The sequence below is a fragment of the Calonectris borealis genome, chromosome 2 (genome assembly GCF_964195595.1).
Source record: "Calonectris borealis chromosome 2, bCalBor7.hap1.2, whole genome shotgun sequence".
Lineage (NCBI taxonomy): Eukaryota > Metazoa > Chordata > Aves > Procellariiformes > Procellariidae > Calonectris > Calonectris borealis.
In genome coordinates this window covers 151417458-151561636 of record NC_134313.1, presented here as the reverse complement: position 1 = coordinate 151561636, position 144179 = coordinate 151417458, and the positions used below count along the sequence as shown (strand labels likewise).

At 43.8% G+C, this 144179-nt stretch overlaps 3 protein-coding genes across 3 annotated transcripts; 1 reads left to right on the top strand and 2 right to left on the bottom strand.

The window, feature by feature from the left end:
* Nucleotides 1–42011: 42011 nt before the first annotated feature.
* OTUD1 (OTU deubiquitinase 1) lies at nucleotides 42012–44771 on the bottom strand. Its single transcript, XM_075143935.1, has one exon. It carries the CDS (start codon nucleotides 44547–44549, stop codon nucleotides 43227–43229), a length of 1323 nt encoding a protein of 440 aa, XP_075000036.1. The 5' UTR covers nucleotides 44550–44771; the 3' UTR covers nucleotides 42012–43226.
* Nucleotides 44772–55670: 10899 nt separating this feature from the next.
* C2H10orf67 (chromosome 2 C10orf67 homolog) lies at nucleotides 55671–103200 on the top strand. Its single transcript, XM_075140869.1, is given in 14 exon segments — nucleotides 55671–56215; nucleotides 58480–58600; nucleotides 60915–60957; nucleotides 60960–61054; nucleotides 61793–61867; nucleotides 64882–65031; nucleotides 74068–74209; nucleotides 75367–75425; nucleotides 79039–79104; nucleotides 91859–91962; nucleotides 92060–92119; nucleotides 96889–96975; nucleotides 98416–98495; nucleotides 103010–103200. Coding segments are annotated over 14 exon segments (1818 nt in total).
* A 16140-nt stretch (nucleotides 103201–119340) lies between these two features.
* PTF1A (pancreas associated transcription factor 1a) lies at nucleotides 119341–120271 on the bottom strand. The gene is made up of 2 exons (XM_075140800.1): nucleotides 119647–120271; nucleotides 119341–119543 (listed from the first exon to the last, which is right to left on the bottom strand). Exons 1-2 carry the CDS (start codon nucleotides 120269–120271, stop codon nucleotides 119341–119343), a joined length of 828 nt encoding a protein of 275 aa, XP_074996901.1.
* Between the last annotated feature and the right edge of the window lie 23908 nt (nucleotides 120272–144179).

The window sequence follows — 144179 nt, the reverse complement described above, 5'->3', positions numbered from 1 at the left end:
TCTCTGGAAAGTAAATATCCTGCCATAGGCCTGACTCATTTGGGAAAGAAAACTGCCGTAGCTGATGCCTCCTCTGCCTGGCATCAAACTGGTTGCAGTTTCCCACGTTCAGCTGACCACCCCGCCTGCGGTGCCGGCAGCCTGCACGCTGCGCTGCGGAGTGTACAACGCGCGTCTCTTCTGCGGGAAAGGACACCGAGTGCCCTGATGCTCTCCTCGAAGCCCTCCCACTCTGGGGAAGGGGGATGAATATAAATATATTCACTAGCAAAAAGTGAGAAAAAGCTGTGGGAAAATATGGTTCATGTCTGACAAGCTTCTCTTTTTTTTTTTCTCGTTTCAAAGAGAAAGAGCAGGCAGGCATTTACCAGCTTTATTTTCTAAAAAGGGGAATGTCTGTTCCTACAGTGCCACCTTCAGTTTCTTCTTGCTTATAGTCTCAATTTTACTTGAACTGTTTCATTTTCTGAACAACTTCTACTGTTTCTGTTAGTGAAGGCCCAAACAAAAGCGTTCCTGTGCATTTCTCTTTGATAGTAGCTTGTATTGCTAAAACACAACACTCTTCAGATCCGGGAGATAATACCTGAACATTTCTCAACAGCGTTAATTGTCTGTGTTGCATCCAAGCACGTTCTGGACTGACAAGGCAATCAGTTGTTTGCTGACAAGGTAATGGATAAGTAGGAGTAGGGAGGGGAACACTGAGCTGGTGTATTGCTAAAAAGGTGGGGTTTTTCCCCAACAAATCTGGTAGGTTCAATGTATGTTGTATATAAGATATGGATCTGAATGGCTATTGTGACAATAAGAATGAACATAAGCAATAACAAATACAGGGTCTTCTGTCAGAGGATCAAACAATTATGACAAACATAAGATTACGTTGGTTATGCTGGCAAGGTTATGTGTAGCTTGACAGTTCACTGACTGAGCTTATCCTCTGTACTAATAAATTTTATATGCCAGTAATTCAGTGCAACTATAGTAATTGTTTGGTTAACAAATGCATAAATAAAATCTACAAGGAATGTGAAATACATTATTATTCATTTCTGTAATCAGAGCTATTTTCAATATGGGAATATCTAACCAATAGCTATTTTGAAGTCAAAGAAGTACCACACAACTTTTCCAGGATAAAAATCTGGTGTCACACTCTTCTCCACATCACATGCTGCCAAGAGTATCTGCAGTAACTTCTCAGAGGACAGAATTTTTTGAAGTTTGTTAAATACTACAGGCACGTTCACATCAGTGCTTGTGCTGCGCTCACAGGGTCTTGTCCCCGGGCTTTGACGGCGGTGGTTCGAGGTCACTGGTACAACCACTGGCTGCATCAAAAGCCATGGCTGACAGTGACCACGTGGCCTTCAAAAGGCCACAGCACAAGGGGAGCAGAAGATCCTGCCTTGTAGGCAAACCTCATGGCAGACCCTCACTGGGAGGTTTTGTGCCCAGTGCTGATCATTGCCAGAGCCTGTGTCTTCCCCACAGTGATGAGGAGCCGCCTCTTCAACACCATGAGCTCTCAGAGCCAGCATGAATGTCCTCTTGCAGCCCTGCACTGGCACGGGGGGCTGAAGCCAGGACTGTGAGATGCCCCCAACCGAACACCAAGGGTGAGGGTGGAAAGAACCAGTTGCTCACCCACCTGTGGGGAAAGGAGGTGGCAGTGGTTACTTGCTCCACGTGAGTTAGCTGGGCAAGCACTGCCCTCAAGCCAGGCTCTCACCTGCATTGCTTTGAAGGAAGAGCAGTGCGGGGCGCCCTTTCTTGATGATTTGATGCTGTTCTCAGGCTCAAATGCTGCTCTGTGGGGGCACAGCTAATTCCAAAAGCTTGTGAAGGACCACAGCTAGAGAGATTTGTCTTCAGGCTGCTTGTCTTTGCTTCAGACTGGGGTTGCAGAGGTTTCCAAGGAGGCTGGGAAGGAAGAGGGCTGCAACCCCATGCCTTGGGCAGCCCTAGGGCCAGAGGGAAGAGATGCCAAGGGGATGCTGGTTTGGGCGTGGGCTGTGAGGAGCTGTCTTTGGTCTATGTTCTGTGTGTGTTATGAATGTAAATGTATTCAGAGTGCAAAAATGGTTTTTGCCTCTTGCCAGAAAACAAAGGTGGGATTCAGTTTGAGATTGAGGTATCTAAATTTAACCACCTAATTGCAAACCTGTATTTGTGAGCTGGGCATCTCAGTTCCTACTGCAGTCAGATTCAGCTGCCAAAGCATTGGTGTCTGGTGCCATTAAGATGCCCTGGAGCTTTCTGGCTGGCCTCCAGCTGCTGCACCAGAAGAGCTAAGGTCTCCTGTAGGTCCTGTGTCAAATTGGCAAGCCCCATCCAGATGCCTAAGGTAGCCTTGGGCATCTCAAAGGTACCAGTTATCAGTACTAGTAAGAGGGCAACTGAATGGAGCCTCTTAGTGTCTTCCTCACCATGGACGGACTCAGTCTCCAGACCCCACCATCTCTGACAAATATGCCTCCCCTGAGATTTGCGAACTGGATCTTCACCATCGATAATGGGAGCTTAGAAATCTCATCTACACATACATTAGATGACTAATTTCAGTGTCCCAGGCTGAGTCCTGCCCAAAGTGTTTATCACTTGGCAATGCACGTTCTCTCTCATGACTCAGTTCCATGAAGAAGCTGTAAAAATCCAGTTGCAGCATGAACACGGGAAGGGTCTCACCTTCCCCATCTCCCGGCAGGCCTGTGCTGCCAAGTGTGGGTGCTGGGGACCTCTGCTGTGAGAAAGGTCCAGGGAGAGACTGAGCCTGAGATGAGGACAGCAAGAGGGAAGGCACAGGTTGCTGACTGTCCTGGCCCCAGGGACCCCAGTGGGGGCTCAGGCTCAGCCAGTGGGGCTTTGCTTGCAGCAGCTTCAAACAGGCAACCTCTGGGGAAGCAGTGGGACTATTTGAGAATCCAGAGGTCCAGGCAAGGCCCAGGTAAGCTAAATAAAGGTTCTGTCCCTACTTTGGCAATCATGAACAGATGCAAGCAGGGCCTCTTAGGTAGACCTACATAGTAGGTCACATAGAAAGCATTTCTCTTGCTGATAGTGCTGAAAACAATGTAGGATAGGAGATCCCAAGGACACTTTGCTACTTTGTGTGGACACATCTGGGGCATTTGGGAAGTATGGTAAGGGCCTGAAATGTGCATGTGAACTCCACCTTGGGATGTTTTCCTGGGTCAGTCCCCAGGAGCAATCTGATAAAGCAGTACGCGTATGGCCACGAAGATCACGATTTCAAACCTCATGCAGGTGTTTTTTTCTAGCTAAGAAATTAATGTCTTAGTTGTCTCCTGCCTTGAAGCTAGCATAGCTATGTGCACGTACAAAATGAACGTGACACACTGCAATTTCTAGTTACTAGCATTTTATGCATACACTACCCAGCATAAGTGGTTGAAAAAGGTTTCTGGCACTATTAATTCAGACCTTAATGCAACTGCATCAAAGGCAGCTTCTTCTAATGGACTGAAACGCTGAAGTATTTATTTTAATTTAAAAGATTTAGAAACTGAACCTAGAAATGGAAGCACTTCCCCCAAATGTGGCACATATTACCAGAAGAGCTGCCAAGGCTCAGTTGTTTCCTCCCAGCAGCGAGAGCCAAGGCACCAGGTGAGACAGCTCCGACACGCACGTCCGTAATCCCTGGATTTCAATCCCCGTCACAGTTTCCCCAGTGCACTGTTTTATCCCATTGTGCTGAAAGGAAATGACTTCACATGGATTCTGCTGATGATTGCACACAGAAGTTATGATTATTTGCCTGCCAATAAAACAGGACTCTCCACAGTATATTGCTACCAATATGTTCCACACTCAGGGTGGGGCTCCTGAAAAGTGCGTCTAACTATCATCAGCTTCCAGAGGAGTGACTTTCCTCTTTGTTTGCCTCTCCATATCATCAAGTAGAACAGATTTTTCGTTTGCTTCTGTCTCCAATGTATGTCATCAAAATATCCACATATTTGCTATGAAAGTTCTGTTCTAATATTTTTATCTAAAACACGAGATTAACAAAGTGTTATTCATAGATGGCATCTGGTGCAAACTACTGTAAGACCATGTTTAGAAAAGGGGCTGAAGTGTCTGTATCTACTGCTTTAAGGCTCTCTCATTGACAAAAGGTTGCTTTGCATTTCTTCTGCCAAGTACGTTCTGAACTCCGCAGCACAAAACCCATGCCTGCTAATTGACATGGTATTTGAGCTTCAGATTAATATCCTCTCGATTGTTCTGACAAGACGCTAATGAACCAACCAGAGCAGCTTTGCCTGGGAGGAAACTCATAAAACATGAATTGGAGAGCCACTCCATAAATAGAAATTGCTCAGATTGTATATCTAGTCCATCACAATATTAATGAAGATTTCATCCAAGACAAATGAGCGCACCCATTTCCTGCTGGAGACATTCATCCACCTTCAACTCAGCCCACTTGCATCTTGCAACCGTGACTCTTTCTCTCAGTAATACCTTATAGGTTTGCATATTTTCTGTGATTTTAACATCTTTTGAGATTATATATTTCAATACGATCTCATGTTGACAAGGTTGGAAGGGAAAATCTATCTAAACTACTTTGGGAAAGCTAGAAATGCCATATTTGTGGGTTCAAAAACATATCAGGCACATGCAGTGGATCTGATCCACTGGCTGCAGCACAGGTGTGCCGCACAGATGGCCCGAGCAGGAGCCGTGAAGCCCACACGTGCCCATTCCCCTGGTCCACACACACACTACCAGCAGGCAGCCCCTGCCCGTGCACGTGTAGGTGTAGATACAGCTGGGGCTAGTGCGCCTCGCACAGGCCAGGGGCCTGCTAGGGGATCCTCCACCACTCAAAGCCTTTACATTAATGTTGGAAGATTTTGGGACAGGCTCTATGTCAGTGAGGAGATATGGGCTTACTGCCACCGGGTGAAGTTCTGTGGCCTCTGGCACGACCCTACAGCAGTTCAGACCCGCTGTTTGAAAAGGTCCTTTCTGACCTCAAACTATTCTCAATAGAGTAATTGAGAGAGTTATTATTAAATAGTGCCTGACTGACAACTTATTTGCTCACAGTTCATTTTTGGATGTACAGTTTCAATCCCCATTACAATATTTGCTATCAAAAAGATATCTCTGATATTAGTTCCAAACAATCAAGCTGACGATCTGAAGCAGGGTGATTGCTTGGGATTTTTTGGGGGGTAGGGGGAGAGTTAGGACATGGTGGGAGAAGAGAAGGCAAATATTATTTTCTTAATTTCTCAGTAAAAAGCAAAATGAGTAAAGTGAACAACAAGCAAATCCATTTAAGCACAAAACAGCAAGGCATCCTAGGAGAGCAAGAACTAGAGCTTATATAAAAGACATTACACACCTCATTACGGAATTCAAAATATTTGACAAGGCAAAGCCTGTTGAGATCTGTAAATAAAGTATGAATGTTGGTGCTCCAGGGCAAAAAACAAGAACAAGCAGATACCAAAAGATACAAAGGTGAGTTTAAGCTCTTCCATCTAAAGTCTTTTAAAATACTCTAAAGGTTCCCAAGTTTCTCAGTGACATCCTGTTCATTCAGCGTAGCAAAATGCTGAGCAAGTGACAAGTACGGGGCAAACCTGATTGCTCAGAGTGCAGAAAACACACCGCAGTAGAACAATTACCTTGGTATGTTAAGTGTCACTGTGGAACGTAAAGGTATCTGGCTGGTGCTTAAATGAGTGCAAGAGGAATTTATTAGCATTTTTATGGAGAATAAATACATTCTTGCTTATAATTTAGTAGCAAGATGATCTTGATAAATAAAGATCTAATGGATGGAAGTGTCTCATCGCTGAATCTCATTTCTGCGAGGCTGCTAAGTCGGGCTATGTGGTCTTTACTCCTGTGAGCCGGCCTGCTCACTTTGGTGGGATAGCAAAGGTCTGCTATACAGCTTTTATACAAATTCAAAGCCGACAAAACACAGCTACCTTGGTGAGGAGAGACAGCAGCAAACTCAAGAATAGCACACTTACACCCTTGCTACAGCCTGGTGTTGTCATTCCCAAAGACATCACAAACAGCCTCTAATCTCTCAAAATGTAATCGAAGCTGGGTTTCAACAGAGATTAGCTGAAAGCTCAGCTCAAGGGCACTTCTTAAAGATGAAAAGCTCAACAGAAGTCCCTGGCTTGCAAAATTCAAACCTGCTGCAACATAATATGAGCAACAATTTTAAAGTACTGAAAAAGGACGAACTAACTGATGAAACTGCCTGTTTCTTTATTGGTAGAGAAAATAGGCCATATCTTTACTTGTAACAGAGGTTTTGATTTTCATTTTTCAAATGTACGTGTTTGTCCTGCAGAACATAGCTTAGCATTCTATTTCTATACAAATCACAGCATCAGACAACAGACCACTAATAGTAAAGCAGCATAGTGTGAGATACCGCATAGATTTACCTCTCTGCAGCAATTTTACACTACATTCACCTAGGTAAACCAGTTGGACTATTAGCAAGCTACTATTTCTCTATTTATCATTCCTTTGCAAGAGGTTACCGTTGATACTAGTACAAAAATTAAGCACACTCACTCAACCCTCTAGATTAAGGAAAATAATCTAGCCAAAATAAAAGAACTCTGGCATTATATTGGGTATACAGCACAGACTTACTGTAATTTGTCTGTGTGCTGTGCAATAGCAACCAGAGAAATGTTCCCTGCAAAGACCATTATATTTATATAAAGAGAGATATACGAAGGTGTATGCGCTGAGCAGCAGAATAAAATGAACACACATTTTTGCTGCAGGAAGTCTGTGAGAGAAAAGTTTGAAGGTCACTGCTAACTCGGATTTGGTAGTCCAGTTCATCCATCTTTGAGGTCAAATGTCTCAGGACTGTAACTCTGGCGGGAGGAGGAAATGAGTGCACGCCGGACAGATTGCTTTGTGCTCCCTCTTTCCCTCCCCAAGGCAAGAGAAACATCAAAAAAAGTCTCATCTCATGATTAGGGCAGAAGACCAATACTGAGGAGAGAAGGTTTCCCAAAAAAAACACTTTCTCAGGTCTCAGCAGCAATTGCATGTAAAAGGCTTGACCATGGTTTGAGCGTGTAACTGAGCTGTCAGTTTAGAGGGGGGACTATCTCTGTATTCCCTCCTACAACAGCATCTACAATTAAACTGGCCACAGGACTCTGCATACAGTATTTCTGCAGGGACAGAGCCTCAGACTTATCAGCTCCACAAATTTTAACAATGTTAGAAATCAGCCACATATGCAGTATTTGATACAAAAGCACAAAAACATAAATGTAAAACTGAATCTGCAAGTCGTTCCCTCTGGGCAGCCAGGCACCCTCCTCCTGGTTCGGCATTATCCCCCCTCAGGTTTTGCAGACCAGGACCCCCAGTCCTGGGGCCTCATCCACAGCACTCAAGTGCAGATGCATCACAGTTCTGCACGGGAGCATTATCATATGCTCTCGTTTGTTGTGAGTTCCTTTCCTAAAAGTTTGTCTGTTTCAACCTGCCTTTGACTCTCGACAACCATTGAACTGATGCCTTCAGAAAACTATCCACATTAACTCTTATGCCTCTTTTCTGAGTGGTACTAGGGAATTAAATCCCTTACTGACTATGTTTATACTTAGAGGTATGGGGTTTTGCTTGTATGCATTACCTTATAATTATTGACATTGAATTTCACGTGCCATTTCATTAATCAGTCAGCTCTGCAAATCTGCTCAGCTAACTTAAGATCAGACTATTCTGGGAAAATATTCTCGTTTATCATCTGCATTACTGTCACTCATTTCATTATTCATCGCTTCTTACCATATCCTTTGTGTCTTAAATGACATAGTCATAAACCCAAATCCAGGTGATAACCCACAAATAAGCTATTTTCTCCAACATACAGTCATGAAACACCTGAACATGAAGCAGGCTCTGTCAGAGTCCTCCTCCAAAAGCCTTATGCCCTACATGCTCCTCCACACTGTGCACCGTAGCCGCCTTTTGCGACATGCCTTCTTGCATGAAACCGCCCTCTCTTCTGGGTGTGGTGTGGTCCAAAGCAGGGGAACACAGTGGGGTGAGTTGAGGCCCAGAGCCCTCATCAACATACATCAAAACTACACCCATGAAATTTCCTACCAGCAGCATGAGGAGACAGTGGCAACGCTGGCCCAGGCCAGCCACATAACGTCTGTGCAAGAGGGGAGCACCTCACTGTGGCTGTCCCCGTGTCTCTGTGCTTAGGGATATCTTTGATACCAAGTTCTTGTTTTGTTGTCTTTGGCCATTGATGAAGACAAGGATCCATGGAAGGATCCCCCCCTTATGAGTGGGAAAGTTGCTTCTTCGATTTCCCACTATCCTTTCAATAGCTCCTACTGAAGCCCTTGGTATGGATGTCAGACTTCTTAGTCCATAGTTTTTCAGATTATTCCTCAATCCCATTTTTAAAGACTGGTGTCCCATTTGCAGCCTTCCATTTTTTTGTCATTAAGTGCTTTAAGCAGTAACCAACAGGACAGTTGTGATTCCATGCTTTCACACCAGAATACACGTGAAGCTCCTGCATGACTTTGTTCTGGTCCTGGGAACAGGTTAGGTTCAGTTTACTGGTTTATTCCAATCAGTCTCACACTCATCTCCTGTGAAGAATGACTCTGGCGGGAGCCTCACTGACCTCTCCTGTAACCAGAACTAATAGAAACACATCATGTAGCTCTGCTGCAAGGTCCTGTCTTCACAGAGTGCCTTTTCTACACCTTCATCGTGTATTGGCCCGGTTGACTTTCTGGTCAGCTTCCTCCTTTGGTGTTTTTGAAAAAGGTTTTATAGCAGCTTTCACACCTTTACTAGGTTGCCCCTCTAAATCCTCGCTGGCCTACTTTATTGCAGTGTGACACTCAACTTGCTACAGTTTATGATCTTTTCTATTTTCCTTGTTCGGCTAATACTTCCAGTTTTTAAAAGATGCCTTTGATGTCGTTTAGTAGTTTCCACTGCCTTGATGTTTGACCACGCCAACATTTTGTTTTCTTTTCAGTATTTTAACAAACCTTCTCTGGTAGGTGGTATACATTTACTCCATGCTTCTAAAATAGTGTTCTGAAGCAGTCTCCATGCTGCCAACACACATTTTCCTGGTTTATTTAATCTTCTGGTTTCCTATGTACTATCTCACTGATTTATTGCAGCTCTACGTTCCAAAAATCCTAAGTCAGCTGCACATACCATCTCAGATTTTTGTTGCTTAGGAATAGAAAAGCTACACTAATTTGAAACACCATCTTCTCATGGGAATGACCCAAGCGACATGGACTCTTATGAGAGGATCCTAGTGAAGTCAATGGTCTAGCATGAGAAAGGGCTTTGAGAAGCAGAACCCTGTAAACTTTTACCCTAATCAAGAAATAAGATTTTTTTCATAGTGCTCTTTTGTGCCCTCATTGTCTGCCTACCTTCAGCTTGATTTTGGGTATTTACACGCCAGAATAATCATTTGCATCTAAATGGCATAAATTAGGCATAGCCTTGTTATCCAACCTTATGGAATATTCATTCTTCAAGGAATTGTAATTAAAAAATTGTTATACAAAAGAAAGACATTTGTAATTAAGAATTAAATTTAACTCCCTTCTAAAGAGTAAATCTGTTTTCCATATACTTATGAAAGTTGTGTCTACTACACGCAACCTGAATTTCTTCTCTCAAATAGCTATTTAAAGAGCTGCATTAATTATCATCTTCTCAGAATTCAAAAACTTGCCACGGACTGGAAGAGAAGAAAGGTTTAATCAGACCACTCTTTCACTCCCGTGACTCTTTTCTTAACCTGCATGAAGGCAGCTGCCATCTGAGCTGTTGCACAAACAGAGGGTAGCAACATCCTACAGAAGAATATGAATCGTAGAGGTGTTCAGTTTTACCTGTCAGGGTTCTGACTGTAAGAACCCTGCCTGTGAAAGGTAAAATATAATTTTTATCTCCTGAACCTGAGTGAGGGAGTGAGGGGCTGAGGCTATATCTGAACTCCCATGCCCTGGTGTCCCAGGAGCCCCAGGTAGTGGGAAGAGGGAGAGGTGCAGCTCAGGTCCCCTTTGGCCCATGGGTCCATTGCCTTCCCGTGGAAATCCAGACCTTGCAGAAGGACAGTGCACACTTGGATCTCCTTTCAGTGGGATGCTGGGATGTGCTGGGGCATATAGGCAGTCCCAGGTGCTGCAAGACACTCTCAGGTACTGTGCTTTTGACCTAACCTGAGCCCAGCATCAAAGGTGAGTTGGGGCTGCTGTACTTCGTGTCGCGCTGCTACAGCGCAGCCTGGGAACATCATCCAGCAGCGCAGAGCAAAAGGAGCCCAACTCTCTGATCCACCATCCTGCCCCCAGGCATGGGGTACATGTCCCTCAGGGAGAGCAGAGGTCACGCCAGCAGCTCCAGGACACCCAGGGAACCTTTGTGTTGAAAGTGGTCCTGAGTGAGGAGACATACTGGCTTCGTGGCTCCTCCAGATCAATAAATCCTGCATATGTGAACCCCTGTGCAAACTCCTGGTTTTCTTATTACTTCAGCAAAATTATGAAATAATTTGTCTGAAATCAGTGAAAGCAGAAACAGATAAGCCAAAAGGACTGAAAAGTGACTTTGCCTTTTTAAGCCTTAATTGACCTTTCCTCCATGCAGCTAATGGCTCTCATGGGCTTTGTGGTGTGTTGTTGGTTGTGGATTTTTTGTGATGGTGGTCTCCGTCTTCTCCTGTGCTTTCAACAGAAGCAGAGTCAAATCCTGTATGCTGGCTCCTGCCTTCCTTCGGAAAACAAAATCTGAAATAGTAGCTAATGCCCCACTGACCATGTGCAGTAACCAACAAATTCCACCTCGTATTTCAAAATTAACATATCCAAACCAGAGCAACCACCATGAAAGCAAGGATGTAGGTCCAACTGTATAGAAGAGGTCTGTTTCTTTTTTCCCGAATGTGTAAAGGTGGCTCACGTTAACTGGGCACGTGACTCCCATCAGCTGCAACATGATTGATTTTCCGGTGTCCGAGTCAGGTTCCCAAGTGTCCCCATGATTCTGGGCTTCAGTTGGCAATGACACCTGCAATTCAAAAAGGAGGTGGTTTTAGTTGCTCACACAAGGCAGTATCAAAAGCGTGCCAAAGTGGATTACAGAATGTCGCTGCAATCCTGCACCTCTCTCAGGTCCCTCTCAAGTACATTTTGTTTGTTCCTTTTGAAATTTATCTCAGACTTTTGCAGAGATAAGAATGGGAGAAACATTACCAGGAGCTGGTGATTTTGTTCAGTTTAAGATCTGAGTAGAGAGGAAAATAAAAGTTTATGATTTAAGTGTCAGCTCAACCTTTACCACTAAGTCCCTAATGCAGCGCTAAAATGACTCCATTGGGGAAGAAAAAAACCACTATCACAGAATTGAAGAGGTTTGATCTCTCCTGATGTACAAGTGACAGAAGCTTAATCCTGGGTGTATTTCAAACAAGAATGAAGAGCACAAATTGCCCAACAAAGCTCTTAAAACAAGGCTGAGTAAGAAGTCTAGCAACCATAACAGATGAGGTTTTTTAACATGTTTATGCTGAAAATTTCCTCAGCAACTTTATACCTTTACTAACAGAGGCTCCATTAGGCATGCCCTGAGAAGGTACTTTTTAGTTTTAATCACTTTTCATGGTCATGCTGGAGATAGACTGTCAGGTGGTTTTAAGATTAAGCTGCTTTTGAAGTTCAAATCTATGTGACTACAGGAATGACAAACACTACAGATTACAACACCGTGGCCCTATCTTTTCCAGAACCAAATCAGTTGCATAAAAGGTCACATGTTCAAAGATCTGTAAATATTAAGTCTCAGTAAGCAAATCACACAATTCAAGATTCAATGGAAAAGAATCACCTTGTGCTCAAAACTTAAAGGCATATCCCAAGGATTTAAAATATAATATCTCTGTTTAGAAATTACAACCAAATTTTGCTTTCTACGGACATCCTGTGCTTCACTAGCTCTGGCAGGAGTTTTGAACACAAAATATTAGTAACAAATTATATCAGAAGAGCCAACAGAGAAAAAGAAAATTATAAAAGTCAGTCTCTATAAAATATATTTCTTCACTATCTACAATAGCAAAAGCAGTCCTTTAACACCTCATCCGATTATTTGACCATGATGTTGTATAGAGCTGGTCTATGAAAACAAATATTCAGTATTTATGTTTCTTTACAGTTTGGCATTTTCTGGAGTATTTGCAGCACTTCTGGAGAATGAGGAAATTTATTCCAAATACAGATTTGTGATTATATCATTTTGAAACTTTATAGTTATCCTACACTCATCTTTCCTTTCTCATCCAGCTTACTCCCCACTAAATGAATGAGGGAAGAGGAAAATATCCACAGTTTTATTCTAAAGACATCTTCACAAAGGAGATCTTACATATGTTTCCTCAACTAGCTGAGTACAGCTTTTCCTGCTGATGAAAGATCCCTTAATTGACTTCATTCAAATCACCCCAGGTGGGTGATTAAAAGATTGATTAGGGATTTGTCCCCTGCCTGTCAAGTCTGACTGCAGCTCGCTTAGATTAATAGTGTATCTCTGCCCGAGCTTGAAATGATAATGCACTGCTTGATTGACTGAAGTGTCCCTGGGTCAAATCAAATAGGACAAACCGATGCTACAGAACATCTCCCTGGCTGGCATACAATATTAGCTACTTTTCAATGCACAATATATTTATCTTCCACTGCCCTACAGCTTTCCATGACCACTGAATCTGAGAAAGAAAATCTCTTTAGAGGTGGGGAAATGCGAAGGGAAAAAATAATCCACAAAAAGATGAATTTATTCACACTTGCTTACCCTCTAAGAACCAATTTTCCCCTGGGAAGATTTTTCTCTAAACACCCACTGGGTTTCTGCTCTCCCCATGCAAGTTTGGCATCTTTAATTAGCAGTTTCTGTCAGGATCACATGCAAGGTCATAACCTTGCATGCCCTTGTGTTCATCTAAACCTTTCTGGAAATAAAACATTTGAAACGAATGTTGCTCCTTAATTGCCTAGAATCTAAAACAGGATATTGCAACAGCAGGGAAGGTGGGAGGTTGGTGGGATTAATCTGAACAGAATATATCAAAGACCTTCTCCCAGGAGGAGATTCCCACCTATCTGACACCTACCTTCTGGGGTGAGGCAATATGATGCCTGTTCCCCAGGTGAAAAACTAGTAAGTGCTGGGAAAAGACCTCTATTAAGTGGAGGCAATCAAAAAGTGGAATAAAAATACTCCTCAACAGGAGACATCTCTCAAGTGAGATTCTGATTTCAGTTCATGAAAAAAGGTCAATATCAGCAAGGATTGCTGCAAAGAGCTGCAGGGGTCTTTATGACATATGGGTACCACAAGCTTCAGTGTCAAAGAGGACTGCATAGATTTCCAGATTCCAATGAAACAAAGTCCAAATGAAACAGCTCAGATGGACTGAGCTGAGAGTGTTTGTTTGGAAGAGAAAAGTTATAAACAGCATCACAGTGAACCCGGAGTGAATTGTAACCAAATCAAAGCTGAAGGCACTCAGTTTGCTGGTGGCCAACGGGTGAAGCAGACCTGTACTGAAGCAGAGCTTGCACCAAGATAGAGGTGTGGGTGAAGCGCCATTGCAGTGGCTGGTGCTCAGGAGTAGCTGAAGAGTAATGAGCATTAGAGAAAATCCAGTGCCGAATCTCAGACTCCGAATAATGCTCTTTTTTCTCAACAGACAGCAGGCCTGGCTGACTGATCTGTAGAAAGACACAGGTCATTTTTTTCAGAAATCCCTGTTAGAATCTGATCCGTCTTGATCCCCTGGCAGCTGAACTGACCTCTCTTGTGCTTGGATCATTGCTCATCTGCAGCTCTGCCGAGAGACAAGCTGAGTCTTTTCACATAGGAATTTCTGAAATACAGCCAGCCATCACTGACCTTTCTATTAAAAACAACATTAAACTTGATTCTCAGGCTCAGTACTGTTTGAGAAAGAAATGCAAACTGCACATTTCTCAGGGAAGTGGCCACAAATAAAAGCATGTATTTTAACATTTGTCATTTGAGGATCCATCTCCTGGAGTGGAAAGGTGTTCGAACCACAGTCTTGATGCCTAAATAGCCAGGCAGTGATTACAAGTTTTCTAGTATTGTCTCATTACTGAAATATGAAACAAGACAAAATAAATGACTGCTCTAACAAGTAATGTCCTCCTACCGCAGGACATCTAGCTGGCCATCACAAGTTGCCCTCTCACAGCGGCAGGCAGTAGAAAGCAGCTGCCATCAGAAGGAGCAGGACAAACAGCATCCAGCACTCCTGGATGAGAAAGACCACTCCAACACTCACCCCATCATATCCCATCCCAGCCTGTCCCATCCTGCCCTATCCCATCCCACAGAGTAGAGCACACTGGGGGGCCATTCTCAGGGAATACCAATGAGTAGGCAGGCTGCCAAATCAAGGCCCTCTAAAGAACGAATAATCATTAAGCACAAGAAGAGATTCATTTTCCATCATTCATTTCCTACCAAACGCTTTGCTCTGCTTTCTACACCAGCCATTCTCTACGCATAGGTTGGCAGAGCACAGCTCCACTGCTGGGAGAGGCAATAAAAGACAGGACATTGACTGGGGGTGGGATTTTTATCACTGTAACCAGATCCTGATAATACTTTGGTGTGCATACACCACTATACACAGCAGTGCTTGTAATATCAGGAGTCATGTTGCAAAAATCTCACCTTCCTGAACCTGCCTGTGTTACAAACTCCATTTTTAATACCATCTGCAATGAGCTAAAGCCACTACAGGAGCCTGCGAAGCCTCAAATATTTCAGCAGTCGAGGAAAAACAGTAAAGCTGCTTTTTTTGCAAGGAGGGTAACTGATTAAGTTTGATAAACATTGTAGTATTTTTGCTTTTATTGCTAACTTCTTTGTTTCAAGCAAGCTGGCATTAAATGTGGTGCAAGTAGTTCACACACGGCAACTGGTGATCCACTGAAAGCCTTAAGAATATTAGCTTTAGAATGGTCTTCCTAATGCAAACTGTCTTAATGCCCTGTTACTCTTAAGTTCACAAAAGTCCAGGTAAAATGCCTCTTTTTCAATGTGATGCTATGGCTTTATTTCTCTGTTCTAATTAAAACATACTTAGCGTCCAGTACATTCTGCTAGTACTTTTGTAAAGGCAGATATAAAAAGTAAAATGATTAATGACTAATAATTGACATTTCCCCCTTTCCTCCCAATCAACAAAGTTTCCAATGATTTGTTCAATTTAGCCTAATGGTAGCAAGACCTAAGAGCATTAAGTAATACAGATGAAACAGGGAGTCACAATGTGCTGCAGCTTATCAAAGAGCATTTTACATTACCCCAAAAGCTCATAACTTTAATAGGCCTTGAATGTTCCATTAAAAAATTAACTCAAATAGTAAATTTTTTGTTCTGTGGATTTTATATACAATGCTTAAAGATTTATTCAGCTTAAGAATGTCCAGAAAGGAAGTCTTTATGGTATCTGAATGATTCTAGGAGCAGGATTCTTAAACATGATGATAATGCAATGATAAACAGCTAATAAGGCTGGCAATGTAACACTTTACCTTCTTTTGCAGATGGAATTGTTTCTTTGTGCAAAAAAAATGTTTCCTCTTATATCTTCCTAAATTTGAATTCTCTATTTACTGATTTATTTTGATTCTCGTTGGTTTTTTTGCCTGTTTTTGTTTTAAGGGGGAAGCGACTGGCTGAATCTGAGAGACTGACCTTAGTTTTCTTAACACTAATTCATTATGCAGCACTTCTGTGTGTCTGCAGTGGCCTTTTGTTCAAACAGCTAAGTTAGAGAGACCTTTAATGTTAATACGCATTTATTTGTATGGTTTTGGTTGTGTCTTAAATTATAATACTATTACATTAAAAACGGCATTTTATGAAGAATTTCTATTCTATTTCAATTTTATTTCTCTTTTATCCAACATTCCCTCAAGGCTGAGAGAGACCTTCAAGCTAAAGGTTAATGCTGACATTTATGGTTCAAAATTTTTGTTTATATTTGCCCATAACCACATAAAAACAAAAAAAATCTTGTTTCCACATACACTTGGTAGCAACAACAATTTTCACTAGCACTTTGTACATAGAAGACAAATGTTTTATCGTTATTACTCAAAAAACGGTGATGATAATGAATTAAGCAACCTTTTGATCAGAGGCAGATTGCAGAACTCTCACTGCATTATGCAAACTTTGAAAATGTAATTGGGTTACCAAAAATCACATTAAGTTGTCATACATATTATTTTCCTCTCACAATATTGCTGATTATTAAAACATTTTGCATGGATGTGATCTTTTATGATGCACTTTTTAAATTTCCTCATATACTCATCGACTTTAAACTCCAAATCATAACTTTGGTAGTTAGCGATGCCACAAACGTTGAAATACACTTGGCCATGTTGTAGAGAACAGCCTCAAACCATTCTTCATCAAATTAAGATTCATACAAAATATGCTTTGTGCATTTTCTGTTTCCTGTTCAAAATCCAGTAAATACAACAACCTGTTTCTTTATTTTAAATCATATGTTACCTTAACACTTTTACTTTCTGTAATCAGACCTTTATTATGACTCTTGTGTACACGTTAGAATAAGAGGCTTTATTACCAGATTAGTGTTTCCTCCTCGTTCAATCTGCAAATATGCACAGGCTTCAATTCAGAGTCCTCTAAATTGAACAGACGTGCCAAGAACTCCCTTATCCCATCAGGGTTAGCCTCCCTTGATGTGTAAACGTAATAAAGAAAATAAAGAAATTATTTTTTTTATGGTTAGCTTAGGTCCAACATTATTTTTCGTGGTAAATATGATTCATTAAATCACTTCTGACAACATTAAGAAAAAAATTGCTAAGAAGCAAGTTTAATTCACAAAGCAGTCACTATTACATTTTCATTGCACAGTGTCCAGCTGCTGAATGTTGTTGATCTGCTCATTCCAACACATGGCTTCAGTCAGGCACGGGCTTCCCAGCGGCGACATCAATCACAGAGTTGGAAGGGAGCCCAAAAGGAGAGAAGAGGCCGTATCATTTCCCCTGGTTTTGCTGCTATTCTTCTTTCTTTTCTCTTGCTCACCTCAGCTATAGTGCTCAGATTTACTGTCCATCTGCTGTGACAAGGGCCAGCCAAGCAGAGGAATATCTTCCCCAGCTGCTCCTCCCAACTGCTCCGCGCTGTCCACGGTCACCCAGGTTGATGTACAATAGGATTCGGATGACTACACTGGACACTGGGCCTGGAGAATCCCGTTTCTCTTTCCCGCTGCCCTGCCTGGACCCAGCGCGGTTGCACTGGGTGCTGTTCCAGGCACCGCAGTGTTTGCAGCCCCCCTCCCCCTTTCTGCCAGCCCCAGTACAAGCCCCTTCTCCAGAGCTGGGCGCCTGGGTGGTCACAGGGCAGATCCCAAAGGGCTCTGATAGCTCATCCATCCCCAGAGTTTGCTTCCAGGTCACTGTTTACCCCGTGGAGCTCAGGAGCACCACCGCCTCGAGCAGCCGGCAGCTCCGGTACAGCCAGGAGCTCCCACGCAGTGAGCACCATCTCCAGCACAGTGGGCAGAGCTGCTCTCCAAGCAGCCTCACCACGGGCACGCGTAGCAATGGGATGGCCTACGCTGGGCTGGGCTGCAGCAGAAAAGCTGAACCCAGCCTGAACACAGAAAAGAAAATAACAAATAAGTAAGAAGAGAAAAAGCCTTCACAGAAATGAGCAGGGCTTGTAACACAGGAGTATTGTACACCGAAGATCTGTCTGTACACAGGTTTGTCTATACCTTTTCCTACTATTTGGGTTTTGGCTGACTTTCCTCTTCTGTTCAATCTATTGTACCACTGCCGCCGCGGTACTGCTGCCTCTGCAGCACCACTTCGCTTTCAGGAATGTTCCCCTCCCTTCTCTCTCTTCTCTGCCAACTCTTGTATGAGACTTCCTTTACGCTGAACATTTTCTCCATCATTAATTCTTCACATAATTCCACATTAAGCTTTGGTTGCATGAGAGAGAGACCTTTACATGGGTTATTTTGTATAACAATATAGAAAGCATGCTCAGTCTGTCCCTCACAAAGTTGGATCTCATCCCATTGCTGTAGTCTATGCTGGCAATCCTGAGCTATTCTTTTTTGACAGGGAAACATCGGCATTTTCCATTGGAAACCACATTAGGACTATTAGGCCACTACTACACTAGTAAATATAAGAGGTAAAGGCTCATCCTCTCACCTTGAGACCAAGGGATGGCTTGCATTTCTGCAGGTAAACTTTCTCACACTTCCAGGAAAGGAGAGTGATCCTGCCTTTCGGGAGTAGTCCCCAGCAGAAGCTGAGCTCTGGACTGGATCCAAGACTTTTTGGGGAAAGTGCTAGTGGGCACAGGTCAAAACTGTGCCAGGAACTGAACTACCAGTCTGGTTATTAGCCTGGTCTTAGATCCTGGCATTAATTAGATTACAGTCTAGCTGTAGCCTTAAAGACCTACAGAATCTACCCAATGCAGTAAGGGCAGCTAAGTTTTTGTAACTATTTTGTAATACATTACCTCGACCAAAAGTTGAAAAATAATTCTCTTTCAGCCATTCTTATAAGATGTTTTACACAACACAACTGTATAGGCTTGTGAATTCTCAGCTACCACACTGAAAACAACCAGCCACGTACCAGTGCTTTCCGGACCAAGCCCCACGGGCAGCGTCTCGGACTCGCTCAAAAGGGACGGAGAAGGCAAGGAAGGCATAAATGGAGTGGCAGTGAGAGTGCACAGGGCAGTGTGCATGGGGCTGAGAGGAACCCATGAGGAAAGTAGAGTAGTTAAATAGGTTATACAGGTACAATGGTGGGCTGCTATCTAGAAGCCATAAATAGATGGACAGAAAATTAGACAGTTAGATGACGATACTGCTGTGCTGTTAGGCTGGGTTAGCAGAAGATAGGCACGGCTGTACTGCACCAGTTTACTTCTGCTGAATGCAAAGTGCCATGATATTTCTCTTAAAGAAGATCTCCAAGATCCAAAGTAGAAAAAAACCAAAAACCCAAACCTGGAATCAAATTTATCATCTGCGTGGATTCCCACACTTACTTGACGCCAGTGTCTTGCTTCTGTTCACCAAATGGTCCCAACTGTACACTTGCAGTCTGCATGCAGCTGGAGTCAGCTCCTTCTCCTGCAGATGCATACGCACCCCGCTCCCCAGCCATCCTTTAACTGCCTCTGCTCGGTTACTTGCTCTGGATTTCTTTAAGTGACACATGGTTTCCTGTTTTATATAACAGCCACTTTACTCTCCTTCCCTGAGGAATTTTTATTTTCATTGCTTCCTGTCACTTAATTTTCTAATAACTATCCATCCAATACTCAAATATCTCTTCCTTCCACGAAATACATGAACTTCATCCATATATGCAGAAAGAATCGGCCAAGGAAGGGCAGCTTAAAATATGTACAGCTATTGTCTGAAGTTTTCAAAACCACACAATAATGACTTTGAACCTGTCCTGGTTTTGGCTGGGATGGAGTTGATTTTCTTCCTATTAACTGGTATAGTGCTGTGTTTTGGATGTAGTGTGAGAATAATGTTGATGACACGCTGATGTTTTGGTTGTTGCTAGGTATTGTTTACGCTAGTCAAGGACTTTTCATCTTCCCATGCCCTGCCAGATGTGCAGGGGGCTGGGAGGGAGTGTGGCCAGGGCGGCTGGCCCAGCTGGCCAATAGGCTATTCCATACCATATGACGTCATGCTCAGCATATAAGGCTGGGTGAAGAAGAAGGAGGGGGGCGTTCGGAGTGATGGCGTGTGTCTTCCCAAGTAACCGTTACGCGTGATGGAGCCCTACTTTCCTGGCGATGGCTGAACACCTGCCTGCCGATGGGAAATGGTGAATGAATTCCTTGTTTTGCTTTGCTTGTGTGCGCGGCTTTTGCTTTCCCTATTAAACTGTCTTTATCTCAACCCACGAGTTTTTCTCACTTTTACCCTTCTGATTCTCTCCCCCATCCCACCCGGCGGGGGTGGTGAGCGAGCGGCTGCGTGGTATTTGGCTGCTGCCAGGTTAAACCACGACAGTCCTTTTTGGTGCCCAACGTGGGGCTCGAAGGGTTCGAGATAACGACAGGTTTGATTGGAATGTGCTAGATTGAATTTATAGCTGTTACTGCTGTTTAGCTATTAATTCGCAGGCTCTTGTGCTTGCCATGGGGCTTGCTTGCCTTAATGTGTATTAGAGTCTTGTGCTCGTTAGTGGCTGCTTTTTTGCTCTCGCTGCTTGCTGTACTGCTGCACTGCTGATCGTCTTACTGTGCTGTGCCTGGGAACATTCTGATAACAGCAATGGGGATGCGCCTGGGCTGGCAGATGGCCAGGGCATCGCTGCTGCTGCTGTGCTGCTGTGCTGGACAGGCTGGAACTGCAGCGTGAACTCGAATTGAAGGGACTGTGACCTGTGGCTGAGTCCATGCGGGACAGGACACCCCGAGGCGTCTGTGACTGTGGATAAGCCCATGCCCAAGCAGGTACATCTTGAAGCGTCTGTGGCCGTGATTATGTCCGTGCCGCAGCAGGTATACCTCTGAAGGGATTGTGGCCTAAGGATAAGTCCACGCTGGAGAAGGTACACCTCGAAGCATCTGTGGCTGTGGATAAGTCCATGCTGCAGCAGGTACACCTTGAAGTGTCAGTGGCTGTGCATGAGGTCATGCTGGAGCACCTCAAAGCATGTGGCCGTGGATAAGCCCATGACAGGGGAGGTACACCCCTGGAGAGATTGCAGCCATGGGTAAGGCCATGTTGGAGCAGGTTTACTTCTGAAGGGACTGTGGCTGTGGGTAAGGCCACACTGGAACTGGTGCACCTCGAAGCGACTGTGGCTGTGGACAAGTCTGTGCCGCAGCAGGTATACCTCTGGAGAGACTGTGGCTCATAGGTAAGGCTCCACTTGGAGCAGGTACACCCTAAGGGACTGCAGTCTGTGGATAAATCCAAGCCGGAGCAGGGGCAAGGGGAGGAGTTCATTGCAATGTTAAACCCTATGATCTGGCCCAAAGGGACCAGGGGTGGATATTGTAATGGATATACCTTTAAATTGTTGTAACCCAGGATTTGAGTTGCATGTTATAGGAATTACTATAGCAGGAACCACCTGAACCAACGGAGGACAAACTTTACAAGAAGCAGCGCAAGTGCAGCAGTGACCCGACCTGAGCTGGCTTTGGTGCCCAGTAACTCCATGCAACACACCGCCTCTGCTGACCTGAGTGACCACCATAACAGATGGAGCCCGAAGTCATGGACTAAATGAACGCAGTGGACATTTTGTGGACATTTATGGATATTTTATGGACATTTTACAGGGGTGGTCCATAGACTAAGGGAATGATATCTGTGTATTATATCAAAGGATGGGAAGGGGGATGGTGGGTAATGAGAATGTATTGGATACTGTGGGACCTGAGCATGATGTAAATGGTATGGAATAAGGGGTGGATACTGTCCTGGTTTTGGCTGGGATGGAGTTGATTTTCTTCCTATTAACTGGTATAGTGCTGTGTTTTGGATGTAGTGTGAGAATAATGTTGATGACACACTGATGTTTTGGTTGTTGCTAGGTATTGTTTACGCTAGTCAAGGACTTTTCATCTTCCCATGCCCTGCCAGATGTGCAGGGGGCTGGGAGGGAGTGTGGCCAGGGCGGCTGGCCCAGCTGGCCAATAGGCTATTCCATACCATATGACGTCATGCTCAGCATATAAGGCTGGGTGAAGAAGAAGGAGGGGGGCGTTCGGAGTGATGGCGTGTGTCTTTCCAAGTAACCGTTACGCGTGATGGAGCCCTACTTTCCTGGCGATGGCTGAACACCTGCCTGCCGATGGGAAGTGGTGAATGAATTCCTTGTTTTGCTTTGCTTGCGTGCGCAGCTTTTGCTTTCCCTATTAAACTGTCTTTATCTCAACCCACGAGTTTTTCTCACTTTTACCCTTCTGATTCTCTCCCCCATCCCACCCGGCGGGGGTGGTGAGCGAGCGGCTGCGTGGTATTTGGCTGCTGCCAGGTTAAACCACGACAGAACCCCAAAAATGTGCAGTGGGTGCATGGTACAAAGTATTGACTGCACTGGGAGAGTCGGAAGTATCAGGCTCAAGTTTAAAAGAAGACAGCTTGGAAAATATGAAGCTGACATTACATTAGGGAAGAATTACAGCTGCTGGGTGTCATTTCTCCATTCAGAGAGTGAAGATTTTTAAAATGCCTTTTGCAAGACAAAAGTATAACAAACTAAATGAGTCTGCCTTCCATCACTGGCTGGTTTGTCCTGTGTACTTCTCCTGTGCTAGGGTGAAGCATCCCATTACTTAGAGATTACAAGTCACTGGGAGAAGAGTCATCCAAAGAGTAAACAAGACTCCCACTATAATGGTTTATTTCCATAGCGATATGCAGAGCCACCTAGTAAGAAGCAGAATCTGCCCAAGCAATAGCACCAGTACTTAGGTTTATTAATTACCTTACCTCCCTAGCAGTCTCAAATCATTTTGGAAACCTCATCTACTCTGTTCAGGATGATCACCATGCTTCTTATTTTTTACAATAAAGGAGAGGCAGCATTTAACACATGTAATTTCATTAAGTATTCTTTACCTTTTTACTTTTAAAGGAAGAAAAAACTTCCTTTAAAAAAAGTAGGGTTTTTTCTCAAAACTTTCCTTAAAAAATGTTTTTTTCTCAAAAAGTTTTAAATGGAAGCATAAGGAAGCTTTCAGCAGAGAAGCCAAAGGCCCCAACCCCAACTTTTGAAGCAAGGACAGCACAAAGGAGATTGAAGCCTCAAGACACCTTATGGATGCACAAATCGAATTCATGTTGCAAACTTAGAAGCCTTGTTGGAAACCCACCAGCCTATTGCTGAACCTCAGAGGCAATGGCTAGCTGGGTAAAATACGTTTCACTGCTGAATCCTTTGTACTCCATAAGGTATGAAAAATTCAAGTGAATCACTCCTTACTAGTCATGCAGGATACATTTTGATTCATGACAAAGCAGCAGACATGAAGAATTTTTAAGATGGAACTTTAGAAAAATGTCAGATCTGGCAAAAAGAAAGATTATATAAAGCTTGTATTTAATTTTGTTTATGGCTCTATTAAGTTAAAGAAATGTAATGTTATTTCTGAACCTGTAATTACTGTCAGCAACATATTTTGACCTGTGATAAGCACCTGAGTGTGCATGTGTGTATATATATATGTGTATGCATGGATACATTTGTATTATTAGCCTGGATAAATGTCTTATGATACATATTATTTACAGGCTTTGTTTTCAAAAGGGTGGATGCCACAACATCAACTATAAAGTGTATCCCCAAGCAGTCAGCTGGTACTTTGACTAAACTATTCATTTCATTATTCTGATCTTCTCAGAACACAGAAAAATCATCTGACTTATTTCATTCATCTGCAACAACTTATTTTGCATTTGTGCAAGCTCTCTGAAACACAGATTGACTTTTTTACCTGTTTATACAGGGCTTAACACAATCTTTGTCAGGAGCTCCTTATGTTATTACTGCACATAGTATGTATAGGCATGTAAACCACCAATTTATCTGAGGTCATGTTTAGGCATACATCTACACTTCCCTGTAGGTCTTGGTGGACCCTGACCATGGCTAAACTGAAATTATGGAAAACTGTTCCCATGTAGACAACCACCATTCAGATCAGGCCTACACCTACTCTGGTAGGTCTAATATCCCTCCGGAGTTTGTATTTGTCTTCTCAAAGAGAAAGATACACTTGCAAAATAAAAGATATTCAGGAAGACCAGTGGTTTGAATAATTTTTTCTTGGAAATATTATCCCTCTGAGAACTGGATGGGTGCTGCAGTTTCTGTTTTATGAAAAGAAAAAAAAAAACACCTTTCACTAAAATCAAACTAGCATATGCAGTTTTGGTTTTCAGGTTGAAGCCCAACAACTTTTATGGTTCAAGGAAACCCCAATGGATGTTAACGAGATCAGATGTAGAAACGCAGCCTTCCATAACTAGATAGTTTTGGAGAAGGGAAATTAAAAATCAGAGAGGCCCCCCTCAAGTCAATTATTTAGCAGGAAGAGCAGGGGGTTACCCTGCCCCATCAGAAGATCCACAAAGAACTGCAGAAACTGCTCTGTTCGATTCCTGAAAGCTTCAACACACCCCAAGCACCTATAAAGTGATATATTCTTATGCAATAAGGGACAGAAAGAAGGAAGTCTTTTAAACAAACAGGATTAAGAATATGCTAGGAAGAAAGCAGACTTTCCCAAGCCTTGACTATGACTATATCATACATGACCAAAGAGTGAAGCATGAGGAATTCAAGCACCACATCACCATTTTGTCACCGATGTTTTCCCTTTCAGCAAGGGGAATTTTTCAGTTCCTCCTCCAGGCTGCAGGCAAGATGCAAACTTTAAATTTAGGCCTGTCTCTGAAGCTGGTTGTTTCATTTTGGAAAAGAAAACGTGCACTTCTGTGAACTCAGGAGATGCTGAGGGACATGTTACAATAATATTCTCTCCTCTGGTTCTCTCCTTCCTGCTGCAAGTGAACTGTTGTTAAGCATATTCAGAAAGACATGTATGTAGTAACGCACCCAATGATCACTGTTTTCCTTATCTTTTAAGAAAATGTTACAGTATAAACCTTTCCTAGTGACTTCTACTAACACAGATGAAAACAAAAGCTGGCATGCATTCGCCAGGCTACAAGACTATTCATCAAGCTGTAAGTTCTTCAGACAGAAATCTCTGGGGCAAGGATATAGCCTTTACTTCTGACTTTAATTTCTAGCATAACGTGGACAGAAAAAGAAAACATCAGCAACAGCAAGAAAGCAGAATATGCAGCTGTGATATGTTCTCTGAAGGTTTCCTTTGGCATTTCAGCTGGGCAACTCCACGGCAAAGCAGCATCCTTCTTTGTGTAGTTGTCGTTTCTCTTTCAACCCACATGTGCCTGTGGTTCTTTGCACTTACATGCTCCACCAGCCAACAGTGACACTTACAGAAGAACATCTTTCACTTTGAGACAAACTATAGGAAAGATCCAGGAGAATTATTAGCCCATGAACGATCTGACTTGCATCCTACTTGGAAGTGGATAGTCTGTTCCACATAGACTGGCCTAGACCCAAAGTCACCCAGACTTCAATACTAAGAGGAGCTAGCGTGAAAAGCCCAGGTGCAATAGACATGAACCCTAAAAATACTAGAAGAAAAGACATTGAAAGAAAGCCAAGAACTACATTTCACCTGGAGTTTCATATCTCCCGTGCTGAGCACAGCCTGTGTGCAAATATCAATCATAGATGCACCAAACTGCTAACCATGTGCTTTTCTTTAATATCCCTTTTTAGTCACATCAGCTGCAGGCTGTTTCACTTTGAATGTGTTGCTGGTTAGACCTTTCTTATCTTTCCGTTTGCATTAACTTTGGGTTTGGACTTCCAGTGCTCAGTAATATCCATCTACTGTATCACTCAATGTAAAATATTCCACTTTACTAACAGCAGTTACATTATCCTTTTTACATCCAACGGCACAGTTATCCCTCCCCATCACTGTCACTTAATTTTAACTTCTATGATGGCAACAGTGTTTAACAAGTTATTGCTGCCTCTGGTAACTAGTCCTAAGAAAATGATGGCTGACAAAATGTAGAACAGAGAACTCAAGTAGGATGACTTTGGCCATTTATTGCTGCTACTAATTATCCTAACCTTCTTATCATAATTACTTATTGGCCTACTTACCCAGTTATCCTAACCTCAAAGCTTTGACTTCCGCTACGCTCAGGATTCAGTGCTAGTAAAGCTTAAGTCTTTGTTACTGACACTAAATACAACCTAAAAATGAAACAAAGAGCGAGCAGTACTTCAAACCATACCATTCCTTTGACAGCCATTTCCTTGGCAGTAGTTGTTACCACCATGAATGTCCAAGGGCATGAGAAAGGGAGAGTTTATGGGAAGAGGAAAATCTTCCATAGATCAGCTGATACAGAGGGGAAAAAACTTGCCGATTACTTGGGGCATCCTTGCAAGGGAAGGTGTTACCAAATAGACCAACCCAACAGATAATCCGCTTTAGCTGTGAATAGTCAGGTGTGGGCAAAAGTTTAGGGAGAAATATCACATATGCTTAGTCTGTTCTTAGTCTTCCCTCCAGGTTTCTGCTCACTCTGAATCAATACAGCTGCCCCTATATTCTTATTCTGCAAAATGCAGACATAGGATCTAGACTGTCACAGCCATGGAGGTGTGGTACTTTTTTTTTGTGGAGACACAGGTTGGATTCATTCACTGAAGATATTTCTTTTTTTCTAATGACAAGTGAAGTGAAACAGGGATGTTCGAAGCTGAAGAGCAATTCTTGGAAAGACTGGAAAAACTCCTGGAAAGGAATTTTTTCTGATATAGGTTATAACACTGAAATTATTTTCTGAACTGGTTCCAAGCTACCAAAAGTGTACAATTGTTAGGGGTATAGTCTTGTATTGAAACCATAGCTCTGAAAAAGGCAATCATTTCAGAGGAGCATTGTTTTGGGGTTAAAACTGTTTTACATTGTAGGACTGAATATTGAAAATATTGAGCTCAAATACCACTCACTTGGATCCAAGGGCCCAGCTGTATATTGCAAAGCGGTTAGGTTTCTTCAAAGTGGTTGCTGTTGCAATAACTATTTTGCATGCACTGCCACAATGACTGCCGTTATCCATACACATTTACCCATCATGAGAGGAATGGGGTTGCTTGGTCTTAACTATATAAATGAAAAGTTTAAAAACATTACAAGTTTTACATTACAATGTAATTTTTACATTACTAACATTACCAGAAGCGCACTTTCATATAGCTTTTAACAAATTCATGACCTTTAAGAACCACATCATACATATGGCATTAACAGCACACTGTTCAGTAAAAGTCTATTGCATTATTTAATTAAAGTACAATTGAAAATAACTTCAAAAAATGTTTTCCGTGTAGATTCTGATTTTTGTTGAAATAAACATTATAGTTAAAAATAGTTCACACCAGCGGGTTTTTTTCAGTGTGTTTTAAAGCTAAACTTTTATTCTCCCCCTCTCTAGCAGCAACAGTAGGTGCTCTCAGTATGTTTATAATAGGTGTTCTGGGTGTGTTTAGGGATTCTGGCACCAATAACGCTTTCCACATCAGTCAAAACCACATCTACTCATAAGGTTAGAAAGTGCACACCCACATACCTATATCTTTGCAAATCAAGCAATGTAACACCTTAGATTTCTAGTGCTTTTAATCTTAGTCATTAAAAGAGATTTCTAATCCTCTAATAATGCTCCCTTCAAACTGTAATGTAATCTGTTAATCTCTTTAAGAAGCGACTGAATTCCTCCATCATAAGCATCTGTTTGTAGTGACATATGTAACAAATTAAGATAGTGTCTTTTTTCAAGATTGGTGAACTTTTCTGGCATACTAACTGAAAACAATGAAAAAGGAAGGTAATGAAGTTTAGCCAAAAGCACACTTAGCTCACACTGGCTTTTACAATTGAGCTAGACTTCTGCTTGACTAAAACCTGTGAGGAATTGCAAAGAGTAATAAAACGTGAGACACATCATGAACAACATAACTATTATTCTTGTTCCCATTATTTAGGTATCTGATTCATTTATTTACACGTTCAGCACTGTAAGGAACAAGAGTTCTGAACATTGGGGAAGTAAGCACGAATTATTATTACAATGATACGCAGCCATATGTGTGACACTTATTTACAGGGGACCAGTTTTTCTGCAGAGTTGAAATAGCACAGCTTCGCAGTATTTCAATATATATCTGTACTGATATATATATCTGTACTGATATATATATCTGTACTGAAAGCCAAAGGAATGCAGTACAACTCACTTTTCCCTTTCTATTTTTAAAGTAATTTCTGTTGAAGATTATTTATGCATCTACTGCTTGAGAGAAGAACATATGACGGTAATGCTATTCTCCTACTAAATTGTCTATCCAGTTATGTAAGATAAAAAAGACTCAATCTCATCTGCCAGTAGAATATAAGATACTGAGGTTTTTAATCTCCTTATGTTTCTTAAAGGCATTGAAGAGATGCTACAATAAACAACACACAAGTTTAGGGACAAAAAACTTTGTGAACATGTTTCTATCCTTAATCATATTTGGGATAGAGATAAAATCTTTCATACAGCAAATTAAAACAAATTAGTGATATGAAATAGCCTGAGAGGAGGGAACTTACTTTGCAAATTATTATTAATCAAAGAGCTGGCATGGTGTTCTGCCTTGGCCAAAGTACAAATAGCACTACTGGTCCTACCAGGGCTGTACATACAAAGAAACAGATGGCGAGGCTCTGACTTTTTGAAAGTTGTGAACTGCACTGAAACAAATGTGTTTTTAATGATAACTATATGAAATTTATTTTTTTTTAAATGGAAATTGTGTCAGAGACATCATTCTGTTCAAATGAAGACTAGCATTACAATGTTATGCTCATTAAGGGATTTTAATTGTTATGTATTTGAACATAAGATACTCCTTTTGGCTTTTATAAAGACTGTTTTTAGCAGAACAGTTAATAACTGAATCTATTGTGTGAGTTTTCTGTTTCATCTGCAAATACCTACAGATGCATGAGTAAATGCTATATTTCTCTCCTACTAAAACATTGAGAATAAATGTTATATTTTAGTATATAAATAGACATATGCACATGTACCTACTCAAAAACAAATGCAAAGCACGTTTGCCAGAAGAGGGTTACAGCCTAAAGGAAAACAGCAAAAGGAGCCTAACAGAATGGAAAACTAGAAATGTCAAATGTTTCAATTGCATTTATCATGAATTAGCAATTTACAAGCACAGAAAAATAAGGAAAAATAAAGTGCATATTTCAAATCTACCATGACTCATAGCAGCTCTATTGTACTTTCTGCTGTTCATAAAGCCTGTTAGTTGTAGCTCATGGCACACTAATGCTGTGAGAAAGTTGTTCCTTGCATCTCTGATACGAAGAAATTGAGCAAGAGCAGCTGCACCACTTCTCCCAGCCACGGGCCACCGATGAAGCTGTGGGTAAAGCTATGCTATTGCAGGGATTTTAACTTACAGATCCCAGTCAGGGCGACAGTTTTATAGGGTGCCATGTAGAACACAAGATGACCCAAATACAGAAGAATTTGCAGTCTAACACAGCATTTCAAAACCATAAAATAATATGGACCTCACAAAACACCATGTTTTCAAAGGGTGGAGAGGTAGCAGGTACTGTAGCCCGTCAGAGCTCCATGTTTCCAGGGAGCAACAGCTAAGACACTAGCGGGCTAACCAACTGCTCCGCTTATTCGGGTGCCTCACTTGCCTACTCTCAGACCAAGCTGTGGGCACTGGTCCATCGGGATAGCTGGTGGCCCTCTCGGTGGGCTGACTTGTCTGCAGTGTCTACAGCTCTGATCTCTCCGGCAATGCAAGCGAAGCAGAATGCCACGGTAAAGCAGCCTTTGTTACAGCTCTTGGCAGTTACCAATGACTATGCAATGAACTGAGGTTATTTAGAACTGAAGAGTTTTAGAAAAAGCAGGTCTTAAAAACAGAGTCTTCAGACCTTCCTGTTGCTGCCTAAGCCTCCTTGTCCCTGGAGCAGGAGAGACCTGAGCTTTGCCTGTGCAGAACTGGCCCTGGCCCCAGCTGCTCCTCCGCTCTGCCCCACTCCCTGCCCTCCACAACAGCGTTCCTGCCAACAGCTCCAGGATTTGCAGTGCTGCGAAGGCTCATGGTTGCATTCAAACTTATCATTTCTTTATCTTGCTCATTCAAACAAGATGAAGACTGCCTTGTTCCAAATGGCTGCTCGATCCCATCATCAATAAGGGATCTAGTTCCTTCCAGGGTATCCCCACTAAAAAGAAGGCTTGTTGTTAATATGAGCAGGGTTGCTATCTCCTTTTGAAAAACAGCTGCCAGTCTGCGGGTCAGGGAGGTTAGAGCCAACATTACTAGGATAGATGCTGTGAAAAGTGGTCATCACCACTGTGAGTGATGCGTGCTGCAAGGGAGGGGGAAGAGGCTCTGGGATCAGAGCACGGCGAGAGGTTGGCAGAAGGACAGAGAGAAGGGGCCGAGACGGTAAGAGCAAAGTTGAAGGTAATGCAGCAGACAGTGATGGGAACACAAGCTGGTGGGACAGTGTCGGCCCTGCCTGGGATGACGGAAGGTGACAGCCATATTTTCAAGTAGCCAGAGCAAAGAAACCTTTTTCTGCACGTGCATCAGGGGCTGTGTTTTGACCTTTAAAAATTGCACAATTTAGAAACAGGCAACTTCCTCCTAAACCTTCAGAAAAAACAGAGCAAAGTTTAAATGTTTCACAGAAATATGACTGTAGAACATCTTGTTATTCTAAGCCACCCTTCTGAGCTCTGCAGCTCTAGCATGGCACTTTGTAAGTGGGGTCCAAGGAGGGGTGGGGGACAACAATTCAGACCTCTGAGTCCCAAGGATTGGCAGAGCAGCTAACTTGTATTAGCTAGGGATTGGAAATGAGCTGTTGTCATGTAATTCCATCTCCCCTCCACAAGAATTGCTGAAAAGTGATTTCTGTTATTTATTTATAACTGCTATATCATTTTCCTGCTTGTAGCCACCACGGCTTCCTATTAAATGGCAATTTGGTTATATACGGAAGTTTTATATGTCTAATATAGCATCTTCAACTCTCTCCTGGGGCTACATACTCCTCATACAATTGTTGCAGCTTGGTATTGTAAGATTGTTGCACAGCAGCTCTGCACAAAATAAGAACAGCTTGAAAGCTAGTCCGTAGAGCTAAATCCCTGAAGGCTGACCTGTGCTCCCGAGTGTGGACACCGAACCTCGCCAGAGTGCCCAGGACCCCGCGCGTGCACCGGGAGACACAGCAAAACAATCCTGTGGCTCTGGATCCTACTAACCTCCTTCAGAGACCTGCTTTTTCCTTCTACCTTACAAGCACCGTGCTGCCATTGAGACGTTGCTGCCCCCGCTGAGCTGGACAGAGCGTCTCTGCGCAGCACTGTGTTTTGCAGCACAGACATACCCAAAAGACTAGCAGGGTAATTTTCTTTCTTCCCCTCACTGGGCAGCAGAGAAGGAAGAAAAGTCAGGAAATGGCACTTCAAATACTGGGCAGGTGATGATGCTGACCTTCCCTACAGCCGTGGCTATTACATTCTCCCTGTCAAAGATTTTCTTTCAAGAATCCATTAAACAGACTCTGCATTTAATTCCCCATCTGCAATAATTTGAGGCAAAGTCTGTTGTTTCAGGAAGGCGACAAGGTTCAGGGTTTTGCTGGGACGAGCTGGCCCATCAGCCCAGTAGCAAAGAGCCCAAATAAGCTTAATTCTCAATTCTTTCCCCCCTCCAAGAAATTAAATCTGAAAATTTACAATAAAGTACATAAGAACAAGAAATGTCGGATTTTATAACATCCTATTCACGTAATATTTCCCATTCAGAATTCCCCTACTATTTATCAAACTTAACACAGCTGTAAGCACTTACTTTAAAAGGCTATAAATGTGGAATTAATACTTCTTTACAAACTTACTTTTCACAGCTATGTGCTTGAATTTCACCATAAAGTTTGTGAAAATGAAAACAACACATAAATCAAATCTTATCAGATGTAAAATTTCTAAAATATATTTTGGACTGGACTTCTAAGAGCCAAGATCTCTATTCATATTTAATCTCTGGGTGGGAAAAGGTAATGCTTTGCTAAAAATGTGAAAAGCATTTTTTATGCCAAGGACATGAAGGCAAAGTTATAAGTGAGATGCAAAACCCACAGGTCAGGCCATTGAAAAGCAAGGCTTCCTCGCATGCTACGCTTTAATTTCAGAGACAAACACATCACTTTCATTTTTGTTGGCACAGGCCTGATCCTCTCTTCAGAGCATTTAGCAAATGCATAAGCATGCACTCAATATGAGGAATATTTAGCAAGAATAAGGCTCTCTAAAGAAGGCTTTCAGTCTGAAACGATTCTTTCCAAGTGATAGTCGTTTTAGTAGTGAGAGAATAGAAATCCATTCCTAATCTTTTAGCTGTGGTGTGTATATAAACATTTTTGTGTATTTATTTTATTGCATTTTTCCTTCCTCATCCACAATCACCACAGATATCTGTGTGGAAAAGGGATCTATACAGAAGATCTGGCCTCATATCACAGCTTCACTTAAAAGACAACTGGAAGTTAAAATGTCCATGTCAAGAACTAATTTTGTGGTTTTCTTTCTTGGTTTTAAGCAGTCATGTAACATTCCCTACCATAAGGTGCTACTGTCCTCTCCTTTCTAGCTTTGATAGTATTCACTATCACTGGAAACAATACCCAGCATTTCCTCCTTATGCTATGGGAATAAACACTTAAAGTTTATGGGGGGATTAAATACATAATGATGGTAGTAAATAGACTGAAACAAATGTCTGAGCAGCAGATAAATCTGGACCCAGAGTTGAATTTGGTAGAAAATCTGATTGCATCCCACTGAAGATCTCCACATGACCAAATGTCTGTAGCATTTTCAGAGCTGTAAAATGCCTCCATGGCTAGCTATAAACTCCTAGTGATATATTTATAGTTCATAGAAAAGAAAGTAAGTATAACTGGCTTGGCACAGATTTGAAGATTTTTATCTGAAAGATTTTAAGTGAGTAGTGAGAGAGAACTGATTCCGTGTTCAGTGGTGTATAATTTCTTTTTCCTCAGACTTCATACTAGACAGGAGTGATATAAGACACCATTAGGAGAACCAATGAGATATGCTGGAGCACAAGTTTCCCTACACAGGGACAGTACCTGCATCTTGTCTACCTCCTCTATCAACATCAAGTGACCGAAAGAGATTTGCTATAGCTGCTGGCTGGTTAGAGCTCAATCCAGGAGCACTAAGATAAAGCTCAAAGGCTTGAGGAAGCACCAAAAGTCTTAGCAGAGATTAACTCAATCCCTTGACTGAAGTAGAGCATCTACTATTACCTACTTGGTCTCACAGGCTAAAAGCCTAGTTGGCAGAATGATTTCCTGTAGATGTTAAGGCTGAGGCCACTGCCAGGGTTCATGTTGTATAACCTGGCTCTGGGATGACGGATGCCACGGTTCCTTTCAAATACAGCTACTCGGAGCAGTTTCTCTTTTGTCACCTGAGGATGGGTCTAATGCAATACATGATGTGTGCTTCCAGACAACAACAAAAAAAAGTCAGATTTTCTCTGGTATTTACTCTATTGCTATTTACTCATCAAGTAATATCACAGAAATCAGTAGTTTCAAAGGGGAATTCAAGGAGTGGTGTTGACCCACTGAGCTCAGACCCCACTCCTTCTCTGAGCTGTCCCATCCCAGCCGCTGAGCCAGGAGATGCCAGGGTGGGACACCGGCTCTTGGGGGGCACGTGCCTGACTGCTCCCAGGGACGGACGGCTTGGCCACAGAGAACCTGGGTCATACCGGCCCAAAAAAATCTAAGGTCACCCAGGACACAGAGCTGCACAGATAAATGCTGTAACTGCCTGGTGATTCTTACATGCAATCGAAGTGTATTTCAGGTACATATCACAAGTTCAAGTAGAATCATAGAATCATAGAATCATTAAGGTTGGAAAAGACCTCTAAGATCATCGAGTCCAACCGTCAACTCAACACACCATACCCGCTACACCATGTCCCTAAGCGCCTCATCTACACGTCTTTTAAATACTTCCAGGGTTGGTGACTCAACCACTTCCCTGGGCAGCCTGTTCTAAGGCCTGACCACTCTTTCAGTAAAGAAATTTCTCTTAATGTCCAGTCTAAACCTCCCTTGGCACAACTTGAGGCCATTTCCTCTCGTCCTATCGCTTGTTACTTGGCAGAAGAGACCAACACCCACCTCACTACAACCTCCTTTCAGGTAGTTGTAGAGCGCGATGAGGTCTCCCCTCAGCCTCCTCTTCTCCAGGCTAAACAACCCCAGTTCCCTCAGCCGCTCCTCATCAGACTTGTGCTCCAGGCCCTTCACCAGCTTCGCTGCCCTCCTCTGGACACGCTCCAGCACCTCAATGTCCTTCTTGTAGTGAGGGGCCCAAAACTGAACACAGTATTCGAGGTGTGGCCTCACCAGTGCCGAGTACAGGGGCACGATCACCTCCCTGCTCCTGCTGGCCACACTATTTCTGATACAGGCCAGGATGCCGTTGGCCTTCTTGGCCACTTGGGCACACGGCCGGCTCATGTTCAGCCGGCTGTCAACCAGCACCCCCAGGTCCTTTTCCTCCAGGCAGCTTTCCAGCCGCTCTTCCCCAAGCCTGTAGCATTGCACGGGGTTGTTGTGACCCAAGTGCAGGACCCGGCACTTGGCCTTGTTGAACCTCATACAGTTGGCCTCGGCCCATCGATCCAGCCTGTCCAGGTCCCTCTGCAGAGCCTTCCTACCCTCCAGCAGATCAACACTCCCACCCAGCTTGGTGTCATCTGCAAACTTACTGAGGGAGCACTTGATCCCCTCATCCAGATCGTTGATAAAGATATTGAACAGGACCGGCCCCAGTACTGAGCCCAGGGGAACACCGCTTGTGACCGGCCGCCAACTGGATTAACTCTGTTGACCACAACTCTCTGGGCTCGGCCGTCCAGCCAGGTTTTTATCCAGCGAAGAGTGCACCTGTCTAGGCCATGAGCCGCCAGCTTCTCTAGGAGAGTGTGAGCACATAACTAATACCCAATGTGGTATATAACCTGCATCGGTTAGGTGGTGTTCTAATCTAGTCATGCATCTCTGCCAAGTTTCTTAATTGAAGTTACAGAGGCTTTCGTGATAGGTATATAAACCTAAGTGTCACTGAGCTTTTGGACGCTGGTTAATGCAGAACGTGTTGGTGGTGTTAGCCAGAGAAAGCTAATGTAAGGGCAAATAAGGGCTAGTCAGTTCAGGAATCATATTGCCCCCTCACTTCCACACACCAAGCCTGCCAAGGTTAAAGACAAATGTTATCCTATGTTAATTATCACTTAACTGATAATTTGAAGGACTCCTGGAAGCAAATATAGCAGGAAATTTGTTGTGACAATGCCACACAGGATAGAACAGTTAGAGAATTATTGCAATCCAGTCCAGTCACTTTAGGCAACATTTTGCTGTAAAAGATGACGTTCTTTTGGGTTTTTGTTGAAACAATTTCAATATGACAATAAAGTGTTTTGAAGAACATATGTACTAGGGTATCCCAACAGCGCCCTTTGCAATAACATATTTGGTGAAGCTTTCCACAATAACTATTTCTCATTAAAAGATTCTTTAGCTTACCTAACAGAGCCCAGATTTGTCCTATTTGTCCATTTTGCAACATGTTTGTCTCTGGCCAGAGCTATATAAAACTCGTCTACAAGGAGAGGAAACTGACTACACAGATGCTATCTAATACATAATCAACTGAATTTTTTACTGTTTGCTATCATTTCCAACAATTTCAGGTGTTACAGGGCCTCTTCAGGGCAACTACTGTAAAATACTAGCTGAAAAATGGAAATCTACTAGGAATCACATTCACACGAATGTTTTATAGGAATTATTGTGAGTGTATACAAAAGAACAGCTACCTAATTGAGAAAACATTCATAAATATTTACTTCCTGATAAGTCAGATAAGCTGCATGCAAAAAAAAAAAAAGAAATGGAGATGAAGTTTTCAGATATCGGCAAAGCGCGTGCTGTTAGTAATACTGCTTATCATTGAAGCCCCAGTGGGATTGCAGCTTTGTTGTGCTAGATGCTCTACAGTATAAAAGATAGTCATTTAGCCAAGGAAACTTCTTATTCACCACTTTTATGGGTATAAATTTGAAGTAAAAGATCTTATTTTACATGTATTCAACTTACCAGTTCAGGAAGGATGCAGGCCACATGCACAAACATTCCTTACTTAAAGCTAAAGATTTTTTTTCACGAGATACTAGACATGGTGGGAAATAAATGAAAAAAGCAGTTACTTCCTGGCTCCTAATAGCAGAACATTATTTTCTTTTTTAACCTACCAGTGTTAGTCTCTTGTGTCTCTATTCTCAGTTTAGCAAAAATGCAACATGTTGTGAGATAACATTGATTATTTCTTTATTATTAAGAAATAATAAACACAAGGGCATTAAAGCTTTTAGAATCATCAGTCACAGTGCTGATCCATAAGCTGACATAACCATCTTTCAGAGCAAAACAAGTCCTTTCACAACTGCTTCATTTTGGGCACCACCTTTCCCTCCAATTATACATAAGCAGCAAAACAGCTGTCAACTCCTAAACCCATTCAAATGTCTTATTTAATCAGGTTTTGGTTTACGGCGTAATTAGTTTCCAAGGTTAAACCTGAACAGGCAAATAATTGACAGTCAACAAAAATTAAAATGAAAAGGAATTAAAAGATTGCAGATAGGGTTTGCAGGAATAATAGGAATTGTGTCAGTAATTAATGAGACAATAATTTTGTCATCGCTCCTACCTTAAGAAACAAAAGGTCAGTCCCTGCGAGTAACCTAATCCAGTGGAGCTGAAGTTTGGTAGGAAAGCAAACAAGTCATATAAACATGTTAGTTAATTGCTTAATTGCTTAGTCAAAGCTCAATCTTTAAGTTACATGGAAGACAGGCAATTTAGATATAAAATGTACTGTATTATTTATTTACAAAAGGAGTACATTTTGGCCACAGGCACTCTCTAAAAAAATATCAAAAGAAGCTCAGCTGGAGTTCCAAAGATCACGTTATTTCTAAAAGCAGTCATCTAAACTTGAGTACAGCATCAGCGACGCGAAGAATATTGCTCTTAGCCATATTAGGTTAAATTGACAGAGCTTACTAAGTTCCAAATCCCACCCAGAGATCTGAAACCATGGAGGGGGTTGCCCAGAAATGTTGGTTAATTGAATAGCTGAAAAATGAAGTTTTATGCTTAGCAAAAAATAGAAGTTATGTGCAGGAAAAATGCTGGATCCTTGTACATGTGAAAATAATATGATCTAGATAACGAAAATATGAATTAATTTTAAACAGGTATTTCAAGCATTATTGGAGTCTCAAAAAGCTGCTAATGTGCTTTATGTGATTTTTAAAACTATGTTGGTCCTTGCAAACCGTTTTGATATTCAACCACGCTTCAATTCATTGATCTTTAGCAACAAAAGTTCACAGGCAAGAAAAATGCCACGCCTTCGCCTGTGAAATTCTGTTCAGTCTTTTCTGAGATAGAGCGTTGCATCCCTTCTTTCATTTGCAGCCCCCCGGAAGCTTGGCAGGATAAGAACTTCTTAGCTAAACACCAATGAGCCACAACAGTGAGCCTGATGCACAGTTACCAGACCAGCAGCACAGGCCCACTGCCCATCACAGCGAGCTGGGATCTCCCCACGCTTGGGATGTGGGTGAACACAGGAGACGATAGGATGGAAGACAACCTGGGCTCCTTCACAACCATCTCCCGGCTCCAGCTTTCCCCCCAGCTACCCTCCCCTCCTACAATAGTCGTCTTCACTGCAGATGCCACTCTTTACACAGCTTAACTGTGCTGAAGGTTCAAACACTATTAACCATGCCTCATAAGAACAACACACCGGTTTATTTTCTACAACTTCCAATAAATACTGTAGGAAATAAAATAAGCATTAAAAGCATAATGGTTTAAAAATACACACTAAAAATGCAAAAATCACACAGGAAAGATTAGATCTATGTGTGTACATGCACCATGCTACTACAATTGCACACTCACATTTTCTCCAGAGAAGCCTGATCTTATTCAGTAATTAGGAAAAATGTATGAAGAGGTGGAATAATAGCCACTTATGCAACAGAAACCTGGAAGTTGCCAGTTTTTTGCAGTCTGAATGCCATGAGGAGGTTTCTGTGTATAAAAAAGATTTTAAATTTTAACTCCAGAAAAAAATGACTGAAGTACCATATATTACTGCATTGCTATGGCTTTCTACCCATTAATACTATAAACTTGATTTTAAAAAAGACAGATTATAAGTTAAAACTGAACAGGAAATACGAAAGCCACTTTTTTCCCACCAAAATGCACATGTATGTGTTATAAATCAGCCTGTATATTACTAAAAATTTCAAAGTTCAAATTTTTCTGCTTCTTTAAAGAAGTCCTGATGACTATAGAATTGTATTTGGCAGAGCTGATGTCCTTTGGAACGGTTACTCACAACCCTTCTGCATGCTGCATGTTTTCATATAACCACGCTACTCAGAAATGGGACAATCTTTTTAACACCAAAGCTGAGGGTTTTTTCGTGTTGCACCATTTTGCACCAACATCCTAGGAACACTTATCAATGCATATCAATAAACTGTTAAATACGTATGAAAGAGTATAAGCAAAAAATAAGCAAAAACGGTTAATGCCAGGTGCTTGTCCCTGTTGTGAGATACCTGTCATCGTTTTCTGCTTGGATTCAGAAGCCATGTATGTGCGCACTGACACCACGAAACCAAAATTAGAATTTTATCCTCAAAAATCCTATCAACTAATTCTGACATAATAAAAGCAAAAGCAGACAAAAGAAACACTTGGATGCAGGTGGTTTTGTACGTGTACAAGGAATACTGAAATACACCTTTATTTACAAGTGACATTAATGTAACAGATTTATCCCGTACACATGTACTGTACCAGCCAAGTACAACAGGACAAATAAACCCAGTAGCTGGCATTAGGAAACTTTTATGCATTCTAAGTAAGTTACTAAGCACAAAGAATCATCCACTGAACTTTCCAAAAAGAAAACTATTAACTGAGACGAAGAACAACACCACTTACACAAATCTTCCCTTTCCCTTTCCCTTGCCTATCACTCTTATTTTGGAATGCATCCATTGTACATACAAACCAATTCCGTTCTTGCAAACCTTGCTTTGTGTAAGAGTCTGTTCAATACACATGAAAATTCTAACATATCCATTGCACATTTAGTGACAGAATGACATAGTCTTGACAACCTAAGAAACTCCTGAAATGAAGCATCTGACACATCAGCCAATGCACAGTTGTATCATAAAATACAAGCAAAGACGGCATCGCAAAGTTCTATGTCGATGAGGAGTCTGTGGGAGCAGACTCCAGTTCCCATTTGCTCAGTTTAGAATTAAAGCATTTTCTACCTGACTTGAAGGATCAACCGAATACTGAAAATCAAGCTCTCCTCCTCTTATTGTCAATGATAAAGAATCTGTTGACCAACATCCCCAGACAGGTCTAAGGATTAGCTGGGTTATGCAAGTGATTAGCCAAGGTTAGAATAATCGGGTACTGAAATTATGAGCAAGGACAACATTTGTCCTTCCCTCGTTACTGGAATTGTTGAACAGGGGACAGCAAGGGAAAACTTGCATATACTTGTGCTTTTGCTGGGGGCAAGCGACAATGTTACAAGCAGTTTTGTAAAGCTTTGTCCTTATTAGGATCACTGCCTCTATAAACTACTCTGTGAAACTGCCTCTACTACTACCCAGGCAAGACACCACTAGCTTGCGTCTGAACTCAGTGTCTCAGCTGAACTTTAAGCATCAGAGCTAAAAAAAAAGTTTTCACTTTCCGTGTGCCTGAAACGTCTGACATGCCATTTTTGTCATTTCCTTTTAGACACAGTATGTAATGCAAGCTGCAAAAACAAGTGCCTCGTTACATGCTTCAGCAATACATCCTCAATGTCTTTGCAAACTAGTTCAACAGGTAACCTAGTTTCTTCAAATTCCTTAAAGTTATCTGCATGTCCCTGTGACTCATGCAGTAGCACCAAAATTGCTAAGGAACCCTGTGGGATCTTATCCCAGGGTTCTGCGCTGTTCATTTTTAACACTACTTTTTTGTTGATATTTTAATATAATTTAATCTCGCAGAGTGAACACTATGCAATATCAATCCTTCTTTGCTTAGCTTACTCTATGAGTGTCTCTAAGGTCTGTGCCACAAAACACAAATGAAATTTGTAATCACAATTCATGATATAGCTGCAAATGGTATTTTTAAAAGACTTAAAAGAAATGTTTTTTTAAAAACATTTAAAAACTTTTTTTTTTAAAAGTTTGACAACTTTGAATGAATTTATCACATCCAATCCAAAACCTAAGCAGTCTGGATACAAAGTTTTTAATCAGCCAAGCACATCACTGATATTTAGTGATGCAGTATTAATATTTTTGTGCTTACAGACACCTGAGTAGCCATTTTCTTCATCAACTATCTCTGTTCCTCATGAACACATCCATGTCTGCATCTTTGCCTTGCTCTCAGCTCAGAACTCAGCTTTCCAGAGATTCAGTAAAGTTAAGCAGTAGTGGACTAGCAAGACTGGTTTTCCCCCCCATTATTTGACCTTTAAAGAAAAAGCATGATCGTGTGTCAAGAAAATGGGGAAAAACATAGTCTGCATTTACCAATATTTTGGAAATAACATAATAAATTTATTTAAACCTGCCCTTTGCATCACATAAAACAGTACCAAATTGTCATGGTTTAACCCCAGTTGCTCACCCTCCCTCCCCCTGTGGGGTGGGGGAGAGAATCGGAAGGGCAAAAGTAAGAAAACCGGTGGGTTGAGATAAAAACAGTTTAATACTTCATATTAAAAAAAAAAAAAAAAAAGATGATGATGATGATGTAATTAAAAGGAAAACAACAAGAGAGAGAGAGAGGAACAAAACCCAGGAAAAAGAAGTGATGCAGCTGCTCACCACCCACCGACCGATGCCCAGCCAGTCCCCGAGCAGCAATCGCTGCCCCCTGGCCAACTCCCGCCAGTTTATATACTGAGCATGATGTCATATGGTATGGAATATCCCTTTGGCCAGTTTGGATCAGCTGTCCTGGCTGTGCCCCCTCCCAGCTTCTTGTGCACCTGGCAGAGCACGGGAAGCTGAAAAGTCCTTGATCAGTGTAAGCACTACTTAGCAACAACTAAACATCAGTGTGTTATCACATTATTCTCATTACTAAATCCAAAACACAGCACTATACCAGCTACTACAAAGAAAGTTTCCCAGCCGAAACCAGGACACAAATACACACACAACCAGTCCTGCAGCTCTTTATCACAAGTGTGCTCAATGAAGACTGATGCATTTCAGTGATTTAGTTCATTTTTAATCCTAATTTTAACCCAGTAGTCTTCTGTCATTTAAGGATGGCCTTCTAGTATTTTTAGAGATCAGGGGTAGATTTGTAAATGCATGCATGCACACACACACAGAGTACCATTTAACAACTTGCAAGGCATTTCCATCTTGTAAGGGGAGCAAAAAGCTGTATTTCCTTATGACATTACCTCTATTCAAGTAACAAGAAGAGGGTTGCCGAGGCACCACTGGTGACAGGGCAAATCTAGAAGAAGTTTGGCACTGGCTGGAGACTGGAGATGCCCAATTACCAAAGTCCAAGCCCAAGTGTGCACGGCCCAGCAGGGAGCTGGTTTATCACAACCACTGGTATTACCAGGCCAGGTATTATGCTTGACAACTCCTCTTCTAAGGCATATTAATATACAAAAATATTTCTCATTGGCAAAAAGATATGCTAAGATCTCTTATAGTTACAAAATAATTTAGTTATTGAATTGTCTTTAAATGCTTACATTTCTTTCACATATTCAGAGACACCAGAATTACCAGTGGTTCACATTTGTAAAGCACCATGTCCCTTCTTCCCACCTCTTAATTGGGGAAACTAAGGCAGGGAAGCTAAATAAAGGGTCTTGGGAACGCACTTGCAGTTCTTCACCACCAGGAATGCAAAGGGTGGGGAAAAAAAACCACAAGTAAAATTATATTCTTTATTCATTCCATTTTAGCTGTGAATATTCCTATTATACAAATACAGTATAAATTCCAAAATCACAATATATTACAAAATAAAAAAGTACAAACTGCATTACTTAATAAATATATCTAACAAGTTAATCAGAAAGTAGAAGAGACAGAATTCAGATTGGAAACATTTAAATGTTTGACCCAGCAAACCATACAAACCTCAATTTAAATATCTTTTTTCTTTTAAACCGTAACGTAGAATACCATTCCTGATTTTTTGATTAGAAAATAACATCAAGTGAATAAAATGTTGTGATCAGATAATGATTTGTTGGTGCAACACCAGTGCCAAAAAAGAAGCAGGGCTTATACAAAAGACACCATAACCCCAGAAACAAGAACACAAACACAGAGGTGCAGCCAAGGCAATTATTGCCAAAGCGGGAGACTATTATCTAGTCACAACATTCTATTGCAAGTTAATATTCTGTTATTACAGATAAATAATATAAATGGAGCAGAAGGTGAGCCAACCAGGCAACAAGAGGCCAGTTTACTCAAAACAGTAATTAAATACAGAAGAGTCAATTGCTCCCTGTACTGTTCGTGTGTAGCTGCATTCCAACTGGCTCAAAGGACCTGTTCTGTGCTCCAGGCAGAGAAAGCAACTGTTCTGAAAAGCAATCTGTTCATACTTTGCTGCACTTTTACAAAAACCATTGTTTTAGTTCTGCAAGAAAGTACCCACGATGCTTTCATCAGTTAGGGAGGGTCAGTTTGACATCAACTTCATTTGGTAAAAATATAAGGTTTATGGGTAAAAAACACAGCAAAAAATAGCTGTTACATCATAAGCCTTATTTACAAAAACTGTTTACAAACGTTTTTGGCTGTACAGCTGAAAGCCAGATACTAATGTAAGATGTAGAAGATGGAGGTAACAGTTTAAAAATATTGTGCAAAAAATACATTCTTATAGAAAATAGACAGTGGGGAGGGGAGACACAAACATACACAGAAAATCTGCTTGCAAATAATCCGAGGCTAAGTTTTCACAACAGAATATTACAAACACGTTTGTATTTATCCCCCACAATCTACAGTCCTTCTCAGACTGGGGTGCTGCTGCTTCATTAAGGATTAAGGCATCACCATCACAGCCAGCACACCTTCCGTCTCTCTCAGTCCCTGCAGCAAAGCTCCCAGCCCGCGGCCCAGGTGGTCTCAAGAGCAGGCATTCTGCTCAATGTACATCTTGGACAAGGACACTGCCATGGACTTGGCCAGCTCCTCATCCCGTCTGCGCTGTACCTGAGTCTGTCTGCACCACGCCTCGTACTCTGGGTTGGGGCACATGCGGTCCAGCACTGCATCGTAGTGCCCATTGCTAAGCCAGCTCAGCCAGATACTGGGCCGCGTCGGGTCCTCGGGCCCCAGGTAGTGAACCATGGTGGAAACGGTGGGACTCTCGGGCCGGCCGCCCGTGGTGAGGTGGATGTTCACGTTCAGCATCTGCCCCATGGCCAGCAGCTCCGGGTAGCCAGCCCAGGCCCCGTCCTGGGCGGCGCCGATGAGGAACTCTCCCACGTCGCCCTCGATGATGGGGTTGAAGTGGTCCAGGTGGTCGGCGATGTAGTGCACGGTCTGCTCGCGGAGCTCGCTGTGCAGCCGCTGGTCCCCGTACACCGCCTTGCAGACGGCGCGGTAGAGGCAGTTCCCGTCGGGGATGATGTGGAAGCGGAACCGGCCCTTCTGCCGCAGGTACTTGTCCTGCTTCTCCACCTCGGCCAGGTACAGCGCCAGCTTCTCGCTGCGCTCCGGCCTGCCGCCAGGCCCCCTGCGCACATCGAGACCCCCTCCGTCCTCCTCCTCCTCCTCCCCGAGCGAGGGGCCGGCGGCGGGCTGCGCCTGGCTGCCGCTCCTCTCCGCGGGGCGACAGCCGGGGACCAGCCCGGGCTGGGCGCCGGCGGCCGCCGCCTGCAGCGCCTGGCAGTGCTCGCTGAGGCGCAGGCTGCGGTTGCTGGGCTCCTCGGCGGGCGGCGGCAGGGCGGCGGCCTCGCCGTCCCCCCCGGCCTGCCGCATGCTCTCCAGGATGCCCTCCAACCAGGCGCGGCTGCGCGGCGAGGCCGGCACCAGCTCGCCGGGGGCCTCGGCTCGCTGCACGATGCGGATGGGCACGATCCGCTCCAGTGGCCTGCGGCGGCTGACGGTGACCTGCGCGCAGGAGCTGTACTGCGGGCCGCCCGCCGGCCGGCTGCCGGGGCCCGCCGCGGGGCCGCTCGGCATCACCTCCAGGCAGGAGGAGAAGGCGGGCATGGCGGCGGTGCTGCTGCTGCTTCCCCCCCCGGGAATAAAGCCGTCCTTGGCGGGGCTCTCGGCGGACGGGCTCGGGCCCGCGGCGTCGGCGGCGCTCGCTGCCTCGGCGGAGGGCGGTCCCGGCGACAAGGAGACCTTGAAGACACCGGCGGCGCTCGGCGGGGCCGCGGCGGCTGCGGCGGCCGTCCCGCCCGCCGGGTAGTGGGTGATCACGGAGCTGTAGAGCTGCATCCTCGGCTCCCCGCGGGCGGCGCTTTATAGGCGGCGCCGTCGGAGCCGGGGCGGGGAGCGGCCGCGGGGGCCGCGCTGGGGCTGCCGGAGAGGATGAGCCGCCCGGGTAAAAATAAACAAGGGCATCACCCCCCCCCCGCCGCCGCCGCCCCGCCCCTGCGCGCCCCGCTGCCGGCTGGGCCCCGCGGCGGCGGCAATTCCGACTGCGCCACCAGCGCCGCGCGGCCCCGCCGCCGCCGCCCGGCCCGGCCCGGCCCCTCCGCGGGCACGCGCGGCCGCACCGCTCAGGCCCTTCTGGAAGCTGCTGGAGGCCGGGCCCGGGGGCGGGGCCGCGCCCGTGTTTACCTCAGGGCCAAGGCACGTTGGAATGCGCGGGGGGGCGGGGCCGAAATGCGTGACCTCACTGAGCGCCGCCCCGCCCCCTGGCGGAAGGGGACGCGGCGCGGGGCGGGGCGGGGCGGCAGCAGGGGCGGGGCCGTTCGCCCCTCAGCGGCGCCGGGCGTGGGGAGTGGGTCCGCTGCCGTGTGCTCTGGGGGGTCCGGTCCCGGGGGGGTTCCCCTCCCCTGTCCCCCGGGGAGGGGCAAGCGGTGTGTGGCGGACCTGGCCTTGTCTGTTCCGGCCTCCCTGGCCTGGGCTGGACTGGGCTCTCGCGTGTGGGGCCGGCTTCCCTGGTCCGCTTCAGCCCCGCCGCCTGGGAGCCGGTGCCGGGGGTCTGCGCGCCGGCCGCTGCCGGAGGGAGGCGCGGGAAGGCCGATGGAAACGCGTGCCTCGGTCTGAGGAGTGTTCCAGGGAGAAATGCCTGCTCTCCCGTGTCGGGCTGTCGGCCCGTCGCTTCTGCCAGGCTGGGCTGGGTACCAACTGAAATCGTTTGGTAACGGGCAGCCTTGAGGAAGGGGAACACTGCATTGGGTGTTCTCGGGGGCTGACCTGGAAAATGCCGCAGAAGACAGCGAAAGCAGTTTCTCATGAAACAATTTGTCAGCCAAGCAGTTTGATTTTTAGACCTGATCATCAAGTATAAATTACTGGAGATGTTCTACCTACCTACAGTTGACTGATGCTATGTTGTATCCGTGTTATTGTTGGAAAGGAATGATGCTTCTGCCTAGGTATAATCAGTGTCATGATTCATAATTTGCAGCTGGGGTAGCAATAATATTCATTCATTAGTTTTCTGACACTCAGTGGCACAAGCTGCTATTTGTCCACATGTAATCCTACTTCGGAAAATGTAGTGCATGCATACATAAAAAGTATGATGTAAATCATCACATAATAACAGGAGAGACCAGATTTAAAATACAGGTCTCAAAGATCATTGATGATTGGTTTATTAGTGCCTGTAGTGTCTTAAACTTAAGCCGTGTCTTTTAGCCTTAGCTGTGGTATAAATAAAGTCGTATCTAACCCCTTGTCCATGAACGATGACGTTATCTGTACACACTGGATTTGATTATGTTCTGACAGGCATGCTGACCAAGAAACACCAGTTTACACTATGATCAGATGTTAACACATTTATTTATTCCTACCAAAATGGAAAAAAAAAGGTATTGATATATGTAATTTCAAAGTGATATTGAAAAAAATTTCTGGATTCCATCCCATAGTCTCAAATATCTTTGGAAAACTCTTAGTAATCCAAGCAGAACTTCAAAAAAACAACCAAACAAAAAACACCTCTATTTGGATATTCTGAAAATTTTCTTTTCCTTGTTCCATTTATGCTAATTAAAAACATATAACTAAGAGGATCACGTGCAACAGACTGCAACGTCAAAAATAATTGTTTCTTTGGAGCCTTAGTTGTCTTTTGGATCCACGTCCAGGGGCTTATTTCCTATCTTCAATCTCTGCAGATGATTCCAGGACTACCAGCAACACAATATGGAATTTCATTTTCTTTATACAGAAAATGTGTTCTGCTCTCCTTGGCTAACTTGCATGTTGAAGGAAAAATGCTAAAATCCTTGGTGCTAAAACTGTAGATATTTAAGGGAACACTTTTCACATCCACCTTATTTTTCTGTTTTGGATAAAACATGGTAGCTAATTCCATGCGTTATTGAGACCCTCTTAATAAAAATTTACAGAGTCAATATATTTCCAAAATTATTGCCTCCAAAGTTGAAATGCAAGAGGTATGTCAGATATGAATCGAAGCCCAATGTCCTGACTTACCTGCTAGAGCCAGAAAGTTGATATCTTTAGAACAAATGGTGCTGGGCATTAGCCAGGAGCATTTCTGGCAGCCTGTTACAGGGGAACAAGGTATTACAACTGCTCTGAAATTACAGTGTGACTCTTGTATTTCAGAATGTTCAGAACTTAGTTTTAAATATAGCTTGTGAGATCAGTCAGCAAGACTTTATTTCTGAACTAATCATTGCTTAGAGGAATATATATTGATCAAATGGTGGTAAATGGACATCTTTCCTCCTTGAAATGAATGCTTGGAGCAAAGGAAAGATTCCTGTTTAGTTTTACTTCTTAGTCAAAACTTTACAAGGTGTATTTCCAAGTTAAAATGTGTTCTAGTATATCCATAGGTGATTTAATGTAAAATCACTGGCAGTTTCCCTCCTCCTAGGGGGTTTTAAATGTGCCAGTAGCTGTTCATTGTGGGCTTGTTCATTGTTATTATAATAAAGATGTACATTACTTCACGCTCACCAGCCTTCTGCCTACTTTTTTTTAGTTTAAAAAAGGTATCTCTGTGGTTTTGCCTAGTGAATTGCTCTGTCCGCCAGTAAATGCCAGAGCTGATGACAGGATGGTGGGTTTTACGTCTTAAATAGTCTGGTAACAGAGAGAGGGAGAGAGGGAGGCAGCTCTTTCTATTAGAGAATAGTAAATGGATCCAGCAGAATAAGAGCACTTCTGTCATAAGTGAGTGCTGCATTTTGAATACTCAGTACTGCAATTTGCTTTCTTCTAGGATATTACAGAAACTCCCGCTAATGACTGTTCTGCCTCTCCAAAACCATAGGTTATTTGGAACAGTGGTACATTAACAGATGGGCAGCTGTTTAATTCTGATTGTTAGTTACAATGAGGTACAATGCTTGAGGTGCTTCATTTAGGAAAGAAACAGATTTTTTATGTATGCCCAAAATACCATCCTGTTAGTGTTCTGGTGCTCTACTATAGCATATTCTGGACAAAAAACTTGTTTATCTCTGAACAAAAATCCAAGGAGTATCCTGAAATACATGCTAAATACGCCAGCAGTTTTTGGTAATGGTAGCAGATAGATTGTTCTTTTATTCTCTTTTCATTTATAAATAGATATAATGTCTTTCCTATATTTTCAGTTAAAATGCACATAGTATGCTTGCTAATAAGATTAAAATACAATCAAAATCTGTTACTAGGTAACTGAGAGACACAACAAATTTTTATACCACTGTCCTAGTCTTAATAGTATACTGCTTTTATTACCTCCCATGTGAAGTAAATGGAAAGAGAAGCTCACCTTGGCGTGTTTTACCCGTGTTGTTATTAAATACTGACAATGTAACCAACGTTTTCCATAACTGAGCACCCAGAGTTAGTCACACGTACTTAGCCTGGGGGGAATCCAGTCTCTCTAGACAATCAATGACAAAAATCCCATCGAACCGCTGCAGCACAAGCATTTCATGGCTAGTTTTGAGCTTTCATACTAGCAGTGCCAGAAATCGGCACTTACCTAAAAAGTCATTTTCTTAGATGTCTGACACCTGGTTTTAACAATAACATCCGAAACCATGGTTTGCTCCAGAGAGGAATGATCAAGTGCTATGAATACAGTTCTTGTGAAAAAGAAATTTCAAGGAAGAATTTTAATGTCTTCAATGCAAGGGTATCCATAAAAGCCAGTGGCTTGTGGTTGTGTCTTCAGTGCCTTTCGCTACCAGAAGATGGGTTTTTGCTGCTTCTCTGAGCTGCATATACTGCTGCTGTTGATTCCAGGGAAAAACTAAACTTTGCTTTAGCGTGACCTGGATAAAACACGACACACAGATTGATTGCTTCCAGAATATTCCTACATTTGCCACTTCTTTCACTTTTGCCTGCATGTTGTGGCCGCACAGGCACTAGAGGGGTTTGGAAAGCAAGGAGAACACAGCGTGGAGATGCCTTTCACCATCTTCCATAGATTAACGATTCTGGGCTTCTGGTTCACTCATTATAGGGTAATGTACAGTCCTTTGCTAATGTAGAATAGATCTCGAAACAATCTCTGTAGTAATAAAGCATAAACATCTCCTGTGGTTAAAGTTTCTCCTGACGTGACTTATCACTGGTTACACTGCACATTCCAGGAATTGTTTAGATTGTTTAGAAGGCAAACCATGAACACGAAAACAGCTGTGGAACAACAGTGGTATTCACTGACGTAAAACTAGATGCCTTAGAGTGGAACTACTTTTAACTTTAATGTGTAGTAGAGACATGATTGACATAGAAGGAACAAATTAATTACATCACCAGGAACATTTGCTAGTGAAGAAGGGAGGAGAAGTTAGCTTAAATGATGTATTGAATGACACTGAATAAGCGTTTCCACTGCTTTTTTTTTTCATGCTAACATAACTGTGCTTCAGCCAAAGATATTTCTGGCTGAAGTATTTAATGAATTAATACCTCTTTCTATGTAATTGGAAAATGAAATGTTTAATTTTTATTAATAATTTGAAGTGGTATATCAAGGACAAAATTTAAATATTAATAGAAAATATAAATATCTGTCAAGGATCTTCCAATACAGAGAAGAAATACATATAAGCTGGAACTAGAAGGAACTTGCTGAATCATCTCTTTATCCTCTGTTGCCTGCAGGTGATCATATCATACCATATCATATATCATTCCATTCATTTCATAAAATTACCAAGTTACAGGTAACTTATTCCGAGTATAGTTAATGAACCTGTAAAGATATCATGAGCCAACAGCACTGCCAAAAGAACCAATTCTGCTCTTTCCCACTCACAGTCTGTTTTCTCCTGATGCCAGCTGCTTTGTGATGGCTTAAGTGTTGGTGTTAACTAGACTACCTACTTCGTTCAACCCTAAATGTACCACTAACATAAAAAGGAGAGAAAGTGTATCCACACTTACTTCCAAGGTGTGAATACGCTGCATAAAACAAGGGCTGTGTCTCAGAGAGCTTTGCCTCACCATTTGTTGTTCAACTTCTGCAATACCGTCATGTTAAAATCTTATTAAAATCTTTTTCACTGTATGGGTGCACTAGTCGTAAGAGATGTAACCCATGCTATGACATCATCTGGCAAGAGTTTGTGGAAAAAGGGCTGTTGGTGATAAATATAGACCTTTGCTCATATCTCAAGGTCTCAGGTGGTATCCCACTTAATAAGTGAGCCTCTGAATGTGAGCAATGATACAGGTCAAGTCTCTCATTTCTACTCAGAAGTGTAGATGGCATTTGTGGTGCTCATTGTGCACAGAGCCTTAAGATGCTACCAGAAAAAAAGGGATCTACAATGCTGTTTCCTCAGAGAAAAACTAGTGGTAATAATGTGATGTAAACAAACTTTATAATGTATATGACATTTTGAAAGGGTTATCTTCTCTATTTTAATAAAACTTACAAGATATAAAAGTGTTTGCAGTGTCTATATTTTGTTATCAGTTATAGGAAATGAAATAGTTACCTTCTCTCCCTTTCATGTTGGTTAATGGCAAATTTAGGGTTGAGGAAAGCAGATATTTTGGCAAAAACCAAGAGCAGAACAGAGTTCTGACAAGGACAGACTGTGAAGGAGGTAGGGGAAGTAGGCAATACAGAAATACCAGAAGCAGGAAGTCACCACTCACAATTACAGGAAATATTATTAATAGATTAATCTTGATAAGAACTGTAAGAACTATGGTAGAAAAGAAGGTGCAATACTGCCTACTCCTGAAGTGAAAAAATACTCTGGTGAGGTAGCAAGTAGCCAGCACTTCCATGTGTGGCCTCGCAACGGAAAGGCTATGGAAACTGAGACTGATTCAACGGGAAGTGTCATCTCCTCTATCCTCCACAACCTTGCAACGCACACCTTTCCCCACCTTCCTGCCATCAGGAAGCAGCAAAAGGAGGCATCACCACTTCACACAGAGAGGTGAGTGTAGCAGAAAACCACGTTTCATCCTTCATGTTCTGAGAGTCACGGAATAGGACGTAATTACATTAACCAGCTTTGTTGTTCCACTGCCAAGTCCTTCCTGTGGGAAAGGGCTGTGGTTATGTGCTACATAACCAGCTCAGCAAGTCACGTCCTAGCCCTGATGAAATGTAGGGAAAGAACTTACCTCATCACAATTAAAAACCTGCTTTGTTTCCATCTGCGTTGCACAGAGCTAACTGTTACGGCAAGGTCAGATCACAGCTATTTAACTCCACTGTCTAACGAGAAAAAATAACGCAGGTAGAGCCATTAGAGAGGAGGGATGACATCAATTCATCCTGACTGATGTCCTACTCATATGTGTAAATAACTAAACTTTTCCTAACCTAGTTTTTCCATACCTACATGTACAATATGGAATTATTTTTCTGATTTGACATTTTCAAAGTTCTAATTTGAGAGTTTCTGTACTTATTCAAGCGTAATTGAAACATTAAAATTTTTATAAAGAAGCACTAGTTATGAGTTACATTATCCATACACAAAAATGTAAGCATTCTTCAAATTGTGATTTATATACAAGGACTATTTTATGAAAATTAAACGTTAATCAGTTAGTAATTCAGAGTAAGAATCCCAAATATAATCAGCTTACTGTATCAGACCTGGGCCTTTCAACAGAACAGGGATTTTTGTGCATGTCCATCTGAATTTGATATAAAATTACTAGAGGAAATTTAGTATATCTAAACTTGCTGTATCTAAATAAAGTTTCTGACACTGCATAGTACGAGGCATTACCAAACCAACAAAGATACAGATTAGAACAAGAAATAGAAGGTGGCAATGGGCCTGGCTAGGGGAGAGACAACTGAAGATAACTTAAAGGAATTGTACACTGAAAGAAAATTGCTAGTGGAGTTCTTCAAGGACCCAGCTTGGGATTGACTTTAATATTTTCATTAATTACCCTGGCACTTAGTGTGCTACCGACTTTCACTAATGACTCAGAGCTGAGCAGCATTTTTATAATAATGAAGATTTTTGAAATGTCATATGGGAAACTTTTGAAGACTAGAGATGGAATTGCATATGTGACTAGATGAAATTCAACAGAAAGATCATTCACCTGCTGGCAGGTCAGTATTTCTGCTATTAGCAGAATCTCATCTGTGGGAAACTATCAGGAGAGGAGAAACACCTATACATGCTATTCAGCTGTGGAATCACTGCATGTTCTGATGTGACGTAGCTTTCAAAAGGATAAATAGGATCCTAGAAACAGCAGGTGAGAACGTATCCAAACTAAATTAGTACTTCTTGTAGAAAGGACTTGTGAGACTTCATCTGGAACATCGTATGCATTTCTGGTCAACATTGCTTAAGGATGTTGAATTTTGACTGGAATGTGAGCAGGAGGGAATTAAAACGATCAGGGCACTGGTGACTGTCTAGCAAGAGGAGACTAACTGTTCTTGGCTTGCTTTATCTAATGAAGGTTGAGAAGAGATCTCTATAAATATATCACAGATTAAATACTAGGGAGTGAGAAGAGCTCGTCAAGTTAAAGCACAGTGTTGGCCAAAAAGAAATGGATACAAACTGGCAATGAATAAATTTAGTCTTGACTCACAGCCGTGGCGTTCAGATATGACATAATTGCAAATAATTTTATGAAAGGATCCTGGTAACAAAATACTAGTAGCAGCATGGTGAAATCAGGATGGCCTATGAATGTGAGGACCATTATGGTTTAATGATTACAGCAGGGCAATAGCTTGGTAAAGACTTTGATCTGAATGTGCTATCAAATCTCGTCCCACTTCTTTGTTCCATTTATCTCTGTTTCCTGGGGGTTTGTGATCTGTCATTCTCTCCCCCTGCAAATATAGCTTTTTTTCTGAAAATGCTGCTATGTTTTTTTCTTCCAAATTGTCCAAGGAATTAGTGTAATTAGTTTAAACAAAGAGCAACTCTCTCTTATGAAGTTTGCTGCTACTTTATCAGACTTGCAGAAGGATCTATATGCCTGAAGATCGGTTCACTTTTTCCAACAAAGCCAGTGAGAATAAAACAGATATATTGTATTTCTCCTAGGTCAACAAACACGCCTCAGATCATGAGGAAAAACAGGAAATGTGTATGGTTTTAATTGTCAGACTTGTATTGTGACCCACTCTAACTTAGAAAATTATTTGTTTCTCTGAAATACAGGACTAAGAGATTTTGCGTTGTAAGAAAAAATATCAAGAACTGTTAGCACATGAACCTGGTTACCTTGGAGACTCAGTCAGAAATTAATGAGCCGACATTAACTCTTGATTATTTCAGTCAAAAGAGACTGAATGTGTAAAATGATCACAATTAGAATCTGAAGCAAAAACCTGAGGTAGCTGGAAGGGGAGAGGAGCTTTATTGTGCATTGCCAGATCCATTCTCTCACTGAATCTGAACATTTCCAGGCCAAAGAGACAGACAGACACATCACAAACAGACACAGCAGCTTTGTTGTTCCATTCTAACATAAGGGTCCCTAAATAGTATGGTTTAGTTAAGCAATAAAAGGGTATCTTGTTTTAAAAGGGTGTTATATGCAACTGTAAACTTCAGTTCCTTAGAGGTCAAGTTCATCTAAACTAAGTGGGAAGCCATGGTGAGACAGAGCGGTGCTGATGCAGAAGCCCAGTCTCTCGCTTGTGGTGCCACAGCAAAGACATTTCTAAATAAACAAGTTTATTATGACTGCAGTAGGTAATTAGGGTGTGAAGCATCGAGCTACTTCATATAAGATAGTAGTTAGAATCACAGGACCAGGCCGTAATCAAAAATAAGAAAACAACCAACACAGGATGAAATGTATCATAAGCAAAGTGTTGAATTTTCAGTGTTTTTCAGTGTTCATAAATAAATGTGAATCTTCTGGTCAGTGCCCTGGATCCTCTAATGGATACAACTTGCTCCTCTTGTACATATCCAAGCAATATATGGGATCAAGAAGACCAGTTTTCTTAACCTTTAATCTGATTCCTACATGTCATAAAAACTTTGACGTAATTTTTTGGCAGTTTTTGCCAAGTCATGCTACTGCCCACGTTACTAAACTTTTTCTCTGTTTACATTGGCAGATTACACTTTTTCCCAAACCAAAATGTACTTTTCTATACATTGCTGTTGTTGGAAGGTGACCTAAAAGTAAGACAGGTTTTACAAATGCTCTTTGTAAGCCAAGTAACAATTTCTGCTTTTCACTCAATTACCTTATCATTTTTCTAAACTGAAAGAAAACTTGCGAGAATACCTGAGTTACAAGGATCAGTTTAAACTTTTACTCAGCACATGTGGCTTAATGAAATCTCCCTTTTTATATTCATTTAAGTAACATTTGTGAATGTATTGATGACTTATCTCCCGTAGTATATCTAACTTCTTAAATTTCTTACCAATTATGTTTCCCTAATATAAAGAGATGGCTGTTTTATCACTTTTTCAGCTTGGGCTCAAGGAAAAGAACAAATCTAGCATTTAATTTTATTTTGGCAGTTTGTATCGCTTTCCATATTTCTTCTGTGGATGAAATGAAATAGTGCCCAGAGCCTGCAGAAAAGGTGCAATTAATAAAATTATTTTCATTCTTGAAAATAAAGGCACATTTTTCCTATAAGCCATACGAATCCCTGACATTGCTGTGGATTCACAGAATTTGGAATGGTTTTATCCATGCTAATCACTCCAAATATTGCAAATGGTGATTTATTCTTTAGGATAAAGGAAACTAACTCTGTAACCACTTCTGGTGCATAAAAATTACCTATGTCATTGAACAGGCATAGGTGCTAATCTTAGCAAAATTCAACTCCATTAGAAGCCATCATCCTGTTTAAAAATCCTTACAGTTTCTATTAGATAAGTCATTATTTTGCTTCATATTTATAAAGTTGTGTGGTATTGCTGTGATGTTTGATCTCAAATGCTTGCCATCTCGCTAGGTGTAACTTAAGTTCAAGCAAAGTCAAAGTGATTTTTAGTGTAAATGCGAATAATTATTGATGTCAAAGAGCACTAGAGATCAAATAGTGTCTTCAAACACAGATTAATAACTTTATAGTTTTTCCAGCTAGCCCATACTCTCTGATGGACTTCGGTCAAGGGAGAGTTATGAGAAAATTATGCATAGCTTTTGGTCATCACACTATTGTCTCCTAACCATTTAAAAGCTAGAATGTCAAAGCGTAAGTTGGGTATTACAATGAAAGCAAACACGCCACTCATAATGGCTTATACTCGTGTTTGACATCACCTTCTTCTAGCCTGCAACCATAAACTCCCTGAGATTTTTTTCTTCTTCTTCTACGTCCATCACCTAAACCTCTACTCCATATTTCCTCCACTGTTTCTTCTCATGTAGATTAAAAAGCCCATCTGAACTTCTCACCTCTATTTTCAAACAGACTGGAGGAGGGAGAGGCGGGTAAGTTCAGGATGGTCAATGTGCGGTGGGAATCGTTGCGTTTGAGTGCCACATTATATGCAATATTCTCTGAGACATGCCATGATGTTGGGAGAAGGTTTCTTGACCTGACAGTAATTTACATGGAATGCATGAACTCTCCAAGATACTCTCCAGTGAGAATCTAACCATTTAGATTTTCAACTTTACAGCACTTTTAGCTTAAATAGGAAGTCTTGAGTTAGCCAGATCCTCGTAGCAGTGAAAAGGTCGGCTGAAGGTGGGGAAAAGAGGTTACTGAAGTAGATTAACGTCTGTTAAACGAGAAAAACATCTAGAAGGGAGGGAGATTAATTGTGGACTAACCAACTCCTAGCAAATAGGAGAAACACATGAAAAGCGTTCCACCTCTCGGGAGACGGGACGCTCGAGTCGCACGATTCAGCGCCCCTAAGGCAGGTTTTCGAGGGTGAACCAGCCACCGGGGTTTGCTCCCGCGGCGGGCGGGCGGGCGGGCGGCCTGCTCAGAAACTGCTGACGGCAGCCGCGTCCATGGGGGCCGCGGAGGGGCGGAGGCTGGTGGCGGGCTGGCGGTGCGTCCGTCCAGCGGGGAGCGCGCTGGCAGGCGGGAGGGGCCGGCTGCCACTGCGGGAGAAGCCGGGGGCAGGCGCGGCCGGGGAAGCAGCGGAGCCCCCGCCGGACCGGACCCCAACGCCGCCACCCGCTGCCAAACCCGCCGTCACGCGTCACTTCCTGCTGCCCGCGGGCGGAAGTGTCGCTGTCCTCGCTGCTCCAACCGGAGCCGCGTGCGGGCCTTGCGGGAGGGGCGCGGTTGCCATGGTTCCGCGGACGGCGTCTCGCAGCGGCCGCGGCGGAGGGCGGACCCGGCCGGCCATGAGCGCCCCGCCGGCGGGGGCTGCCGGCCCGCGGCCCTGGGCCCGCCGCCTGGCCCCGCAGACGCTGGAGCTGCTGGCGCTGCCTGGAAGAGCCGGAGCCCGAGCGGCGGTGAGGGGCGGTGGCGGGGTGCTGAGGCGCGGCGGGGCCCGGGGCCTGCCCTGGCGTCCCGCTGCGCCGCAAGCAGCCCTCGGCGACGGCGGGTGACTGTCTGCGCCCTTGCTGGTGGGGGTACAATTGCTTTCTGTGGAGATCCCGCCTGTTTTTACAACTGTAGGGGCCGAGGGCGGTTCCCGATCGGTCTGGAGTGACACCAGGCGTTGTTAACGGGACTCCGTTTCACGGTGCTTTCGACCATGAAACCAGACACGTCCTAAATTTTGCTCTTGGTAATGGCTCCTGGAGCGATTATATGCTGAGCTTTCACCTAAATACCTGTCTTACCTATTTAACAACGTTCCCTCTATTTTGCTGCTCTTCCGGGGACTGACAAGGATAAGACTGTATCTTGTATACACTTCTCTCTTCTGTTTTGGAAGAATCTACTTGTACTTTTGATTGAAAGTAATCTATTTGTGCACTAAATTAAAGTTAACATAGCCCGTGGTAATTCAGACTTTTTGGCTGCACTGTGCATTTTACAGGGCAGCCTTACAGCTGGGATCATGACTGCTTCAGGGAGGAGGTTCACATAGAATCATGGAATCATAGAATAGTTTGGGCTGGAAGAGACCTGTAAAGGTCATCTAGTCCAACCTCCTGCAATGTGCAGGGACATCTTCCACTAGATCAGGTTGCTCAGAGCCCCGTCCAACCTGACCTTGAATGTTTCCAGGGATGGGGTATCTATCACCTCTCTGGGCAACCTGTTCCAGTGTTTCACCACCCTCATTGTAAAAAATTTCTTCCTTATATCTAGTCTAAATCTGCCCTCTTTTAGTTTAAAACCATTCCCTCTTGTCCTGTCACGATGCAGCCCAGGATACAGTTGGCTTTCTGGTCTGCGAGTACTTGGAATATATCTGAATGTTCACAAAATAAAGAGTAATTGAATTATATTAAAATTTTAAACCTATTTGCTCAGTTAGGATGACCTGTTAGTTAGGTAGACCTGGGCAAGAGTTTTCTGATACCATCTATTTCTAGCAGAAAGGCATTTTGACAGAATCAAAATATTATGTCTTTAGCAATCAGATGTTCTAATTTTTTATTAAAAATGTAACAATGTTAAGTATCTTTTAGACTATGTTATCAAAATATTTGATTATCAAAATAATCAAATTTATCAGTGAGACAGAAAATCCAGCTCCTAACCAAATATACAGTCCAGGATTTCTGTACTGATATATTTCTCTACTCAACACTGAAAATAATCTATTTACGGACAGAACACATTCTTTAGCATTTTCATTTATGTTCTTTAGCATAATGTTTAGTGTTATTTAACTTTGTTATTTTTTATTTGAATAAAAGAACTATGTCTCCGCCAACTAGTAAAAAGTGACCACTAACAGCACTAGTCTCTAATATACAGTGAGGCAAGCAAGCCCCATGGCAAGCAGAAAAGCCTGCCCATTAATAGCTAAACAGTAATAGCAGCTATAAATTCTAGCACGTTCCAATCAAATCTGTTATTATCTCGAACCCTTCAAGCCTCACGTTGGGCACCAAAAAGGACTGTCATGGTTTAACCCCAGCCGACAACTAAGCACCACGCAGCAGCCGCTCGCTCACTCCCGCCCTGGTGGGATGGAGAAGAGAATCCGAAAGGTGAAAGTGAGAAAACTCATGGGTTGAGATAAAGACAGTTTAATAGGTAAAGCAAAAGCTGTGCACGCAAGCAAAGCAAAACAAGGAATTCATTCACTACTTCCCACCGGCAGGCAGGTGCTCAGCCATCTCCAGGAAAGCAGGGCTCCATCACGCGTAACGGTGACTTGGGAAGACGAACGCCATCACTCCGAACGTCCCCCCCTTCCTTCTTCTTCCCCCAGCTTTGTCTGCTGAGCATGACGTCATATGGTATGGAATATCCCTTTGGTCAGTCGGGGTCCCCTGTCCTAGCTGTGTCCCCTCCCAGCTTCTTGTGCACCCCCAGCCTACTCGCTGGTGGGGTGGGGTGAGAAGTAGAAAAGGCCTTGACTCTGTGTAAACCCTGCTCAGCAAAACGAAAACAAAAATCCAAAATCTAGCCTCATGCTAGCTACTATGAAGAAAATTAACTGTATCCCAGCCAAAACCAGCACGACTTGTCTTCATGAAACAAACATAGAAACAAACTGTTAATGTGTTTATTACACTCTTTTAAATTCCCCTCTATCTTAAAAAAGTCAGACAAGTGAAATGATAAAAAAAAAAGTAGGCACTTTGCCTCTGAATTTCCATTAATACAGAAGATTGATTAACTTGATTAATGCAAGTACTGTAATATTGCAAGTGTTTTTTTCAATTCTGTCTGGTTTTGCAGGCCTTGCATTTCAGATGACTTAAATATAGGATATTACAGCACGGATCATGCTACACAAACAGATATCAAAGAAATACCAGAATTAAAGGAGCTAGCTATTGCTATGCAAGCTTTAATCAAGGTAAATTAGGAAAGTATCATAACAGAGTCTTCCTCATGCTATAGAACATGTACTTTTGTCAATGTCATCTCTGTTTTGTGTAATTCTTAAGGAATCTGTTTTGTCTTTTCTTCTGTCTTCATATACCTATTTCAGCTAAATTATATAAATTTCTGTTTTCAAAATAGAACAATATACAAGTATTGATAGATGAATTAAGAGACTGGATTACTTGGCTATCTGAATCAGAGAAAATTATGTAGGGATTAACATTGTTTAATGTAGAAAAAAAGATAAACGTAAGTGAAAATTCTGAAGGTTTAAATCTATCTAATAGTGGCTAAGAGTCTGGAAATAAATGTGGGTCTGTCAGTTCCATTGATACTTGCCTGATACCAGTTATGAGTATGGCTAAGGAGACCTTGCACATCTGGTAAAGGAGATTAAATAAAATAGTGCAGTGCTTTTGCAAATCACATACAAAAGCAAATTAGAAATCTTATTGATGAATCTTATTATCTACTCTTGCACAATTATATGTGTATCTTAAGCAGTGTCTCACTGAAATTTAATGCTTAGTCTTGGGAAGGAGGGTGCAGTCCATAAGGAGGCACGGTGCAGTCTGCTTGACATAAATGCCTTAGCAATTTGTGATGGAAGATGAGTGCCCCTAGAGACCTGCAGAGGTGTTTCTATCTGTCCCTTTACTGTGTAAGAAATTACAAAGGAAGGTGCTTCAGAATATAAAAAAATTATGCGTGCAAAAAGGTTAATTTCCTAAGGAAAAAAAAAAGTTTTCTTTTTAGTTCTTAGATGTTATATAGAGAGATAAGGACTAAAATTAAATGCTTTTGGTACTATTTTTAGAAGCAATATATCATTCTACCTCACATCCCTAAAAGACTAAAAGTATTTTCCTCATCTGAGCCAGTGACAAGCAGAATGCATTTCCTTTAACACTTCCTCTGTCACTTCTTGCTAAAATGCAGATATTTTTATTCTTTTTACCGTAAAATACTTTGCAGAATGTTGAATTAGGGTTTATAAACAACTTTTGACCACTTTCTGGGCTTACATTTTGCTCTCTGTATTGATACATATGTGTGAGTCTCCTTTGCAGAATCTGACTAGTTACTATCTGGCAGATATTTGAGTGTTCCTAAATTAGTTATTTTTTGAGAAAGCTAAATATCTTTCCTGTATAAATATTCTCTGCCTGTCAAATATTGAATCCAAATATCTTTAAAATATGCAGTACTGAAGGTTTGGAGGGAGAGTTTTTAGTTTAACAGAACACTTTGCACATCTGGATACAAAGTATATTTATATTGAGGCTCAGTTCTCATTATGCTTTCCTTGCTTGGGACTACTGAAATATGTGCTTAACATTGTATATTCAGATCTTCCATTTCATGAGTTACTGTTTTCTTAATGTCAGTTTTAAATTTTTATCATCCACAGGAGTGATACAATGGAGTGGTGCTTACAACAAACATTACAAAGATGTCATTGATACTTCTGACATGGCAATATATGTTCATTTTGGCACATTTTTATAATTTATGTTTTATTCTGCAGAAGTAATTACAGTTTTCTTCATATAATTACTTTTTAATTTCATTAGAGAACATTATGGTGCATTATTTCTTATTTTCATTATAGAAGGCTCCCCAAGACTTTAAACAACTTTGTTAAATAAACAGTCAAATTTGTTATTTGGCTCACATATTAAGAAACCTACATTTAGGTGTCTCCTGGGGGTATCTTTGTCTGAGCGGGGCGTCTAAACTTCCCATATAGTCAGTGCAGATCTGTCCTTGTAGTCAGTGGAAGTGTCTAAAGATACGCTACTTGGCCTCTGTCTCTGGTTTCAGAAAGGGAGAGGTTTCCTTTAGCCCTGTGTCACGTCTGCCAGCCCTGCATAAGATGTCTTTCATGCCTCATTTATTCTGACACTAAACCATGTGTGCATGAGCAACTGAGTCAAGTTCCATTGACTTCATTGCCTGTAACAGAAACTTACTCACCTAGTTCTTATGTAGACACCTAAATTTAGGTGTTTTACTCTGCAGATGGAAACGCCTGCTGACAGCCGAAGATGTCCAAAGCATGGATGTGAAGCTGTGAGCTCTGACAGGTGTAGAGAGCCATGCCCAAGTGACTGTTGTAGATCAAGGAGGACACCGTAGGATATAGAAATATGTTAGATGCTTGTGTTTAGGTGAATGAATCTAGCCATCAGCATCTTGAACAGAGTAACGGAATGGTCATACTTTTCTTTTGACTAGCTTGCTTTGTATATAAAAATAAGTAATACAAAGATTTTTATTTTTAGCTCGTTCACTCCCTCCAGCAAGATTTGTTCATCTACAAAAGCACAAAGCACAATATGAAGAAAAAATTGAAGAGCAGGCTTCAAATCTTTGTAAATACATAAATGATTGACTGACAGACATTGAGGTTTTACATAAATGGGTAAAGAGAAAAATTCTTGTTCACTTACACGTTAATCTTCCCTAGATGCCAGTTCTCATTCATATCCCTCTTTGTGCAGGTTGATACAATACTTTACTTAATGAAAAGTAATCCACAGAAGTATTGAAAATCAGGAAATAAAAAAAAGTGCTAATATAGATTTAAAAGTCTAAGACTGTCTATGGTGTCTTTTGCAAATTTGCAATTAACAGAACATGGATTACATTGTATTTGGCATGTTAACAACCATATCTAGGAAAACTTCTTAAATTGTAGTGTGGTTATTTCTAGTAAAATACTTTATAACAATATTTTAATAGGCAAGAAATCTAGCACACTTCCTGTGTGTATAAATTATTTACAGTTCTTTGCCCATGTATTTCTTTGAAAATATGTAGTCAATGATCTTTAGGTAGTAAATCACAGCCCTTGCAAGCATTAACACTCCTAGGCAATCACGTTGCAACTCGTGAGGGAGAAATATGCATACAGCTTCTGTTTCAAGTTTCTGATATGAACATTAAAAAACAAATATTAAAAAAATTGATGCAGCAAAAAAAAGATAGAAAAGGAACATGAGCTTACTATTTTTTTTAAGTTCAAGAGCTTGGATAACATTTACTTTTCTTAAATGAAAAAGAAGAATATATAAAAGTTGTTCGGTTTGGTTTTGTAATTGCTTTTGTCCTTTTATTGCACATGAAAGTTCTCAGTAATTTGTAACAAATTGAATTGCAGAAAGAGGTCCAAATTCGACAAAGCTACCAACAACAATTATGTGATGCACTGGCTGTTCTCAGAGCAAATTTTGAGGTGGGTTTTAATCATTAATGTGTTAGTAGACTGCTGGTCTGAGTATTAATATGTCATAAACTAATTACAGAGAACAGCTTTGCACTTGGAGAAGGGTGTATTTGAATTTTTCATGAAGACTAAGCATTTAAACTATATTGAATAGAAACAGAATAATCAACACAAAATATAATTGTTTTTACAACTATTGTTTTTCCTCCCCTTATGCAGTTTAGCATACTCGAATACAGTTTTAGATGAGTAACATCATAGTTACTACATGAATGAGGTACGTTAGTAGATACCAGTGGAAGAAAGCAAAAATTGCAGAGTTTTTAATTTCTTGATTAGTGAAAAACAATTGACCACAAAATACTCAAACACTGTAGGATTGGACCCAAATATGCAGTCAGTACTTACTTTTCCATGTTATTGATGGTAGTCAAATCAAATGAAGGGATGAGCATGCTTTAATTCACAGCAAATGAAGGGAACTTACTTTAAATGACAGTCTGTGATTGGGTCTGTTAGGAGGCAGAAACATAGTAATCACATAAAATACTGTTTGGTTCAATAAAAAATGAAGATGTCGTGATAAATTTGGTAATTGAACTCTTAGGCCACCGAATAGCAAATGGTGACCAATGTGGGCACTCCAGGTGGCTTTCGACTGCCCTCTAGGGACTGTGCCACAAACGTTCTTATTAACAGATTTCAGGATGTAATTGAAACAGTAAAAATAATCCAAATTAGAAAGTATGAAACTTAAATTTCATCTTTCTTCCCCCACATGCAAATGGAGCATGCAAGTTTGTACTTCTTGACAAAACAAAGTCCATATTTGAAAAAAAAAGAAGAAAGAAAGAAAAAAATAAACCGCTTTACTTACGTGGATAGTTATGAAAGGTAGTGGGTAAAAATATTTAGCTATAATTATTCTACTGTTGTTTACACATAGCACAGTCAAGTGGAGATATATAGTGGGAAGTGTGCACAGTATGGTAGCAGCTTCTACTGTATAATACAGTATATAGAAAATCATAAAGAATCCTGGAAAGAGAAAAGAATGTGTTTTTACAGAATGAATGACCTCCTAGACACGTGAAGGTACAGGAGAACAGGTGCACTTCTGAATGCATTCAAACCAGCATTCATCATGTGGATGTTTCAGAGAATAGGATAGAGAAATATGAAGCAAAGGAGAAAAGTTCATAGAAAAGATATGAGGAACTGTGATACTGAGGAATTTTAAAAAGATGTGAGAGGAAATCAGAATGCTGAAAACACTAAGCAAGTGTCAGAAGACGATACGCATTTCAAGAACGTTGCATAGCTTTAGGTGGGTGATTAGAAGGCAAAAGCTAGGCTTTAGCAGTGAAGGAAAGATTTATTAAGACTTCACAGAGAGTAAAGATGTTAATTTTTTACTTTTGTTCTTCTTCATTCCTCAATAATGATATGTAGCACCATCACTTGAAGAAAGAAATTCTGCTCCAAAACCAAGTGTAAAATAGGATTTTTTCATGAGAATTGTGGTATCTTCCTAGCAATCACTTTATCGTTTTAAGCAGGGTTGTTAAAAGAGCGCTGTAGACTATATAGACTATTTGAAGAAAAACTATGTTCCCTTTTAAAATTAGATAATGAAACACTCCTTTTGGGAAATAGTCACTTCTGAGAAAAGTTAAGAGAGTGGCATTTGTCTCCTGTAACACTTCATCAATAATGTAGATATGTTTATGATGCCGCTGTCCCGAGCTTGCTTATTTTTTGGGACACAGTTCATCTGATCAATTTTAGATACCTACTTAAGGGTGAATTGAGTCGTCCTCTGGACTCGTCTGACTTTGAACTAAATCTCCACAGACTATTAAAAAAGCGAAGTGTGACTAGCTAAAATGTGAGTGTTTACATACGATCAAGTAACTGCTGCACAGACCATCTAGAATTATGCAAACTTCATTTTGTGTGTGAAAAGTTTTCTTTCCCAAATCTAGCTCATGTAATCACTCCATGGTAAAAAATGCATATGAATTCCATGGAGCGTATAGTAGCAGTGTTCTCACCAGAGGATTTCAGGGTCAAGTTCCCTTTGCTTTGCTTTCTCTTTGGAAGATCTTGCATTGCTCTTGGATTCTGCTGGTCCAGCTCCAGCAACCAGGTAGAGATTCGCCCCATCCCAGGCAAGTGTATAGCCTTGTAGGTAGGGTGCTCTGAGAAAAGAGAACTGAGTTTGGCTCCACTGTGGCAGAGGAAATAATTGAACCCTACTTCTTTCACTTCCTCAGCGGGTGCTACAAATGTTAATGTATTACACGAGAGAGTAGTTTCTGCTAATATTAATATTTTAAAGACGTTGACCAATATTTAATCACCTAGCCTTGGAAAACAACTTAAACTAGATGTCTAAGTACTCCTGAAGGAAGATCTCAAACACACTTTGAGCTTAGTGTTTCCTCATGGCCAGCTGTTGGCAGTACACCACCTTGGAGAGATAATGGGAGGCTGCACATGTTTTTCTCTGAAAGTCTTTTTTGTATTTTTTCACTACATAAGAAGTAAATCGTTCATTGTAGGTGCTCTTTTTTTATCTTTTAATGCAATTTAAACACTTCACTTGTGCAATGAAGAAGATGTAAAAATAAATGCCAGTAATGCAAAGTTGACATTTTAATAGTTTATTATTCTGTACTTATGCTGCATTTGCTCCTTACTTTATTTCTTACTGTTTTAAATACATTCTTTGAAAGTTTTAAAATATATAGGATATGCAATTTTTTTCCAAATTTCCTTTTTCTTTGCTGTGCGTTGGAATTCTCTAGTGTTATAGATTATGTATTAGATATAACACACTTTTTGTTTAAGTATTTGAAATGCCAGATACAGTAAAATTTTCTTTTCTATACTAGAACAGAATTCTTAAATGTAAAATATGCATTATGATGTGTTCAAATCACAAAAAATATTCTATAGCTTTCAAAAAGGGTTATGTGGTTTATGCAAGAGTCTCACTGAAGAATCTTTTCTTCTAATAGAAGTATTACAACATAAATGGAGAAGACACAGAATGTTCACCAGGAAAACTTTTGAAGCTTTTACCTATCAAGCTACACGAGAAAGAGTCCATAATTGAAGATCTGGAGAGAAAATTGCAGAAATACCAAGAAAAAGGAAGGGCTAAAATGGTATGTTTTTGTAAAAGATCATAAACTCATTATCCAAATGTGGAAATCTTTAAACATATTCAACAAAGTGTATTTCTAGTGCCATTATTTTTACAGAAAACAGTAGGTTGGGAAGGTGCTAGAACGCTATTTGGGATTACCATGTGCTATTGTAAGTATTTTGACTGAAATAATTTATAGTACTCTATTAATGTCACACAAATTTATATCAGTGATAGTCTGATCAAGAGTTGGTAGTTGGTTTACTACCTTTTTTGATCTATTTTTTTAATAAAATAAAATTAAAATATTTTATAAAATATTTTTGTAAAAACTTAACAAAAAACATCCAAAGAAGTCAACCCAAAAAGTTTTATAAAACTTTTATAAAATGTTGCTCAGTGCTATTCTTACCTCATGCATGAACATCTCAGTTACGGAAAAGTCCGCTTCTGTTCTACTGCTACTTACAAAAGTACTTACATTACATCTTCTCATGTTTTTCTTTGTTCCTACTGTCTCTAAATAACTTCTAAAATAAATATTTTCTTTTATTTCTTCAGAATTGTGTTGTTAATAATTTAAATCGGCATTTCGAGTATGCAATGAAGATATATCTTCATTTAAAATATAAAAATAAAATACAAAATCCCTCAAGTTTGATTTTTCTTAACTCCTGCAATAGAAGTCATGGAGTATGACAGCTACATGGGTACAACCATTAAAAGACATGAGAAGCCCTTTTCAATTATGAATCTTTTTCCCCACCCAAATGCAGACATAAACAGCTAGTTATAATGGCTAAGAACTGTCCTACTTATTCAGTCTGTAGTCTTCAAATGGGAAACATAATTCAGTCTCATATGTCCATACATCATCTTTGTATCCCTTCTGTACCATAAACATGTCCTTCTCCTACCCAAATTAACTATACTCATCTGCAGTTCACTGAAATGTGAGAAATCTATAACACTTTTTCAAAACTTCACATATGCTTTAGGCTGATAAAAAGCAGTCTCAGGCTCTAAAGGTTCTAGCTAAGCCTAACACAGGATTGCTTTTTCATCTCTGCTCTCTATGCATCATTGAGATGTATAGTACTAAGGAGATCTGAAAATGCCATTTAACGGTGCTGACAGCCACCTAAGATAGACAGTATGGCCTGTAAAGGAGAAATATGGGGTCTACGATGTGCCCTCTGAGGAAAGTAGGTATCTCTCCCCAGTTGGAATTCGTAGCTATGCAACCTGTTCTACAACTGGATCGTTAAGCCAGGTAAGTCATTCCTGTGTATGGAAGGAAGTGATAGTAATTACTTCTTGCAACAGACTGTTAGCTGCAACAGTCAACAGTGGTATGGCTTATTTCTCTTTTGCTTCATTTGGATAAGCCCCAGTGAGGCTGTTTTACTTTATGAAAATATGTATATTTAAATGTTCTCTGTAATGAGGGTTGCAATCCAGGCTCGTGTGTGAATATACCAAGAGGCTGTCATTGCATTCTTTATGGCTCAAATTTCTTCTGCAAAAGAGGAGGAGGCTGGATGTGAACAGTATCACAGTAGGCTTTGGAATTCTAGGGGTACAGGATCACCTCCTCACTATCTTTTAAAAGTTCTGATTTGGTGGGAGTACTTTGAGAACACCCAGCTGGATCAGAAAGCAGCTTGTAAAGAAACGTTTGTAACTTCCACTGGAAATTAGATATTAAAACTTTTGTTACTATTAGGGTTCAAAATAGTTTGGCAGCAGTACTGAAACGGTTTTGCAGCTTTTAGTGGTACAAGTTGTGGTGAATGGAGTTAAATCCAGTTGGCGGCCGGTCACGAGCGGTGTTCCCCAGGGCTCAGTTTTGGGACCGATCTTGTTCAATATCTTTGTCAATGATCTGGATGAGGGGATTGAGTGCTCCCTCAGTCAGTTTGCAGATGACACCAAATTGAGCGGGAGCGTTGATCTGCTCAAGGGTAGGAAGGCTCTGCAAAGGGACCTGGACAGGCTGGATCGATGGGCTGAGGCCAATTGTATGAGGTTTAACAAAGCCAAGTGCCGGGTCCTGCACTTTGGCCACAACAGCCCCATGCAACGCTACAGGCTTGGGGAAGAGCAGCTGGAAAGCTGCCCAGAGGAAAAGGACCTGGGGGTGCTGGTTGACAGCTGGCTGAACATCAGCTGGCAGTGTGCCAAGGTGGCCAAGAAGACCAACAGCATCCTGGCCTGTATCAGAAATAGTGTGGCCAGCAGGAGCAGGGAGGTGATCGTGCCCCTGTACTCGGCACTGGTGAGGCTGCACCTCGAATACTGTGTTCAGTTTTGGGCCCCTCACTACAAGAAGGACATTGAGGTGCTGGAGCGTGTCCAGAGGAGGGCAACGAAGCTGGTGAAGGGCCTGGAGCACAAGTCTTGTGAGGAGTGGCTGAAGGAACTGCGACTGCTTAGTCTGGAGAAGAGGAGGCTGAGGGGAGACCTCATCATGCTCTACAACTACCTGAAAGGAGGTTGTAGTGAGGTGGGTGTTGGTCTCTTCTCCCAAGTAGGTAGCGATAGGACAAGAGGAAATGGCCTCAAGTTGTGCCAAGGGAGGTTTAGATTGGACATTAGGAAAAATTTCTTTACTGAAAGAGTGGTCAGGCCTTGGAACAGGCTGCCCAGGGAAGTGGTTGAGTCACCATCCCTGGAAGTATTTAAAAGACGTGTAGATGAGGTGCTTAGGGACATGGTTTAGTGGCCTTGGTGGTGTTGAGTTGACAGTTGGACTCGATGATCTTAGAGGTCTTTTCCAACCTTAATGATTCTATGATTCTAAGTTCAGGTAGTTGCAGAATTCTGTAGTGCATCATCAGGGATTTTGATGCAGATTTTGGACCCTGCCATTTAACCAAATAGCATGTCTATACCCACTGTAATGGCTGTGAAACCCACTGTAAAGACACCCAAGCTGTTAGCTGGTGGTCGTTCTGGAGCCAGATACAGTATACTGATATATTTGCACGCGTTGTATCTAAAACATTGAGTTCTGCCTTAAAAAAGATACTTGTAGATTCTCACTAACATAAACTGAGAAGGTAAATAGTATTTCACTTTTTATGTTACAAACAAATTATGTTAGTTTGAAATGGTAGAGGATGTGGAGAGAAGCAAAATGTGAATTGACTATATACTAATTATAGGATTTAAGCAAGGTCAGGGGGGAAATGGGCATAGTCATACTCCCATCAAGAAATGTGTTGTAAGGGACATTATTGAAATCTGGTAGAACCGTATCTGTAAAGTTGAAATCTTTGATTAAAACAGCTTTATAGAAAAGATGAAGTAGTTAAAAAAAATTTTTAAAATGAGAGGAGTGGTATTCAACATCAAAGAACAATTTGCTTTTTAAATTGTTGGTAACTGTACATTAAGACTCTTGTAATCCTGAACTTGTGCTAGCATAAGTCTCTGGTGAGGTTCTCTTACAAACGGCAAACTGGAGAAGAGGATGAGTAACTCTTGAAGCACTCCTTCATATCATGTGAAGATGCAGGTGGTATGTCAAAATTTTTTTCTTCCTGAAATATATTCAGGAAATGAGAATTTGCTATCAAAACTTTTTAAATTAGCATAACCAAATGCTGCTTTCAACCTCCTAATTTATTGATGATAGTTGTTTTCTAAGGAATTAGAATAGAATAGAATAGAATAGAATAGAATAGAATAGAATAGAATAGAATAGAATAGAATAGACTATTTTCAGTTGGAAGGGACCTACAATGATCATCTAGTCCAACTGCCTGACCAATTCAGGGCTGACCAAAAGTTAAATCATGTTATTAAGGGCATTGACCAAATGCCTTTTAAACACTGACAGGCTTGGGGCATCAACCACCTCTCTAGGAAGCCTGTTCCAGTGCTTGACTGGTAAAGAAATGCTTCCTAATGTCCAGTCTAAACCTCCCCTGATGCAGCTTTGAACCATTCCCAGGCGTCCTATCACTGGATACCAGGGAGAAGAGCTCAGCACCTCCCTCTCCACGTCCCCTCCTCAGGAACCTGTAGAGAGCAAAGAGGTCGCCCCTCAGCCTCCTGTTCTCCAAACTAGACAAACCCAGAGTCCTTAGCCGATCCTCATAGGACATGCCTTCCAGCCCTTTCACCAGCTTTGTTGCCCTCCTCTGGAGACATTCGAGTACCTTAACATCCTTCTTAAATTGTGGGGCCCAGAACTGCACACAGCACTTAAGGTGAGGCCAAGGTGAATGCTAAGTTAATAACTTATGCCATAAGTGTATGAACACATTTGTGTATGCAAGTGGTTTTGTATGAACTGGTTTGTATGAAAGTGGTTTGTGTATGAAGGGTTTTCGTATGCAATATTTCAAAAGCTTGATTTACATTGGTGAGGGAAACTGTCTGAGGCTTAAAATCTGAACATGATAATATGAACAAAAAAGCTGAAATCTCTAAGAAAAAAAGTATTATGTGACCAAAAAGCCATAGTCTCATAATCAAGGAAGAGGACAGCATTTACTAAAGTGCTATTTTAGTTCCATGGCAAGATGACATTAGCAAATGATAGAAATTAAAGCAACATATAACAAATGTGGGAAAAGGGAAAAAATATGTCAATGAATATAATTAGAAGTTTTGGAAGGTTATAAAATGGGCAATGTATCAAGAAAAGAACTATAAATGGCACCATTAAGGACAAAATAATCTTAACATATTGGGAGCAAAGGTAGTGGCTGCCATTGTTTGAGCTAACTGTTAGGTAAAAATTGTAGAATCATTAATAACGTGAAAATCCGGGGGGCAATTTAAAAAAGGGTGTCCTGTATATGGGAGGAGGCAGAACAAAGTGCTTGTACCCCAAGTTAACAATTACTTTCTGATGTAAAATCCTCCAGAAAGGATTTTAAATGTTTGCAGAGAGCACATATTTCTAGATGAGGAAACCCAGATAGCTTAGATCCAGGGGTCCCCCAGAGACTGCTGCCCTGTTTATGTTAGATATGTTAACATAATGGAAAACTTAATATGGGTTTTCCTAATCAGCACTAAAGGCTTTATACAAAATAGATGTTTTCCAACAAAACTGATTTCATTATTTCAGTAGAATACAAGTTTTGTTGAGTGGTACCTGCAAAGACAAGACTTTTGCAAGGTGTTTGATTTAATAGCACTGTTTAAAATACAGTATTCAATATGCTACAGTAAGATATGTCATGCCTTAAAATTTAGTTTTGTGATCTTCCACTAGGGGCTGGGAGGCTCCTAAAAGTCTGTAGTTTCAGACCTCAGGTAGAAGTAGACAAACATGAATGAGGCCCTTTGCCTACAGGGCAAAAACAGGAGGCACAGCAGTGAAGTTACATTAATTACAAAATTGGCTGGCTAACCCTTCATCCTTAGGCTGCACTTCAAGGACTACTTCAGTATCTACACAATCTTTAGCTGATCCGTACAGCAAAAGTTTGTCATCACCAGCTTCTTCACCAAGAGTTCTGCATTTATACAAAACAGAAAAAAGAAACATCTGCTGTTTTCCCTCTGTCAAAGAATTTGCAATGAAATGCTTATTTTCCCTCCAAAGCTATGCTGGCTTTAATCTTTTTTCCAGCTCTGACATGCCTTGAAAAGGTAAATGGAGCTATTGGGGCCATTAGCAACTTCTTAGTCCCCTTCCTGGCTGGTGTCTGCATTTTGTTACATTTAAAAGACCTCCATAGATGACAAAATGAAATACAGTGGCTACAAGATGAAACTGATATGAGAATGATTGCCGATTAGAGCATATTGTCAAAGAAATGATGGCATCTTGATCTCCTGAAATCTTCAAGATGGAAGCCCTTATAGAATATAGGCATTAGCGGAATTGAAGATACAGGTGTAGTAACAGGGTGACTGACTGAAAAGTAAAGGCTTGTATTCAACCAGTGGCCATACTAAAGGTTCTCGTGTTCAAACTTAAACTACGTTTCTTTGAAATGTATTGATATAAACTGTGAAAGAATTAAAATTATAAACTTACGAATGTAACATATTCTGGATAATAACAATAAATATAAATAAATATCGAAATGATCATTTCCCTGGCAACTCAAAACTGGTGTATTTGTAAATGAATGTTTTTCATGACAGCTTGTACAATTGCACCCTCTTGTGGTGTACATAATGCAGACTTTAAATACCTAAAGCAGAGCTTAGAAATTGAAAGGTATGTAATAATTTGGATGACAGATTTTCGAGAATGGATTTGTTTTTAAGGCAAATTCCCAATTAATCAACAATAGTAACAACTTCAGTTTATAATTTTAACTACATTATGCTTGAATATTTTCTTCTTTTGTGTCATAGGAGAGCAATTTGCATCATATTTCTTTGCAATAAGAGTGCAAAAATCATAGCTGTTACTCAAAAGGCCAATTGATTATTTTGAGTGTATATTAAATACTGCAGGGCACCAAACGGAAATATGTATTTCTTAACTGCATAATAGCTATATTCTCTCACCTTTACCTATTTGACTAGAATACTATGAGTATAGGTGGATTAATCTAATTGAAGTTTGTTATATTCCAAAATTATGTACGTATATCTGTGTGGTATTATTAGAAGAGCAATCATAAGAGTCTACAATACATAAATTTAGCAAATATATAGAAAAATTTATTAAGGCTAAAATATGCTTTTTTTTTTTACTTAAAGCAATAAAACTGTTAGAATGAAGGCAAATAAACCAGAAAAGGTGAGAAATATTGAAGTCTCCTATATAAGGCGTTATAATCGCCTCCAACCTCTAGCCCTTTTTTCTTACAACTTAAAAGTTCCCTAGTTTAAGCAAGCCAAACGCTACCGCTGTGGGCAGATGGTAGAGAGAACATTGCTACAAAACCTGCCACTCAAAGTGTAACAGATGACTGTAGCTACAGAAAATTGTCCCTTTGTTCATTTTGCTAATGAGTGTCCTCATTGCAGCAGGAGACTGAATAGTTAATTACGTGCAGTTCTTGGTTTTAGCAGATGGTGGAGCTAGAGCTAAAGGTTGTCTGAGTCATGTGCAAAGTACAAGTTTGTGAAGAAAATGTCTTGTGTGGTTTTTATATCCTTTCCTTAAAACAGTAAAAGATTACGATTACATTTATATTTGAGATACCATTTAAAACTTAGTCACAGGTTTAATTAAAACCTTTTTGTTTCTTTTATGTAAAGGTTCTTCTTTGAGCATCAGCTCTTGATGCTCAAATACAGCCAGAGCAAAGGAACAAATATTTAAGCCTATTATGAGCTGTAACAGTTACTTAAAAGGTCTTTTGAAATTCTCAGTTTATTTTGCAGTGGTTTAGAGTTGACCACTGCCAGAGCAGAGTGTTAGCTAATTACTTAAATATTGCATGTGCTGTTTTCCTAGTGCTACTGTTTTCCCTAGAGTGTGCTCATCTGTCTACAGGATTTGGTAAAAGTTTTCAATAAAAACATGAAATCTAATAATTACCTCAGAAGAATAATTTTAAATCTATTACTGCGTAAAGACTGTTTAAAATGAAATACTGTTGAAGTATTTAATTAGAATTTATTTAAAAATTACATTATTAAAAGGAACATTTTTGTTAATCATACTTGGACTTTATGTAAAGTGCTGTTTCTTCAGTAAAGGAAGGGGAACCACAAACTAAAATGAATTACTTTCCAAAGCACTTGGCATTTTATTTACATGATTTCTTATAAAATCAGTGAAAACTTTGTGGCCAAAACTTTATGCACAGTGATAGTTTGTTCTGGTAAATTGGAGATCAAAAATGTCTTTTTTGAGAAAAAAACAAATAGTTATAGACTAAATTTTACCCATAAATACATTATAGTTTATATGCCATTTGACAACCTTGTAATTTTATTTTCCAAGTCAGTCCTTTAACATTTTTATTTTGAAGTAATTTTTTTAAAGAGTTCATATTTTTACCAAGCAAAGCAAATAATATCCTAAATTTTCTTCAGTAAGCGAAGCAACTGCTGTCTGAGTCTTCTCTTTTGTGTTAATATTTTAAATGGTTTCAGGAGTTAGTTAATATTCTGGTATTACTATAAAGATCTGTGCCAGCTCTGAAAGCTTTTCTATAATTTTAAAAGAAATATGTGGCAGTAAAATCTAGACAGCCATAAGACAATATATTCAAATGTTTTCAATAGCTTTGAAACCAACAAGAAAAAAAGAGTAGCTGTCCCAATAAGCTTCAGTTGCATAAGAAGTCTTTTCCATAATGGACGTGGCAAGATTTAAACAAAGGACACGCATAATAAAAATGTAAATGAGTTTGCTTTACTAAAACTATAACTTTAAAGTCTTTTGTTGCATGTTATCCTGGAACCTTCTTACAAGGTAATCACTGTTTGCATAGAGATTTAAACCGTAGTCTTCAATAGCATTAAACCCCTGCACGGTCTATGTGTGACAGGCATGCAAAGCCATGTTAATGTTCAGAATATGAATTGCCTCTGGGTGGCTCCGATACCAAGTAGAAAACCAACTGTGTTGATATCAGAAGGCCTGATGGACTCCATGCGGCTCCCAGCCTGAAAACTTCACCGCTTTGACATGTGATGTGCTCCTCATGACACTGGCAGCACTGTCACTGAGAAATGGCACAAAGGCAACAAGCCCCCCTCCTTAGCCATGCACTTTGCAACCCCCTGGTGTTGCCTGTCCACAGTCTCTCCTGCCTGCCTAGTTACGGACAGCGCTTCATAAACACGGGGGGAAGTGTGGGTGGATAGGCCCCAGCTGCCTTCCTGGACACAGCCTCCATAATAAATTGACCTGAATGATGAGGGCACACAAACAGTATGATATGCATTATTCCTGTCAATAAAATGTCCCCATGTGTTATGGTCTTTGTATATAATGTACTGCAGCCTTTCTTCTGGTGGGGACCTATTTAGAGTCGCGACTTTTTTCTATTCATATTATGACTCTGTAATAGAATTCAGAAATTATATGATACTGTGTTGTATAATATTACACCAGTGCAGCATATTTAAATCCCTGATTCCTTACTTATAAATTCAAGGCATCGCAATCTTTCAGGTTGTCTTTGAAGATGATGAAAAAAAAAAAAAGCTTGAAAAAGAGAATGAGGATTTCAAAGAAGAGGTTTTTAAACTGCATAATGAGATTTCTCGCCTCGAAAATGCTCTGAAACACTCTGAAACAGAAAAATATTTATTAGGTAAAACTTAAACTGATGTTGGATCAAGACGATTAGTTTAAATGCAGCGTGTAAGAAATATTACTAAAGTTGGAATTAATTGTTAACACGCTTCAGAAGGATGGCGACTTATTTCTGGACTGTTGTCTTTTTCTGGTATTGAATGCTAATTTTGTATGTATTTGTAGAGAAATTCATACATATTTATTCTAATTTTAATGCATATATTTACATATTTTTAATTTATGACAAAGGAATATTTGCTGTGGCTTCTGAGACTTCTAATATTGCCTAGCAATGTGGCTGGAGTTCATATTTTGTGACAGATACATGCTGTACAGTTACTGAAATAGAAAAGTGTCGTATGTGGATAGTTATATTTTTAAATTATGGTCTACTATTTTATCTTAAGGGAACTGTATTAAAACCTACCCTCTCTCTAGAGTAGTTTTTGAGCTTCTGCAAAATATTTGAACTTGCATTTCTTCATGTAATTAGTTTTGTGTTTCCGTGGAAGTCTCTAATCAGTTTCTGTCAAATAAGCCGTCACTGGTTTTGATACCTGTACTTTATTGCAGTTCTTAAAAGGAAGGTTTTTTCCTGAGAAGTACAATGTACAGTCTTTACCTGCAGGTTACTTTTGTGTAATATTTAATGGAGTAAAATATTTAATGGAGGACTAGAAACTACAGCAATAGAGTAGAATTTGGCTGTTTAGCTTTGTTATGTCCATGTAGATTAGACCCAGTATCATCTTTAATAGTGGCAAGATGAATTTGACAGAGACAATATTCCTGATTCCTGTTCATCATCTGATTCAATGGCGCTTCTTATCTTTTGGTAGTTTTGTATGAGCAATAAAGAACCACCTGCTAAAACACTTTGTATTGGCTGTGACTAACAGCAAGGATGTCGAGAGTTAGTATTAATGAAAAGCTGTGGGCACTCAGTCACACTTGGCTCTTGAACTTACTTCTTCATCTCTATCTGACCAGCCGGCTGAACAGCAGGAATAAGGCTGTGAATGTCAAGGGCAGTGGTGAAGGTCACAGTTCTGCCAGGACTGCAATCCCCAGAGCATTCGCCTGGGTGTAGAGACTGACCTGAAGCAAACATTTTGAATACATTAATGTAGGCATGTAATTTCATGGGTTTTCTCTTTCCCGTCTTGTTTTCAGATAAGCAAGTTCAAAGAATGCGATCAAAAATGGAAGCTGATGAGCAAACTGTTCAAAAGGTACGGTAATTTTTACTTTTGTAAGCTACACCCTTGGCAGAACAGTAACGAGCTTGGACTGTTGGCAGTGTATGGTCCAAATAATGTTAGAAAGCTGACTATAACTTGAATTATGTTACATTTTGGTTTATGGTAGTATAACTCACTGTAGAGTAATAATGAATTGGTATTCCTTTACTGAATATCATTATTTTGATTTTCTCATCCTGCCATATTTCGTAATGTTGTTAAAACAGAGTGAAAATTCTGAACCTCAATAAACTACAGTAAAACAATTGAATACTTTAATTAAAAAAAGTAACACATTCAGTAAGCTTTTGAAGGCAGGGAAAGAAGATTTGTATAAGTGAATAGCTAGTAACTTCGAAAAAGTAAATGGTTATTTTTTGTAACCTGTGAATTGTTAAATATTCCACTATTCCTGGATAGAGCTGTTAGTATATGTGAATTATTATTAATGTGCTATCTGAGCAAAACAATAGCTGAACAAGGTATAAAAGTCAACTTTTGAAAAAACCTTTCCAATGCCAATGTTTATTAATTAATAAGTGAACTCAATAAAAGGTTGACAGCTCTCATTGTTTTCCCAGTATAACATCTAGATAACTTTCCGGTGGGCTTCCTATCTTGTGATAGTTCTCAAAGGACTTTTTTTCTACAGTGTGTAGTTCTCATTCTGAAAATTAAGAAATAGACACAGAACTTCTTCTATAACAAACATTCCTTCTGTGAAACATTTCCAAAATGTTTTGTAGATAACTCACTTTTTTGTGGTGAAATATAAGGGAAATAGTGATACTTCTATATGCTAATTCCATGATTACTAAATTCTCATGCAAATTAATATCTAAAAAAAAAATGTTTGTGGAGACTGAGGCTCTGGATTTCTAAAATCATCCCATTCATTGCCTTTCCTTGTGACTTTAGATGATTCTCTCTTCTATGACCAAGTTTCCCACTCTGAAAATAGTGATACCTACTTATCTTTATAGGAGCATTGAAAGGGTAAGTTCATTAGGATTCTGTGCATGAAATCCAAAATCAGAAGTGGAATATTAATTGGTCTGTCTAATGCACTAGTCTACCAAAGAAGGAATGTGTCTTCCGTTAGTTTTTCTTTTTTTCTATCTAGGTCTGACAGTGCTCAGGAATCCCGCTTAAGTTTGAAGTCTCATTATGCTGGAAAGTAAGGGCCAGTCATCTGTTCCTATACTGAACGTTTCTTCTTATTTCATTTGCAAAATCCAAAGAATATTTTTAACAGTACATTTTTTTCATCCTTTCACTCACAGGAAATTTTTCCTGAAACTTACTCTATATTTTCCTTTCCTTCCCTTCATCTCCATACAGTGGAGGACGTTGTCTTACATCTAGTATCTTCCCATAGATACGACCTCAGTCTGTGGATTTGACCAGCAGCATAGGAACTCTTTTCTGTATGCCTCTCACATGATTTGGAAGTGCTACATTTGTGTAAATTTGGATCACACGCCTTCCTCCCAAACTGCCTCCAGTACAGCTACCTGGACAGGTAGCCCTTCACAGTCACTGCGCAGTCTGTCAAGTGAGCTAAATTGTAGGACTGAAGTGCTGTGAGAAATCTTTGGAGCAGTCCTTCTCTTCTCATTATAATTCTGATAATGAATCTAATTGTATGTCCATTCCAGAAAGAAAAACTACAATTCTAAAAGATTAACTGCATTGATTGAAGTTTCTGACTCCCCCCCCCTCCCCTTTGCATATCCCATTGAAAGATGTTCTCTCAATAGCCAGAATGTGCATAAATTCTTCTTCGATTAAAAAGCTTTGATCTTTAAAAAGAGGAGCTGGGCATGAAGGCGCACACTGCTGTAGTGCCCAGCAGTTAGACATTTCACTCCAGAAATGGAGTTCACAAAGTTCATACAGACACCAGTATCCAATATACACTGTATAAGGAAAAGTTAACACTGAAAGACAGGATTCAAAGCAGACACAGTCAGTAATAAGTGATGATGAAACACATTGGAAGCACTGTCTCTTACCTGGACTAACTAGGAATTACTGATTGATTTCTTGTAGATGGGACCTGGCATCTGGATATTCCTCCTGTGCCCAGGCAGCCAAGCTGTGCACATGCTGTGGGCCATCACCTCTCTAATTTCTCTCAAAGCATCATAAGAGATGGCAATGACTGGGTTTTTCATCAGGACTGGAGCACTTGCCCAGGGTTCTGATCATTGCACTTGAGGACGTTTGAACCCATAGCTCCATACACCAATGACTTAACTGCTAGTTTACACTGTGTTCTGGTGGGAAAATATTCTCTTTAAAGCTGGATACAGGGAGAGCAAGCACAGAAGAGCCATAATCTCTAGGCTACATGTTAGGATACTCAGCATAGAGAAAGGGACTTTTCTATAGATTTGTTCTTTCTTTCTTCAGATTTTTGCTGAGTATTTTTGGTTGGGTTTTTTTTTGGGGGGGGGTATATTGTTTTCTTGTAATTCATAATCTAATGTAAAATGCATAAATGATCTAGCAAGTCTAAACACAAGGTTGTCCCTTTCTCATGCAGTCACAGCTTTGGTATGTCATCAAGCTCGTGCATGAGTATTCTCTATCTAGTCTCATGAATTTCATATTCTTTGTGTCCAATGGCACAGCTTGAACAGAACTGGTGGCTTATTCTCATCATAGAGGGGTAGTTAGGCTACTTTTCCATGACTTGGGATATTGTAATCAAGCCCCATAAAACTCCCAGCGGCATACAATGTCGGCTGCCCTGATTTGTGGCTGAGCATTCTATCTTCTATGTTATTATGCTGAAGGGGAGCGTTTCTCCATTTTTATGAAAGAAAATGAATGTCAGTGTTGTACTCAACATTGTCTGGTTTTAAATATGTTCGAAATGCAAATTCGGCAAGTGACAAACTCTGCTCCTGGTGACACTGAGAAATATAGATGTTTAACTTACAAATCCCAAGTGACAGTAGCTCTGACAGAAGTCCCAGGGAGCTCAAACCCAGCAGAACCAAGAAAGCTTTGCCATGCAATGTAACTGTTTAAGGGAGTTTGATTCTGGAACTTCTGAAGAATTCTGCTTAAATTGCTCTTTAGGCACAATCCTTTGTCCTCAGTGAGACTAGATGTGTAACTTGCCTGACAATGTTTGTCTCGTGAGGATACGTTAGAACTTGCTGCAGATGATATAGACGTCTGCTGATCTTTCTACAAATTTACAACAGAACAGTGGAATTGCTCCTGCAGTTCCAAACTGCCGCTGCTCTTTGACTACAACAGGTTTCCACAAATATCCACTTTTCTGAGAGTTTAAGTCATTGAAGTCTCTGTTTCTAATGTTTTTGTCATCTTCCTGCCTCCTGTGACATCATACTCTACTTATGTCAAAAGAACTTTATATGTGTGACTCTTGCGACATTATTAAACTCCAAGTAAAAGTATCTAGTGCTAAGTGAAGATGTCTATCTGTTACCAGTTATAATACAGAAATATGTGTACGTCCACATGTAGTCTCTTGGTCAGGGAGACTGTACTTAGAAAGGATTTTTAGAGAATTATGCCTGTTTGTAGTCTGAAATCCAACATTAATTCTCACATGTTTATATTTTAGTTGATTGAAATTCAAGAACAAATGAAGGCAGAACTTGAAAATGAAAGACCATTAATTAAAAATCTGGTAAGATACATATGTATAAATTATTTTTTGTAAACCATCGTTTATTGCAAATCTAATAAAATATGCAAAACCCTTTTAATATCCCATAGATTGAATAAGCTTATTTTTTAAGAAGGGAAGTTGTTTTACATGTGAAAAAAGTTAGCAAGAATACTTTACAGTTTTATTTTGTTCTTACCGTATTTGGAGAGGAACAGATGTATTTTTTTAAAAAAAACGCTATTATTTTGTTTTAGGAGCACTTGGAAAATATTTAATAAATGCAACATTATTTGAAAGGATTTGCTGCTGCTGTTTACAAATGTCATAGGCAATGATACAGAGTTTTGTCTTAAAATATTTTTGTATTCTGCATTAGTCGCATAAGAACACTGCCTTTTATTTTCTTTTTACATGATCCAGGAACCTTCCAGACGGCTGGTCCTTTATTTTACCATTTGACTTTTTTTTTTCCCCTAGCCTGATTTCGTACTGGCTTTCACACTGATCACCACTAGTATGTCTTTGTTACAGTAAACTGACTGGGTTTATTATAATAAAAAATAAAACACAGCTTGACTTGCAATCTAAATGTGCTGGAAAAGAATATGATACTGTTTAGAAGAGAAAAGGTTGTGAATAGAAAATCAGTACCACTTCAGTTATTTAAACATTTGCTTTTCTGCAGCTTGTCAAACTTTGTGCCAAGTCATAGCTGCTTTACTTTGTTTTGTTAATCTCAGCACCATGTGTCTTGGGCTTTTTTAATAGGGGGCCAATCCTGCAGTACTTACTCAGTTTTCAGTTTCAGTGAGTCTGGGTAACTACTGTAGGACTGCATTTTTTGAAAATTAAAGAAAAAGCAAAATATAATCTTATAGAGTAGGGCTTTCAAATTAGTTTGTGAAGGTTAAAAAAAACCTACAAAATAAGTTGCCTATTAAATAAATTTTAATAAGCACCTTCATAAGGGAAATGGTTTATAATTCTCATCACATTTTAAGAAAATTTCTTTAACCCAAAGATGTAAGAAGGACTGTATTGGAATTAGGAAATTATAAATAAAAGATTTTAAAATTTGGTTGCCTAAATTTAGGCCAGGGTATAAACTTACTTTGCTTTTTCAAGGAAAATCTTTTGGGATAAGAATGTGCCAGCAGAGAATACTAACTAATGCTAAAAATTACAATCTGATTTGTATATTTACCAAAAGCGTTTGAAGGCATTATTGTAAGATGATATAACTGAGGGTTGATTTGGCTTCATAATCTGTTTCTGAACTGATAGGTAACATGAAAACAGCTTAAACAGCCTTCTGGATCATAGCTGAGGCACCTAGAAACATCATTTTAAGTCACAAATCGAGTTGTGATAGTTCTAGAAATTCCAGTGGGACTTTTAACTTCAAAGCTTAAGTAGTCAGGTTTGACATATCCTTAATGTATATTAAAAACTCTAAACATTAGAAAGCTTTTATTAATCCAGGAGAAAAATAAGTTTTCAAAATAAAATTATTTTTAAAAAGAAATATTGATTATTAGACTTGTTTACTTCTTTTTTATTATTATTATTCCAGAGTTAGTTCCAATTTTTACCTAGAAATGCTTCATTTAAGGGGATCTTCTGGGATGAATTGGGAAAACCTTTCTTTGCGCAGATGTAGTAATAGTTTAAGTTCAAAACAAATGAGTACATAGGAGTCCAACTTTGCAAAGGCTGTTGAGTGAGATTTGGCCTCACTCTTCCCTCTTCTCTTAATTCTAAAATCGAGCACACAGTTGCCAAATATCTAGAACATATTTATGAGGTGACTTCTATTTTAGTGCCCCAAAATACAGAGTATGCATCGCGATTAACTGTGAAATGTGATGAAGATACCTTGACTAATCTGCAATATCTAAGTATTTAACAAGCCACTTTTTGTGGCCTTATCTTTTGATCACGTATTATCAAACAAATCAGTATTAAACATGAAAGAAATATAGCAGTAATGCAGTTAAGTCAGATAAATCAGAGCAGTAATGTGCACAGTGAATGGGAAATAACATTGAGATAACTTATCCTCTGGGAAACAGCAAGGAAGGAGTAGACTCAGTGAGAACTTAAATGCTTTGCTCATTGAGACTTCTTGTTGATACTCTGAGTGCATACAAATGTGGAAATGAAAGATGGACAAGCAAGAGAATAAAAACACTCTCAGAGTACATAGTGCTCAAGAGAAAGAGGAATGAACACTGAATGTAAAAAGTAATTTGTAAGTAAAGTTGAATCTGAAAGTATAAATCCTATGACATATGATTGGAATAAAGCATTTATGTTCCTAAAATATATTCTCTAAGTATTAACAAGTTTTTAAAGCAATTTCATGAAGATGATTACATAAATATAGCATTTTCTGTGTTACCATACAATTTTGCATATTTTGACTTTATTACAGTAAATAAAAATGCTAGTGATATAAAATGACATTTCCTAATAGTTTAAATCCTGGAAAATGTAACAATGTTAGATGAAAATAAACAATTACAAAACAGAATCATTAGCAAAGTACTCAAAATTGAATCAATAGTAAAATCCTGGAATAAATCTTAGGGGGAAAAATGTCAATTGATTAAATGTTCCCCTTTTGTCATCTTTAATGATTCTGTCAATATTCAGTTTCACTTCATTGTCTATAAACAATATTTTTGCTTTCCCATCATTTGAGTAGTACAAATTTATGAGCAATGCTGAGCAGTAACATGGAAACAACTGGCTTTGTTACAACTCAGTACAAGCCAAGGAGTTGCTGTCACTTTCTAACGTTGTTGACAGTCTTACATCCAACAGAGTTTTCGAAGAAAAAGTGTAAGTTATTATGTCCCCAGTTGGTGAACTGAAGGAGTTTTTCACTGTTATAGATCAAAGTGCTAATACAATTAGCTTTAAATGTGCAAAAAGTTGTATGCCTTTTGAATATGCTATTTACAGGCGACTTCTTGTTTTCCCATTTTAATACAGTTTTTCAATAAACTGTAATTCTGGGTTAATATTTTTCCAAAAGTTTATGCCTATAGTTTTGTTCATATTTCTTGGTGGTTCCTTTTAGCAACTGAAGGAGAAGAAAGAAGACACTGAGACAAACTATCCTGGGTGTGGCACAGAAAAACGTATGCAATTATCTTTATTTCCTAAGTAAAATATAGATAGATTTTATTAGCTAATATTTCAAAGTGCTCTGCTTGTGTCATACCTCTGTTTTATTTGTTTTACTCTAGTTTTTCTTTTTCCACTGGTTTCTCTTAAACCTACGTTTGTGTTTTAACTAAGTAATGAACTACTTTCCTTACACTACACCTGTACCTACTATCATTGCAACTAGACTCTTTCAAACAGTCTTTTTTTCCATTTAATCCAAATGGAGTTAAGTAACATCACTACTAGACTTGGTCCTTATCTTCTACTCACTACCCCTTCAAACTGAAACACGTACTCACTGTTCCTTGTCCTTTAATCTAGAGAGAATGAACATGGCAGATCACAGGGCATGATGTTTGACAGCTATAATTAGTGGGTAAGCATAGCTCAGGGTTTGTCCAGCTGAAATCAGTTCAACTGACAAGGTAGGAGTGGAATAAATCCCTTTATTATCATTGTACCTTATAGATTTAGCTAAAAATACCGAAAAACATTTAAACACTAGACCCCAAATCCTAGTTTTGTCCACAGGCAGCAATGCTGTACCAAAAAATACAATGCTATGAAGCACAGGGACAGAAAACTGGGATTCTTGCTGTTTAACATAATACCTACATATTTCAAAACCAAAAGCAGCACAAATTCTACCTTAAGCACATGCCATAGTATTGCAGAAGACCAACAGCTTACTGTGCTACAACAGTGTCTTCACACAGCAAGTTTTAAAAAAGGTAGTCCACATATTGAATAAACATTTATTTCTGAAGCTTAAGCTGAGACCCATGTTTATCCACATGTGAAAAATATTTCCGCTACTTCATCAAGATTAACTAAGTAGGATGTGATCCTGAAGGGCCTGGGGAAATAGAAGCAGAATTTAAAATGCTGCTAGGGCATTTGGGTAAAGCTGGCAGCTGAGTTAGTAACTAGCAGGAAAATCCTAAGTATCTAGGTCCTAAGTGGTGCTAGGAGGCTCTTGAGAAATGACCACAATACCTGCTACATTTTTATACCTGATATGAAGTATGGTTGCTTGTTCTTGCAAATGTATGCACTTAATTTGTCCCAGCCTTCAAGGAACAACAATATATGCATCATAAATTTATAGAGCTGAAGGAAATCTGACAAACAGATAAATATATAGAAAGTGATCTTACTGCATTGTAGCTGTCTACTCAAAGGCTGTTTCAGGTTATTAAGAAACCATTGAATTCTCTTGAGATGAAAGTAAAGATTATTGCAAAACAAGAAATGTTATTGGGGTATAGAAGAGTCTGCAAATATATACATAACTAGATTTTTTAATGGTTTTAATGCTTAGCGTAATTTTCAAAAGCCTACAGTCATCTCTCAAACACTTAAAATATGCCCTTGGTCAAGTAAATGTAGTAACTCCACAAAGCAGTTCATTCAAGCAACTCATTTGTCCTTCATGAAATTCTAGTTTCATTTGAAATGTCATGGGAGGGCATTCCAGTGGCTGTGGCCTAACTCATTTTATAAGAAAATTATATGTCTTTGTGTTATTCTTTATGTTTAGGGAGTAACTCTCCGTTTATGCTTCCCTTTTTTCATGCTGAATGATCAAAACCACTTTGATTTATAGGGAGAAAGAGAGGAATTGTGATCTGCTTTATGTAAGTTATCCTCACTTTCCAAAGGCTTACTCTTGTAAGTCCTTCTGCACACTTGCCAACTTTTGAATCCTTTAAATAGAAAAACCTGTAAGAGTAATACGGGAAAATCTTTTAACATTTTAATAGGATTTGAAGGTTTTCCTTTAAAAAATGCTCTTCCCTCCTTTGTAAGAATGATTAGCACTTACGAATCGATAACCAATTTCTGCTAGATGTTTGAACTATTTAAAAACTCATTCTACTATGAGGTTTCTGGATGTGACCATAATCAAATAAAAATGTAATTTGTCATCTGTACCTACTACTACATTCTGTCATTTACTAAAGGTGTGAGGAAAGTTAAACTGCTTGGATTTCTCTTTTGCTACGGATTGTATTTTAAACATTTTAGAAAAATAATTGCCAGGAAAATGTGTATATATATATACTCTTTAACTTTTGCAGAATATTTTTATAATACAGAATAAATGTAGTGAACCATTATAAGGATTTTTTAATTCTCTTACTATTCTTAAAGTTAGATTGAATTTAGGATTCACAATGCCTTTATTTGAGTAAAGGTTGTTGATATCCCTGATCTTCCTAAAACTTCAAATAATAATAAAAAAAAAGTCACTGTTCAGAAGTTAATATCTAAATCAATGAATTAATCAGCCTCACTTTTTGAAGCTGGATTTCCTTCAACAGTTATTTGACATATCCTATTAATCATAGTTAGATTTGGAAATCTATGGCAAGTGGTGAGAACAAGCCATATGCTGAGATAAACTGAACTGGAGCACATCTAGGTTAGTTGAAATATGTGTGATGTTTGAAAGTGGTATTCAATTGTATTAAAACAAAAAATTGATACACTGTTGGTAATTATCTATTCGTTTCTTAGACTTATGGCTCAAAGTGTTATAGTCATAGAGGAATATCCTTTCTTGAAGAATTTAATTTATATTCATGTTTAATGGATTCAGTATCATTTAAGTACTACTTTGACACTTACCCAGATGTCTACTTGCCCTAATGCTTTAATCATACAGTAAAATCTCAGCAGCAATAACATAAAATTTCAATCTCAGTAGCAACGATGTAAAATTTCAACAGAAAATCAGCCTCCACACTACCTCCAAAACCTTTTTCTGTCATTTTAAGGACAATATCTTCCTCAAGCAGGAGGAGATTTTTGTGCAAAGCCAGAAAAGATGCTTAGATACTATGAGAACTGTCTCACTACAGAATTTTCCCTGGTCTTGCACAGATGCGCATCCTACCCCCTAAAGATTATGTAGGGGCTGAAAACTAGGTCTTCACCAGAAACTTGGCTCATATAGCTGTGATGTTGAGGGGTACAGGGGATAAAAAGCTGTAGGCAATAGTTATGTCATTTCTGTACTCAAAAAGCCTACATCCAAGTGTTTCTGCATGCCTACGCTCTTACTGAAGGGTTGTTAGTTTTTCCAGCGAACCTTTCCCAGTGTTGGGCTGATCTGTTTGAAAAGAGTAGAGCATTAGGCTAAAGGTAATGTGGCCAGTTGCAGGAAGGGAAAGATATGAAACTGAAGAGTTAAAAGAAAATTCCAGCTTATATAAAAAACAGCACTTAATGTTTGTGCATGAATCATTCTTTAGATCTCATCTTTTATTCTAGTACAATTTGATAAAATAAGAATTTCAGTTTTTCCAGCATTCTATGACGTATAATTTTTGTGGTTGCAAATGCTTTTTTCCTTTTGCATCTTTTAGTATTTTGTGAATTTTCCTATTATAAATGTGTCAAAAATCCACTATCCATGGACCAAGTCTGTCCCTGTCTGAGTATACCTGAGGAACCGAAGGAGTCTTGATTATAGTTTCACCTTTAAAATAACCATTCTTCTCTTGTTAGAAATGATTTAAGGAGTTTGAAACACTGCTAACATTTGTCTGTGTTAATACCTGATTATCCTGTTCTATCTGTCATCATCCTTGGCTGTATAATATTTTTTGACCAATTTACTGCTGCTATATTGCAGTCTTTTTTCCTGTTAGCTGAATTTCTAAGAATATCCCATCCATAATAATTGTAGCTCTGTTATGTTTTTAGTAGTACTCATACTGTTGTCCTTTCTAGTGCCTACAACCTTCATAACTGCTATTATGCTTTAAAACACATCAGAGATAATGGGATTTTAACCTGGTGAATTAAGAATTCATTTATCAAAGCTGTATGGTTTTGTATTGATATTGATCAATACTGTATTGATCCTGCAAGAGAGTACATGAATCCTCCTCCATGCACCCTTCTAAAAAAAGGAAAGCACGCTTATTCCCTTCAGTCTCTTAAACAAGCAGATAAATGCCCAGACCTGACCACTCCTCACCAGCCATCACAAGGGGGATGTGGGGATGTCCAGGCCTAACCTGACATCCTGCCCACAGCTCTACAGTCCTGGGAGGATGGTGCCTCGCAGAAACCATGTAGACTTTGGCATGGGCTGAAGTGCTTTCAAGATGCAATCTGCTGTTAATGAGTAAAACACTAAACGACATTGGTAAGGTTCTGCTGTATAGCTTGATTAATTTTTGAATGTGGGTTTGAAGGAACACACAATAGCACATTCAATAAAGTTCAATTACTTTTCAAATACTATTCAATTACTATTAAGTACACATACGGTGTTAGCTGATATTTTGCTCGGTGTTTGTACTGTAGCAGATTTGGTTGTGTGATTTTGTTTTGTAGATAGAGCAGGGGACACCTAGAAATTTTTATGTGTCTAGATAAGGATTATATTTACACTGGAAAATCCATTTTGAAGATTTTAAAAGTAATAGGATATCTGTTTATACTCTGTTTCGGCTGATGACTGCATACTGCACTGTTGATAAAACAGGATATATATGCAAGAATAATTAGTGTTTATTACAGATAAACACTAATTCCAGAGATGGAAAAGGATATTAGAATCATAGAATCATAGAATCATTTAGGTTGTAAAAGACCTTTCAGATCGTTAAGTCCAACCATAGATCATTCTAGTTAGTCCCATCAATGGGGAGGTTTTTCTTATTGAATGTTTTTCATTATTTTCTTAATTTAGAGCAAATAGTTCATATCCAAGTAATACCATGATGGGAAGGGTATAATAGTAGAACAGAAAGAGTGTCAAAGATAATAGGATTGCCACAGTTCCCCTGAAATCTGTTTCATAACCTCATGTCTCTTATTTGTAGTTCCATTTCTCAGTTTCATTCTGTTTTCTAACGTCCCTAAATTCATCCCTTAATTCCTAATATTTAATACAGACTGAATTATTTACTTCCTTACTATTTATATTCTTCAAGATTTACTCTTTGTTATTGTAAAACCTTGTAATAATACCATAATTAATGGGAAAAAATATTCCTAGGGTTTAAATCTGTCCGATTAATACTGTTGAGGCTCATTCAAGTTTGCCAAATCTTTCTGAACTTAAGTAGATTAAAAGGAGTGAATTTTCTATATGATCTTAACAGGCATTTATAAAACCATTTTGATGCCACTTGGATTGCAAGAAGTAGAAGCTATAAATATATCTAAAAAAGAGGATGGTAGTCTTTGGCTTGCACATAAATCTTAAAGTTCTAGATTTTTTTTTTAAATGGCTCAAGTAATTGTAATTTCAGGACTTATGGAAGAAGAAAGAGTACTCCTGAAATTCCCCACAATAGAAGATTCTGAGTCAGGTCACTGTGTCTGATAGTTACCACACTCTTCTACATTAGGCATAAAGCGAAAATCCGTCAAGCCCTCTGAGCGAGTCTATAAAGCCATTGTATCTTCATCCATCTCCAGGCCTCCATGGCTGTTCAGCCAACAGCATTTAGTTTTAGAACCTTTTAGGCAATTAGGAGTCTTGTCCAGGGTGAAATCTAATCATATTTTGAAATGCAGTAGTTAATAGTTTTTAGCAATATAGCTATAAGTAGCTTTTTGTACTGAGATAAGTAGGATATGTTGTATTTCAAACTTTCACCTTTTAAGATGAAAATGAGATTGGGAGGACGGGGAGATGTTAAAAAAAAGCTAGTTGCAGAATGCTCGTTCCTATTGAGTAAGTTACAGTTCCAGTCTGAAAGCTAAGTGTGTTTGAACAGTAGATGAAAAGCTTAGTGAACATGAAAAACTTCAGTTATTAGATTCTGGCCATGCTTAATTTGCTAAAAATTAATTATGTATTTGATTACATACCTGAAATATATGAAGGCCTCCCCTGAAATATAGTTCTTATAATAACCATGCTAATCCGCAACATCCTAGCTTACACTACAGAGGAGCTCAACTTCCTTACCAAAGTTAAATTTTGGAATCCTGTTCAATAGGATTCATATTTTGATTTCCAGGAAGCAATAGACTTTATCTGCAAGATTTAGATCGAGGTTCAGTTCTTTTACATTGCCTGAGGTACTGAGGTGTTGTAACAATGCTGAAACACTAGCTAAGCAATAACTTCCTCTGCCAAATATGTGGTTAGTTTTCATCTGTACTAAGCGGTGTATCAAACAAACTTATGTAATGATATTTGGTATTTTTGCAAACTATTCATTTGAAAACAACATGCCTTCATAATTCCTATGACATAAAAGGAGACAAATATATAGTTATGTGCTGGGAACACTTCATTAGTGACACAGAGAAAGGATTTCCTGTAGAACAGATGGCCCTTGTAGTGTTAACCAAACTGTTCATCTAAACCAGCATTGTCTGGAACCTAATGCCCTCGGGCAAGGATCCGACCCAGTTGTGGAGGGGGACCATGCAATCATGACAGATGGTCATGTGTTGAGGCAGTCCAAAGACCATGCATATGTACCAAGGGTGGTTGTTGAGAGCTGAAGCCCACAGTGGAGAATATTCAGTAGGCTTATGGTTATGGGGTGTCCTAGTGTCCTACTCTGAACAACATTAATGTAAAAAAATGAAGGCACGTGAGACCTTAAATTGAATGGAAGGAAGAAAGCAATAGTTTCTTGGCCCTTCACCCGGGTTTCATTGGATAGATCAATAGGGGGCAGAAATTTGTTTCATTAGCTTCAGTCAGCTTAAAGAGGGTATAAAGTTTAGTCCATCATTCTGCAGTGAGCTGAATGAGTGACAGTAATAAATACTTAGAATTATACATTTCCAACTTTTGAAAAGCAAAAATTTCAGTGCACTAATGCACTAATGGTTGGTACATTAGTGTTTAGTGTTTCTTATCAATTTTATATATAAATCTAATAAAATCTTAATTAGGCCTGCCTGAGGTTTTAAAGATGCAGGATATGAAATACAGTTTAGATAGCAAGGACTTTTCTGATCAAGAGACTGATCAAGACTCCTTCTGTATTAAGAATAGGTTCAATCAGCTGGAGATGCTCTTGAAAAGGGGCAGGAGTCTCACTTGTCTTCAAAAGTTGAATTCAATCCAATTTATGGTTGCTTTCCACATTTGAAAAGAGGTTTGCTCTTCTTTTCAGCCAGGAAGAGCATAGTTTTGAGAGATACATGTGATGACAGAGATTTCAGTAATTTCAGAGAGGAGTAAATAAAAATAAAGTAGAAAGAATATCAAAGCACAGAAGGGATTAAAGTGATCTAATGAGAAACATGGTAATGCTTTGCAATGAGGAAAAGGAGTGAGCTGGAAAAATATAATGGAGGGAATTTATATGTTTGAAATTGAACTGGTTGAAGCCTAGAAATTAGCTGCTGTTAGCACTGGTTTTAAAGTGGGTTTTTTACCACCTTTTAACAGAAAAAGCTACAGGCAGCACAAGTGCAACTGCCATTCATTTCTTTTTAACTGCCATACTGAACTGGAGTTGGGAAGCGCCACTGCTTCGGCAGGGGACCATCCCAAGAGCTGGGGATCTTCAGATCGTGGAAAGTCTTTAGACGTGGCCTTTTCTACCCTGCCGTGTCCCAGCAGTCAGTAAGGGTATCAGTAAGGGTTACAGAAGCCCTATTATGCTTATATTTCAAGCAGCTGGGAATCAAATCTTGCGGGTTTAGAGCTGCTTTGCACCATTATCCCATGGCTTGAGATCTAGCCCATTTTGTGTATAGCTGCAATGGGCCTGAATCCGCTTTTACAAACTCTCCATCTACCCAGCTATATTGCCACTGAAATCTAGTATAAAATCCATGTGTGGAAGGAGAATTTGGCCATGCAATTGGTTTTGCAGTCATTTAGTAATAATTAATATTTACCGTGAATTTCATGTGCAGCTTTCATAGTATGTAGATAAAATGACTTTTCTTTATTTAAAAAGGCCTGATACTGCAATGTATCTGCAATACTATCTATTCTTTAACTCTGGTGTTTACACCCCTGAACTAGCCACATAGCTACCAACGTGTGTATTTGAGAGAAAGTGGAATGTCTCTGCAGCTGAAAAAACAAAATGATGACTTGATCTGGATAGGGCTAGGGTTTAATACAAAACACTCCCCAAAGCTTGGAAGTTCTGTTCAAACAGGCGGGTGGATAATGTATTTGAATTACCAGGTTCATGTCCAGTGTGTCTGTGTGGAGACCTGTGGAAATGTAACAGGGATGAAATATCTCTTGGGGGAGGGAGTATGTATTTGTGTGAGGTGTGAAGAAGCAGGGGGAGATGGCTGGGGAGAGGACTGAACAAGCATCTCATCTTTGTTTTTTTCAGGTTTGCTCTGTGCTGTGTAGAATATAATTTGCAGTTGGAAAAGTAATATATATGACACCCTGCTGAGAGAGAATGGAAGACTTCAGGTTGCTTAGTTTCTTTCAGATTTCTGATATGGCATGCCCAGTCAATGGTGCTCTCTTTCCCTGAATGATAAAAGTATTACAGAAAACTAAAACAGGTTTGTGTGCTCATCAGACTTTATTTGTCAGTTTTCAGCACTGCAGGAAGAAGAAAAAGAAGTTATAATGACCAATCTGCCAATGCAAAGTGAAACTGAGATGATAATGCCTGAGGAGAAAAGAGAATTGGAAAAGGCACATCTCACAAAACAGAAATATCTTACAAAACAGAAGAAAGAACTTACTGACAAGGTGATCTTTTAGTTATTACAAGCTAATACGTTTAGGTATATGTTTTATATACGTTTATATACAGGCCTTTTTAAAGTCTATGGATCTCACAGAAATATTGCATCTTTAACATTTTAGTTACTAAAGTAATGGTAGTAGTAGACATCTACGTAGCAGCTTTATCCCAGGACCTTACAGAATTTCTCATTACATTCCTCTGAGAGAAAAAGGAATCAGCTTCCCAGAAGGGAGAGTGAAAATCCAAAGTCACTGTGTCTAAGTTGTATGGCATGGATGCTCCGTGGGCACCTGCATAGGTACTTCCATCCAATCATCCAGACTGGAATTGTGCCACAGCTCCCTTCTAGTCTGTGTACCTGGATTTTCCTATCTCTTACACTTGACATGGGACTGATTTGAGTCAGGGCATCCACACAAAAAGATTAGGAAGCATTCCTGGACCCAAACATAGACATAATCGTGAAAATCAGAGTTAGGTCTGAGTCAGGAGTTCAATTCTTTGTTCTAATCACTTGACTATATACTTCCCACAAACTACTGGTTTTGCCTTGGGGAATTTATGATGATAGGTCTTGAGTCCTCATCCATTTAAGGCAATGGCAATTTTACCATTGATAGCAGTAAGATGAGGTTCAGACACATATACATAGGACAAGATTGCATTTAATTATCCATAGTGCTCTTTTTATTGTAGTTGCCAAAATGTTACCTAACTGTCGCAATCCTTAGAAACAAAGAAAAAGAATGAGATGACTTTGAACTACTGGCTTAGGTTACAAAACCTTTCAATTTTTAACAGGATACTGGAAATATCTAACAGCCCTGAAACAGAAAAACTAGTCCCAAGAACAGCACTATGTATGAGCAAAACTTTGTATTTGTTTTTGCATAGTTGGTGAAGAAAATAAACACTGGTTTACTTACTTTCAGATAACATATGTAGTACCTGAGCAGCAAGCTGCTGAAAGAACCCTGACTGCTGAAATTGAGAAACTGAAGAAACATAAAGGTCAAGAAAGGCAAACCACAGAAGGGTAGGGGCCAAAATTTTTAAGATGTGCTTTGAAGACATTTAAGAAGCCTCTGTGTTGATTTAACTTCTTCTCTTTACACTTTTTTTTTCTATCTTAGAAAGGAAGCTGAGCAAAGTAATACAATATGGAAAAAGAAATTCCAGATTCTGCACAACAGGTTTAGTAGTATTGCATGGATTGCACTGATAAAATACTTCAGGCCTATAGATTTTGCAAATTATATTTGTGAAAATTAAGGTAGTTACATGCATTATTCTGTTACCTAGTCATCAGCATTTGAGGATGTAATAGCTAGGTTTAAAGAATTGGAATTAAATATTAATGGACTGAAGAATATACTGTTAACCTGCTTGTAACAATGATAAACACTTTAGACAGATAATTTTGTATGATTGTGTTAATAGTACTCAGAGTTCTTAAAAACAAAATTTGTTTTGTGTGCTATCAGACTGCATTTTCCTTTAATGTCTTTCTTATGGCAGCCTTGAATGAGCTTTGAAGATGTTAATACTCTTTTTTTAGCCTATTTGTTTCTCTTTATCTTCTTTCCTAATGCCCCTCTTTCCCAGAATTCTTTTTCATGGCCCGTGTGCCATACTTCACCAGTTTCTGTCACTACACTTTCTCTCCCAGAATCACAATGCTTTCTTCTGGTTTTCATGTGATCACAGTTCTCCTTTATGCATACTCTTTTCCTCGGCCAGTTTTCTCCTCTGCTCTATCCATCCTCTCTGCAATCTTCATCTTCCTTCTCTATATTCTGAAACATTTTGACTGAAAAATGCTGATTGTCAAAACCCACAAATTCCTTCTAATCATCAAATGTAATGAACTTCTAGCAAAAGAACACAGAGGCTCCCATTGAGCTCTGCTCAGAGTGATAGAGACCAGCTGAGAATTGTAGTGCTTCTAGGTCACACAGCTCCAGCACAACTGCTCGGGACATAGCTTTCTCATTTGCCATGAAGCTGTGACTGAGATTGAAAACCTTGAAAAAGTTATGAATTCCCTTGGTCTAAAGCTGGTCCTAGTATAAATCTTGCCCGTTGAAAAAGCCTTAAGCTGTTTCTTGGGCAAGTAGCACTTGGACAGCCAGATGTGCTACAGCTACATCTATACTGACAATTTTTAATGGTGTAGATACTCACATTTGTCCTTGCGCCTTGGTTCTCTATCAGCCTCAGTGTGTCTTTATTGCTTCACTAATATTCTTTTTTGGAATAGAGCAATCAATTCCTCAAGACAAAACCCTAAAGCAGTTCTGATGCTCGTTTGTTCCCTATAGGCAGTACAGATGAGATGGCATGCCCACATAACATCAGGCCACATCTCAGAACATGCAACATATGTGTTTGGCACCATGCTATAAAAACACCTCTCTCGTAGGCCATGACGTAGACTAGCGCTATTTTAGGTAGAAAACTACAGACTAAGAATATCTAAAATCCACACATGTGCCCTATGGGACCCAACCTGGCCCAGTATGAATGCAACCAGTCCACTCTGGAGGTCACTGGTACTGACCAATGTGGACAACAAGTTGTGTGGCATGTCTCAGGTCTATGATTTTCTCCCTGCAGCAAAATATTTTGGTAGTGCGTATCTTCTGCAGTGCACTCAGCGTCTTTATGGTCTGAAGAAGCACGCAGGATTTACTAAGAGAACTCAACAGCACGCAAACGGGGTGGAAAACCTCGATAGCCTCCATTCTAACAAGGGTTGCCAGAGCTTCCAGAGTCCCTACTATGAACCTAGGAACTGGAGACTGAAAGCTCTGGGACAACATGTGGAAGCTGTAGGGTTTACAGCCAAAGATAGTTTGTGTGTGAGTGTTGCCTGGAATGGCAGGATAGGAGAGCCATAGCAGATGCCAAAAGATTTTAGTATGTTCTTGGTGGCATCTTTGCTACTGATGTAGGGATGAATCAGACTCAAACTTTAATTTCAAATTTATGGAGTCCTGATGGAATCTATTTAATCTTGTAAAGATCATATTTCATTTTTTCCAAGATTTTTTTTTCAGAATTTCAAGTTTATTTCAAATCCATCTGGACTGATACCAAATTTTAAAGAACAAAATTTCCCACCAACTGCACATTCTACTGTATTTCAGACAGTTCTTTTCCTGTGTTTTTTTGTCTCCACAACACCATGGAAATGCAGTAATTCCTGTCCTACAAATGGTGAACTGTAATGAAGGTACATCCATTGCACAGCAAACTCTCTGTATTGTACTTCATGCTTGTTTAGTTTGATACAATATCTCTAAGGTCAATGGATAGTTTCTCATTAAGTTCAGTATTCATTGAAATAGGCCCCAAGTTATCTTCTCATCTGAAAATGATGAGAATAGAATACATTGATAACATAATGACAGTATTATCGGTGTGTTTAGTAATAATGCAAGTCTCTGTAGAAAAATAAAGTTCTGTTATTCTTACCAGGTCTACTTCAATGAGTACACACTGTGTTACCTGAATAGGTAGGTACTGGAGGATTTTTTTAACAGAGACCATTAAAGTTACTTGCTTAAGTAAGAGGTTAATCTGTGATTTTATACATAGCTAGTCTTTGTAACATCATAGAAACAGATTCATTTTGATGAAAAGCCAATTAATGGTGAGATCTAAATAGACTACAGGAACATCCTTATTTTTGCTTTTTTTTTTCTAATAGTTTATTAAAGAACCATGCAAATTATTTTTTCATGACAGTGTGACTATCTGGGCAGCAGATATTTGCCTTGAATTTAGCCTGTATATTGTTATAATTTTATTATACTCATATTTTTACAAAAATAACTATAAAATATGTGAGCCCTCTTGTGGCCGAAATATCTTCTGTGTGTCTTATGAAATTATCAAAGACTGTGTGGTCTGGTGACTGAAATGCCTGAAAAATATCTAGAGAACATTGAATGTAAATTTGTTTAGTTAATACTTCTAATGTCAGTTCTCCTTCATTCTTCATAACAATTAAATCTGCTTAAGTTTTCCTTTACATCTTTCTTAATTTACTGTTTGTAGCTAAAATGCCCATGACGTTCTGGATTTGTAACCAGACACAAACAGGGCACAGAACTCAAAGATTTCTAATAAATTTGTCTGTTTTGGTAGAATTGCCATGAAAGATGCTTGTTAATGTAAAATGGTTTTTGTGAAGATCTTTTTTATGATACAGGGTTTTTTCCTTTAAAATTTTCATGCATATCAATGATTTGAGTCATAGGACCAAACATGACTATCAGTCAGAGTTGTCTTAGTTATTACTGAACTGGAGCTGAATTCTGTGGTGATTTTGAGGCAGAAGAGACTATATTTCATTGCCACTTATCACTCTTTCCTCACAAATTCAAGGAAGAATAATCCAAGCCATCCAAACTACATACTCTTATTTAAGAAAAATTCTTATCACCTGATACAATAATTTTCACCTTTTTCAAGTTTTTTTGCTTCCCTTCATTAAAAAGGTCTGTTTGTGCAGTGTAATACCTCTATTTGTAAAGAAAGAGGAAAAGTTTTACAGCTGTTCAAATTACCTCATGAACCGGACCTTGAGAAATTACGTAGCAATTTTCATTGATTAGACAAAATATCAGCACGCTGTGGTTAAAGTTATAGTAAATTTACAGACAGGAAAAGGATGGAATTTTAAATTCAAAGTATGTATTCTACTCCTCACAGATTTTTCCACTGCATAAGGTCTGTTACTTTACTCATACATTTAATGTAATATATTAATGGCATTTTAATGTATATGTGTCCCATGGATTGCTGAACGCTTACTGGTTATTTGTTCTAGTTTTGCTGATCGATAGTGCTTGCTTAATTATTTTCCCTGAGGCCTGAAAAAGATACAAAAAAGTACATTTTTTTGTAACTGGCTATTTTAAAGTTGTGCTGGAGAGTATTGATTGCAATATCTTAACCTTCTTCTGTATCACGGTGTTTGTGGTACTTGTGTAAAATTATTTATTTATGACACAGCTATATATATATGTTAAAGAAATACAAACTATCAACACATCTATTTATATTTTTCTGGTTTAATCTGGTCTTTTATTTTTGTTTTCTGCTATTTTTATTTGTGTTTATCACAATCTTTTCAGTAGTATGTAATCAGATTAAAACTGGAGTGTATTTGTTCATTCTTGCTCTGTTACGCTGTATCAATTTTTTTCCTAAAAAATGTAACATACATTCATACATCAAAAGAGCTGCCATATTCACAAACATACTTGATGTTCATTGTTAAAATGCATTGTATCATCACATCCTTTGTAAACTCTCAAGGGACTCTTTGCAGAGAGTCACTGTAGAATGAACAGAATTGAAAATTTCTAGTACCTGTTACCCTATAGAAACTATATGCACAGGAAATACACAGGAGTTTGTAGAAAATATGTCAGAGAAGAGGCAAAGATTAGTGAATTTAGTGAGGAGAGAAAAAAGCCAAACCTTGTATTCATTACTGGCGAAATGAGGTAAGTTTCTCATTTTCAAAATTTGAATGAGTGCAAATATTAATTGGGCAGAGCAGTGGGTAATAATTCATGGATTGATTGATTTCTTTAAATAAGAGGAATCCAGCTGCAGTGTTTTTTGACCAGCGTTCAATGTTATTTTAAATGGAAGCGTCTCCTAAGATTAGCCACTGATGGTGAAAGTGCTCTGAACTTGAATTCAACTGATTAACGATCATACGAGACAGATTGAGGCTACCCAGAACCAATATGCTCCATCTATACTTTAGAGTCTCTTATATTTACAACTCTCCAGTGAATATCAATCAAATGTCTGCTTCATTACAGTTTTGATATTTTGATACTTTGGAAATTCGATTTCAGCATGTTTTTAATTATATATTGTAATTCTTAAGAATGACAACAGGCTAATGTCGGTTAATTTAATGTAAAAATCTTTTCAGTCTGCATGTGATTAAGGATGAGATGTTTCTTAGACAAACCCTGCAATGCCAGTTACTAGCACTTAAATGTACACCTCTCATCAGACAGTAAGTAAAGACAAGGCAACAGGTTTCTTTTATTTAATGCTTCGTTTCTATCAAAAGAAAGATTTCAGAAAGGTCTTCAGTCAACCTCCCTTTGGATGGACCTGGGTTAGCACAACTTCATATTGTCTCTAGGTCACGTCAGGTTGTGTTCTTGCAAATCAGACATAAAATACACCGCGCTTGGAGGAATTTAAGAAAATTATTTTGGCAGAACAGAATTGGGAGGTGTAAATGTTTAAAATTCATTTATCGTACGGCAGTTTGTCTTAAACAGGAGAATTACTTTTATTTCCTTCATACAGAGTGGCATGTGTTTTGTCCCCTTTCATGCTGTTCTGACAGCATGGTAAGAATTTCAGGGAGGCTGAACAAGGGTGGAGCTTGTCAAATTGAAAGCATTTTGAGTTTACCATCCCTAGCATAATGATGTTCAAACACAGAGTTGCATTAAAATAGGACCTTCCAATGATTTTTTTTCCTGATTGAAGTCACATATCAAATTTAGTTGCAAATATATTGAACTTTCAATGTAAAAGATGTACAATTCAGGTATGGTCAAGTTAAAACATAATCCCCTGATTTAAGAATGATTATACAGTGATGGCAATTCCATATTCAATTAGAGTCAACAAAATGTTACATCCTTTTTAAAAATATTTTATTAATGTTGATTTCTCACTTAGCTTATACGTCTTACGCTACACCTGCTTGAAATGTGTTTCTTATGTGATTAGCACGTTACTTACAGGTGGCTTGTGCTGTTTGTGTTGAAAATGATACAAGAGTTATGAAAGGATTCAGAACTGGTTTATACTTGCCTTCAACTTTGGTATGTAACTTCTTTTGTTTTTTCTAAACATAAATGTTTAAATATGTTCTGTACTTAATAATGATAACATTTTTGGCAATTTTGTGCAGTGTAGGATAAGACTTTTATATATCCAAGAGTCAACATTTATCATTTGCATAATGGAAGATTGTTTCAATGGGAGAGTTTCTTAATGTCAGACAACGACTTGCTGCAGACATGTACGGAATTTCCCATTTCTCTACAATATGAATTATGATTATTTACATGCGTTTTATATTCTTGTTTATTTTTTGAAATATTTAACATATTCAAATTTTCTGAGTTTTTTGTTTTCAAATGCATGCAATAACAAGTATTTATGAAAAGCATGCCAGCTTCGGTGTTAAAGCCAGCTGCAATACAAAAAAAAAAGAAAAAAATTATGTGCCTGCAATTGTAACCATCTGCATATGAACTGAAGTAGTATTGTCTCAGTGGTTAGCAAGGCCAGTGTAAGCCTGATTCATCCAGTACTGAAATAAATGGGAAAACCAAAATTACTTACATGAAAAATTAATGGGTTTCTGAAGTTATGAACACTGCCAGTTGCCTAACCGGTAAGAGTTTAATTTGTCTTGCTACCTTTTAAGCCTAATACCTCAACCTCAGTGGGTAGATTATGAGATTACTTCAGAGGATGAAGAGTTCTATACCCAGTTTGTGAGCACAGGTAGAATCTTTATGAGAAATATATGTCACTCAACTGGGATTATTGTTTGAAATTCTGATATCTAATGTAATGTGAACATGAAGGCCTATCTGATACAATTATTTATGACAGAAAATGACAGGGATCCAGAGGCCAACGTAGCACCAGAAGATATTCAGGTGGAAAAAAAATTACATTTAAGTAAAGGCTGGTGAAGAATAAGGTATTGTTCGCGTTGCTATAGCAAATTACAGAAAAGATACCAAGGTTACAAAAATAATCAGCTTTCCATTTTAACCATCAGTTCACATAAAGTTAATAACGAACAATTTTCAGTGAAAAGCATCCTGAAGTATCTCTTTTCAGTTTTCTAAACAAATCTCTGCAAATAGCAAAGGATGAATTGACTTTCAGATGCTTCTCTCAGAAGAGAACTTAAAAATAGCTTAGCAATTCTTTAAAAAAAGTGAAATTTTTCAACAGGAATATTAGATGTCTAAGTGCTTAAAATTATGGGTATTAATACTCTACATAGTATACTAGTGTGTCTATTTCTAACAGCAGTCAAATTCACTGTATCCATGATTGCATGACTTTCTTTAAATGATTGAACTGAATAAAACTAGTTTCTTAAGCAAGATAATAGAAATGTGCCTTATCATGTCATAACAAATTGCTGGTCAGGAATACATGCAGATATAGATATAGATATAGATATAGATATACATATACATATACATATACATATACATATACATATACATATACATATACACAGAAATACAGCCTTGTCTGTATATATTTGTCTGAAATATATGAATATATATATCTGTAAATATTAAATTCCTCATGTTCTATCCTGCAAAAAGGGCATGTATGAAACAATTCCAGTTCTCAAAACTGAGTGGAAATATTTATGCTTATTTTAATTAAAATTGAGTCAGGCCCTAAAATAGTCTCTCAAGAATTAAGGCCATATTAGGTTTGGCTTAAATGCTGGTACCTGAAATATCTCTTGAGGGGAGGGTCTTCAAGCACTCATTACTAAGCTAAGCATGAGAATTGTTTATATAAGTCTCATTTCTGTATTTTATAGCGGTTTAGTATTTCTTTGTTTTAAGAACAGTTTTAATTTTATTTCTTTTTCCTGGATTTCAGATGAACTTAACTGTAACTTGGCTTTCTAGTTATTTAGTCAACCAATAGCTTCTAATCAACCTTGATAAGAAAGTATTTCTCCTCTAGCCCCCACTATATTCCCACTTTACAGAAGTGCAGAAAGAAGACAAAGATTAATTTCTTAGACTTCTAAATGCAACAAAAATGGACAGTGTTTGAAGGTGGCGAGTCCGAAATTTGTGATGCATAGTAACCTACTCTGCAATTTAAGTATTTCTTTCTGACTGCTTAGCTGAACATATAGTTGAACGTGATCGTATTTCTCCAGATCTCTCTTTCTTGTAAGATTTTACAAGGGTTTGATGTATTGTCATCTCTTTCCATGAGAAATCACAGATGAACTTAATTCCATTTCAATACTGAATTCTAATAATATCACCATGGAACTGTGCATTTGAAGAACATTATGAGAACTTTTTTAACCTCTACTTTTGTTTGCTATGGGGTAGGTATCAAAACCATACTTCAACAATAATGCATCAAAACTTTAATACTAATCTCTCTTCTTTTCAATATCTCTGCTATTAAAAAATAAAAAGCATAATAACCATTAAGTACAACACTGTTCACTATGTCTCTTAGAATGCTAGTTAACAGGTTTTTTGTTTTGACATACAATGTCATGGTTTCATTACTCAAGCCTTATGATTCCTTCTCCAGCAAAATATTTAAAAACATCTGCTTAATATCGTGTGTGGATAGCACTCTTTTAGTCCAGTATCTATTCTTATGGCTAAAACCAAGTATGCACTCTTAAATGTTTTGGTGCAAGTAATTCTTCACGTGTATTTCTCGCTGACTTTATAAATTTAGATAATTGCTACCTTTTCTACATTTGTGTCGCTAAATGCACGAATATAATTTAAACATTTCTCTTTGGTTTTGTTATACACTTTAACCAATGCCAGCTTTTACCTTGGACATTGCTTTACTCTTTGTGTTCTGTTTCTGTAACTCTTCTCCAGTCCTTTTTCTGATTCTGTATGTAAAAGCTACTTGTGCTGGGATTGGTAAATAATAGTGGTAAGGGCAACCACGAAGAAAGAGATAATACGTTGTACATCACAGTACTTTACCTTTCTGATTAACCATCTTCTTTTTCCTTCTTCTAGTCAGCTGTTTGCTGAGGCTATGAACAAAGAGCTAAGTTAGCTCTGTATGGCTTTGGAGCATGATTTCAGTGTCAGTCTGTAAAATTTTCCCACGTGTAGAATGTCAAGAAAGAAATGAAATTAAAGAGAACAGAGGTGGTTACATTCAAAAGGACTTGGATCTATTACATTTGGTGGCATTCGTGCTGCCGGTGACTATTTTATCTGACCCAGAATTCAAACGAAGGAGTCTTCGGGGAGCAGGGAAAAGAGTTCTTTGTTTCCAAATTTTATGTTAAAGTATGGTTGTCTCAGAGACACAATTCTGTTTTTCAAGACATGGGATCAGAAGGCTTGGAGGCAGCCTCTAAGAGAACATTTTATTTTGACTGGGTAAGTAGGGATGTTTGAGTGTTTATTACTCCGTTGCACATGAGGTGGCTTCTGTTCTTGATATGCAGATAAAAGTCTAATTGCTTCAATGACTGGAGGTTTCACACTAGTTTCCTTTACTCTACAAAGACTGTCTAACAAATGCATAAGCCTTGCAGATACCTACCAAGCAGGAATTTGTCCAACTGGGCACTGTTACTGACCTCTCTTGGTAATTGCCCATGTTTCTGGGAATTTGAGCCAAATGTTGTATCATTTTTTTCTCTCTCTCAAAAAAAAGACAGTTCATCTATGTGAAAGGACTTCTGAACTGTCTTCCTTCCTTTTCTCCCATCTTCAACCTCTAATAGGTACAGCAAACTAGTCTTTTGAGACTGATCTGGAGAGTTTCTTGACTGGCTGTTTCCTTCTTTCTACCACCATTACTACGGTAATTTCCACCTGAGTTTTTCACAGAGGATGAACAGAGGAAAAACAGGCATAACAGAGCCTGTGATTCTTTGGTTTCCCAAGTGCAATTATGACTCCATCCCATATTCAGATGCCAAATGTTATTCAGTAGTCTTCGCAGTCTTTTGCTTACCAAAGTCTCAGGGGAAGAGGGAAGCTATGGGGCTTCAAACAAAGCATAGCAAAACATAAATGCAATTGCATTTCAATATGATCAAGAACTCATGGAAAATCTTCTCCATTCTCTTTTAACAAGCCAGAAGCACGTTTCAGATTACAGAATAGTAATATGGACTTGTTTTAATTCTTCAAACCTATAACTGTTACTGAATATTGGCTGAATGAAGAAAAAAATGTAGATTTTTTTTGAGATACTGAAAGGTGATCAGCTGAATTGTGACTGTTGAAGTAGAAGGAAACCATACTTTCAGCAACAAGGTTATCAGTTTTTGCTGGTGGTTTGAAAGAATTGCTGCTATCTTCAGTGGGGCAACATGGAGCACAAAGGAAAATAATGTGATTGAGAATATGCCTATTTTTGAAATACTTCAGCAATTGTTTCCTTAACAAGACCAGCTTGTCTGCTCATCTTGTTCTGATGATGCTTAATGTTTATATTATATGAGACTATTTATAGCATTCATAGATACTTTGTAAATGCCTGCTCTAAGCTATTTTAGACTTCATATGTACCAAGGTTCAAAGTTAAAAGTTCAGGTTATTTTTGGAATTTGTTGGAGTAGACAAGGTGACAATCTGGGGTAGAGGATGAATTGATCCCACCATTCATAGGACCCACCGCTGGTATCATAGCAGCCTAGAACATAAGGTGTTATTATGCCTTGCTCTGATTTTTTAATTTAAAGAAGCAAACTATTTTTCGCTAAGTAGTAGTGGGAAATGTTCCTGTAACCTGAATTCTTTCACTGGAAAATGCTTCTAAGGTCTGAGCAACTGAGTTTCTACATGCCATCCCAGAGACTGGTTTTCTTTGATGTTGTACTGTGTTTTGTTTTCAGCACTTTTGAAAGAAAAAAAAAAAAAGGCATTAGTTAGCCAAACAAGAATATTCACTGCAGCATCAATTTTACTGAAATGAAAATATTCCCTCAACTAGAGAAAATTATTAGAAACAAAGTTCTTGATTAATTTCCTTTAAAGCAATCCTAACCCTGATACTTAAAAATGATTGAAAAATAGTTAGAATGAATTCATCTGTTCACTTATGCGAAGGAGTGTATTGAAAACTGTGACTGAACAGAAGACTCCTCCAACATATAGTGATGTTTTGTCTTCTGCATAGAGCTTGATATCTTTCTCATTAATAGTTGATTAGATTGTAGAGTGTAATGTTTGCATGCATAATTGAAGCTATACAGAAATAATTGTTCTAATTACCAGTGCTATATAATGTCATTCCAGTTATAGACCCGTACTGCTGGGTAATGTCTGCCCTACAGGTTCCCCTCAAAGAGGATATGGGATATTCTGAAGGAATCCTTCGTATTTTCAATGACTCTTCTGCCCTGCGACGTCTCTTCTTGACAGCTGATAAACTCTGTGTTGAATATTCTGTAGTAACCAACCTCATCTGTGCTTCCATATCCGAGTGAACTATTAGAAGGCATCCAGTCTATTTGGCCATATGGATTTTCTGTTTTGTACCCCTACCCCCTCTCTTGTCATGGATACTGCTGCTGATGGAATGAACAAGACACAAAGGTCCTAAGAAAATGAACAATTTTTAATTAGATGAAAAAACTCTCTCTCATCTCTTCCCGATTCTCTACCTAGCTTTATTTGCAAGATACACTTGTAAAATGCTTTACCTTTTCTCTCTCATGGGATTATTTCTACAGGCTTTCTGTGAAGATTTTGAACATTCAGCTGTCATAGTATGTACAGATAGAATTCAAGTGGTGTAAGTGGCTTCTTTGCAGAATGTCTCATTTCCACCTATGTTATTCTGAAGTATTGATACATGGTGCTGCACATGGGAGGACAGTCCCAGAGTCCTTATTCAATATTGACTGCATGAGCTTTCTCTGGGTATATGGAGTTTTAGGAGGTGCACTGCTTGGAGTCACAAACCAGATGAATGTATATATAAGCACACACCAAAAGGAGAAAGTTATCAGTAACTGTTTGTCTTCAGTATGCATATGCAGGTCCTTCTGGTCCAACCTGCCCTCCTACCTCACCTTCTCAGTCCTCTGAAGACTTTAAAAAAAAAAAAAAAAAAAAAACCACAACAAAACAAAACCCAAGCAGAATGTTCTTTCCCAGAGCTTATGATAAGTGTGAGCCAAGGATGAGGAAAGTCTTGAGTTCTTTGGTTTGTGTATCTACAGTAACGGAGAGACAGCCTATCTTAACAAACAGCAGCAATAAATAAGTACTAGTCAGAAAATAGACACTATGAAATAAGATTTTTAAACTATTAAAAACAGTAGATAGTCTGTCCAAAACTGGGCAAGGATTTACTCTTCCAATAATAGAATAAATTTGCTTGATTTGCTTCAAATCATCTGATCAAATGTTCAGGGAGGAAAACTCTGCTAAGTTCCAAACTGAAAATAGCATGTTCGAGTTTTCCAAGGAAATATACTTGGAACACTGCTACCCCAGTTCAAGAAAGAAATGTCTATATGATCCAGATGTAACTGATTTTCAAAATATCAGCTTTATGTCAAGAATAACAAGCTAAAATTTCTTTTCAAGATACTGAAGCCCTCATAACTGTTGAAAACATAAAGAAATGCTTCAGGTATATGATTCCTGTTTAAAACATCCTTGATTGATTCTATTGCAAGCTGTCACTTATGGAAAGATTATTGACATCAGTTCATAAATTTTCACTTAGAGAAATGAATATGAATTTCTTTTGTGAAATGCATCATTTTGTTGACACTGGCAAACAGCATGGAAGTGAGAACAGTTTCAGCACTCCATGTCAAAGCACCAGTGAAATCATCTCTTGGTTGCATCCACGTACCCGCAGATAAATTCAGTGAATTGCGTATATACTGAGGTAGAATTAATTGCAATAAATCTCAGGTGAGCTCATCATTGTTTGGAACTTTTTCAGCTTGGGAAATTGTTCTTGAAACAAGAAAATGATACGATGCTTTAATGCATAGTTTTTTCTGTGAATAAGTTTGCTGACATTTAATGAAATAAATAATTACTTAAGCAAAGACATGAAAAAACAGGGGCTTAGGAATGTATGATATACATATACAAGTTTAATAATTCAATGGAATTTATAGTACAAGTAATTGTCACTTCATTAGCTTCAATATAGAATCTTTATTTCCATACAAATATGTTTTTATACAAAATTTATGATGTCTAGTGTTAAACCTTTTTAAAGGTAAAAGAGAAAATCATCTTCTAGCTTAACCTCCCGCAAACAAAAATATTTTATAAATGCTTAGGATAAGTATTAAACCTCTTTATCCTAGACAGGTTCCAGCTTATGCACCTGCCTTCACCTTACCTATATCCTTTTCTTTTTCAAATAGAAACTTTTCAATTCTCCTTCACCACTTTCGTAAAGTAGTTACAAGTGCAAGTTGTCAGTACAGCCCATGTAAAGCTCTGCTGCAGAGGAGACTGTTTCGGGTTTTAGGGAAGTGATTGCTTGGCATTGTGCATGAAGAGAAAAAGCACCATACATCTGAGTGGATAGTGAATGACGCTAATACACAGTATAGTCAGGGAGGGTTAATTCAGGAGAATTAAATGAGGTGTCAGCTGTAAAGCGTCAGGCATAGACAGTTACACAGACTGTCCTAAAGCTACCTGCCTCACTCCCCTCCAAACGTGAGCTGGCGCATCGGGGCGGACGCCAGGTCTACCCTGCTGCTGGGGAAAACTGAGAACCTGTTGATTCCACTTAGGTCTGAAGCTGAATTGCTCTTTTAGCACGGGTATGGACAATACGGGAATGGTGAGTTAGTGTAAGTGTAAAATGTCCTATGCCCGTCATTGAAAGTACCGCTTAGAGCGATCTGGGCATTTTCCGTGGAAGTGATTGCTCCTACCGTGTTAATGAGCACCGATTCTTCGGGGGAAAGAGACACCTGTGAACTTAAGCCAACGCTCAGTCTCGTTTCCAGTCCCTGTCCGTGGCCGCTGCCCCGCCGCCGTTCAGCACCACGGACACGCTCCGCGCCCGCGGCCGCCTCCGCGCCCGCCCCGCGCGGCACCGCCGGCTCGGCCGGACCCGCTGCCCTCTCGGCCGCGGGCCCCGGGGTGGGTTTGGGTTCAAGCCCGGGAAGCCACGGCCTGGCGTTCCTGCCCCTCCGCCCCGGCAGGCTGCCGTCCGCATGGGCTCGGGGGCTGCTCCGAGAGACGCCATTTCGGTCTGAAACACGGGGCGCGGGAGGGGCTCTGACCTGCGCCGGCCGCGGCCTGCGGCAGAAGGGCATCCCGCAAAGGTTGCCCGGGCTCTCGGCAGCGGGAGATTATTTCATGCCTTTAGCTGTCTTTTCCTTTTAAAAATACCTGATAAACATGGTAAGCATGCGACAGGATTGCCTAAGTGCTCTCTCCAAGCCTGCACCTTGCTTGCTTCTTCTTGGCTGTGCCTGACTCCTAAAGGCGTGCGGGCGAGTGCCCAGTCCCCGTGGCCATTAAGGACTGGGCCTTTCACCAACAGCGGCAGTACTGGTGCGGAAATCAGACTCCTCTTGAGTAATTCCCCATCACAGACCTGCCGGTATCCACAGGAATGTTTTGGAAATTATTTTTCTTTTTGCCTGTTTTTAAAGATGGTCCAAATTACTGCTTGCAGATATTTAAAAGAGTATTATTGAAATTGATACTCCATTTTTAAAAGCTTGGCAACATCCACCCAGCTAAGAACGTACTAAGTGCCCTCCCCTGGGGACGGGGTTGGAGCTGAAGGTTTTGTGTGGTTTTTAACTTCAGTCCCTCTTTAACGTGTGAGCGCAGAGGAATATTGGGAATGTACAAATTGCAGCATTAGCAAAATATGCATATAATAACTTTAGGCAATACTGAAAATCTGCACTAGGGGCACCTCTCAACAACTGAAGGAGCCTGTCCAGGGCCCAGGATCCCTCAGTGTCTTTTAATGAAGTGAAAGAGCTCCACTGGGTTCAGTCATCCCTTTACAGGATAATCCATAAAAGTAGCTGTAAAGTCATCCTCTCCGGGTCCTCCGAATGGTAGGTGGATTGATAATTAGCGCTGTAGTTATGAGTGGAAAACTCAGAACGCTTGCAAACTATATTTCACTGAAACTGTTTGCTAAATCTGCCATTCAGAGGTGGTGATGCTTAGAGATCCACCTTTAGGAATGGCAAAAGGAAGTGTGCAACACTGGAAGGTGAAGTTTTGCCACAATATTTACTCTCTTCCTTGTTTAAAGATGATAAAACTGAACACCTAAAAACATCTATGCTTTCCATTGTATAGCATCCACTGCTGTTGATTTTTATGTACTCAGGGAGAGTTTTCTCACAGTCCGGTGTTTGCATCTATTGACTTTGTAATCTGTAGACAGACTCTTAATGAGCAGAAAAGACAAGAATATCAGAGATAAAACCTTGGAATAACAGTGAGCCTTTACAGCTTGTCAGTAAGAGAAAGCTAAAACATGAATATCTGATTTACAGAAGTAACACAACTTATTTTGATCGATTACATTGTTTCTGTTTCAAATTACTCCATCAATCGAAGAAGAAGAGGTTAAGAGGTCATATTTTTTTAAAAAAATGCTTGAAAGGGCTCTTTCAAGGGATTTTTCATAAATTTCAATCCCATACTTAATTACTTACCTGTAATGGTGCATAAGCTCTACTTTGCCTGTCAAATATGCTGATTTTGTTAAATGTTGTTTTACAAATCCCCTTAAATAGGCAGGAACAGGATCAACCCCCCTACACACAGACTGAAGTGTAGTGATTTGCCCCACACAGTAGTTCCTGACAGGTCTTCATCACGTCTTCATTTCAAGTTTGACCTTTTTTCCCTGTTGGGCGAGGTTTTGTTGTTGTTTTGAGCCGCTTTACTTGAGAGTGGAGGATGCAGAAAATGACATGGGCTTTTTAAGCAGAAGTGGGATCATGTTTGAGAGTCGTCTCTATTGACAACTTTTAAAACAGTGATTACCCAAGAAGAGGAGAAGGATTAGGGTTTAAAACGTTGAGGCAAAAACCCCCTTGGCCGCAGTAGTGCTTAACTTCGCTCCTGCGTATCAACACAAACCCATATGTGAGCCCATATACCGAAGATGAACTCTTTCGCCTCTCCCATACCCTTTACGTGCCACCGCCCCCGTGGTGGCATCCAAGGCAGGAGACGACACCGTCTCGGCGTCCGCGGAGCCGGCGGCAGGCACTCGGCGCCCGCGGGCACCCCGCCGGGCTTCCCCACCGCCCTCCCTGCCGCCACCCGGGGCCGGGCTGCGCTCCGCGGGGCTGCGGGAGGGCCCCGGGGAGCCCCTCCGGCCGCCCACGCGTGCCGTGTCGTGGCTCTGGCCGCCCGAGCCCAGGCGGGGCTCAGCTAAGGCGGGGGCGGCGGGGCGCGGGGAGGGCACGGCGGCCCTCGGGGTGCGACTCCACCAGCGGCGTGGGCAGGCCCGGGCCGACGCGCCGTTTTTGACACCTCCTGCCTCAGGCAGAGGCGTTTGTGGGCCCGTGGGCGGTTCTGCCCAGAGAGGAGGCGCTGGAGACCGGGGCGGGTGTTCGCCATCAGCCTCTCCCGCCCCGTCCAGCGCAGACCGGGGGAGGCGGGAGCTGCGCCGGCGGGGTCGGGCCGGGGCACGACGGCGATAAGTTTATCAGAGGCGTGTGACACGCGGGGACGGCGGAGCGGAGCGTCCTCGCCGCGCGTGGGACGGCTAAGGCCCGCGAGGGGCTGTTGCGCGGCCCCGGAGCGCGGGCGCTGCCGCTCCTGCCGCCGCCTCTCCACTTTTGCAACGCGCTCGGTCCCCCGGCAGCCGGCAACACGAATAAATTACAAACCCGCATTTAATGTTAGTGACTCTTTAAATGGAATTTTTCATTCAAACTTTGTCATTAAAATAGAAAGGCCTTTTGGTTGTGACCATACAAGCATAATAAATTGTATATGTTTGCGATACTGAATGAATCTTGCCCATATGCTGCACTGCAAGGCTACATGAATGAAGCATTTACCAAATCAGGCCCACCACATTAAACAGAAAAACAATCTTTATTCATGGTAACTTATCAGTTTCAATTAATCAACCTCAACAATAGAAATTCTGATGTGTTCAAGCAACTTGAAAGCAATAGGTCATCTCCAGGGCAGCCATGTTGTGTCTTTGTGCCTATGGTTTCAAACAAAGCAACATCTCCAATAAATGTACATCCCCACACACAGATGTGTGCCTATATGTGTATAAACATCTAGGCGCACCGAGGGCCGTGGTATACACGTACGGCTGTACGTAGAAGTGTTTATCTTTTTGTCACACAAAAAGTAATTGTTTTCTAGTATTTTTTTGAGCTCTGCAAGTTTAAACAAAAGAAAAGAAATTTCCATTGGATGACCATCCTTTCAGTTTCTCTGCTGCTATGTGAATAGCATTGTGCAAACCATTCCAATGGTATTGAAAAGGGGTAACCATTGGTTTGATTTGGTTACACGGTTTCGTAAAGAGCTCCCTCCCACTGCCTTAGGGTCTGTGAAAGGTCCGTGACCTGTTTAGAACTGCCAAGTGAAATGTCATGTCGCCCCTCCCAAATGGGAGTATCTGCATTCATTTGATCAGTATAAAAAATGATTGGGGATGGCGAGATCAGGGCTTTTGAATTGCAATTTATAGCAGTTTACAAAAATGCACATTGTTGGAAAAGAAAACATGGAAGTGTTTCTTTCTAAATTGCATTACCTGTGAAATGTCATTAGTCTTTTTAGGATATCGCATCCTATTTTTTATGATCTCAGAGAGAGACTTAAATGAAGAAGTTGGGTGTTTGCTTGAGATATGAACGCATACCGCGCTACCTATAGCCGCGCACTAAGTTTTGCCATCAGCTGCTGGAGGAAATGTTTCCCCATTCCTCCCCAGGTTGTGTTTATAGTTCTGCTGTCATCACTTGGTGGTACCGTGTATTTCACGAGATCTTGTCATTTTAGTGAAATGACACGAGACTGCTGCTTTCCGGGAGGGTGGTTTGTTCATGTCCAGGGCTCAGCGTCCTCCTACCTCCCGTCGAGCGCTTTGGCCACCGCCGTCTTGTCCGGGACCGATTCGCTGAACGCTTAATTTGTTACTCTTGCAATTGTCCTTCGCCGCCGTGCACCTTAAAAAAAACGAAACACGAGGGAATGGTTACACTTATTTCAATCTATCTGCCTTTGCATTTGTCATCTCTCGCACGCCATTTACCCCGGGGGGTTGCGCCCTTTATCCGCCGAGCCCGGTCGTTACGGGAGCGGGGTACCCGGGTAAGGGGGTCCAGGCGAGCGCCCCGACCGGCGGCGGGGCGCCGGGCAGTCCCTCCCTGCCCTTTCCCCGCCGCCGTGCCCGCTGTCGGCCCCGCACCCCTCGGCATCGGTTTGGGAATGTCAGGGCTGCGGGTCACCGGTGGCACCGGCGGGACAGGGGGGCGGGGAGCAGCGGGCCCCCCTCGGTCCCGATGGTGCTGCTCTGGGCGCGGTGCTGGAGAGGGAAGAGCTGGGGAGTACGGGCGGGGGGGGCCATGTGAGAGGCAACAGCGAGGGGTGAAGGTGCCCCGGGTCTGCCCGGGGCGGCGGACGCCCTTGGCTGGGCTCCGGCCAGGTCCCCAGGGCGGGGGTGGGCAGGGATGCTGGCGGCGGGAGCCGGCAGACGGGGCGGGCAGCCCGGGGCTGCTCCTTCTCCTTCAGGTGCCGGGACGGAGGGCGAAGCCCCCTCGCTCATCACATCTCCCCCTCACCTGCTGGCAGCTGCGCAAGAGGTGGCGGCTTGCTCTGAAAAGAGCACCCTGCCCTCCGGGCCGGCTCACCGCGGCCTCGGCCCGGGGCCGGCTCTCCCTGGGATTCGCGTCCCGGGCCTAGACCGTGTCTTTAGGAGCCCAGTGTTGCTCACCTAAAGATTAAACCTCAATAAAATATACCCCCGCCTCACTGAGAGCCTCCGTAGCGGCACCGCCGGGGTGCACCGCTACCGCGGGGACCCGGGGCAGGTCCTCGCAGGCACGGGGGGACTGCAAGGGCAGCCTGTGTCCCTGTGGTCCTGCTTGGGCTGATCCGGACCACGGGAGCCAGAAGAGTTGAGGTGTCACCATGCAAAAGTTTGATGCTATTTCCACAACTGTGTTCACTGCCGGGAGATGCTCTTTGTAGCTGTCGCCCAAGGCTGAAACGTTTAAACGGGGCAGATAAATTATTAGGAGTAAAAGACTTGAGCGGCTTAATTGGGAAAAGCAGTCCTGGTTCCAACCAATGTCCGTACAATTGCACACTGCAGTCCACCATTATTCGAGCTTCATCTACTATGCACTATATACCACCGTCTCCAAAGGATTGTTGCCCTAGAAACTTGTTTTAAATCTCCAGCTATATATCAACACCTTGTTTTAGCAGTCCTTGGCTGAATTACAGTTACACAGTTTGGCGCTTCTTTCAAATTTCCTCCCATCAGTTTGGCCAAAGAAAGGAATTTTTCTCCTTTAGAAATGAATTGGCTTAATTAGTAAGTAGATTAATGGCAATTGCTGGTGAGTTGGTTTCCAGCAGAGTTTCACCAGAGAGGGTTAATCGGAGTCAGGTCTGGAATCTTTCCCAGAACTGGCTGCCAGCCATTTCCGTCAACCAATCAACCCCGTAAACAAACGCGCCATCCGCTGAAATAGAGTTTATTTCTTACTGTCATCCCGCCGGAGTCATTTCCCCAAACAGCCGCCACCTCGCAGTGGGTTTGAAATGGACCGCCCTGAACTCGGGGCTGCTAATTTCCAGCTATTTCCCCAATTACTTGCAAGTGTTTCCTCGGCAAGAAAAGATTTGTTGGGCGCATCGGCATTCAATAAACACGTAACCTGCTTTCAGCAGCCTCCGGCTGAGATTTTTCTCTTCTAAGTCGCTGATAATTCGAGGCAAAAACAATTAACCTGACAGGGCGATCCAAAACGGTTTTCCAAAGCCACCGTCTGAGACACGGGGCAAGTGAGAAAAAACATCAGCATAGACTTTGACATTTTTTTCAGCCTTTCCACTCATTTTTTTTGTATACCGCTAAAACGCATTCATACTTCGACTTGCAGCTGCATTAGTCTTGCAAAAAAAAAAAAAAATCCCCGCTGAGAAATGCATATAATAGGAAAAACAGATCGGCTGGACAGCAGCGTAATTAATGCCAGAAAGGGCTGAGGCCGGTTTCATAGTTTGTCTTTTGAGGATATCAAGACGAGACCTGGTGAAAAATGACGCATGCTTTAACATTTCAGAAAGCTGGCAACTAGCAGCGCTCCCCCCCTCCGCCCCTCCTTTTTTTTTAACTTTATGCCTCTGAACAAAGGGGTCGGCAGAACTAGCTAGGTTGTAATGAGTTCTGTGTCCCTAGCACATTAAGTGCATCATGGAAACATATTGTATCGAAATAGTTTGGAGGAGAATACTGGGGATGAAAGAGAAAGGGTGCTTTGATCAGCTCCCTGGGGTCCTGAGTGCGCGCAGACCGACTTGCAAGGACTTATTCAGCTCCAGCGAGACACACTTACAACGCCATTCAAAGAAATTTGCATATCTGTAATTTATCACATTTGTCCCGAACATTTTTGCAAGGTAAATAAAAGTTGGCTGAATAAAAAATATCAATCATCACAGAGCGAGGGAGAGCGGGAGCGGGAGAAGGGCGAAGTGTTTGTTTAACCAGACTCCGTTTGGAAAACTTTTGCTGAACGCAGGGTAAAACCCACATTTTGCACAGTTTATTTCAAGCCGGCGACCGCGCGTGTGCCGGCGGCCGGAGCTCCGCGCCCCGGCACGGCACGGCCCGGCACGGCACAGCTTCCGCCTCGAAGGGCCCGGAGCTTCGACACTCCGCGCCCCCCCGGCGGCACCGCGCAGCGCCCCGACCCCTCGGGCCGCGTCCCGGCCTCCGCAGGCCCGCGCAGGCCGCCGCAGAAACGCCTGGCTAAGCCCAAGGGAAGAAGGGGAAGGGGGGAGGTAAAAATGTAACGTCGGGGAGGGCCCCCCCGAGGGCCCTGCGCCGGGCCTTGCTCGGCATCAACCGGCGGCGGCCACACGGCCACCGGCATCTTCAACTTGACCTTGGTGAGGGTTCCGCGCCTTCGCCTCATCTGTCAGCCGCGCCCGCTGACAGTGATGCATTTCGCGGCATTGTCGGGGTAGGGCACGGGAGAGCCGTCGGGGACGGGATGGGACGGGACGGGCTGGCGGCGGAGCGGGCGCCGTGTCTCCGGGCGGTGGCAGGGAACAAAAGTCATAGCGAGACGCCTGTGCGGCTAATTCCGTGAAAGGCGCGTCCCGGTGCCCCCCCGGGGGAAGGTCAGTGTCGCGGGCTGCGCTCCGCCGAGGGGGGGCCGTAGGGCTCCACGCAGCCCCCGGCCCCGCCGGCCAGGCTGGCGGGCGCGCCCGGTCCTGACACGTCCCGAGGGCTCCGCGCTTGCACCCTCTTCCCGAAACTCTGCCAGCCCAAGGCCACCGGCGGCGGGCAGGCACCAGCGGGGCTGCCCGAGCCGCGCCAGGACCCGCAGGGGCGCTCCCCGCCCGTCCCATCTCGACCCGGGCCGCTTGTCGCCTCTGAGGCGAGCGGCAGCTCCCCGGGTGGGGGCCGGCGCTGTCGGGGGTGCCCGTCCCGTCCCGTCCCGGGGGCGTCCCCGCCCGCCATCCACAGAGTAGCCGTTCGCCCCGGGGCCGGGCGGCGGGTCTCGCCTGGGACATCGCTCTCCCCGGGGCCGGGGCGCGGGAAGCTGGGGCCGTGAGCGGCCGCCCCGAGCCGGCCCCGGCCCCCGGCGGACTCCGGGATCAGGGTAGCCATCGGTGCGTCCGGAGGAGACGTTTCCCTAAGAGGAGAACCCGTCTCCGTCCTCCCAGCAGACGCCGAACTGCGCCGCCGAAGGCCCCCCTCCGCTCGGCCCCCTCATCTCGCCCCGGGGCGGCAGAGGGCTCGGGGGCCCCGTCGGGGTGCGGAGCGGCGGCGGCGGCGTGCGCCCGCCCCGTGCGACCCCTCCGCGCTGCCTCCCCTCGGGAAGCGGGCAGCCTCCTCCCGGCGGGGCCGCGGGCTCGGACCGCGCCGCGCCAAGCGGGGATCCCTGGGGCGGCGAGGGTCGGGGGGAGCGAAGCGGCCATGGCCCGTCCGGGCCGGACAGGGCAGGGCCGGGCAGAGCAGCCAGAGTCTCTCGCCGCCCCGGAGCTGCCCTGCGGGGCGCCCCGAGAGGGACGGGCGCGACGGGGCCGGGCCTCCCCTGCCCTCTCCAAGCCGCTCGGCGTTACAGGTTGCGCGGAGCAGGTGCACGGGGAAAGCGGGGGGCCGCGGCGGGCCAGAGCGGCGGGCGGAGGCTGAGGGCGCGTGGGCCGGGGCGGGCAGGGGGGCGGGCGCTCCCGCGGGGCCCCCCTGAAGGCCGGCTCCGCGCCGCCCGGGCCGGCGCCGCGCCCGCGGCCGGAGAGCCGGGCGCTGCCTCCGGAGCCGGCGCCGCCGCCCCAGGGGCCGCCCGGGGGGAGCCCCCCTCCGCTCGGCGGGGCTGCCGCTAGACGGGGCCCGGCGGCGCGGCGCGGCGGCCCCTCGCGGGGCCCCCCCCGGGGCCGCCCCCGGCGCGGCCGCCGCGCAGGGGCGGCCCCGCCGTCGTGCCCGGGGGCGCCCGGCAGCCGGGCCCCCTCTTGGAGACCTCCATGCGCAACGCGGGCCGGCGGGCGGGAGAGCCCCGCCGCCGCCGCCCGTTGTCGCTCGCCGGGGCCCCGACGGCAGCGGGGCGGCGGCGGGGGCTGCGACCGGGAGCCGCCCCTGGCGCGGGGCCGCCCCGCCCGCCTCCTCCCGGCTGCGGCGGCGGCGCGGGGAGCGGCGGGGAGCGGCGGGGCGCACGCGCGCCCGCGCGGGGTCCGGCCCCACGGCGGGGCGCGCGGCGGCGCGGGGCGCGGGGGCGGCGCGGGGCCGGGGCGCGCGCGAGCGCGGGGCGGTGCGGGGGGGCGGGCGGCGGCGGGGGGAGGCGGGCACCCCTCCCTGCCCGCCGGGGCGGCCCCCGGGCGCGGCGGCGGCGGCGGCGGCGCGCTCGTCCCCGCCGGGCGGTCTCCGGCGAGGCCAGCGGCGGCCGGGCGCGCCTCGCCTGCAGCCGGAGCCATTCATCCCCCGCCCCTTTGTTCGCCCTGAGAGTAACGCTGTGAATTAAAAGAAATGACAATATTTCGTATCTGCTCGCCCGGCCAGGAGAAGGGCCCTTGAGCCTGGCAAAAATCAGGCGGATCATTCATCGTGCCACCCCGCACCTGTGGGCTTGGCATTGAAAACCCTGCGGACCTCTTCCTATTAAACTTAATTATTCCCCCAAGGCGCACAATGGTTGAAATGGAGCAGGTTGGAGTCTGTTTATTGGTCGTAAATGTTTTTCTGAAGATCTTCTGAATCTCATTGTTAGCTCGTTGTTTGAGGCTGCCCTCTTTCTTTCAGACGAGAGTAGCCTTGGACTTTTCAATTTTCAATCGTAACATCTGCTTAATCGTACGGATCAAAATATGGAGACACAAAACATATGTAATGGTTGATTTGTTAAATCCTGGTAATGAGTTATTAACAAGGGAAAACAATAGGGCAGGATGGTGAGAGCCTTATGGTAACAGAGTCACTTTATGTAACGCCTGACGTTTCCCTTCTTGATAAATGGAACTAAGGTCTGAGCGCCAGGTGATAGCAAGAAAATCAATGTCTTTAGGGGCCGGCACCGAGACTTTTTTTCTATGTGAAAAATTAGGAGACATAAAATTTAATTGGCTGATCAGGGGAAAGCAGTGGTCTTAAGTTTAATTGCCAGTAGGCTTAGCGAGGGAGACAAAACAAGATTTGGGCCTGTTTGTTTGCTTGCATCCCAGCGCCGAGTCCAAGTGTATCGTTGAAAATGTGTTTTATTATAACACATGTCATGCTTTACAGTTCCCATATTGTGTAAAGACAATAGTTAATGGTACATTAAAGACAAGCAAACCATGCCAACACGTCTTGGACACATTGTAAGGGCCTCTCTCTTTGCTCGCTTTAGGCAGCTGCAGTCCAGGACCCAGAAGCACAAAAAGAACAAGTTTGAAATACCAGGTGCATCCGAGAGAACCACGACAGGGATTGATATGTTATAGCCCAGGACATGAACCTAGCAATAAAGATATCATTGCGATTGTTTGCGGCTTCCACGCCATGTAAAGCCGGAGGCGCCGGAGCAGGCTGCTTTCTGGCAGCGGAGGCTCTGCCTCCCCGGGCTCCCCCGGCGCCCTCCGCCAAACCCGAGCACCTGTTGGCCAGACCCCGGCCCCGTCGTGGGAATCGCCTCCCGCCCACGCTTCCAGGTCTCGGCAGCGCGGTTTGTTGTGGAGTTATTTAGGACCATTCCCACCGGCTGCGGGATGCTTTGGAAAGCGGGAGGTTTACCAGGGGACACTCAACTGGTGTTTGTTCGACCTCGCAGCTGGTACTCGGTGCCAGCGAGAGATGCGTGAATGGGAGAGGGATGGGATCCCGGGCTGGGGAGGCTTCACGCCCCGCGCCTCGCAGGGCGCTCGCCCGACTGCCGGCAGATGAGAGGCCCTGGGAACCGCGGCGGGACGGGTTCACAGTGCCCACGCAGCCCCTGCCTGCGCACAGCGCTGCTGAGGAGGCACGCACGCCTTCCCATCCCCTCGCTGGCTGTCCAGGCGAGCGGACTGATGCCTCCAGTATTTTGGGCTTGGGTGGGGGTTTTGTTGTTGTGGTGGTTTTTTTTTGGTTTTTTGATTTTTTTTTTTAGTGGGGGATTGTCCGTTTCGGGCAATTAAATTGTCTTTTCACCTGGAGCATCACGAGTGACGCTGGTCCGGGGGTGACAGCGTCAGCCCGCACACCCAGAGCCCGCACCTCCCTCCAGGAGCCTGCGGGAAGCGAGCCCCCCTGCAAGTGCCTCCAACACCCCCCCATCCCCCCAAGCGGGGCTGGGGATTTCCCCCCCTTTTGTTCACTCCTGCCCCACTTTGCAGCCCCAGCCCCCGCGGGGATGCGTGGCGGGGGGGTGATGGGCCGGGCTCAGGGCCCTGGAGGGCCTCCCCCGCCCCCCGGGGCGCCGTCGGGGCAGCGCGGCCGCGGAGGGGCAGTCCCCGCCGGGACCGGTGCGGGGTTTCAGGCGGGCGGCGGGGGCTCCGGGAGCGGGGCAGGGGCGCGGGGGAGGCGGGGAGCCGGTGCCCGGGGCGCGCCGGGGGGCAGCGCTGGAAGGGGCAGCGATCACCGCGATCACCCCGCTCACGGTCGCGGGGAGGAGCGGGGGCAGGCGGCTGGGACGGTAGTCACGCCTGTCCCACGCTGGTCCTTACCGCGCCGAGCCGCGTTCCCCACCGGCAACCGCCAAAAGCTGCAGCAAAAGCTGCGAGCCGGGCTTGCGGGAGCCGCCGGGTCCCGCCGGCCCGGGGGACCTGCACAGGCACTTTCCTCCTGCCCTGTGCGGCGGGATTTTATGGCAGGAGCGCGGCGCTGGGGTGAATGGATGATAAGTCAGTCAAAAGGAGCTGTCAGTCTCTTTGAAGATTGCGTTTAAAGGGACTTGCCAAGTCAAGACGGGAGAGTGACAAGATAGAGACCCTGGTGTTTTACATGCGAAGGCCGGCTCTTCCGCTTCATCTGCACCATACTAAAGGATGTGTTGAAGCATTGAATCACAAAAAAAGTGGCACGCCAAAGAAAAGGTGCCACATAACAATGATTGTAGTGTTTTAATTGTGGGGGACCGCATCACCAAAGCCAATTGAGACGGACGGGGCTATACACAGAAGGAAACGGTACAACACTTCCATAACTTATAATTAAGCTGAAGTCCGACTAACATTTGACTTTCTAATGAGTGTAATGAGATTACATGCCTGATGGAAGCATTTGTGCAAAAGCGACTTTCTGTGTTTAATGAGGTCCTAATACAGGACAAGATCGAATTATAGGTCGGCTCTTTTTCTCGCTCAAAGAGCCCCGTTTAAGTTCAATGACACCGGTGCCGCCCGCCTCCCGCCCGCTGCCGGACGGGGCGAGGCTCGCAGCCGGGCAGCCCCGGGCTTGCACGAAAAATCAGCAAATAAATAAGCAAAGCCCCCCCCCGGCCCAGCCTCGGCGTGTTTGTGTGGGTAAGTAGCTCCTCTAATTGCTATTGGAATAGATCCATGCCATCCGCGCTAGGGAACTAAATGTGTCTAACTAGGTTAATGCAATTAGCATGCATGCAACATATTGCTCCCACTTTGCGGCAGCTTTGAAAAAAAAAAGAGAGAGAGGGAGAGATATACAGTATATGATGAGTAATAATTATACCTCGGCTCACCCGGGCCGTTCCCATCCGCCTGGGCACCGCGCGGGGACAGCTCTGCTCCGGCCGTGGGCCGGGCCGGGCATCTGGGGCTCTCCCGGGGGCCAAGCCGTCGGGCTGAGCCGCGGGTGCCACGGGAAAATCAGCACCTGCGGCGCCGGGCCGAGCCCCCAGCCCCAGCCCCGGGCGCCCCCCCCCGCCCCCGCCGGTAGTACTTGCAGCCCCCCGGCCCGGCCGGCCCCTGCCGCCCCCTCCCCTCGCCCCCGGGCAGGTGCAGCCCAGCCGCCCCCCCAGCAGCCGGGCACGCTGAGCTGGGGCTACCAGAGCGACTCTGCCACCAGTTGCACGATGGCTTTGCCACACACACCCTCCCCCAGCGGCATCCCCCGGGCGAGGGGGTGCGGGGGCTGTTTCCCAGGCGCGGCCGGTGCGCGGCCCGCGGAAGGCTGGAGGCAGCCGGCAGAGCCCCAGCGCGGGGCCACGCACCCGCAGGGGCCAAGCCTGCCCGGCCCCCAGCCTGGTCGCCCCTCCCCGGCACTTTTGGGACGAGCTTTGTCCGGCTCCGGGTAGCGCGCCCATCCCCGTGGCGGCGGGGCCGGGGGTGGAAGGCAGCGGCGGGGGGGACACACCCTCGCAAGGTCGGTGTTTCGGGACTCGGGCCTTTCAGCTGGAAACCACAAGCAGAGCAGAGGCACTGAAAAGAGGGGACCTCCTAGATAGACAAAGACATCAGTTGGAAGCACTTCAGGAGAGGACGTCAAAAGGGGTGGAGAGAAGGGGAAAGTGTCCCCCCCGGCTGTATAAGAACAGCCCGAGCCGGCGATGGGACTGAGTGGGGCCGGCACCTGGGCGGAGGGTGCCGGCTGGGGCACCGGGGACCGGGCCGGGCGTTTACCGCAGGGCTTCCTCGGGATGCGGCGGGGCTCTTGGCAGCCGCTTCCCACAAATACACTACTCCACAAGGTACAATACGGGTTTATTATTAACAAACACAGGAAGAGTCCACGTGCGGCAATAAATTATTTTCACAGGTTCTGGCATTATTTTTTTTTCCCCCAAAAAAAAAGGTGCTGGTGGAATAAACCTATTGCATATCTTTAAAAAATCAGGATAAATTATATAAATTATACATTCAAAACAGACGATTCTACCTCATTATCACTACTCCGTAATAAATAGATAAATAAAGTTGATTGCCCTTAGAGTCTGAATCTTAAATTACATTTACAATATAGGTCTCTACATACAGCATGTACAGGGCGGGGCGGGGGCCACCCGCGCGGCGCCTCACGCCACGAAGTCGAACGGGGGTTCGTTCTCGATGTCGTTGAGGGAGGGTTTGTTGTTCACCTTCCGCGGGTCCTCGGGGGTCCACACTTTGGCTGTCCGGATGATGTTTTGTTCCTTGAGTTGCTTTTCATCAGTCCACGACAGCGAGTGACCGGCCAGAGGGGGGAGTCCGTAGTCGGGGTCGCTCGGAGAGGGAGATCCTGGGGGAGAAAGGGAGGGGGTTATTGCTGGGGCCGGCATTCTTGCGGAGCGCGGAGCCGGGCCAGGCCGGGCCGTACCGGGCCGGGGCGGGCCGCCACTTACTTGTGCCGCGGTGGCAGATGATAATTTTCTTGGGCTGGCTGGGGCTCTCGCTGCTGGCGCTGCGCAGCGGCAGGTCGGACTGCACTAGCTCGCTGAGGAAGTTGATGTAGCCGATGGCCAGGCGCAGCGTGTCCACCTTGGAGAGCCGCTTCTCGTAAGGCAGGGTGGGGATGTGCGAGCGCAGCCCCTCGAAGGCGTCGTTGATGGACTGCATCCGCCGCCGCTCCCGCACGTTGGCGGCCTGCCGGAGCTGCTGCAGCTCCGCCTCGGAGCGCACCCGCCGCCGCCGCTTGGCCGAGCCCAGCGCCTGGAGCCGCCCCCCGGGGGACAGCAGCGCCGCGCCCGCCGCCCCGCAGCACTCGTAGGCGAAGCCGGGCGAGGCGGGCGACGGCGGGAAGGTGGCGGCCGGCGCCGGGCAGCGGTAGCCGCCCTCGGGGTCGCCGCCGTCGCGGTAGTACTCCTGCAGCTGCCGGCTGAGGAAGTCCACGTCCGGCTCCAGCAGCCCGTCGGCGGCCAGCGCGTCCCGCGGGGGCGGCTCGGGGAAGAAGTCCTCCTCGTCGAAGTAGGGGGGCGAGGAGAAGGAGTCCAGTCCCCCGGGGAAGTGCTCCAGCAGCACCGTCTCCATGCTGCGCCCGGCCCCGGCGGGGACGGGACGGGACGGGACGGGGCGGGACGGGGGGGGCAGCCCCGCCGGGACGCGCCTGCAGCCGCTCCCGCTGGCCCGCTGGCCGAGCCGCCCCGGCGGCGGCGGCGCCCCCGCCCCTGCCCTGCCCTGCCCTGCCCTCCCCGCCCCTGGGTGGCCGGGAGGCCGGGCCGCTGCCGCCGCTCTCCGGGGAGGAGGCCGGAGCCGGCTGGCGCGGCGGGCCGGCACGCGAGGAGTCTTATAACGACATCCCCGGGCGCGTGCCGCTGACCGCCATCGCCAGCCAATCAGCGCGCGCCGGGGGGGGCGGGCGGGGGGGCCGGGCCCCCCCGTCGGGGCGACACCGCGGGGTCCCGCCGGCCGAGGGGCGGAGCCGCGGCGGGGACCAGGGCGGGGGGGGGAGCAGGCGGGCCCCGACGGTGCCCCCCTCCCGGCCCCGCCCGGCCCCGCTGCCCAGGGACGGGCCCGGGGCCCGCGGAGCTGCTCAGCCCGGCGCTCCCCGCACGTCGGGCGAGCAGCCCCGGTCCGCCCCGGCGCCTCTCCCCACAAATCGCTGACCGAAACGCGCGCGTTGGTATCCACCGGCTTAGCCTCCCTCCGGGGACCGGAGGGGTCACTCCCGCGGATCTTCCCCCCAGCACATTTCTCTTGCTGCCCCGGGCCCCCCAGCCCCCGTCGCCCGCAGAGCCCCTGTCGGAGCGGGCGTCGGGTGGATCGACGGCGCGAGGTTTCTCTCGGCATTTGAAATGAAGACAATTCTACCGTAACAACAAATAAATCGCGTCAGCTCCTTGCGCCCGGTCGTGCATCGATTTTGATCGCATCGGGCCCCGTTGCGTTCTTCCTTTTCCCACTCCCATTGCCCCCTCAGGACGAGCTCGTTTGGCGGAGGCTCTGTTAATAATTCCCTAACTGACTCTCACTGATTAAAGCCTTAAAAATTCTCACTGGGGTGAAATGGATTACCCGGCAGATTAGGAGAGGATTATCTCTGTCATTAGCGCTGCAATAGTTTGTCCGGCAGAGTCTGTCGAGGTTTATCGAAAGTGACTTTCCAGCGTGCCACCAGCACGGGCAGAGATCAAACCCCGAGTGGAAACGGTCCCCGCTCTATCAGCAGAGCAAGACAGGGCCAGCTCCGGGAGAGTAATAAATGACTCGACTTCAAAGCCGCTGACCACGCCGTGATAACGGCAGGGAAACGCGTGAGTCACGGGAGGGAACAAAGAGCTTTGCAAGAGCAACTTCTTGGAAAGTCCTGCCTGCAGACGGACCACGCGAAAAAACGAGAAAGGAAGGAGGAAAACCTTCGCGCGAAGCCAGGAACGCGCCCACGCGTTCCCCCGAGACGGGGGAACTGAGGGAGTCTCCCCATCGAGGGGCGACGCGATGGTGAAGCGGCTCCCCGTTCACGTCCAGCCGGGGAGCGGGACCGGGGACCTCGGGGGGGACTGGGATGAGGGGGCGAGGCGGGGGCTGCGGGCCCGGAGAGCACTCGCTGCTGGGAGGGACGGGCGCCTCCAGCCGCCGCTCTCTGCTGCGGGCATCACGGCCCGGTACCCTCCGCTGCGCTGGGAGAGCCCGGCCCCGCTGCCCGGGGCTGGCCCCTCTCCAGCTTCCCCTCCGCCGAAGGAAACGCGGTGACTCCGCGGCCGGAGGGCGCGCAGCCCGGCGGGCATCGCCTGCCCGTGCCCAGCGTGCGTGACCGGGAGCCCCGCGGGCCCCGCTGTGCTGCCCACTCCCCTCTGAGTGGGAAGCCAGGCAGGGAGAGACCCGAGGAGGGCTCCAGTGCTACCTCCTGCTCACAGCCGGGGCAGCTGCGAGGCCGGACCAGGTTGCTCAGGGCTTTATCCGGTCGGGTCCTCCAACCTCGACGGATGGAGCTCCCACGGCAACCTGTGCTGCTGCTTCACCCTCCTCGGGGTTAAAGAAAGCGTTCCCTTCGCCCTTCATGGGTGTGTTTCCTGTACCGGCTGTCCCAAAACCGGCCGCAGTAATTAGACACGGTCTCAGCAGTGCCGAGTGTGGGGAATAAGCCTTTCCCTCGGTGTCCTGGGCTGCCACCGTGTTCATGCGGCCCAGAGATGCTGCTGGCATCCTGCGCGGCCAGGGCACACGGCTGGCTCCCGCCCAGCTCGCTGCCCACCAGCACTCCCGGCCCTTCCAGCGGCGCTCGGCGGGGACCGCTCCGGGTGGCACGGGGCGCGGCGGGCAGGAGGCCCCTCGGTACCCCCAGCGGTAGCTTGGCAGAGGCATGGCTCGCCCCCAGACGGCTCCTCCGGAGCAGCCCTGTCCCGCCGAGCCGAGGGACCCGCCTGGGAGAGCAAACACCGCTTCGGCACCGCACGGGCACCGCGGTCCTTCCCCGCCCCGGGGCTCCCCGGGGGGCCGCGCTGCCCCGTTACACCGCGAGCATCCCCTGTCCCCCGCTTTGCGATCCCCAGCGCTGGGAGGGTAGAGGCGTGGCGGCCCCACAGCAGCCGGGCGCTGGTGGGAGGACAGGGACCCGCCGTGCCCGGCCCCTGAGGCTGCTGTGGGGGGTGGAGGGGTCGGGTAGCCCGGGGGAGGCCACGACCGCCCCCGCATCCCCACGGCCCCCAGGAGCCGCCAGTTCAGCCACAGCCGGTCCCACAGTCTCGCTGCGCAGCGGAGGCGCGGTCCCCGCGCCCCTTTTCCGTGTCACCCGCCAGCAGTCCGGGCCCCAGTCCTGTGCAGACCCCGGGGGACAGGAGCTCTGCCCACGGTCCCTCTCGTGCCCGCTGGTTCAGCTGGGGCACACCTGGACGTGTGGCCGGTCCTTCTCCACCGCTGCCCCGCGCACCGCGGCCGGCGGACGGGGCACGCCGGGCCACGCCTGCGGCTGGAGAACCTCCTTTTCCGAAAGCAAATGAGCCAGCTCCTTCCCTCCCTGCCTGGCATGGCCTTAGCTGGGATGAGTGCAGCCGGGGAATGAATGCATCATATCTAGAAGCACGAGTATAAATCTAACACTGTACATGAAATCCTCTCGGATACATGTCACTCCTACCCCGAAACACCGGAAAAAGAAGAAAGCAAACCCCTAAATCCTAACAAGGAGGTGATTTCGGGGGGATTTCCTGGCCACAGAGCTGGCTCTGTTCCCTCACCTACATGCCCAAGGAGTCATCACCCATGGGGTGGCGAGTCCTTGCTCCTGCCACACTCCTGCTGGAGCCGGGGAGTTCAAAGCCGATGAGCAAACCACGTCGAGTGGCCTCTGTCACCACCGCACCCGCTCGAGACACACTCACACACTCACTCCTACGCTGACCCATGGCCCGCCTTGCACCAGTTTGCCTAGGTCAGACAGACCAAGCGCCGCCAGATCCAGAGGGGGAGCAACCCCTCGAAAGAGGCTCTTTTCCCCCAAAGCCTCTGCCACCGGCCTTCTCCCAGCGCAGCTTTTCGACCACGGTCTGTCCCTGTCCCCGCAAGCGAGACAGGCGCCAGGGCATCTCTCGTTAACGTGGTGATGAAGTATCTTCCCGACGGCCAAGCCTGAAGTCTTTACGGGGTGATGAGGAAGGAGAAGCAGGATCTCTGCTGTTGATCTAAGGAAAGTGTGTGCCCAGAGAGGCTGGGGGGGCCCAGCCCATTTACCATGCCCGGAGTCTCTCCCTCTTTCCCAGGGCCGGCGGTGCCCGCTTTGCCCTGGCGCACAGCCGGGGTGAGCCCTACAGCGCTGGGCAGCGAATGTCACACTGTGGAGGTGGCACGACACCAGCGGGCCTCAGAACTCAGGCAGGTGGTCTGGGAAACCAGCCTGTGCGGTCTGTCCGTCCCTGCGAGGCACCTCTGTCAGGACCGACGGGCATTTCGCGGCGCCATTGGGGCTGTGGTTCCCTCGCGGTCGCCCGGCAGCTCCCGGTGATGGGAGCGCGCTGCTGGGGGAAACAGAGGGGAAGCAGTTTCCAAACTGTTGGGGACTCGGAGCCTGTCTTGAAATCGTTCAGACCTAGCAGATCTTTGGAAAGTTAGGGAGCAGCGCCCCAGGGGAGGCAAGCGATGGTCTCGTACAGCCCTTCTCCCCCTCGCCGGCCGCGGCTGGCGCTCTGCGTGTGCGCTGGGGTGCGAAAGCAATGATCGCTCCCGCCGGCTCCCCGGCGCTCAGTGCCCGGTGCGACGCCCGGCTGAGGGGCAGAAGCGGTTCCCGCACTGTGCCGAGCTCGGCCCTCGCCCCTGCGGCAATGATGCCTTTAAAGACGAACGATTCCAGTTTTGTACATCTACCTTTGAGAAATGAGTGCGGACCGTCCCCGAAGAAACCGCCTGAGGAGCGGGAAGGCTCCTCTCGGGTTGCCTAAGACGTTACGAAAAGGAAAGTTGCGAAAACCGGGAGCCGGTACCAGCGCAGCCCGGGCCACGGCAACGCACCTGGGCCAGCACCGCCTGTGTCGCAAACGCCCTTCTTTCAATATTTGTCCTGCCCGGGTGTCTCACCGGCCCCCTCTTCCCCCCCGGGAGGGATAGCGGCGTGCTCACGGGAACGACACCTCCCCGCACCACTCTTCAGCAAAGGAAATGTATGACCTGCGCCTTACACTTCGTTATTTCAATTCCCCGAGGGCAGCAACCAGTGGGAGGGACCCCAAGGGGCACACTGCCTTCACGGGGATCAGGAGTCACTGAAGGTCCAGAGATGGGGCGGGACGTGGGGCCAGGGCAGGGCTGCATGCGGGTCTGGCCCACTGGCCCCCACTCCCGACCTTCCGTGGGCCTACGCAATGCCCGCCCGGGAGAATAAGGAGAGGGCGCGCACCCTGCACCGAGGGGACCCGGAGTACCCGGGCTTGCCATGTCCTCCGGCCGTGCCTCTGCCGGGGTGCTCGGCGCTGTACACGCCCCGGCCCGAGGAGACCGAGCCTTCAGCGAGGGATGGGACCCAACTCTGGCTCGGGAAGGCGGTAAGGACCTCCTCCGTGGGCGAGGGTCTCCGGAGCACAGCTGGGAGTCCACAGTGGCTCTGCTCCTCTTGGGCAAGAACAGCGGCCGGCCCGCCGGCGCCCATCCCTTCCCGTTGACAGGTTTCATCTCGGGGTCTCTCGGGGCCGGAGCGGGGCCGGGCAGCAGGAGCAGTCCCCCGCCCCACCGGGGCTGCAAAGCGCTCACGACACTCAGCGATGCTCTGCACGGAGCGCGGAAGGAAACCGGTCCCCAGCTCTCCGACTGCCCCAACGCCGGCGGCGCTGAGCGCGACGGGCCGTGCCTGAGGGGTCGGGCCCCGGCGGGTCTCGCACCTCCCACGGGTCTGCCCCGACTCCCACAAACACCTTTTTTATCCGCACACCCTTGCGCCTGGCTGCCTTAGCGGAGGGCGGGACTGCGAGCGGTTCCCTCCGGGCACCCTCGCGCGAACAAGGCCGTCCCCGCACCCTGCGGGGCTCCCTAGCCCCTCCGCCGGGGTATGAGCCCCGCGGTGAGAAGCAGCAGTGCTCGTCCTCGTTGCCTCTCCGCGCCCGCGGAGCCCCCCGGGGATGCTGCGTGGGGAGCGCGGCCCCGCGCGGGGCCCTAGCGGGAAGAGGCAGCCTGGCCCCCCCCGCTGCCCCCGGGCCCCCCCGCTGCCCCCGAGCTCCCCTGCCACCGCCTCCAGCCCCGCCCATCCGTACGTGCCCCGGCTTCTACTTTCTGCTACATTTTGTCCTGAACAATTAGGAGATGGAAAATGGATAAAAGGTGGAGTTAAGTGAGCAGCAGTGAGGTCCGAGGCGGAGAGGAGCCCACAGGTGACGTGGGCGAGGTCCACAACCCGCACGCTGCCTTTTAGTCCAGAGTCTTCTGAAGTAGCTCCAAACTCATGTGATACTCCAGAATATCGAAACCTGTTAGCTAAAGCTAAGGTAAAACCCCAGGTGCCCTAAGGTCCCCAGGTCTGTTGGGTTTCCCATCCAGGCCTAAAATCCAGCTCTTACTCTTACGTTACCTGCATATTTTTCCTATTGCTGATCCAACTCCATGAAACCACAGGCATGGAAAGACAAGCCGGGAGCGTTCCCCCTTCCGCCATGCAGGCACTACCCAATATTCTTCTCAGATCTTCATCTCCACCCTGTCAGTGTTTGGTTAAACAAGAGGTCTCAGGTCCATAAAGCCACACTGGGACAAATACCCAGTATGGCCATTTTTTTCCTCAAGATTATAAAACTTACCAGCTCGCCTATTGGGATTCCTTGGTGTGCTGTGCTCTTTCAGAGGTGCAATGTTTGATGCAGAAAGGAAGCAGGAGGCTTTTGAAAGACCGGACCAGAGTTGGCCCAGTATCTATGCAAACGGTATTTTACGAGGAAAGGATTAAAAAAACCCACACCCTATTGCAATTCCTGATTTCAAATAGCACTTTATTTAATTGAAAAAGATAGAATCTTCTCAGTTCTTTTTACCATTGAAAGCGTAAATTAAGCTTTGCTCAGTGCAACCTTGGGGGATCGTGTGTTTCCTGGTAATAAACTTTTATACAACTTTCCTGCTCTGAAGGCGAGGGGAGGAGAGCCGCACGCCTCGCTGGGGGCGTCAGGGAGTCCCACCGCACGCCTGACACCGGGCAGGTCTGCGTGCTGCCAGACGCTGGAGGACGAAAACCGCTTTGCAGAGACTTCTGCGGGAGCTCTTTTGCTTCCCGCGGGCCAGCAAAGCCCCATCAGCCCTCACCGCCTCCGGGCTGTGCCCCACAGCACCCCGGCCACGTAGCCCGAGCACCCCCGGCCCCCGGAGGCAGGTGCCCGGCACCCCGTGCAGCTCCCTGTCCCACTCCCCGGAGCAGGGACAGGCCCTGCGGAGTGCGGAGGGAGCGGACCCGCCCGCCGACGCCGGACCGCGGCGAGCCCGCCCCTTCCCCCGCCACCACGTGAGGTCCATAAATAAGGCGGGGAGAAGCCCTCCCCCCTCGGCGGCGCTACCGGGGTGAGCGCGGCGCGGCGGGGCGGCGGCCCCACAAAGGCGGCGGGGCGGCCCCGGGCCCTCGCACGTCCGGCGGAGGAGGCGGCACCTGCAGCCGGGGTCGGCCCGGCTGCACGCCCTCCCCTCCGAGCTGGTACCTGGGCGCTGGGCTGGTAATGCACCATAAAGAGCCTCCTTTCAGGCTCTTTCAAGCCGAGATCGCGGAGGTCACCGTGTCTACAAACCCCCCTCTGTCGACCGCTCGGGCCGGGGTGCCAGCGCGGCAAGCTGGAGAGCAGGCACAGCCCATGGGAATCCCAACACTTGTGCCGCCGGCTCCCCCGGCCCGCCCTTCTCCCCCGCTCCCCCGCCCCGAGGAACCGCTGAATGTAACAAATGAGCTGCAATCGATCTGCGGGCACGGGGGAAAATCAAATTATATGGTGCGGCTGGGCGGCCGCGGCCGGCAAAAGGTGCGGGCGAGCGGCGGGCGGGCTGCCGACTTCGCTGCGCCAGAGCGCTCTCCGCGGAGCGCAGGGGCTGCCAGCCCCAGCCCCCGCCCGGCTCCCACCCAGCTCAGGCCCGCTCGCCTTCGCCTCCCGCTCCGTGCCTGGCCTGAACTGCGCCGGCCGCGCCGAGGCGGGAGGCCGCCGGCTGCGAGGGGCTCACCCCGCTAAACGCGGCTCCTCCGGCCGGTGCCTCCCCGCCCCGAGGCGCCCTACGGCCTCCCGGCCGCGCTGCCGGCCTGCGCGCAGGTTGCGCGGCATGCGGTGGCGCGACCAGCTACTGCAAAGCACCTGGAGGGGGACGCGATGGGGGGACTCCAGCAAGGTTGTGCCAGCAAAGGTCTTTCCTCCCCTTCTGGTGCCGTTTCCAGGTCTCCTCCCCGAGCTCCTCTCCCGGGCCTGGGGCTGGCAAAGGGATGCGGCCCCGTCCCGGCATCGGGCCTGTCCCGCACCTACGGAGCCCGGGGCTCGCCGCCCGGGGGACGCACCGCCCCGGTGAGACGAGAGCCGGGCACCCGCGCCAGGCTGGACGGGCAGCACCTGCCGAAGGCGCGGGCTGCGAGCGGAGGGGGTTCAGGCAGCGAGCTCGTACCTGAGCCCTTTTCTCGCCCCCCAGACGTGCGTGTGGGGACGGCTCCGCTTGGGAAAAGCCCCGCGCAAGGCCGGCGGTTGTCTGCGGATCCATGGGAATCTGGCCACTTGTGCCGGCCGCAGCCGGGAGGGGGCTGTGCTTCCTTTACAAAAAGAGACACAATTAAGCAAAATGCTCAATGAACATTATAAATGATGTGCAATCGCCTCGCAGATTGCTTAGCAAATCAAATTATATGGTTGCTCACGGATGATTTCCATGTGCTTTAAAACGCAAACAGGTACTTTCTGATTTTGGGTTTTTTTTTGTTGGTGTTTTTTTTTCCTAAACAAAACAAAAAAAGCGCAGCGCTTTAAACATTGCGGAGCAATGCCACACGCTGAAAGCCGGCTGTGTGAATATTCACGTTCTCCTTTGTTCGCCCCTGAATTTCACAATAGCCCGGGGAGGGCACGTCCACTGCGCTCTTGTAAATTTACCAATCCTTGACTAAAACCGCCAGGCACCTGCTTGGCAGAGCACAAAGCTGCCTACGTTTCCACCAACAATTTACTGTTTCATCAGCTTCTAAATTGGCCCGACAACAGAAGGGCTCAAAGCTAATATCATTTAAATCAGCGGAGATGGCCGAGTTCAAGGCCCCGCCGGCTGCTGAGGGGGCAGGCCCGCGACTGCCGCCCGGCTCCTCTTGCGGGAGCCGTTCAGGTGCGAGCGGGGCGGGCCGGGCCCTGCCTGCGGACCGGCCGGGGCTGCCCCGCCGGGCGCGGGGCGAGAGGAGGTCGGAGGAAAAGGCAGCCACGGTGCGGGGCGGGCGATGCCGGCGGGTGCTGGTTTTGCTGGACGGGGAGGACGCAGGACACCGCAGCGGAATGAAACGGCGACAAATCCAGCCGGCCCCCGCAGGGAACAGGCTCCTAAGCGGAGACCGCCCCAGAAGGCGCGAGCAGCCGGGGAGCAGGGGCGGGCTCCCCCGGGCTGCCCGGAGCCCCCCGGCGCATCGGCAAGCCCTGCCCAGCGCCGCCTGCCCGCGGGGTGTCCCTCCTCGCTCCCCCGCGGGGGATTTGTAAGCAATGCCACTGGAGGAAAGCAGTATGTAAAAAGCACGTTTGATAAGGACTCCCTTATTTTCCAATACACAAAACCACTCATGGGGAGGGGGAATGGTTCCCTGAGATGAGGTCCTGACAACACTCTGCTCTGATCCAGAGGATCGCTCGTTTGAAAAATTATTCAAGACTGTCACCATAACTGCAGAAGGGTTAGTAGACAACAAAGCAAAGCAGGTGACAATTGCTGAAAACGCTAGCGACACGCTGTACCGTTTTAAACAGGGTAGTAAGGCTCCCTAACACCAGCTGGCAGGAGGCGCTGTGACTCGGTTTTAATTTTTTTATTCCTAACAACCTCCGACCACTAAGAGCCCTGTCCCAATGGATAACAGGGCACTTTCCCATTCTGGTAAACGACCATGTTACACCATCACTTCCATAAATATATCCAGCTCTAGATTAAATTGAAATAAGCTTTTCCTGTCATCGCTCCTTCTTGTGGGTCAGAGATTCTGTTTCCTAACCTCCTCCCTCGATTTCTTCCTCCCTGGTTTATGCCTGTTTGCTCTTGTGCGGATGTGGGTTCCCATGAAAGATCTCTATCTCCACGGGATTTTCCCTTAGGTTTGTATACAGTTGCTACATTCCTTCCCAGCTCTCATTTTGCCAGGGCAAGCAAAGCAAGCTCAGGTTTAGACTCCCTGTTTCTTTATCACACAAATCACCCTTCCCTGCCCTTTTCCCCATATGAGTTAATCTGCTGGGACAACCAGAACCGTTACTGTACACAGTCATCCAGGAGAGTCCTCACAGCAACTTGGAGAATGCCGTCAGCATTTGCCTTTCTGCCAAAAACCCTCACTTCGTACTGCGAGGGTTATATTTACCCTTTTCATGGCCATGTTCCTCAGCGGCTCATGACCACTTTGTCATTAACTAGTGCCCCAAGGTCTTTTTCCTCCTCTAGCTGGCAAGGATTACTGAGACCACAGCCATAGCACACGTTCTTACCATACATCCCAAACGCGTGAGCTCTTAATACTGGATTTCATTCCTTCTTTGCCACTCTGGTACTCATAGTCCTGGGCTTCCTCCTGATGATTTTTCAAGCCTATGCAGTGCTGGGATGCCCTTTCTGCTCTGTGGCTTTGTCAGATGTTGTTAGCAGAGTCCTTTTGTTCTAGAACTGTTCATGAAATTTTTCTGTTGAGTCCATAAGAGCAAAGAGATGACTATCCTGGGCCATGGCATAGGTCCATCCAGTTCCCTCACCCAGCTGTGCCAGTGGTAAGAGCTCGGGGACTTTTTTTGCCAGAGATTGTTTTTGTGTGTCTATGAGCTCTTGACATATTTCTCTCTTCTGTGAATTTGTCTAATGGCCTTTAGAACTCAAGCAGCAAGTTGTTTTATTAAAATTATTAGGTACTATTTAGTAGAGCTGAGTTTTAAATGAATGATTCCTGTCTTGGAAACAGATGCAAAACTTACAGATGCAGGTAAAACCAGAGGCCTAAAAGCATCTTAGGGGTCCACGTTCCTCAAGGATCTCTCCTCAGCTACCGTCTAACCCTGCAAGTTTCTCTTCTGAGGAGACATCCTACACAGCTGGTGTTCTGTTGAATAGTCTTGCCTGTAGTACAATGTGAAAACTATCCTGATGATTTTTAGCTAGGAGGAGCTGACTTGCCAGGGTTGTTCAGTTCCGGGAGAGGATTTCCAGTGGAGATCCCCCAATCCCCACTTCTAAGTGCAGTTATTTTTTCTCCAGCCCAGTGTTAGATGTCTTACAACACTTGTTGGCTCCTTGCTGAGCCTGCTGGCTCAGTCTTGATTCTTTGTTGATCACCCGCCTCTCACCATACCAGGAGCCTTGGGGCTGGGTGCCCAACACCTACAATTTAGGCATTGCAAAACCACATCTCTGCATCCATTTAGCCCTGAGGCTTTTATCTTTGTGGCGAATTATTAACCAAGTCAGGGACATGAAAAACATCTACACAAGGAGATGCTGCATTTCCTTTGGAAGTTGTCCACACATTAATAGTACTGTTTTACCTAGCCTGGTAGCTCTTCTCCTATGGTCACATTCCAGTAGGCATGGGAGAACATTGTTCATTCCACTCGATGAGAAATTTCTCATAATGAGGTTTGTTATCATGTCTCCTCTCAATGACCTCTTCCTGAGACTAAGCAAATCCATTTCCCTTCAGTGTGCGCTTTTTAAACATCTTAACATTTTTGCTGTTCTCGGCTAATTTCCTGTAGCTTTTCTTCAAGTGTAATGTCCAAAACCAGACACTGTACTAAGGCTAAGCCTCACCAGTGCCAAGTAGAGCAGAATAATTACCTCTGTGTTTTACCCAAAACACTGCTGCTAATATAACCCCAAATTATATTTGGTTTTCTGCGTAAGTTTTATCCCGCTTTACCTGGTTTACATGGTTCACTACAGCCAGTTGATCCATTTCTGCACTATTGCTGCCTTATCAGTTATTTCTCATTTCATAAATGGTGCATTTGATCTGTCTTTTGTCCCAAGACTGCATTTTATACTTGTCTTTATTACAGCAGCTTATTGATTTCAGGCAAGCTCTCCAATCTGTGAAGATCAATGTGAGTCCCGATCCTGTTCTCCAAATCAACCTCTCAGGAGTTGAATTAAGTACTCTTTTCCAGTAGCCAATTTATTGTTGAAAACATTGGGGCCACAACAGAGGCCTGCAGGACTCCACTTGGCACGTCCAGCTTTGACATCCGTGAACCACGGATGTGTGCTTTGGTATGATTCAAACATTATGTGCTCATTCTAATCCCAATTTCATCTAGATCTCATTATATGGTTTTGTTTCTAAGAAAAGTAAGGTTTTTGACATTAACAAAGTCGACATATATCACATCTATCTCTTCATACACTTGGCTAGTTAGTCCTTCAGATAAGGACACTGAATTAATTTGAAGTGATATGTTCTTGATTAATCCATGTTGATATGTTCTACTGCCTTCTTATCACTTATGTGCTTACAAATTGATTAATAATTGACTCTCATTATCATGGTTACGCTGATGGATTTATACTTCCCAGGATCCTCTCCTTTGCTCTTTTTTGGGCTTGTAAACACATGCGCCTGGCATCAATGTCCTCAAGCAAGTCATTTAGGGTGTGAGTCATCATTGCCTCTAACTTCAGCCAGTCAAAAGCTGCACACTAATTAGGAGAGGGATTCAGTTCCTTATACACAGGAGTATGACACGCATGGTCTAGTATCATGTTAAATACTATATAGTCTCGAAGACATTTCTCGGGGCTTGCAGATATGACACAGGATCTGCAGGAGACCTGCACTTTCCTGGAAGCTCAGCTGGAGCTTCCATGCAGGCTATCCATGTGGGATATCCGAGAGCATCTAAATGGGATAGGGCATCTATATCTATATTATAGTAACTGCATCCCTAAGTAAAAGGTGTTCATTAATAGTCAAGGGGAAAAGAAGGCTGTTACAAACCACGCTCAGGAGGGAACTTCCTTAAGATGGAGTTGCTGGCTTTTGAAGATGCAACTGCCGTTTCACTGGCAATAGAAGGAACCAAAATATTTTAGCTTCAAGTTAACTCTATCCCAGCTGAAACCAGGACACAGGACTAATACTTAAGCAGCTACAGGTTTTTCAAGGCATTCTGACATTTAAATGGTCCAAATGCCTAGCACGAGTTTTGAAGTACCTAAGTGCCTCGCTTCCAGACTGGCCCATGCTTATTCTGGGCGATTTTCAGCACTACTGAAGACACTCAGTGTAGGAAGCTAATTACTCCAAAGCCTCACAAAATCTGGAGTGCCCTCTTTACATGGTTATAGCTCTCTAACAATTACCAAGAGAACGTGCACTGATTAAACCTTAGCTTGGGTGTTTTTGTTGATTGAGAGGAAGCCAGGGTTTTATAATTCAGACCTATCTATCAAGTGCAGGAAACAGCCTTTCACTCACTCTCAGGTGTTATGAGGATAACCACATGAAAGCTTGCTGGGCACTCTGATCTGTGGTAACAGAGCCACATGCGCCCAAGGCAGAAGGTTTTGATGCACCATGTAGTACAGATTGCAATACTGGAAATTCACCTGAGCTGCCCACAGCCCTGAGCTATTTTAAGACCTTCCTCCAGATCTACAGATAGGACACTAATGGCAGGTCACGTCTAACGCAACAACAAATGCAGTAAATTAAGAAAACATCAAAGATCACATCAGATGACAATTGCTTCTTTTCTGTTACCAAAATGCTCAAGACCTCTTCTGGACATAGCGAGTCCCAAAGGTACATGAACACTGTAAATCCACAGGTTGAGCTGCACGCATACACTTATGCTCTTCTGATGTACGAGATCTTTATGATCAATTATAGCTGAACGAATGAATGACGTATAGTACTGGTGAGGAAGGGGTAGCTGAAGAAAGCAGCATTTCCATTGTCTGTGCCTTTATTTGCAAGCTGTCAGAAATTTGTAGGAATAATTCCATTACCAGTGGCTTTCAGGCTGTTTGATTTAATCCATGCCTCCATCAGCTTTCCCATCAACAGAGCCCACAAGGAGTTATCACATAATAGTTCAGATCCAAATGAGCTGCTGCAGTTTCCCAGCCCAGCACGAGGACTGAACCCGAATTACCCTAGGCCACCTGTCCCCGCTCACCACTGCAATGTACAGTAGAGGGATTTAGTCCTTATTTGTAATCTTTTGTCTGCAGCCTTGTTGTTTGGGTGGGGCTGCACCTGTTCATGGTGAGTGGGAATCCCTTAATTATGGCTGTGGGGCTGGGCAGCGAGAGCTGGCCCTGCGCACTGGCACACAAAGGCTTAGGGGAATGCGTGTGAATTCAGTGCCCTCTTTATGCCATGCCAACATTCATTGCAAATCCTCCACAGGTCTTCACGGCTCAGTTCCTGTATTCCCAGGGCTTCTGCATGGCATTCCACACACTGCATTGTCCTTTCTTTAGAGGGCAGAGATGCTGCCTCCCTATATTTTGGATTCTTGCGGTCTGCAATTGTTTAGGAATAGCAGTTGAGGGACACTAATACATTTTAAGGTGCACTTTTGACTACAGCATCCTCAGTTCTTTCCTGTTATCAAATGCAAATTGAGTTTACTTGGTGAACATATCCCCATTGCTTTGAAGTGTCATCTTAGCAACGATAGCTTGAGCCACAAAGACACCCAGGTTATACACTCTACTGAATCCTCAGGGATGATGCGACCCCAATCTCTTCCCTCACTAATCCCAGTTACCCGCTGAAGCCCCTGTCCGTGCCGCCTCACTTCAGTGAGTGCCTCATTCCCTCCCTCCCCTGCCCTAGACTCCCCTCTGCCCTTGACACCTCATCTCCTGGAGCACCCGGAGTCACCATCTTTTGCTCCCTCTTCTCCCTCCCTACCCAAGCTTTGCCCCTCTGCATTTCAAGCCAAATGTCACTGTCTCCCACCAAAATGCCAGCAGAGAAGACACAGATGGCATGGACGGCCTCCACCTTTGAACTCCTGAGGCCAATGCTACAGAAACCTCTCAAGACTACAAATAAATTTGTGCCTAGACCTTGCACTCTCGGGCCGAAGTGTGACCTGTTCATAAGGAAACTATGGTGTACCTCGCTGCCAAAATCGACCAAGCTTCTGTTGAGCGTGAACACAGACATCCCCAAAACTCACAACACAACAGTTTATTCCACCCATTTCCACGCCAGCTCGCTAGCTTCTGCCAGTTTTGGTGATTCCTCACAGGAAAAGCCGGCCGAGCAGCAGAAGACGTGAGGGCCCGGTCTCGGGGCTCTGCCGCCATCTTGTGACACCGCGCGGAACGGCGCTGACAGGGAACGGCCCTGTGATGGCGCTCCGGCCCACCGCCCAGCCCCGGGGCTGGTGGTGGGGCGAGGGGGGGCGGGGGTTGGCGGCGTGGCGGGCGCGAAGGCCTTCGCGCCCGCCACGCCGCCAACCCCCGCCCCCCAGCCTCGGGGCTGGGCGGGCGGCAGCCGGGCCTCTCAGTGAGCCCCCACAGGGGGTGCGACCTGCTGTGGCCACCGCCTGCCTCTCCACAGCGCAGCACTCCAAAACGGGTTAAACCCCCTCCAAAAACCAGGCACAGCCTCGCCAAGGCACAGCAATGCCTGAAACATTGCGGTATGACTAGAACAGCCCTGAAAATGATTGAAATTTGCTTTCTTGCTAATTCTTGCTAATCATGGCGCTTCCCATTTGCAGTGCTGGTGCCTCAGTGGCTTGCGGGTGGACCAGGCTGGTGGCTGTTCCTCAGCCCACATTGATTCAGTGGCTGAAGCTGGTACCAGATAATGAACGCTGAGTCCCGCTGTGAACAACTCCTGTGAAGAGAACGAAAAGGGGCTTAGCTGGTGCCCCCTTCTCATTGCTGCGGAGCGCAGCACCCGCACACCCCTCTCCTCCCCTTGCTCCTTGGCAGCATGCAGATGAGGATTCATACCTTCTTTGAACCTGTTGTTATAGCCGTGAGGATAACCAGGGTTGAGAGCCAGCTGTTGTTGAGTTTATATGACAAATGAGAGGTTCAGATGTAAGATTGATAGCAATTACATTGCCACCTGCTATCGCTTGAATCCGTATCCCGGATTTTTAATTGTTAAGGGGGGGGCTGTTGGCACATGAATACATAAGGACTATCTTAAAAGGCACAAAACGTTAGGATTGCAACCCAGTCATCACAAGTAGGGCTGCCCCATTTTTTAGTTTTAGTCTCTACTGTGAATTTTGGTCTCATTTTTGAACAGTTTCAGCCTGAGGTTTTTAGGACTTCTGTACTCTATACTTCCATCCATGATTTTATTTATTTATTTATTTATTTATTTATTTTAGCAAATGCGGATGATTTCATTTTAGGTTTGGCCAGCTCTTTCCAGTTTGGCTTCCTGACAACCTTCTGCTGTCAAGTGGCCTGCATTCATTTGCATTGTGTCTGATTTTCAGCAGGTCCCTATCTGAGGCCTATTCCTCCTGGCTATTACCCAGGTGAGCAGTCCTGCTGCAGTCAGAGTGATAATAGCTGTCAGTAATTGGTATTTCTACAGGTTTGCAGGGTCAGGGCTTGCTTCTTCCCGCCCTTTGGATAGCTCTAATCTGCTTTCAAGTCATGCTTCATCAGAAAAAGAGAACGCCAAGAATTTTGAAAGGTTTGCTATCAGGTTCCACAAAGGGATATGCTTGGGAGAAACATGTTCATTTTGTTGGAGAGACACACAAAATAGACAACGATTTGCATAAGGAGCTACTGAGAAAGGGGTCGAAGGAAGGGTTTTCATTGACTTCAAAGAGTATTGGATCAGATCCATGCGGAGCATCTGCAACTTCCTTTGATGCACCAGCAAACTGTAGATGATGAGCCTCTCTTCTCCGTACATGCCCTACTTAAGGCATTATGTGGAGAAGGACTTTGAGACTGGCAATGGCACAAGCCAGTTTTAGAAGGCAAAGTAGGTCCGTATAATCTATTTGGGAGAAGCTGTTTTTTCTAGATGATCTAAGGTTGCAGTGGATATGAAAGCAAACGTACCCTAGAGGTCACTGCAGAGCAGCCATTTGAGCCACTCTGTTCTCAAGGGAAATTGTCAGAGTATTCTGGAATATTAAAGTAGATTTTTTTTTTTTTTAATGTATTTTGAGGTGACTCTGAGTAGTCACTGTTCATCCCTCTCCAAAATCTCCTAGCCATATGCCATACCTCCACAGAGCAGGATCCCGAAACTGTACCCCATTACCTTTCTCAGACAGAATGTCACCTCCTTCATGCTACACCCTCCACCTCATATTCCCACCTATTCCCTATACCACACCTCACCCTGTGAGGTCTGCCTGCTGCGGAGTAGTCCAACCTCATCATCCTGTCTGCATCACATCTCCCCAGCACCCACAAACTGCCTCCCCACCATGGTCCCAACAAATAGTCTCGTTTGTCCTTCTCCAGCCAGAAAGACGGTTCTGGTAGCAGATAGGTCCCTGCAGACACTGCTCCGGTTGCCGCAGGCTGGGAAGTCATCACAAGCACAGCTGAACACCTCTGATCAGCTGTAGTTATCTGTGGAGAAGTGCTTAATGGGCTTAGTTAAATACCACGGCATGGGCAGAGTGGAGGAGTTTTACTGTGTCTCTTTGGAGCAGTTCATCTGCTATCTCCATTTTAGGCAATGTTTTTTTATTGTCAATTTCTGCCTGTTCTTGAGGCAGGTGTAGAGCAAAAAGGTAAAATCTTGCAGAAAAGAAGATAAATTGGCACAGGGGTAATAGAAATAAGAATAGCAACAGCGCCAAAATAATAAGCCATCATAAGCATTTATGAAAAACAGCCCTTTTCATCTGTGAATCTCAAACAATTTGCAAGAGTTAAAAAAATTAAGCCTCTCAGCAGTGCTCATACGTCAGAAATACGCAGTTTCTTTCACCTATTGCTTAACTGCTGTCACCCCTGAATTAGGACAGAGAGGTTGTTCATTGCTTAAGGCAATGACGCCTTGCGATTTAGGGTGTGAGAGGCTAACTCAAACTGTAAGACAAGGCAGCATTTAGAGTCTAGAGTTGGCCAGGCCACTGCCTTACAAAAAGAGCCATGGATCTTTAACACCAAGTGGTCAGGCCCTCAGTTTGACGTCTCAGCTGATAAAACAGGAAAGGTGAAAGCAGGGGCAGAACCAATCTTTTAACAGCTGGCTATAGGAGAAGACAAATTTGTAAACTGAAAGAGGGACAAAGAAAAAACATTTACCCCCCGCTTTTAATAGAGATTCATTCATAAAAGTAAAGTGAAGGCTACAAGGTCATAGAAAGTTACATGTGATCCGGTTTTGGAAAATGCCCTTCTTACAGACCAAGCCCAGAGGCAGAAGCTATTTGGGCTATTGCCAGGGAGAACTGTCATGGAGCCCCTTTTTTTCCTTCTCTGGGAGCCTAAGGAAACTCCAGCTAGACATATTGTACATGACAAGGTTTAATGACCTTTGTTCATAATGGACCCAAGCGTGAATACCCAAGTGCATTTAGGAGAGGCCCACGACTAAGAGGTAATGTAAAGCCTGAAACAGGGAGGGAACATTTTCTGGATTGGGAATAGGGTCATTCCTGGGGCAGTGAATGTATGAGGGTTCATTTTGCACCTGGTATTCTGATTAACAGTGCGGTCAATCTCCTGAACTTCCCAAGCATGAACACCTGCTTCTAGCTCTGCTCAGATCCTAGCCCTTCACAAGGTTTTCTCCTTCAGTAATCCAAGAAAATGCATAGGCATCCCATGGCTCCGTCAGAACTGTCCCCAAGAGACTGTCACACCAGGGAGGATTGATCTCAGCTCCCCCATTCCTGAGGGCTCACAGTCAGCTCTTTAGCTGCCATCCTCCACATACTTTCAGTCCACCAGCTGTGTCCTCATCCTTCAGTGCTGACTCCTTCTGGAAAGGAAAACACGAATTCTCATAATTCTCGTCTCTCTTTGACTCCAGCACCTTCTTTTGTGTTGCCTTTGCCCCTTTCCTAACAGTTGTGCAAAATGCTTTGCTATCCTTTGCTGTTCCTTCCTCCTATCATAAAATGTCTGGGTCCATCTTCTGATCTTCCAAAAATGGCACCTGAGCAAAGATGGCTGTGGGCCATGATTCTACATCCCATACATAGTACTGTGGCAGAGCAGCACAATCTTTGTTTCCAGAACTAAGCAGGCTACTTGAGCATCCCTGATGACTTTTATTTTTTCCTTTTCCTGATTTCTGTGGCAGCTTCTCTGTCCCTGACAAATTTTTCTGGAAGTCACTTTGTAAATGCTATCATCAAACTGCATGCACAAAGGAGGCAAGCTGGATGAGCGCAACTGATGCCTGCTCTGCCAACCTCCCCAGAGCCGGCAGGCCAGATCCCCACAGTCACCTCCAGCATGTGCAGATAGCTGCTGACCCAGATGTGGGCACAGGGCTGCCTGTTTGATCTTCTCTCTGGCACAAGGGAAGCGGACTGAGCGTATGGAACTAGGAGGGTTCAGGCACAAGGTGAGGGGTGAGTGCAGTCAAGAAAGCCAGAGCCCGGGGGATATTACAAAGGCATTTCTGAGGAGGAGAGAGGAAGGATACCACAGAGCAAAGAAAAGAAACAACAAAAGAGGAGACAATAAAAGGGAGCGCAATAATGGGCATGAATTTCTCTTTCTTCTGCCCCATGGCAAGCTGCCAATCCCTTCCACACACATTCCTCTGCGCTACTAAAACCAGTCCCCATGGACACACCTGCCTTGAGACAAATTCTTTTAGTCTTGAAAAAATCTGGGCACTTCTTCAATAAAGAGCTTTGCTTTTAAACTACTTTGCCTTTGTGAATTTTGGCAGCAGCTCACACTTGGAGAGCTTTTGAGAACCCTTTCTGTAATCAGATTTCCCTGCCCTGCCCCGGGGCACTGTGGGCGAGTCACTTCCCACAGCTGTCCCTCAGCTTCCTATTCTGTGACGTGTGGCTCACCACTACCTCAAAGGGCTGGGGCTGGCATCATTTATGTGTAAAGAGCTGTGAAATCCATGAGGTTGATGGGGTGCTGAGCGTTACACAACATGCTGCGAGGGTAGTGTTACCGCAGCTCATCACTTGGGTATAGCAGGAGGTGGGGCAGGTACAGGAGTATGGTTTAAGACACTTTGCTCCCAGTGCGAAGTCATTAAGTGAATGGAAGAGGAAGCAGTTCAGTTGTGTGGTAACAGGACTCATTTCTTCTACATAGTATGGCCAAGGTTGAAGACCAGAAAATACAAACACTTATAAGTACTAGCTAAGCCCTCACCATCTTGTTCAAAACCAGAAAAATAGCAAAACCCAAACTGAGACTTTTTCAGTTCCTTCTCAGGCAGGCTGCCTCCTGAGCCACCTCATGAGATGTTCTGGGGTGGCAAAATCCTATTTTGCTCTGAGAAAAGTCTCTCTTCTTCTCTTGTTCCAACCAGAATCAGACTAGGTTGTCAACAAGCTTAAAAGAGAATCCAAATGGTTTGCAGGATGGTGCAACAGAAAAGAGCATCACTACAGTTCTGTGGATACATGGCTAAAATAATGGGCATTACAATTTCTGGTTGAAGGAGGGTGAAGCTGCTAGTAATACAAGAGTAACCTGCTCCTTCGTTCCTATCTTCTCTCTGTGCTCACAAAAAAGCCATGCTGCCTCCCAAGCAAAGAAGTTGCTGTTAGCAAGCTGCCTTGCCTCATTTCTACCTAAAGCTGTCATGGAACAAAGAACATCATTGGTTCATTTTAGATTGTGTGGCAATACGCAGCACAGCCAGAGAATACAGCTGCCTAATTCCTAAACAAGCCCGTACCACCTTTGCTCTGAGAAAGAGGTCAAGTATTGCTCTTTATGTGCCAAAGTTGCCCTCGTTGGCCTAGCTGTGGTTTTAATACCACAGCTGGAAAAACATATGCTAATTTTACTTCCTCTCTTTCAATAATTCACCCCCCCCAACAAGAAGTTTTAGAAAAAGCAGTGTCTCAAGATCTGGACGCTGTTAGGAGCCATGCAGAGTCGAATTCTGGCATGGCTGCAAATTTAATTTGTAGTTTTGAATAAGTCAATTAAATTCTTCTCATCAAGTCTTCCCTCAGTAAAATTAAGAAAAATTACTTGCCTTATAGAGATGCTGGAAAGACTAAGAAAGTCTTGAAATAGTTTATTTAAGATGTTAAAATCTCTTAAGAATTATGTAGAAACCTCAATTAGGATTTATAAAAAGGTTATTTAAAACCACAATGGGATAAAAAGTATCATCATTGAAAGTAATTAATGAAATAACAATGTTGAAAAACTTCTCAGATGTGAAGGATGGAACATAAATCTGCAGTTGCCTGGTAGGGTATGTTCAGCTCAGAGAAGCAACTGCTCTTTATTCACTATGGTAGAACAAAGTCAGTGCAGATACACGAGGAAATTCTTGTAGCCTATGATACTCTTTAATAGTGTCTTCCATCATTATCGGTTGTTATTATTCATGATCTTATAACACTTTGGGCCTTTAGCTGGGATCTGTCCTGGTGTGGTTGGTACCACAGACACAGAAGATAATGAAGTTCCCTGCCCCAAAGAGCTTACGGTCAGAGGTCCCAAATGTCCATGTCGTGGTTTAACCTGGCAGGCAGCCAAATACCACGCAGCCGCTCACTCACTCCCCCTGCCCCCCCCCAGTGGGACGGGGAGAGAATCAGAAGGGTAAGAGTGAGAAAAACTCGTGGGTTGAGATGAGGACAGTTTAATAGAACAGAAAAGGGAAAATAATAATAATGATGATAGAATATACAAAATGAGTGATGCACAATGCAATTGCTCACCACCCACGCTGACCGATAACCAAGTAGCGATCGGTACTTCCTGGATCACGCCTACCGTTCATATACTGAGCATGACGTCACATGGTATGGAATACCCCATTGGCCAGCTGGGCCAGCTGTCCTGGCTATGCTCCCTCCTCCCAGCCTCTGCATTTGGTAGAGCATGGAGCTGTCCTTGATAGGGCACTTAGCAACAACTGAAAACATCAGTGTGTTATCAACATTCTCCTCATACTAAATCCAAAACACAGCACTAGGAAGAAATTTAACTCTACCCCAGCAGAAACCAGGACAGTCCAGCAGTTTACATCACGTGGCGATGAGACCATAAATGTCAACAGCTGTGTTTACAGACATAAAATTAGTTTGTGTAAACTCATCGTCATGGGAGATAAACTCAAATACATCATGAGAAATGTCACATGGATTCCTTCGGCAGATGCATGAAGCACAAGGTAACAGTGGCATCATTATGGCTGGTGTTATCCCAGCTGTCAGAGTACACCAGTGGCTTAGATGTGCTTTATGTGCATACTGAGAGATGCGAATTTCAGGGAGGAGGCCAGGAAGAGGCAAGGTAACTAAGTGGCCTTGAAGAGTCTTAGATGGATATCCTCTGGTTTTGGCAGCCCAAGGTAAAGCACAAATGTATTTGAAGAAAACTTGACCTTAAATTTACAAAGGCAGACATTACTGGCAGAGCACGGGCCAGTACCATTAACATGTATGAGACAAAACACAAGGTGGGACAATGCTGTGATAGATCTTAAAAGTGAAAAATAGAAGTTTGAGCTGATACATAGAGAATAAAAAGCCAGCAGAGGGAATGGTAAAACCAAAGACACAGACAGCTTGCAGTTTTATACATGCAGATCTTGGCACATCCTCAAAATTAATTGTTAACCTAATAATAATAATAATGCTCTGCTCAAGAGATAATTATCTTGTACCCAAATGAACACGGTCCTTCTGCCCCATTTTATACTGTAAGACAAATAGGAGAAAACAAGGCTATCAAATTTGCATTTTATAAAGGACTACTGAGGAGTAAACCATTTGATCCATATCATTTTTCACAAGTGATAATGTAATAAAAAGATGAATCAGTTAAGAAACCCCTGCCTTATCCCCACCACACTACTCGAGATTGCTGGGCAACCACTTCCAGCCACTATCTGATACAGCACAGAATGTAAGCGAGAGTCAGACATTGCCAAAAAAGCATCAGAAGAGCTAATTCAAGAAGTTCATACCCATTTCCTCCACTCATTCCTCCCTTATCTACTACCTCCCTTTTCCTCTGCTCAATCCTGCATCATTGGCTGTGTTCTATTACTTCTATTGTGCCCACAATGAGGAGGGCTGGGAGTGATAAGAGGGCTTCTGTTGATTTTGGTTTTTATTCCGAATTGATTACTGGCCATGCTTACAAAGCAAAATTATTCCCCCTGTTCCTCTACTGATATACACACACAGGTACATACAGACATCTAAACACTTTTAGTGAAGTGGAAGGGGTGGGATATTCAAGTATCTCCCAGCATAGCTACTCCAAACTGCAGGATACATGGCCACACTGAAAGGGGATGGGCCATTACTCTGATTTTATACGCATGGTGAAAGCCAGACCTTCCTCTTTTCCTTGTTTTCGTTTCAATAAGCAGAACGAGGTTGCTTAGCTCAGTGTCTGGTTTCTCTGGGGCAGTAGAGTTGTGCTTTATGCTGTTTGCTTGGTGACACATCAGTGTAGTGCAGGTCAGGTGATGTCCTTGAAGATATGGGTCTGTTCATATGATTACGTGTCTGTAATTAACACTGCACGAGCTAAACCGGAGCCTTACAGGACCCTTTCATCAGGTCATCCTGCTGTGTGAGTGAGGAGGCACCAGGTGCTTCTTAGCACAAACATCCAGTTGCATACCATGATCTTTATAGGTGTAAAATAAATGTGCTCTCTGCTCAGGCAAGCTTCCTCTGTCAGTAACAGTTACTAACTTGCCAGTTCACTAGGAGCTGGTCTCCACCAACCATGTACATCCAAGGTGCTAAACTGAGCACTGTTTGCACACTAGTCTGTGTGTGGATGCTTGTTTTGTCAGGTCCACGGTCTATTTTGTTTGTATGGCATTCAGTCTTATCCGCAGAAGGTGTCAGGGAGACCTGGTGTCTGTGGGGACAGGTAAGAAACAGGTATTTTGCCAGTTGTCTTCCTACTTTCTGCCATTTGCAGAAACGAGGAGCGTTTCAATTTGGTATCCCAGCCAAAAGTCACTGTACTCATACAGGTGCTGGCTTCTCCACCAGCACCTGGCTGAACACAGGAGTCCAGCTGGGGACACCTTCTAGTCACGCTCCTTTCTGAGACAACCCTCTCCTGATGTGAAAGGTGAGGAGAGGGGAGTGGGCTTCCTTACTAAAAAATGCCTGTAAGGGCCAAACCCCCTTTCCAGTAGCTGTGCAATAGATTTTAAGAAAAAAAAAACAACCAG

What these genes read in the sequence shown, in the direction of transcription:
- OTUD1 (XM_075143935.1), bottom strand. Translation starts at nt 44,549, where the DNA reads ATGCAGCTCTACAGCTCCGTGATCACCCACTACCCGGCGGGCGGGACG.
- PTF1A (XM_075140800.1), bottom strand. Translation starts at nt 120,271, where the DNA reads ATGGAGACGGTGCTGCTGGAGCACTTCCCCGGGGGACTGGACTCCTTC. An exon ending in CATCTGCCACCGCGGCACAA is followed by an intron (nt 119,544 to 119,646) that starts GTAAGTGGCGGC and finishes TTTCTCCCCCAG; the next exon opens with GATCTCCCTCTCCGAGCGAC.